At 46.2% G+C, this 144179-nt stretch overlaps 3 protein-coding genes across 3 annotated transcripts; 1 reads left to right on the plus strand and 2 right to left on the minus strand.

The window, feature by feature from the left end:
* The first annotated feature begins 61172 nt into the window (after positions 1 to 61172).
* Positions 61173 to 114446, plus strand: MMP23B (matrix metallopeptidase 23B). The gene is made up of 8 exons (XM_088458616.1): positions 61173 to 61649; positions 71166 to 71290; positions 78185 to 78324; positions 79263 to 79430; positions 91472 to 91636; positions 100540 to 100650; positions 101199 to 101325; positions 112694 to 114446. The coding sequence occupies exons 1-8, from the start codon at positions 61515 to 61517 to the stop codon at positions 112866 to 112868; spliced, it is 1146 nt and encodes a 381-aa protein (XP_088314742.1). The 5' UTR covers positions 61173 to 61514; the 3' UTR covers positions 112869 to 114446.
* On the minus strand, positions 82373 to 83071 carry LOC148474415 (uncharacterized; the record flags this gene model as incomplete). Its single annotated transcript, XM_088458683.1, has 1 exon — positions 82373 to 83071. A coding segment is annotated over one exon (699 nt), but the record flags the coding sequence as incomplete, so codon positions are not given.
* LOC148474416 (uncharacterized) lies at positions 83301 to 87059 on the minus strand. The gene is given in 7 exon segments (XM_088458684.1): positions 83301 to 83746; positions 83748 to 84438; positions 84594 to 85073; positions 85076 to 85252; positions 85255 to 85648; positions 85811 to 86106; positions 86177 to 87059. Coding segments are annotated over 7 exon segments (3126 nt in total). The 3' UTR covers positions 83301 to 83541.
* Positions 114447 to 144179: the final 29733 nt, after the last annotated feature.

A 144179-nucleotide genomic window follows, 5' to 3' on the forward strand; every position in this document is an offset into this window, starting at 1 on the left:
TGACCGTTAAAGGGTGCTGTAACCCCCAAAGTACACTCCAGTCCAAACCGAAAAAAAATTATTTTCTGTGTTTGTGAATTGTGTGTGCAGTAGCCGCACGTGCATCAACAAAGTAGTGCCAAGTGTGCGCCTGTGTCATAAGTAAAGGGCCGGCTGGCTTGACCGTTAAAGGGTGCTGTAACCCCCAAAGTACACTCCAGTCCAAACCGAAAAAAAAATATTTTCTGTGTTTGTGAATTGTGTGCGCAGTAGCCGCACGTGCATCAACAAAGTAGTGCCAAGCGTGCGCCTGTGTCATAAGTAAAGGGCCGGCTGGCTTGACCGTTAAAGGGTTCTGTAACCCCCAAAGTACACTCCAAACCAAAAAAATATATATTTTCTGTGTTTGTGACTTGTGTGCACTGTGGCTGCACGTGCATCAACAAAGGAGCAGCGCCAAGCGTGCGCCTGTGTCCCATAAGTAAAGAGCCGGCTGGCTCATTTCTTAAAGGGTGGTGTAGCCCACAAAGTGCACTACTCTCCAGCAAAAATAAAAAAATATTTTCTGTGTTTGTGTGCGCTTTAGCCGCACGTATATATATCAATATAACATAAATGGAGGACCAAACTTTCTCTGATAAAAATAAAATAGGGAAAGATCAAGAACCACTTCCTACTAGTGCTGTTGCTGCTGCTGGGAGTTGTTCATCATCCCAGAGAGGAAGTAGGAACATCACTACTTTTACTAAACAATTGACCCTCCAACAGTCCCTAGCGATGAGGATGAAGTACGACAGCAGTCATCCTGAAGCAAAACGTATAACTGAGGCCTTGACTGCTATGTTGGTGTTAGACGTGCGTCCGGTATCCGACATTAGTGCAGTGGGATTTAGACAATTGATGGAGGTAGTGTGTCCTCGGTTCCAAATCCCGTCTAGATTCCACCTGCATCCTCAAAGCAGCAGCGACAAGCGTGCGTCTGTCTGTTAAAGGGTGGTGACACCCTCAAAGTGTGCTACACAAACAATTAAAATATTGTTCTTTTTTTTTCTGTCTTTGTGAAATGTGTGGGCTGTAGCCGCACCTGCATCCTTAAAGCAGCAGCGACAAGCGTGCGTCTGTCTGTTAAAGGGTGGTGACACCCTCAAAGTGTGCTACACAAACAATTAAAATATTGTTCTTTTTTTTTCTGTCTTTGTGAATTGTGTGGGCTGTAGCCGCACTTGCATCCTCAAAGCAGCAGCGACAAGCGTGCGTCTGTCTGTTAAAGGGTGTTGTAACTCTCAAAGTGCTCCAAAAAATCAAAAAAATTTTTTTAATGTGTTTGTGACTTGTGTGCGATGTAGCCACACTTGCATCCTCAAAGCAGCAGCGACAAGCGTGCGTCTGTCTGTTAAAGGGTGGTGACACCCTCAAAGTGTGCTACACAAACAATAAAAATATTCTTCTTCTTTTTTCTGTCTTTGTGAATTGTGTGGGCTGTAGCCGCACCTGCATCCTTAAAGCAGCTGCGACAAGCGTGCGTCTGTCTGTTAAAGGGTGGTGTCACCCTCAAAGTGTGCTACACAAACAATTAAAATATTGTTCTTTTTTTTTCGGTCTTTGTGAAATGTGTGGGCTGTAGCCGCACCTGCATCCTTAAAGCAGCAGCGACAAGCGTGCGTCTGTCTGTTAAAGGGTGGTGACACCCTCAAAGTGTGCTACACAAACAATAAAAATATTCTTCTTCTTTTATCTGTCTATGTGAATTGTGTGGGCTGTAGCCGCACCTGCATCCTTAAAGCAGCAGCGACAAGCGTGCGTCTGTCTGTTAAAGGGTGGTGACACCCTCAAAGTGTTCTACACAAACAATTAAAATATTGTTCTTTTTTTTCGGTCTTTGTGAAATGTGTGGGCTGTAGCCGCACCTGCATCCTTAAAGCAGCAGCGACAAGCGTGCGTCTGTCTGTTAAAGGGTGGTGTAACTCTCAAAGTGCTCCAAAAAATAAAAAACTATTTTTTTTATGTGTTTGTGACTTGTGTGCGATGTAGCCGCACTTGCATCCTCAAAGCAGCAGCGACAAGCGTGTGTCTGTCTGTTAAAGGGTGGTGACACCCTCAAAGTGTGCTACACAAACAATAAAAATATTCTTCTTTTTTCTGTCTTTGTGAATTGTGTGGGCTGTAGCCGCACCTGCATCCTTAAAGCAGCTGCGACAAGCGTGCGTCTGTCTGTTAAAGGGTGGTGACACCCTCAAAGTGTGCTACACAAACAATTAAAATATTGTTCTTTTTTTTTCGGTCTTTGTGAAATGTGTGGGCTGTAGCCGCACCTGCATCCTTAAAGCAGCAGCGACAAGCGTGCGTCTGTCTGTTAAAGGGTGGTGACACCCTCAAAGTGTGCTACACAAACAATAAAAATATTCTTCTTCTTTTATCTGTCTATGTGAATTGTGTGGGCTGTAGCCGCACTTGCATCCTCAAAGCAGCAGCGACAAGCGTGCGTCTGCCTGTTAGAGGGTGGTGTAACCCTCAAAGTGTGCTCCACAAACAATAAAAATATTCTTTTTTTTTTTCTGTCTTTGTGAATTGTGTGGGCTGTAGCCGCACTTGAATCCTCAAAGCAGCAGCGACAAGCGTGCGTCTGTCTGTTAAAGGATTACATCGGTGACAGCATCCAAGTAGGCATGTCAGACAGTCCGTACCTGTACTGGCAGGAAAAAGAAGCAATTTGGAGGTCCCTGTACAAACTGGCTCTATTTTACCTGAGTTGCCCCCCCTCCAGTGTGTACTCCGAAAGAGTGTTTAGTGCAGCCGGGAACCTTGTTAGCGAAAGGCGTAGGAGGTTGCTTCCACAAAATGTGGAGAAGATGATGTTCATAAAATGAATGATCAACTCTTCCAGGGAGACCAGCCTCCAGAACGTACAGAGGGACCTGTGGTTCCAGCAGGGACGAATTAATACTCTGTGAGGATGAGGATGTACATAACACTGAAGAGGGTGAGGAATCTGTGGATGAGGAGGATGAGGACGACTTCTTGCCTCCGTAGAGCCAGTTTGTGCAGGGACAGATTAATTGCCAGCTTGTTTTGTGGGGGCCCAAACGAACCAATCATTTCAGCCACAGTTGTGTGGCAGACCCTGGCGCTGAAATGATTGGTTTGTTAAAGTGTGCATGTCCTGTTTATACAACATAAGGGTGGGTGGGAGGGCCCAAGGACAATTCCATCTTGCACCTCTTTTTTTTCTTTGCATTATGTACAGTTTGGGGCCTAGTTTTTCAATGCCATCCTGTCTGCCACTGCAGTTTCACGCCTAGATGGGTCACGTGTTTGTGCCGCCCACTCGTGTCGCTTAGCATAGTCATCCAGCTACCTCGGTGCAACCTTTTGGACATAAAAACACTATTGTGAGGTGTGAGGTATTCAGAATAGACTGGAAATGAGTGGAAATTAAGGTTATTGAGGTTAATAATAGCATAGGAGCAGAAAAACCTACAAATTCTGTGATTTTAGCTGTTTTTATGCTTTTTTTCAAAAAAAATACAGATCCAAAACACAAAACCCAGAACCCAAAACACGGAAGGGTGGTTTTGGCAAAACCAATCCAGATCCAAAACACGAAGAAAGATCCAGATCCAAAACCAAAACACAAAACACGAAAAGTGGCCGGTGCACACCCCTACTTTGAAGCCTATCCAACGGACCCTAGCAGAAACCGCAAAGACTGTTGCTCGATCTGAAGCCATAAACCTAGAAGCCCAGAAAATATATGAGTGGCCTATTACCCAAATGTCCCGTACATCAAAGAGCAACCTCAAAAGTGGAGGAAAAGCAATAAATAAATAAAAAACATTAGTAAAAGTGGACAAACAATAAAATTAAGATAAATTATGGTAAATTAGTGAGGATCTGATAGTAAATTAGTGAGGATCTGCCAAAAAAGAAAAATTTGCTATTAATTACTCACTTTACTAATTAAAGTGTCTAAGACAAACAAAAAAGACACGAAGGAAAAGATTGGGTGGGGGGGAATTGGGAAAAAACAGGTGAACTTGGCAAGAGGTAAAATAAAAACCTGCTGAGGGATAGACTAGAGCCTAATTAATTAATTGAAAATAGCCAAATTTGTCCGTCAGTTCAGGTAAAATTGCGAAATCCCTCAAGACTCCCATTGCCAGCAATGGCGAGTAGCTAATCCCGAGTAGGATGGACAGGGTAACAGACAAGACAAGACAGTACACAAAAATTGAACAGTGGACGATACACATGATCGTAAACATAACAATGTCATACTGCGACATAACATTATACATGTGCCACTTTAACGACCGGGTCTAAGGTAACTTTTGTAGCTGGCCGATTTCCAACTTCCCAGGGCCTTAACTTGTGACGCCGAGAAACCTGCAGTTGCCGCTGAGGTTGCAGCGCCGATCCTAAAAGATTGTGTTCCAAAGTCCTGAGACGAGAGGCCTAAACCTGACACTGCTTCAAAAACCAACCAAACTGGCACTTCATAAGTGGAGTCCTGTCCATATACATGAACCAGGAACAGCCCGCAATAACACGTAACCCGTAGCTAGGGCCACAGGGCAGATCTGTTCATCTCTAGACGGACCCAACGAGATCCACCTACATTTACCAGTCTGGTCAGTCTTCTCTACAGAGAACAGACCTCTCACCCACAAGGACATCCGAGCGGAGCATGGTGGCATCAACCCTTTTGGAAGATGCCACCAGTAAACCCGCAAGGCACCGTGAAATGCCTCTGAAAATGCCACTTGAATCAGAACCGACTCGTACTCAGAAAAAGCCACCCCTTCAACTTCCCCTAAACCTGATGGAAGCAGATGCGCGTCCACAGGTCTCCTGCGGTCAGCCCAACCCTTTAAAGCCTTCAGAAGCCTTTAAAACCTTTAGTAAAGTCAGGGAGGCCCTTTAATTTACAATAAAATGTGATACCCGCCAACGAGCACGCTACATAAGCTCTGGATCTGCCAGTCAATAGAAGACTGGCTGCTACGGGAATAATCTTCCCATTCATTCTATGCCTGATGATATGCTCGCAGCGTGGCGGGGGCTAGAGACTATTCTGCTAAGCCCTCCATGCTTGCTCGATCACTTGCCAAACATAAGAGGGGCAAAGGACAGCGTCAGCACCAGGAGCCAAAGATCGAAATCTAGCCCACTGGAAACGGGACAACGCATCGGCTATCTCATTCTCCACCCCCGGCACGTGTCTTGCCTTAAACATGAAGTCACAGCGCAAGCATGTCAAAACCAGCTGCGCAAGCAATCGCAAATCTAGCAGAGAAGCAGCACTTTGCCGATTGATCACATGCACCACGCCCAGGATGTCACACCTGATCACAATGCTGCGATTGCGCAACCGTTCCCCCAGATTTCCAAGGAAACCATAATGGGAAAGAGTTTGAGAAGGAGCAAATCCTTAGTCAAACCGTTCCCCACCCAGTCCTCCGGCCAACGTCCAACACACCATGCGCCATCGAGGCAGCAACCGGACCCCGTGGCACATGCTGCATCGTTAAACAGCTGCTGTTGGAAATTGTCAGCGGTTGGAGACATCCACAACCGAATGCCAATAAAATCCTGTAGAAGAGTCCCAAATAGACAGCTCCCACTTAATCTCTGAGGATAAATGTAGCAAATGTCTCGGCTTAGTGACTCCAGCCGTGGCCCTCTCCAACTTATGCGAAAAAACTCTGCCCATTGGTATAACCTTACAGGCAAAGTTTAAAAGGCCCAGGAGAAATTGCTCCTGTCACAGGGTAATTTTACTGGAAGCCACGCACTCCGCTATGGCATTGCGCAACTTGCCGACCTTATCACGAGGAAGGCGACAAGAACCCACAGAGGTATCAATCTCGATACCAAGGAATGACAAGCAAGAGGAAGGGCTCTCAGTTTTGTCCGTAGCAACGGGAACTCCAAAATGAAAAAACAGCGCTTGCAATGAAAACAAAAGATAACTGCATCTGCTTGAACCAGAAGGGCCAACACACAGAAAGTCATCGAAATAGTGGGCTATCCCATGACCACCACAAGAAAATTCCATGCACCAGTGTAGGAAGGTGCTAACTCGCTCGAAAAATGTACAGGACACAGAACACCAATAGGCAAACATTTGTCTATGTAATATCCGTTGTCCGAGACAACCTCAACTGGTATGGCATCATTTACGGACGAGCCTGGCAGATAAGACAGATGTTGAATGAGCCTGTATTTTCTGGGAATTTTCTTGGGAACCACCCCCACTGGGGAAATAACAAGATCCCCAATGGGGGGGTTCAGCAAACGGTCATGCGCCCGATGCCAACCTCACCAGCAACTTTATCCCTCACAATGTGAGGTAACTCAAATGCAGACTTTAAATATCTAGGTGAGCCTGTGTCGACAGCCTTGCAAATTGGTAAACAAAAAAAACAAATGAACCCATCCAATAAAATTTTGCATCCTGCAAATCCGGGTACCAACTTAATCATTTTGCCATCGCCTCGACACGGACAGGGGATGGAACCTTACTTAGCACCTGCAAATTTTGTTGGTTACACAGGCTGCTGCTGGGCACCCAGCTTGAAACACTTGGAAACTGGGTGGTTTCCACTACATCGCAAGCAGCGGTGACGAAAACAACATTTTCACCCCTGCGTACAGGAAGCATTATTCAACGCAAAACATTTGCCCCCAGTCACCTGCTGTGGGCCTGGACGAACCATACTAGATGCTTTGCTCGCGCTGGAACCTTATAGGTAGGACGCGAAGGCTGCGTGACCTCCAGCCACACCTCCACTTCCTTTCACCCTAGGTCCATCACCTGCCTGCCATCTTGCTTCCGAAAAAACTTTTCATTGTAAGCACGCCAAGCCATGCCCCTAGAGGATTGCTGCATGCTGTGCACTAAATGCAGATACCTGATGACGTTCAGGTGCTCCGCCGGGCACGTCTCCAAATAACAGGCAGAAAAAATGCAAAAACCAGCTAACCAATTATTGTACGACTTGAATGCTTCCAAGCCAATACTGCCTTTCGCCCCAGCTGTTTTAAATTCCTTCTTTGCGCTCTCGGTCAGGGCAAACATATCCACATAATCCCCTTTATGAATCTTAGTGCGACAAGTCACCCTTAAACCGCGCAATACAGCCGTCTTGTCACAATGAACACCAGCCAAACCTTCCTTCCCCGTCTGAACTGATTTGCGCTTATGAGAGCTAGGCCCCCGCCTAGATCGCCACCGCACCTCACATTTTTGCTAATTTTGCAGCATGCTTGTGAGCTCTGCCAGTGCTCTCCACATTGGATACAAAGGAGGACAAGGAAGATGACAATGAACTACAATCTGCGCTAGTCTCACCTGATGCCCCCAAGGTATCGGTATGAGAAGTGACCTTGGATGATCCTTCCCCAGCATCCTCATCGTCCAATGCACTGTCCTCGGCGTCATGATCTGAAAAAGATGGAAGGACATCTGGTGCCACAACCGCAGCATTACGACTTACATTTGCTCTGTCCCGACTAGCACTCTGCTGCACCACAGACATGGATGAGGAGCCAGCAATGCCCTGCTGCACCAGGCTAGGAGCTAAGATTTCCAAGGCCTGCCCCAAGGAGCAGAAGATACGTGCAAAACAGGCACTGCAGGGGCTGGCTGTGCTTGTGTCTGTACAAACTGTCCCCTATCCCGAGAGGGGACCCTGTCCCTTGCAGCCCTAGCAGATCCTCGTCCCCTACCTATAGCCACTGTAGGTGTTGAAGCCTCCGCAGGGCTTCCTTGCACATCACTATGAGCCTGCAGGGTGCGCCCAGCAAAATGGCACCTAAGCCCCACCCCCCTCTCCCTGATATGGCAGGTGCTCTGCTGGACAGAGGGACAGGGCAGCCGACAGCCGCATCACTAGCGCCATGCGCCATGGAAGGTGCTCTGTGTCCCTACAGGGGTAGCGTCACCCGCGGCTTGGCCAGGACTGACAACTGCCGGGCGCCGACGCGGCCTCTCCACCCTACCTTCCTCCGGGGCAGACACTGCAGCAGCCATGGTAAGAAAGCAGGCGGGGGGGGGTCTAATGCTGTGGCGGGGACAGGGCTTGGTGACAGGCAAGCAGGACAGGGGCAGGAGAGATCAATAGAAATTAAGACAGGGCAAAGTGAAAGTTGAGTAAAGAGGGATTAAGGGCCTGATTCAGACCCACTCGCGAGCGGCTGTCCGCTCGCAAGTGGGTCGATGTTATGCACTGAGCATGCGCACGACGGAGGGAGCTCCGTCGTGCGCATGCGCCAGACGCGACGAGCGAAGGAAAGTCCTTCGCTCGTTGTGTCCGATCAAAGGGGGCGTGCTGTCAATGTTGATTGACAGCACGCCCCCTTTGGTGGGCGTGCCGGGGGCGTGCCTCCCTGATGGGGGCGTTCCCACGGGAACGCCTCCCGGCAGAAGCCGGCCCACTGACATCACTAGTGATGTCAGTGGGAGTGATTTTGGCTCTGATAGAGCCAAAATCACTCCGGAGCTTGCGGTTGAAAACCTCAACCGCAGGCTCCGGCTCGCAATTTCGATGGTCGCGATGGTCTCGACCATCGCGGCCATCAAAAAGCACGCTCGTATAGCCTGTGGGTGGTGACCCACAGCTATACGAGCGTCCAGGAGGACGCTCCATGAAAATGGAGCCCGGCCCTCATTCAGAGCGTGCGCTCTGCTCAGAGCGTACGGCTCTGAATGAGGGCCTAAGTCAGAAAGAAGGACAGACAATGTTAATAGAAGAAATAAATGAATTAATCAGGAAATTACAGTCAGGTGCATAAATATTGGGACATTGACAGAATTTTCTTATTTTGGCCTCTATTCACCACCACAATGGCTTTGAAATGAAACAAACAAGATGTACTTTAACTGCAGACTTTCAGATTTAATTTGAGGGTAATTACATCCAAATCAGGTGAACGGTGTAGGAATTACAACGGTTTCTATATGTGCCTCCCACTTTTTAAGGGGCCAAAAGTAATGGGACTATCAACTCAAAAGCTATTTCATGTACAGGTGTGGGCTATTCCCTCGTTATTTCATTATCAATTAAGCAGGTAAAAGGTCTGGAGAGGATTCTAGGTGAGACATTTGCATTTGGAATCTGTTGCTGTCGACTCTCAATATGAGAACCAAAGAGCTGTCACTATCAGTGAAGCAAGCCATCATTAGGCTGAAAAATCAAAACAAACCATCATAGAGATAGCAAAAACATTAGGTGTGGCCAAATCAACTGTTTGGCACATTCTTAAAAAGAAAGAACGCACCGGAGAGCTCAGCAACACCAATAGACCTGGAAGACCACGGAAAACAACTGTGGTGGTAGAATTATTTCCCTGGTGAAGAAAAACCCCTTCACAACAGTTGGCCAAATCAAGAACACTCTCCATGAGGTAGGTGCATATGTGTCAAAGTCAACAATCAAGAGAAGACTTCACAAGAGTGAATATAGAGGGTTCACCACAAGATGTAAAACATTGGTGAGCCTCAAAAACAGGAAGACAAGATTAGAGTTTGCCAAACAACATCTAAAAAAGCCATTACAGTTCTGGAACAACATCCTATGGACAGATGAGACAAAGATCAACTTGTACCAGGGTGATGGGAAGAGAAGAGTATGGAGAAGGAAAGGAACTGCTCATGATCCAAAACATACCACCTCATCAGTGAGGCATGGTGGTGGTAGTGTCATGGCGTGGGCATGTATGACTTCCAATGGAACTGGTTCCCTTTTATTGATGATGTGACTGCGGACAAAAGCAGCAGAATGAATTCTGAAGTGTTTCGGGCAATATTATATGCTCGTATTCAGTCAAATGCTTCAGAACTCATTGGACGACGCTTCACAGTGCAGATGGACAATGACCCGAAGCATACTGCAAAAGCAACCAAAGAGCTTTTTAAGGCTAAAAAGTGGAATGTTATGCAATGGCCAAGTCAATCCCCTGACCTGAATCCGATTGAGCATGCATTTCACTTGATGAAGACAAAACTGAAGGGAAAATGCCCCAAGAAGAAGCAGGAACTGAAGACATTTGCAGTAGAGGCCTGGCAGAGCATCACCAGGGATGAAACCCAGCGTCTGGTGATGTCTATGCGTTCCAGACTTCATGCTGTAATTGCGTGTAAAGGATTTGCAACAAAGTATTAAAAAGTGAAAGTTAGATTTAGGATTGTTTAGTTTGTCCTATTACTTTTGGCCCCTTAAAAAGTGGGAGGCACATATAGAAACCGTTGTAATTCCTACACCGTTCACCTGATTTGGATGTAATTACCCTCAAATTAAATCTGAAGGTCTGCAGTTAAAGCACATCTTGTTTATTTCATTTCAAATTGGTGGTGAATAGAGGCCAAAATATGAAAATTCTGTCAATGTCCCAATATTTATGCACCTGACTGTATACAGTAAACAGCACAAAATTCAGCACTTAGCCCTGTCTCTGACACCTCCAGTCAAAACCTGGAAACAAAGAGGCTTTGGCCCACAGTTCTAACTACTTATATAAACTTTCCCTATCAAACACGCCCCCGCTTGCTATAGGCTACCTAACCAAGTGATTTGCATACATGCCAGCCCCCATCCTAGAGGTTTAAACTACCTCTTTTCTTATGCTAATCATTCGGTTTCTCTTCTGATACAAATGGTACCACATTAGCAAATACAGTTTACTTATATAAAATTGTTTGATCAGGGAAGTTCATATTTTTCCATACACCACAACTTGTTTTTATGTATTATGCAGCACAGATGATGTAATGGTTAGCATTATTGCCTCACAGCACTGAGGTCGTGGGTTTGAATACCAACACGGCTCAACCTGTGTGCAGTTTGTATAGTCTCCCTGTGCTTGTGTGGGTTTCCCCAGGGTACTCCAGTTTGCTCCCACGCTCCAAAAATATACTAGTAGGTTAATTGGCTCCCAACAAATATGAACCCTAGTGTGTATGTGTGTGAGCATGTGATAGAATATAGATTGCAAGCACCACTGGGGCAGGGACTGAATTGAATGGCCAAATATTCTTTGTAAAGCGCTGCAGAATATGTGTGTGCTATATAAATAAATACATTATATGGAAGAACCTCTGCTATATGATGATGACATTGGTTATATTTCTATGCAGGCAGGTGTCTTCTGACCATGTGATCTCCTACTTTAGTAGTGAATACAGACTGAAGTCACCATCTACCCAGGGAAGAAGCAATTTTTCGGAGGTTCCCCTTTGCAGAAAAACCACATATAGGTAAGGACTGTAAGTGACCTGTACCTGCCATGGACCAGGGGATTCATTTCATATGATCAAAATCCCAAAAGCTACTGGGGGCCTCAGGCGGCCCCTGATCCCCATGTTCTATTCAAATTTCCATACCCCCACTTCTAAATTCCAACTTCGAGCACTGATTTTCCCTGAATAATGTTATTAAACATAATTGTATATATTGTTATAAGATTTGCATCAATAAATTCCTGTATTTAATAGAGATGTGTGCAGTCCCCTGTGTTTTGGTTCTAAATTTTCAAGAATAATTATTGTCAAATAAACTAAACAACAGAGCAGCAGGATATGGCAGTTTAAAATAATATAGCATATCTATAAAACATACCTCCCAACTGTTCCGCTTCCAGTTAGCCTAACTGAAATACTTTACCTGTTTGAACTCAATCCAAGAACAGAACTGTGATATATATATATATATATATATATATTCTGTTAGCAGACAACCAAGAGAACAGAGTGCAGAGTGTTACTCCCTTTGCATACAGTTATCAAGGACAGAACAGATATATATATATATATATATATATATATTCTACCATCTGGAAGTCATTGAAAGCAACGTGACCATTAGTCTGGATACATTTAAGATATCATCTCAGTGCCACCACCTTGTGGATAATAGTAATACATTGACATTCCCAGTCCAAAGTGTGGAGAGAACTCTTTTGCTTTCTGCCTGTAGTCATTAAGACTTTGGTGCAATATGTGTTATTGAGGGAGACTACATAAAGGGAAAACTATCTGTTGCAGAACTTCCTGATATTTCCTAATGGTAATGCCAGATTGTTAGATTATTTGTGAGATATTAGAGCGTTTATCATCATTGTATAGTTCTTTGTAAAATTGCTATTCTTACTATGAAAGGTTAAACTCTACTGTGTGTGAAACTGAGTTTACTGTTAACAAAGTCATATTGCTAAACTGTGTATTTATATTGAATTAACATTACTGTGATCTACCACTCAGTCAAAATAAAACATTTTGTCACTGTCCACACGTGTAGTGACTTGTCCGGGGTTTTTGGGGGGTTCCCATCTCTCTACCTAACCACTACAGAATCCAAGAGCAGCAGCAGGTCAAAGACTATTTGAAAGGCCGGGATTGACGACTTCTGCAGGGAAACAGGTACAACACCACACCACTAGTGACTTATTACACTTATATTAAGGCTGAATCGAAAAAAACGGAAATCTCCAGAGAATTCCAGAGGGGGGGTCATAGTGTTTAAGGGGCTACACCTCAAAAAAGCTATTGGAGGTACCGAGCTGAAATTTTGCACAGTCAGGCAGAACTGTTGCACGGTGCTGCATGAAAAATTTCAGGGGAAAAAAATAACAAATGAGGATTTGGGAGTAATCTAAAGTTCCAAATGTCAGTTTTTTCTCAGTTAGGACCACTTTTCTTCTGTTCTCTATGGAGGATTTATGGAAAGGCATAACTCAGGGTAGGGGGCAAAGTTAGACTTGGGGGTTTTATTAGGTAGCTATTCTCATGAAGACTCATGAAGCCTGCATCTGTGTGTAAAAAAAAATGTAACGTGTAAACAAAAAACGGCGTGCCCCCCCCCCAAAAAGAGCAAAGGGCTTTTAGTGACCCAGTGCTGGTTGTGCAAAATACGGAGGACAAACGACATAGGGGTCCCCCTTATTAAGCACAACCAGCACCAGGCTAATCAGAACCAGTCCTGGTTGCCAAAATATGGGGGACAAACGACGTAGGGGTCCCCAGTATTCAGCGCAACCAGCACTGGGCTCTGAGACAGTCCTGATTCTGGAAATAATACGTAGGGTCCCTCTGTATTTTCCAGAACCAGCATCAGGCTTTTTCTAGTGGGGGGCTGATGCCACAGCCAGGGGAGCCCTTTCAACAGGCCACCCAGCCGAAGCCTCAACCCTGACCGCTAGTCAGCACAGGTCGGGGATCCCTGGGGAGCTGGTTACCCCCCTAATAAAGGGGTCCCCCTCTATAGGGCACCACAGGCCTAGGCTGAAAGCCCAGGGATATCCCCGGCACCCCTGGGGTGGTGGGTGTCGGGTTGATAGTGTAAATGTGGTGTAATAAAATAGCATTTTTAATATTGCCTTTAGCTGTGGTACTACACATCCCAGCAAGCCTCCCCTGCATGCTGGTACTTGGAGAACCACAAGTACCATCATGCGGGGCATTACTGGCCCGCTGGTACCTGTAGTTCTACATCAAAATAAATATTTAAATAAACACAGGACACACACACAAGATACAAAGTAAAAGCTTATTAAACATACATGCACACACACATGTACACAGTGGTGTAACTAGGGTATTTGGAGCCCAGGGCAAATTTGAAAAGGGAGTGCCCACCCAACTCCCCGATGTGCGCGCGCCAAGGCCGCGCACGGCAAAAAAAAAACGGGCGTGGTCACTTAACAATGGGGCGTGTCAACATGACACACCCCTTTATTTTCAAGCTGAACATTCCTATCCATATGCACCTTAACCCCAGTAGTACCCCTTATACAGTACCCCCAGTATGCAGTTGTGGTCCCTCTTATGCAGGCCCATAGTAGTGCCCCTTATACAGTATCCCCAGTTATGGTCCCCCTTATACAACCCCCAATTAGTTCCCTTTACTCAGTACCCCCAGTAGTGCCCCCCCCCAAATGCAGTGCCCCACGTAGTGTTCCCCCTTATGCAGTGCCCCCAGTAGCAATCCCCACAATGCAGTGTGCCCAGTAGCAGTGCCCTTTATATGGTGCCCCCAGTAGTAGTCCCCCCCCTATGCAGTGCCCTTTATATAGTGCCCCCAGCAGTAGTCCCCCCCATGCAGTTTTCCCAGTAGTGGTCCCCTTATGCAGGCATCCTGTAGTGATCCCCCCTATCCAGTGCCCCCTGTAGTGGCCCTTCCTATTATTGCCCCCAGTAGTGGTCCCCCGAGTGCAGTGCCTCTAGTAGTAGGCCCCTTTTATAATGCCCCAAGTAGTAGTCCCCAGTAGAGGTTCCCCCTCCCGATTAAGTGCCCCCAGTAGTAGCCCCCCCAGTAGAGGTCCTCCCAATGGCGCCCCCAGTAGTAGCCACCCCTCCCCCAGTAGAGGTCCCCCCAGTAGTAGCCACCTCCCTCCCCTGTTATGCAGATAGGTTAAAAAAAAAAATATATATATATATATATATATATATATATATATATATATATATATATATTAGGGGTGTGCACCGGCCACTTTTCGTGTTTTGTGTTTTGGTTTTGGATCTGGATCTTTCTTCGTGTTTTGGATCTGGATTGGTTTTGCCAAAACCACCCTTCCGTGTTTTGGGTTCTGGGTTTTGTGTTTTGGATCTGTATTTTTTTTAAAAAAAGCATAAAAACAGCTAAAATCACAGAATTTGTTGGTTTCTCTGCTCCTATGCTATTATTAACCTCAATAACCTTAATTTCCACTCATTTCCAGTCTATTCTGAACACCTCACACCTCACAATAGTGTTTTTATGTCCAAAAGGTTGCACCGAGGTAGCTGGATGACTATGCTAAGCGACACGAGTGGGCGGCACAAACACGTGACCCATCTAGGAGTGACACTGCAGTGGCAGACAGGATGGCAGTTAGAAAAACTAGGCCCCAAACTGTACATAATGCAAAGAAAAAAAAGAAGTGCAAGATGGAATTGTCCTTGGGCCCTCCCACCCACCCTTATGTTGTATAAACAGGACATGCACACTTTAACAAATCAATAATTTCAGCGCCAGGGTCTGCCACACAACTGTGGCTGAAATGATTGGTTCGTTTGGGCCCCCACAAAACAAGCTGGCAATTAATGTGTCCCTGCACAAACTGGCTCTACGGAGGCAAGATGTCATCCTCATCCTCCTCATCCACCGATTCCTCACCCTCTTCAGTGTGTACATCCTCATCCTCACAAAGTATTAACTCGTCCCCACTTGAATCCACCACCACAGGTCCCTCTGTACCTTCTGGAGGCTGGTCTCCCTGGCAGAGCTGATAATTCATTTTGATGAACATCATCTTCTCCACATTCTGTGGAAGCAACCTCCTACGCCTTTCGCTGACAAGGTTCCCGGCTGCACTAAACACTCTTTCGGAGTACACACTGGAGGGGGGGCAACTCAGGTAAAATAGAGCCAGCTTGTACAGGGGCCTCCAAATTGCCTCTTTTTCCTGCCAGTACAGGTATGGACTGTCTGACATGCCTACTTGGATGCTGTCACCGATGTAATCCTCCACCATTCTGTCAATGGTGACAGTATCATATGCAGTGACAGTAGACATGTCAGAAATTGTTGCCAGGTCCTTCAGTCCGGACCAGATGTCCAAACTTGGTCCTGCCTGCCCTGCATCACCGCCAGCGGGTTGCTTAGGATACCTAAGTTTTTTCCTGGCAGCCCCAGTTGCGGGAGAAAATGAAGAAGGAGCCGTTGACGTGTCACGTTCCGCTTCAGCTGACAGTGTGTTCACCAGCAGGTCTTTGCACCTCTGCAGGCTTGTGTCGGCCGGAAAGAGAGACACCACATAGGCTTTAAACCTAGGATCAAGCACGGTGGCCAAAATGTAGTGGTCTGATTTCAACAGATTGACCACCCTGGAATCCTGGCAAAGCGAATGAAGGGCTTCATCCACAAGTCCCACATGCCGAGCGGAATCGCTCCATCTTAGCTCCTCCTTCACTTTCTCCAGCTGCTTCTGCAAAAGCCTGATGAGGGGAATGACCTGACTCAAGCTGGCTGTGTCTGAACTGACTTCACGTGTGGCAAGTTCGAAGGGCTGGAGAACCTTGCACAACACGGAAATCATTCTCCACTGCGCTTGAGTCAGGTGCATACCCCCTCCTTTGCCTATGTCATAGGTGGATGTATAGGCTTGTATGGCCTTTTGCTGCTCCTCCATCCTCTGAAGCATATAGAGGGTTGAGTTCCACCGCGTCACAACCTCTTGCTTCAGGTGATGGCGGGGCAGGTTCAAGAGTGTTTGCTGGCGCTCCAGTCTTCGGCACGCAGTCGCTGAATGGCGAAAGTGGCCAGAAATTTTTCGGGCCACCCAAAGCGTCTCCTGCACGCCCCTGTCGCTTTTCAGAAAATTCTGCACCACCAAGTTTATTGTGTGAGCAAAACATGGGACGTGCTGGAATTTGCCCAGATGTAATGCCCGCACAATATTGGTGGCGTTGTCAGATATCACAAATCCCCAGGAGAGTCTAAGTGGGGTAAGCCACTGGGCGATGATTTCCCTCAGTTTCTCTAAGAGGTTGTCGGCGGTGTGCCTCTTACTGAAACCGGTGATACACAGCGTAGCCTGCCTTGTAACGAGCTGGCGTTTCTGAGATGCTGCTACTGGTGACGCTGCTGCTGTTGCTGCGTAAGGTGATACATCTACCCAGTGGGCTGTCACAGTCATATAGTCCTTAGTCTGCCCTGTTCCACTTGTCCACATGTCCGTGGTTAAGTGGACATTGTGTACAACGGCATTTTTCAGGACACTGAGGACACTTTTTCTGACGTTTCTGTACAGTCTCGGTATCGCCTGCCTAGTGAAGTGGAATCTAGACGGGATTTGGAACCGGGGACACACTACCTCCATCAATTGTCTAAATCCCACTGCACTAATGGCGGATACCGGACGCACGTCTAACACCAACATAGCAGTCAAGGCCTCAGTTATACGTTTTGCTTCAGGATGACTGCTGTCGTACTTCATCCTCCTCGCTAAGGACTGTTGGAGGGTCAATTGTTTAGTAAAAGTAGTGGTGTTCCTACTTCCTCTCTGGGATGATGAACGACTCCCAGCAGCAGCAACAGCAGCAGCGGCAGCAGTAGGCGTAGCAATGCAGGATCCTCCAGAGGAATCCCGGATAGGAGAGTCAGTCATGCCAGTGACATGGCCTGCAGGACTACTTCCAATCCTGACTAAGGAGGAAATTGACGAGGAGGGAGTTGACGGTGTGGTTTGCAGGCGCTTGGATACAACAGGACAACGGGATTTAGGTGTCCCTGGACTGCTTACGGTCTTAGCCAAAGTTTCTGAACTTGACAGTAACTTTTTATGAACGCGCTGCAGGTGCCGTATAAGGGAGGATGTTCCTAGGTGGTTGACGTCCCTACCCCTACTTATTTCACCTTTACATATGGTACATATGGCAAGACAGTTGTTGTCCGGATTTGGATAGAAATATTGCCAGACCAAAGAGGTGGAATGTTTGGTCTTCTGCCCAGGCATGACCGTGATGGGCTTTTTCATCCCACGGACAACAACTGTCTCCCCCGAAGCCTGATTTAAACAAACCACATCACCATCAGAATCCTCCTCGCCAACTTCCTCCTCAGCGCCAGCTACACCAGTATCCTCATCCTGTTGTACTTCAACAGTGACATCTTCAATTTGCATATCAGCAAGTGGACTGTGGGTGCTCCTTTCAGCACTTGCAGGGGGCATGCAAATGGTGGAAAGAGCCACCTCTTCCCGTCCAGTGCTGGGAAGGTCAGGCATCGCAACCACCACCACACTTGGACTCTCCTTGGGGATTTGTGATATCTTCTTAGAAAGCACAGTTCTTCGCTGTGCTTTTGCCAGCTTAACTCTTTTGATTTTTTTAGTGGGAGGAGGGCTTCCATCGTCATGTGAAGCTGAACCACTAGTCATGAACATACTAGGGATCGACCTTAGCCGTTCCTTGCCACTCCGTGTCGTAAATGGCATATTGGCAAGTTTACGTTTCTCTTCAGCTGATTTAAATGTCTTTTTCAAGGTCATTTTCCTGAACTTTGCCATTTGGGATTGTATGTGCCCTCTACTATGACATTGGGCATCGGCCTTGGCAGACGACGTTGATGGCATGTTATCGTCTATGTCATGACTAGTGGCAGCAGCTTCAGCACTAGGAGGAAGTGGTTCTTGATCTTTCTCTATTTTATTTTTATCGGAGAAAGTTTGGTCCTCCATTTATGTTATATCGATTTGATATATACGTGCGGCTAAACACAGAAAATTATTTTTTTTTTTGGTTTGGACTGGAGTGTACTTTGGGGGTTACAGCACCCTTTAACGGTCAAGCCAGCCGGCCCTTATGACACAGGCGCACTCTTGGCACTACTTTGTTGATGCACGTGCGGCTACTGCGCACACAAATCACAAACACAGAAAATAATTTTTTTTTGGTTTGGACTGGAGTGTACTTTCGGGGGTTACAGCACCCTTTAACGGTCAAGCCAGCCGGCCCTTTACTTATGACACAGGCGCACGCTTGGCACTACTTTGTTGATGCACATGCGGCTACTGCGCACACAATTCACAAACACAGAAAATAATTTTTTTTTGGGTTTGGACTGGAGTGTACTTTGGGGGTTACAGCACCCTTAACGGTCAAGCCAGCCGGCCCTTTACTTATGACACAGGCGCACGCTTGGCACTACTTTGTTGATGCACGTGCGGCTACTGCGCACACAATTCACAAACACAGAAAATAATTTTTTTTTTGGTTTGGACTGGAGTGTACTTTCGGGGGTTACAGCACCCTTAACGGTCAAGCCAGCCGGCCCTTTACTTATGACACAGGCGCACGCTTGGCACTACTTTGTTGATGCACGTGCGGCTACTGCGCACACAATTCACAAACACAGAAAATAATTTTTTTTTGGTTTGGACTGGAGTGTACTTTCGGGGGTTACAGCACCCTTAACGGTCAAGCCAGCCGGCCCTTTACTTATGACACAGGCGCACGCTTGGCACTACTTTGTTGATGCACGTGCGGCTACTGCGCACACAATTCACAAACACAGAAAATAATTTTTTTTTTGGTTTGGACTGGAGTGTACTTTCGGGGGTTACAGCACCCTTAACGGTCAAGCCAGCCGGCCCTTTACTTATGACACAGGCGCACGCTTGGCACTACTTTGTTGATGCACGTGCGGCTACTGCGCACACAATTCACAAACACAGAAAATATTTTTTTTTTTGGTTTGGACTGGAGTGTACTTTCGGGGGTTACAGCACCCTTAACGGTCAAGCCAGCCGGCCCTTTACTTATGACACAGGCGCACGCTTGGCACTACTTTGTTGATGCACGTGCGGCTACTGCGCACACAATTCACAAACACAGAAAATAATTTTTTTTTTGGTTTGGACTGGAGTGTACTCTCGGGGGTTACAGCACCCTTAACGGTCAAGCCAGCCGGCCCTTTACTTATGACACAGGCGCACGCTTGGCACTACTTTGTTGATGCACGTGCGGCTACTGCGCACACAATTCACAAACACAGAAAATAATTTTTTTTTGGTTTGGACTGGAGTGTACTTTCGGGGGTTACAGCACCCTTTAACGGTCAAGCCAGCCGGCCCTTTACTTATGACACAGGCGCACGCTTGGCACTACTTTGTTGATGCACGTGCGGCTACTGCGCACACAATTCACAAACACAGAAAATAATTTTTTTTTTGGTTTGGACTGGAGTGTACTTTGGGGGTTACAGCACCCTTTAACGGTCAAGCCAGCCGGCCCTTTTCTTATGACACAGGCGCACGCTTGGCACTACTTTGTTGATGCACGTGCGGCTACTGCGCACACAATTCACAAACACAGAAAATAATTTTTTTTTTGGTTTGGACTGGAGTGTACTTTCGGGGGTTACAGCACCCTTAACGGTCAAGCCAGCCGGCCCTTTACTTATGACACAGGTGCACGCTTGGCACTACTTTGTTGATGCACGTGCAGCTACTGCGCACACAATTCACAAACACAGAAAATAATTTTTTTTTGGTTTGGACTGGAGTGTACTTTGGGGGTTACAGCACCCTTTAACGGTTAAGCCAGCCGGTCCTTTACTTATGACACAGGCGCACGCTTGGCACTACTTTGTTGATGCACGTGCGGCTACTGCGCACACAATTCACAAACACAGAAAATAATTTTTTTTTGGTTTGGACTGGAGTGTACTTTCGGGGGTTACAGCACCCTTTAACGGTCAAGCCAGCCGGTCCTTTACTTATGACACAGGCGCACGCTTGGCACTACTTTGTTGATGCACGTGCGGCTACTGCGCACACAATTCACAAACACAGAAAATAATTTTTTTTTGGTTTGGACTGGAGTGTACTTTGGGGGTTACAGCACCCTTTAACGGTCAAGCCAGCCGGCCCTTTACTTATGACACAGGCGCACGCTTGGCACTACTTTGTTGATGCACGTGCAGCTACTGCGCACACAATTCACAAACACAGAAAATAATTTTTTTTTTGGTTTGGACTGGAGTGTACTTTGGGGGTTACAGCACCCTTTAACGGTTAAGCCAGCCGGTCCTTTACTTATGACACAGGCGCACGCTTGGCACTACTTTGTTGATGCACGTGCGGCTACTGCGCACACAATTCACAAACACAGAAAATAATTTTTTTTTGGTTTGGACTGGAGTGTACTTTCGGGGGTTACAGCACCCTTTAACGGTCAAGCCAGCCGGTCCTTTACTTATGACACAGGCGCACGCTTGGCACTACTTTGTTGATGCACGTGCGGCTACTGCGCACACAATTCACAAACACAGAAAATAATTTTTTTTTTGGTTTGGACTGGAGTGTACTTTGGGGGTTACAGCACCCTTTAACGGTCAAGCCAGCCGGCCCTTTACTTATGACACAGGCGCACGCTTGGCACTACTTTGTTGATGCACGTGCGGCTACTGCGCACACAATTCACAAACACAGAAAATAATTTTTTTTTGGGTTTGGACTGGAGTGTACTTTTGGGGGTTACAGCACCCTTAACGGTCAAGCCAGCCGGCCCTTTACTTATGACACAGGTGCACGCTTGGCACTACTTTGTTGATGCACGTGCGGCTACTGCGCACACAATTCACAAACACAGAAAATAATTTTTTTTTTGGTTTGGACTGGAGTGTACTTTCGGGGGTTACAGCACCCTTAACGGTCAAGCCAGCCGGCCCTTTACTTATGACACAGGCGCACGCTTGGCACTACTTTGTTGATGCACGTGCGGCTACTGCGCACACAATTCACAAACACAGAAAATAATTTTTTTGTTGGTTTGGACTGGAGTGTACTCTCGGGGGTTACAGCACCCTTAACGGTCAAGCCAGCCGGCCCTTTACTTATGACACAGGCGCACGCTTGGCACTACTTTGTTGATGCACGTGCGGCTACTGCGCACACAATTCACAAACACAGAAAATAATTTTTTTTTGGTTTGGACTGGAGTGTACTTTCGGGGGTTACAGCACCCTTTAACGGTCAAGCCAGCCGGCCCTTTACTTATGACACAGGTGCACGCTTGGCACTACTTTGTTGATGCACGTGCGGCTACTGCGCACACAATTCACAAACACAGAAAATAATTTTTTTTTTGGTTTGGACTGGAGTGTACTTTCGGGGGTTACAGCACCCTTAACGGTCAAGCCAGCCGGCCCTTTACTTATGACACAGGCGCACGCTTGGCACTACTTTGTTGATGCACGTGCGGCTACTGCGCACACAATTCACAAACACAGAAAATAATTTTTTTTTGGTTTGGACTGGAGTGTACTTTCGGGGGTTACAGCACCCTTTAACGGTCAAGCCAGCCGGCCCTTTACTTATGACACAGGCGCACGCTTGGCACTACTTTGTTGATGCACGTGCGGCTACTGCGCACACAATTCACAAACACAGAAAATAATTTTTTTTTTGGTTTGGACTGGAGTGTACTTTCGGGGGTTACAGCACCCTTAACGGTCAAGCCAGCCGGCCCTTTACTTATGACACAGGTGCACGCTTGGCACTACTTTGTTGATGCACGTGCGGCTACTGCGCACACAATTCACAAACACAGAAAATAATTTTTTTTTTGGTTTGGACTGGAGTGTACTTTCGGGGGTTACAGCACCCTTAACGGTCAAGCCAGCCGGCCCTTTACTTATGACACAGGCGCACGCTTGGCACTACTTTGTTGATGCACGTGCGGCTACTGCGCACACAATTCACAAACACAGAAAATAATTTTTTGGGGGGTTTGGACTGGAGTGTACTTTCGGGGGTTACAGCACCCTTAACGGTCAAGCCAGCCGGCCCTTTACTTATGACACAGGCGCACGCTTGGCACTACTTTGTTGATGCACGTGCGGCTACTGCGCACACAATTCACAAACACAGAAAATAATTTTTTTTTGGTTTGGACTGGAGTGTACTTTCGGGGGTTACAGCACCCTTTAACGGTCAAGCCAGCCGGCCCTTTACTTATGACACAGGCGCACGCTTGGCACTACTTTGTTGATGCACGTGCGGCTACTGCGCACACAATTCACAAACACAGAAAATATATTATTTTTTTAGCACTTGGGGGGAGCACCCCTGATGGACAGAGCACCCCCTGGACAACACTACAGCACCCCTTTAGGACTGGGACACTGCACAGGACTTTGGAGTGGACACAGCCCCTATGGAGAACTGACTGCACAACACAGTCCAGCCAGCCCCTATGGACTTTGAAGTAGTGGACACAGCCCCTATTAACAACAGCAGCACAGCACAACACAGCCAGCCCCTATGGACTTTGAAGTAGTGGACAACAGCAGCACTACACTACACTACACTAAACTACACAGCCCTAACTCCCACCCTCCCTCTTCACTGTCCACAGCCGAGTGAGAAAATGGCGCCGACGCGGGTATCTTATATAGGATCCAAAACCCGCGAGACTCGGAAGGCGGGATGATGACGTTTTGCCTCGATTTCAGATCCGAGTCAGGCGGGAAAAGTCGAGCCTGACTCGGATCGGACTCGGATCGTGGGGGCTCGGGGGGGTTCGGATTTCAGAAATCCGAACCCGCTCACCCCTAATATATATATATATATATACAGTCAGGTCCATAAATATTGGGACATTGACAGAATTTTCAGATTTTGGCCTCTATTCACCACCACAATGGTTTTGAAATGAAACAAACAAGGTGTGCTTTAACTGCAGACTTGTTGACTATGCAGAACTGAAGCTACAGTAGGTGAGCTACCAAAATAAAGGCTGCGAGCTACCGGTAGCTCGCGAGCTACAGGTTGGAGACCACTGCCCTATGCAGTACCCCCAGTAGTGGTCCCCCTATGCAGTGCCCCCAGTAGTGCCCCTTATACAGTGCCCCCAGTAGTGCCAGTGCCGCCAGTAGTGCCCCTTATGCAGTGCCCCCAGGAGTGGTCCCCCTATACAGTGCCCTCAGTAGTGCCCCTTATACAGTGCCCCCAGTAGTGCCAGTGCTCCCAGTAGTGCCCCTTATGCAGTGCCTCATATACAGTGTCCCCCTATGTAGTGCCTCATATACAGTGCCCCCTATGTAGTGCCCCATATGCAGTGCCCCCAGTAGTGGTCCACCCTATGCAGTGCCCCTCTTACAAATATATAAGCCACACACAATATACTTCTCTGAATCCTTGCTACTGCACCCGCCTCCGTCCGCTCCTCTGTCCTCCCGCTCGGCACTATGGGAGAGACGTCATGACGTCTCTCCCATCACCCATTGCAGGAGCCAGAAAGCGGAGCTCATGAGTGAGCTCCAGCCCAGCTCTCTCCGTGGATGAGGCAGCCAATGAGAGTCTGTCTGACTCTCATTGGCTGCTAAAACAAACACACCGCCGCCGGGTAGCATGAGTGTACTACCCAGCGCCGGCGGTGGTGTGCTTGTTACTGTGTAGTGCGGACCGCACTCACTGTGCGCGTATGTGCGGACCGCACTCACTTACTGAGCGCATGTGCACTGGGCTTTGGGTATGTGGTTTATGGTAAGATAATAGTCTACAATATTTTTCTGTACAGGCAGACTACAGGTGCCAGCAAGCCAGCACCGGCATACTGGCACATGTGGAACAACAAGTGCCAGCAGGCTTGTACATTAAGGGCCCGCTAGCACCTCTAAAGAAAATATTAAAATAACCATTGTACACAGACACCAAAGGTGGTAATCCTTTATTTAAAAAAAAATAAAAAAAAACAACCACCAATATATATTGTGAGAAAATAGAAATACAATTTTAATACTTATGATTTAAGGCCAACCCTGTGGGCAGCTGGTTCTCAGTGGCATAACCTAGGGGTTCGAGCGGGTCATGTACCCTGGGCGCTGTGTCGTACCCAACGGGGGTGAGGCAGATTCTTATTGGCTGCTGTACCCAGGGCTGACGCTGGGCTGGAGAGGCGCCGCTGCCTATTCTAATTGCCAGGCGTCCGCAGAGATTCTGATATCAATGGGCGCCTGACAGCTTTTTCCCTGCAGCGACAGCTGGAGGCTGGAGCTCATTTCTGAGCTCCGCTTTCTGGCTCCTGCAATGGGTGAAGGGAAAGACGTCATGACATCTCTACCATAGTGCCGAGTGGGAAGAATAGTAGGATGGCTGCAGACGCAGGAGCTGGGATTCAGGTAAGTATAGTGTTGTGTGTATGTGCAGGGCCGCAACTAGGGGGGGGCTAGAGGTGCACGTGCACCGGGTGCCGGAATGCAGGGGGTGAAAAAGGGATGACTCACTGTGGCTTGGGGACTGGAGAGTCAGAAAATGGATGCTAGAGGTCCTTTCTGGACCTCTAGTGTCTGTTAGGCCAGCGCACGTGCCAGGAGAAGCTACTGAAAGCTGCATCTTCTCCCTTGATACCCCCTGGCAACGAGCATAAACCCCATGGCAACGAGCATAAACCCCATGGCAATTAGCATGTAACCCCTGGCAATGAGCATAAACCCCATAGCAACGAGCATGAATCCCCCTGGCAACTAGCATGGAACCCCCTGGCAATGAGCATAAAACACCTCTGACAATGAGTAGGTAATTTTAAGTAATTAGAAGCCTTACTGTGGGGCATAAAATGGTGTTGGGCAAATATGTAAGTGGCACTTTGGTAAAAGGCATTACAGTATGTGGCATAATGTGTAATGGACATTAATGTGTGTGGAATAATGTAAGTCGCTATACCAGGGACGTTTGACTAGTGCACTGCCTTATGGATGAGCAAGGACAAAATCCAGGTACGGGAAGGGAGGGGGCGTAAAATTGCTACCTTGCACCGGGTGACAGATATCCTAGTTTCGGCCCTGGTATGTGTGTGTCTGTGTCTTTTATGTGTAAGGGGTACTACTACTGGAGGCACTGCATAAAGGGCACTGCTATTGGGGGCACTGCATAAGGGGCACTACTACAGGGTGCATTGCATAAGGGGCACTACTACTGGGGCACTGCATAAAGGGCACTACTACAGGTCACTGCATAATGGGCACTACTACTGGGGGCACTGCATAAGGGACACTGCATAAAGGGCACTACTGGGGGCACTGCATAATGGGCACTTTTACTGGGAGCACTGCATAAGGGGCACTGCATAAAGGGCACTGCATAATGGGCACTTTTACTGGGGGCACTGCATAAGGGGCACTGCATAAAGGGCACTACTGGGGGCACTGCATAATGGGCACTTTTACTGGTGGCACTGCATAAGGGACACTTCTACAGGGGGCATTGCATAAAGGGCACTACTACAGGGGACACTGCATAAGGGGCACTACTAAAGGGGCATTGCATAATGGGCACTACTACTGGGGCACTGCATAAAGGGCACTACTATGGATCACTGCATAATGGGCACTGCATAAGGGGCACTACTACAAGGGCATTGTATAAGGGGCACTACTACTGGGGGCACTGCACAATGGGCACTGCTACTGGGGGAGCTGCATAAGGGGCACTACTACAGGGGGTATTCCATAAGGGGCACTGCATAATGGGCACTACTGCAGGTTACTGCATAATGGGTACTACTACTGGGGGCACTGCATAAAGGGCACTACTGGGGGCACTGCGTAATGAGCACTTTTACTGGGGGCACTGCATATTGGGCACTTTTACTGGGGGCACTGCATAAGGGGCACTTCTACAGGGGGCATTGCATAAGGGGCACTTCTACAGGGGACACTTCATAAGGGGCACTACTACTGGGGGGCACTGCATAATGGGCACTACTAAGGAGGTATTGTATAAGGGGCATTACTACTGGGGGCACTGCATAAGGGGCATTACTACTGGGGACACTGCATAAAGGGCACTACTGGGGGCACTACATAAAGTGCACTACTACTGGGGACACTGCATAAGGGGCACTACTACTGGGGGCACTGCATAATGGGAACTACTACTGGGGGCCATTGTATAAGAGGCACTACTGGGCACTGCATAAGGGGCACTACTAAGGGGGCATTGCATAAGGGGCATTACTACTGGGGTCACTGCATAAAGGGTACTACTACTGGGGGCTCTGCATAAAGGGCACCACTAGTGGGGGCACTGCAAAAGGGGCACTACTAAGGGGGCATTGCATAAGGGCCACTACTATTGGGGGCACTACATAAAGAGCACTGCATAATGGGCACTACTATGGATCACTGCATAATGGGCACTACTACTGGGGGCACTGTATCAAGGGCACTGCTACTGGGGACACTGCATAAAGGACACTACTACAGTGGGCATTGCATAATGGGCACTACTAGGGGCACTGCATAATGGGTACTACTACTGGGAGCACTGCATAAGGGGCACTGCATAAAGGGCACTACTGGGGGCACTGCATAATGGGCACTTTTACTGGGGGTACTGCATAAGGGGCACTTCTACAGGGGGCATTGCATAAGGGGCACTTCTACTGGGGACACTGCATAAGGGGCACTACTACTGGGGGCACTGCATAATGGGCAATACTAAGGGAGCATTGACTACTATTGGGGACACTGCATAAAGGGCACTACTGGGGGCACTACATAAAGGGCACTACTACTGGGGACACTGCATAATGGGAACTACTACTGGGGGCCATTGTATAAGGGGCACTACTGGGGGCACTGCATAAGGGGCACTAAGGGGGCATTTAATAAGGGCCACTACTACTGGGGGCACTGCATAAAGGGTACTGCATAATGGGCACTACTACGGATCACTGCATGATGGGCACTACTACTGGGGGCACTGCATAAGGGGCACTACTAAGGGAGCATTGCATAAGGGGCACTAGTACTGGGGCCACTGTATCAAGGGCACTGCTACTGGGGGCACTGCATAAGGGGCACTACTACAGTGGGCATTGCATAAGGGGCGCTACTACTAGGGGCACTGCATAATGGGTACTACTACTAGGGGCACTGCATAAGGGGCACTGCATAATGGGCACTTTTACTGGGGCACTGCATAATGGGCACTTTTACTTGGGGCACTGCATAAGGGGCACTTCTACAGGGGGCATTGCATAAGGGGCACTACTACTGGGGGCATTACTACTGGGGGCACTGCATAAAGGGCACTACTACTGGGGACACTGCATAAAGGGCACTACTGGGGGCACTACATAAAAAGCACTACTACTGGAGACCTGCATAAGGGGCACTACTACTGGGGGCACTGCATAATGGGAACTACTACTGGTGGCCACTGCAAAGGGGCACTACGGGGGGCACTGTATAAGGGGCACAACTAAGGGGGCATTGCATAAGGGGCATTACTACTGGGGTCACTGCATAAAGGGCACTACTACTGGGGGCACTGCATAAAGGGCACCAGTACTGGGGGCACAGTGTCAAGGGCACTGCTACTGGGGGCACTGCATAAGGGGCACTATTACAGTGGGCATTGCATAAGGGGCACTGCTACTAGGGGCACTGCATAAAGGGCACTACTGGGGGCACTGCATAAGGGGCACTTTTACTGGGGCACTGCATAATGGGCACTTTCACTGGGGGCACTGCATAAGGGGCACTTCTACAGGGGGCACTGCATAAGGGGCACTTCTACAGGGGGCACTGCATAAGGGGTATTGCATAAAGGGCACTTTTACTGGGGCACTGCATAATGGGCACTTTTACTGGGGGCACTGCATAAGGGGCACTTCTACAGGGGGCATTGCATTCTGGGCACTTCTACTGGGGACACTGCATAAGGGGCACTACTACTCATGGGGGCACTGCATAATGGGTACTACTAAGGGAGCATTGCATAAGGGGCATTACTACTGGGGTGGGGGCACTGCAAAAAGGGCACTACTACTTGGGACACTGCATAAAGGGCACTACTGGGGGCACTACATAAAGGGCACTAGTACTGGGGACACTGCATAAGGGGAACTGCATAATGGGAACTACTACTGGGGTGCCACTGTATAAGGGGCACTACTGGGGGCACTGCATAAGGGGCACTACTAAGGGGGCATTGCATAAGGGGCATTACTACTGGGGGCATTGCATAAGGGGCACTATGTAAAGGGCACTACTACTGGTCATCATCATGCTATCATGGTGATGGGCCTATTTTTACGGAGAGACCTGAAGCTTTAACTTCATCCGCCCCATTGTTAATTTGGCCTTGCTCATGCGTGCATTTGGACATGTGGCACTTAGCAGATCTCTTATCAGGCTTCATCTCTTTCTCTGATGTCTTCTGCTAGACACATGGAAATCTGGCAATTAGGAGAGGTGTCTTATAAAGGACTGGTTACTCTTCTGCAGCTGTGCCAACCTACAGCTAGCGGAGGGGAGCTTGACTCACAGGTACAATCGCTATATCATTTAGCAGATTTATAAAAGAAACAGCATCGTTTTAGGGCTGTGCTGGAGAGAAAGCTTTTGTTGCAGGCTTCCACAACATTATTCTACTTTATATGGTTTTGGTGTAGCTTTTTTCAGTGTAAATTAAATGATCTACCTTTAAATGCATTATAATATTAACATCTGGGCATAGTTCTGAGACAAAGTTTGTTACATCTTTGTTAACCCTTTCAAGTTATCAGTTTATCTGCATAACCACAATGTGAATCTCTAGGAGCAATCGGTATACAATCAGGAAGCCGGCTGCCGACGAGGCATGAAATGCCGGGCGTCTAGAGGTAGACGCCTGACATTTCCCCGACGCTGGGAGACCGGTTAGGGTTAGGCACCCCTGGGGGGACTTAGGGTTAGGCAGTAGGGAAGGGGGGGATTAGGGTTAGGCACTTGGGGGGAGGTTAGGGGGTTAGGTTAGTTAGTACTTACCACGATCGGGATTTCCAGCGCTGTCGGGTTTCCGCTGCCGGGATCTCTGCATTTGTCGGGCTGTCACTGCCGGGAATCGAACCGATTCCGAGCAATCAGCACAGGGCCGGATTAAGGTCTGTGGGGGCCCCTGGGCAACAAACGTGTGGGGGGCCCTATCAATAAAAGTTGTATATATAAATTTATATATATATATATATATATATATATACAGACACACACAGGTTGAGTCTCCCATATCCGAAATGCTCGGGACCAGGAGCATTTTGGATTTTGGATTGTTTCGGCTTTCGTAATACCTGGGGGGGGGGATCATGTGGGTGTCACGAGAGGCCCGGCGTGTGCTGCGGGTGGGTCTGGCAGGTGTCATGAGAGAGTGGTCTGGCAGGTGTCGCGGTGGGTCCGGTGGGTGCTGCAGGGGGGTCCGACGGGTGCTTCAAGTGTCACGGGGGGTCAGGCGGGTGCTGCGGGGGGGGGGGGGTGCTGCGGGTATCGTGAGGGGTCCGGCTAGTGACGCAAAAGGGTCTGGCGGTGCTGCGGGTGTTGCAAGGGGTCCGGTGGGTGAAGCAGAAGAGTCCAGCGGGTGCTGTGAGGGATGGTCCAGCGTGTGGACCACACCCATGCCGCTAGTCATTGGTTATTGAATAAATATGCCAGTTTTTGGAATATTTTGGTTTTTAGAATTATGGATATGGGAGACTCAACCTGTGCATATATACACACATATACATGCATATACAGTATATACACATATATGTATGTATGTATATATATGTTAACATATATATTATATACACACATACATCGGTCTGCCTGCCCGATGTGTATATATTATATATATATATATATATATATATATATATATATAATTATATATATGTAGACACACACATATATACATAGACATAGATACACATATACATATATACTTTAATGCTTACTTCTCAAAACTTCAGAGGCAGCAGCAGAAGGGGGCGGAGTCAATTGTGGGAGGGGTGGGGTTTAATCTTGGGCCATGGCTCCGTTACAAGAAAAAAGTTAATCTTGGGGCTGGGGCCAGGGACAGTGTGGGGGGCCCCACTATCTCTGGGGGCCCCGGGATGACCGCCTCTGTCACCCTCCCTATAATCCGGCCCTGAATCAGCACAATTAAAGGAATAATAAATTGCAATGAATTATATGGTAAATTTGCCTGTGTTTTAGGGACTGTTCACTTTAGTTTTCTTGCTTGTCTCTGTGAAGCAGATTGCCTCATGATTTGGGAAAATAGGGGTATGTTTGTAAAATGCAAATAAATCCTAATCTCCCTGCTGAAGAAGCCTCCAGCTAGTGACAGTTATTGCCAAGTATTGTTCGCTGGCTCCTATTTGTCACTGTACTGTACTGCCAGCTACCCTCCTATTGTTACCTCCATCTAATAATGGATATAGTAAAGGCTCCAGACAAGAAAATAAAATGCTTTATTAATAAAATAAATAATTGTTTCTTTTGCCAAATATATTGAAATAATATTTTTGCCCTTCTAATTTTTTTATTTTTTTTAATTGAAAGTCCAAATCCAGGCATCAATCACACTATAGGATTAGGAGATAACTTGTTTTCCATTGCTGCAATTAGTGCATACCTGTATACTTTTGAAAAAGCATTTCAAGGAGATTGTGAAAGCAGCAGCTATGAGCTTGGCGGTAAAGTGGGCATGTACTGCTACATCTGAGAGGCGTGTCATACATGTGATGGGGGTGTACTGCTACATCTGAGAGGCGTGTCATACATGTGATGGGCGTGTACTGCTACAACTGAGAGGCGTGTCATAATACTGACTTACATCCAAATGTAAATGAGCCCCAAAGCAGTTAGTAGGATTTACTTGTTGATGAAAACACACTGATACTTTACAGAATATGCATGTAGCCATAGGGATCATTGTGCCTTATACCCAATGAAGGGAAATTGCACTGATTATACAATTTGAATATATATATACAGTATATAGATCTGATATATATATATATATATATATATATATATAACAGCTACATAATGGGGGTAAGGTGCAATCAGGGAGATTGCTGGGCTCTTCAGGGAGTCAGGGAGATTGTTAGTATTTCGGGGAGTCTCCCTGACAATCAGTATGAATTAGTGGTGATAGATAATCACACTACTTCTGCAGGTTGGTAAATAGACACATTAGAGGCACTAAAGAGGTAGAACTGGGAAAGAATAGAGACCCAGAGATGAGAAGGGATGATGAAGATAGGCCTAGCACCTCCACCAAGACAGCCCGTACACATCTGTCCATCGGCTGTGCAGCACAGCCAATGCGATATGTTGGTGAATGGCGACGTTCACCGACATATCGTGGGTACACACTGGTCAATGGGCAGCAGATATATTGGCCGATCAATTGATCGGCCAATGTATCTGTCAGTGTGTACCCAGCATAAGGTAACAGGTTGCATGTTTTCTTATCATTCAGACTTCTGATTCAAACAAAAAATCTAAGATAAGTCAGCATACTGTAGGCTTTTATAATTGTTTGAAAAAAACACCAGGGAATTAGGGTTTTGAGTTTATAGCGGTGTCTTGAAGAGTCCTGGCATTTGTGACCAGGGATAAGATTACTAGGAAAGCAAGTCGTGACTGGCACCAGTAAGAAACACTTATGTTGACTCCAATATTGGGAGCACTAAGTGGTCCTTGTATTGTGACCAGGAGAAGAAGTGGGGGATTCTAGCGCAAACAGAAATGTAGGGCCTGATTCAGATTTGGGAATAGAGTAAGAAATAACAAGTAACTGTGCATCTTGGTAAACCCATGCTGCACTGTAGGTGAGGCAAATATAAAATGTGCACAGAGATTTAGATTTGGGAGGGGTGTGTCCAAACTGACATCTAAATTGCAGTGTTATGGAGCATACACACAGTCAGATTTGTTTTTGAACGATATCGTTCGAACGATTTAAACGATTTTTTTTTAAAACGATATCAACGATTTGAACGATTTTTGAAACTATTTACTCAACGATTTGAACGATTTTTTTTAACGATGGACGATTTAAACGATATTGGACAAATCTCACAGAAAAAAGGGTGGAAATTCAAATGAGAAAGATTGGTCCAAAGTTAATGATTGACAGGGAAATGCTGGGTGTGACTAGCATGAGGGAATAAAAAGCTGGGGGCCATTTTAAAGCATTGCATTTCTTGCTCTGTGGCTAGTTTGGTTCGGTTTATACCAGCTAAACGTCGTTACATTGCTAATTTGCTCCGCTTTGCTTTTGGCTTGCCTTTTACAAAGTGTGTTTATTGTGCTATAGTGATATGGATCCCATAGGTGTGTGTAATAAACTTATACTGGACACGGTGTATGTGTTTTGTATTTTTTTAACTATTTATTTTACAGTGAAATTACAGGTGCCGCATGTCTGCTGGCACTTGTAGTTCCACAAGTGCAAAATGGCAGGCATGATGGCACTTGTAGTTCCACTGTAAAGTACAATAGTCTGACATTATTTGGCCCCCCTATTACCCCCATACCCACCGCTCCAGGGGTATGGGGATGAGCCCCAGGCTTCAGCGTAAGCCTGTGGTGCTCGGGAGAGGGGGTCCCTTTTTTGGGGGGTCCCCCACTCCCCCGAGATCACCGGCTTGCACTGACCGACTTGGGGTGTAATGCTTTGGACCTGGAGCCCCGATGATTGGGTCTCCAGGCTGTGGCATTGCACCCCGGTCGGTTGGGTCTGGTGCTGGTCTTAAATATAGGGGGTACCCCACGTTGTTTTTGCCACCTATATTTAAAACCAGCACTAGTCCCTGCAGCCTGGTGTTGGTTTCTAAAATACGATGGAACCCTACACATTTTGGTTCCCGTATTTTTAGAAACCACCACTGGCTGGCAAGCCTGGGGCTGGTTTGGCTTTTGGGGGGGGACCTTATGTCATTATTTTTTTTTTAAATGTATTAATTTTTTTTTACAGGTTAACAAAAACGAAAATTTTCTGGAAATATTATAGGGATACCCCTAATGATGTGAACACATGGGGGATCACTATGGGTACCCCCATTTTTAACTTATGAATGAAGTCGGGGTTTATAATAGCCGCGGCAGGAAAAAACACCTTTCAAAGCTATTGAAAAACCCAGACTTTCTTCTGCAGGCAAAAATGGGGGTACCTATAGTGATCCCCGAGGTCTGGACATCTTTAGAGGGGTCCTACATTTAATTCCTTAAAATTCAATTTTTTTTCCTAAGATCCAAGTATCGGCGGGTCACGTTTTTGGCTATTTCAAATTGAATACGGGGATAAGCAGGAGCGGCCGCGATACTTTTTCGCTGTCAAAACCTCCGATGTGCGGCGGCAAAAACCTCGCTGGCGAGGTTAACGTTTCATATTGAATACCCCTCCAAATTTGATGTTATGTAAGGATGCCATTTCAACAGTTTCACATTGTCTTTTCACAAACACCCCAATTGCCTGTCACCTTTTTTTGTTGTTTCACTCTGTCTCTGAAAACACTGGGTAGTAAATTGACCCTTGTAAATACTGGTATTTTTTGATCATCAATTTAAGAATTAAATGTGCTGAAACATATTTTATGTTTTTCATTTCAGTTCCCTGCTACAGTTGGCGATTGGCAGAACATTGCTGCGGAATTTGAAAGGAGATGGGATTTTCCAAATTGCGGTGGTGCCATTGATGGCAAGCACATCTGGATTACCCAACCCAGCAATACTGGATCCTTGTACTTTAATTACAAGGGCTACTTCAGTATCGTCCTAATGGCAATAGTTTCTGCCAAATATGAGTTTATCTTCATTGATGTAGGAAAGAATGGTCGAGCCTCCGATGGTGGATCATTTAAAAACACAACATTTTATGAAAGGATGGAGAAGAACATGTTACAACTACCTACTGCTAATGATTGTTCACATGGGTTATCATTTGTATTTGTGGGTGATGAGGCATTTACCATGCACAAACATGTCCTTAAGCCATTTGCCCAAAGAACATTGACACCAGAAAGGCGCATTTTCAACTGTCGTCTATCCAGATCCAGAAGAACAGTGGAGAACGCCTTTGGAATTTTGAGTAATCGTTTTAGAGTTTTCCACACGGCTATAAATCTGCATGTGGATAAGATAAATTGGGTGGTTATGTCAGCATGTGTCTTACATAACCTTTTGCTGCGTAAAACCCAAGGACAACCCAGTTTGACAACAGGAGTTTCCACTGAACCGGCACTTCCAAACTGGTCCTCTGTCAATCCTCCCTTGCTTCCCCAAGGTGTCACAGGAGGGGCCAAGCAAATCAGGGACCGATACGTCTCTTATTTTAATGGTGAAGGTGCCGTTCCCTGGCAGACAGACCGTGCATAAAATGTTTTAAAACATTACCTGGCAGACAATTTGTATTTACAAGGAAAAATAAATTGAACCCTTCTTTTGTTATGTTTTCCTGTGTTGTCTTTTTTAAGTTGTCTCTTTACTTACTTTGTTCTTGTACATGAGTACCCCCAAAGCTTCAGAGACCCAAACTCCTGGCCTCTAGGTCCAAAGCATTACCACCCTAAATCACTTAGGGTAAGCCAGGGTTTTTGGGGGAGTGGGGAACCCCTCAAAGAAGTTTACCCCCCTCACCACCACCCCCGCCTTACGCTGAAGCCTGGTGCTCGTCTCCCTATCCATTTCCCTTGTGTATGGGTGTAATGTGTTGGTGAAATGATCTTATTTTTTGGAATCTTACAGTTGAACTACAAGTGCCAGCATGCCTGTCATTATGCTCTTGTGGAACTTCAAATTGTAGCAGCTATGTGGCACCTGTGATTTCACTGTAAAATTAAATTTGAAATAAGTGTGGATTTCCCCCCGACTGCAAATATACGCAATTATTAAAATACCTTGGGCCCTTTTTCACCAAGCCACCACCCCAGGGACAATTTGGGTATTTTTTAAAATATTTCCCAAAACATTGTTTTTAATCATCTACAAATGGTCGTAATCTAGGTGGAAAATTTGTTTATTAAAACCATACTCCTGGCCGCTCGTTAACTTGTGGGTGACCACCCACAGCTTTAGCAAACGTCCAGGATGATGGAACATCGACCCACTTGTAGGTGTTCTGCGCGTGCAATGGGGTCTAAATCGGGCACACTGTCTTGTCAATGATTTAAATCAATAGTTATACATTGCAAATACTAAAGACATAAATTGTTTTGCTTAATAATATTTAATTAAAATAAGTTTTTAAATAAAGACAGACAAATTTTGAATTTTAAATGAAATATAATTTTTAATTTGTAATATACAAAAAAATAAATCGCCCATGAATTCTGTCATAGCCCGACGAGGGATGAAATGCTGGGCGTCTAGATGTAGACGCCTGACATTTCCCCGATGCTGGGAGACCGGCGCCCGGTATCCTGATCGAAGGGATGCCGGTCGCCGCGAGCGGACAGCCGCGGTGGGGAGGGGTTAGGTTTAGGGCACCCGGGGGGGACTTTGGGTTATGCACCCCCCCGGGAGGGTTAGGGTTAGGATAGGGGGAGGGAGGGTTAGGGTTAGGTACCCCTGGGGGGACTTAGGGTTAGGCAGCAGGGAAGGGGGGGATTAGGGTTAGGCACTTGGGGGGGAGGTTAGGGTTAGGCACCCCTAAGGAGGGTTAGGGTTAGGGGGTTAGGTTAGGTTAGTTAGTTACTACCTATCCACGATCGGGATTTCCAGCGCTGTTGGGTTTCCGCTGCCGGGATCTCTGCATTTGTCGGGCTGTCACTGCCGGGAATCGAACCGATTCCGAGCAATCAGCACAGGGCCGGATTAAGGTCTGTGGGGGCCCCTGGGCAACAAACGTGTGGGGGCCCTTATCAATAAAAGTTGTATATATATATATATATATATATTTATATATATATATATATATATACAGACACACACAGGTTGAGTCTCCCATATCCGAAATGCTCGGGACCAGGAGCATTTTGGATTTTGGATTGTTTCGGCTTTCGTAATACCTGGGGGGGGGATCATGTGGGTGTCACGAGAGGCCCGGCGTGTGCTGCGGGTGGGTCCGGCAGGTGTCGTGAGAGAGTGGTCTGGCAGGTGTCGCGGTGGGACCGGTGGGTGCTGCAGGGGGGTCCGATGGGTGCTACAAGTGTCACGGGGGGTCAGGCGGGTGCTGCGTGGGGGGGTGCGATGGGTGCTGCGGGTGTCGTGAGGGGTCCGGCTAGTGACGTAAAAGGGTCTGGCGGGTGCTCTGGATGTCGCGAGGGGTCCGGCGGGTGATGCAGAAGAGTCCAGCGGGTGCTGTGAGGGATGGTCCAGCGTGTGGACCACGCCCATGCCGCTAGTCATTGGTTATTGAACAAATATGCCAGTTTTTGGAATATTTTGGTTTTTAGAATTACGGATATGGGAGACTCAACCTGTGCATATATACTAGGGGTGAGCGGGTTCGGATTTCTGAAATCCAAACCCCCCCGAGCCCCCCCGATCCGAGGCCGATCCGACTCAGGCTCGACTTTTCCCGCCTGACTCGGATCTGAAATCGAGGCAAAACGTCATCATCCCGCCTTCCGGGTCTCGCGGGTTTTGGATCCTATATAAGGTACCCGCGTCGGCGCCATTTTCTCAATCGGCTGTGGACAGTGAAGAGGGAGGGTGGGAGTTAGGGCTGGCTGGGCTGTGTAGTGAAGTGTAGTGCAGAGTAATGTTGTGCTGTGCTGCGCTGTGCTGCTGTTGTCCATAGGGGCTGTGTCCACTATTTCAAAGTCCATAGGGGCTGGCTGTGTTGTTCTGTGCTGCTGTTGTCCATAGGGGCTGTGTCCACTACTTTAAAGTCCATAGGGGCTGGCTGGACTATGTTGTGCAGTCAGTTGTCCATAGGGGCTGTGTCCACTCAAAAGTCCTGTGCAGTGTCCCAGTTCTAAAGGGGTGCTGTAGTGTTGTCCAGGGGGTGCTCTGTCCGTCAGGGGTGCTCCCCCCAAGTGCGAAAAAAAAATATTTTTTCTGTGTTTGTGAATTGTGTGCACTGTGGCTGCACGTGCATCAACAAAGGAGCAGCGCCAAGCGTGCGCCTGCGTCCCATTAGTAAATGGCCGGCTGGCTGGTCCGTTAAAGGGTGCTGTAACCCCCAAAGTACACTCCAAACAAAAAAAATATATATTTTCTGTGTTTGTGAATTGTGTGCGCAGTAGCCGCACGTGCATCAACAAAGTAGTGCCAAGCGTGCACCTGTGTCATAAGTAAATGGCCGGTTGGCTTGACCGTTAAAGGGTGCTGTAACCCCCAAAGTACACTCCAAACCAAATAACAAAATATTTTTTCTGTGTTTGTGAATTGTGTGCGCAGTAGCCGCACGTGCATCAACAAAGTAGTGCCAAGCGTGCGCCTGTGTCATAAGTAAAGTGCCGGCTGGCTTGACCGTTAAAGGGTGCTGTAACCTTCAAAGTACACTCCAAACAAAATAAAAAAATATTTTCTGTGTTTGTGAATTGTGTGCACTGTGGCTGCATGTGTATCAACAAAGGAGCAGCGCCAAGCGTGCGCCTGTGTCCCATAAGTAAAGAACCCACAAAGTGCACTACTCTCCAGCAAAAATAAAAAAATATTTTCTGTGTTTGTGTGCGCCTTAGCCGCACGTATATATCAAATCGATATAACATAAATGGAGGACCAAACTTTCTCCGATAAAAATAAAATAGGGAAAGATCAAGAACCACTTCCTCCTAGTGCTGAAGCTGCTGCCACTAGTCATGACATAGACGATAACATGCCATCAACGTCGTCTGCCAAGGCCGATGCCCAATGAGATAGTAGAGGCCACGTACAATCCCAAATGACAAAGTTCAGGAAAATGACCTTAAAAAAAACATTTAAATCATCTGAAGAGAAACGTAAACTTGCCAATATGCCATTTATGACACGGAGTGGCAAGGAACGGCTAAGGTCTTTCCCTATGTTCATGACTAGTGGTACAGCTTCACATGACGATGGAAGCCCTCCTCCCGCTAAAAAAATCAAACGAGTTAAGCTGGCAAAAGCACAGCAAAGAACTGTGCGTTCTAAGAAGACATCACAAATCCCCAAGGAGAGTCCAAGTGTGGTGGCGGTTGCGATGCCTGACCTTCCCAGCACTGGACGGGAAGAGGTGGCTCTTTCCAACATTTGCACGCCCCCTGCAAGTGCTGAAAGGAGCACCCACAGTCCACTTGCTGATATGCAAATTGAAGATGTCACTGTTGAAGTACAACAGGATGAGGATACTGGTGTAGCTGGCGCTGAGGAGGAAGTTGGCGAGGAGGATTCTGATGGTGATGTGGTTTGTTTAAATCAGGCTCCGGGGGAGACAGTTGTCCGTGGGATGAAAAAAACCATCACGGTCATGCCTGGGCAGAAGACCAAACATTCCACCTCTTTGGTCTGGCAATATTTCTATCCAAATCCGGACAACAACTGTCTTGCCATATGTATCATATGTAAAGGTGAAATAAGTAGGGGTAGGGACGTTAACCACCTAGGAACATCCTCCCTTATACGTCACCTGCAGCGCATTCATAAAAAGTTACTGTCAAGTTCAGAAACTTTGGGTAAGACTGTAAGCAGTCCAGGGACACCTAAATCCCTTTTTCCTGTTTTATCCAATGAATCAGTGGATGAGGAGGATGAGGACGACATCTTGCCTCCGTAGAGCCAGTTTGAGCAGGGACACATTAATTGCCAGCTTGTTTTGTGGGGGCCCAAACGAACCAATCATTTCAGCCACAGTCATGTGGCAGACCCTGGCGCTGAAATGATTGGTTTGTTAAAGTGTGCATGTCCTATTTATACAACCATAAGGGTGGGTGGGAGGGCCCAAGGACAATTCCATCTTGCACCTCTTTTTTTTCTTTGCAGTATGTACTGTTTGGGGCCTAGTTTTTCAAACTGTCATCCTGTCTGCCACTGCAGTGTCACTCCTAGATGGGCCATGTGTTTGTGCCGCCCACTCGTGTCGCTTAGCATAGTCATCCAGCTACCTCGGTGCAACAATTGGCCATAAAAACAATATTGTGAGGTGTTCAGAATAGACTGGAAATGAGTGGAAATGAAGGTTATTGAGGTTAATAATTGAATAGGAGCATAAAAACCCACAAATTCTGTGATTTTAGCTGTTTTTATGCTTTTTTTCAAAAAATCCAGATCCAAAACACAAAACCCAGAACCCAAAACACGGAAGGGTGGTTTTGGCAAAACCAATCAAGATCCAAAACACGAAGAAAGATCCTGATCCAAAACCAAAACACAAAACACTAAAAGTGGCCGGTGCACACCCCTAATATATACTAGGGGTGAGCGGGTTCGGATTTCTGAAATCCGAAACCTCCCGAGCCCCCCCGATCCGAGTCAGATCCGAGTCAGGCTCGACTTTTCCCGCCTGACTCGGATCTGAAATCGAGGCAAAACGTCATCATCCCGCCTTCCGGGTCTCGCGGGTTTTGGATCCTATATAAGGTACCCGCGTCGGCATCATTTTCTCACTCGGCTGTGGACAGTGAAGAGGGAGGGAGTTAGGGCTGGCTGGGCTGTGTAGTGTAGTGTAGTGGAGTGCAGAGTAGTGTTGTGCTGTGCTCTGCTGCGCTGTGCTTCTGTTGTCCACTACTTCAAAGTCCATAGGGGCTGGCTGTGTTGTGCTGTGCTGCTGTTGTTAATAGGGGCTGTGTCCACTACTTCAAAGTCCATAGGGGCTGGCTGGACAGTGTTGTGCAGTCAGTTGTCCATAGGGGCTGTGTCCACTCCAAAGTCCTGTGCAGTGTTACAGTCCTAAAGGGGTGCTGTAGTGTTGTCCAGGGGGTGCTCTGTCCATCAGGGGTGCTCCCCCCAAGTGCTAAAAAAATAATATTTTTTCTGTGTTTGTGAATTGTGTGCGCAGTAGCCGCACGTGCATCAACAAAGTAGTGCCAAGCGTGCGCCTGTGTCATAAGTAAAGGGCCGGCTGGCTTGACCGCTAAAGGGTGCTGTAACCCCCAAAGTACACTCCAGTCCAAACCAAAAAAAAAAATATTTTCTGTGTTTGTGAATTGTGTGCGCAGTAGCCGCACGTGCATCAACAAAGTAGTGCCAAGCGTGCGCCTGTGTCATAAGTAAAGGGCCGGCTGGCTTGACCGTTAAAGGGTGCTGTAACCCCCAAAGTACACTCCAAACCAAATAACAAAATAATTTTTCTGTGTTTGTGAATTGTGTGCGCAGTAGCCGCACGTGCATCAACAAAGTAGTGCCAAGCGTGCGCCTGTGTCATAAGTAAAGGACCAGCTGGCTTGCCCGTTAAAGGGTGCTGTAACCTCCAAAGTACACTCCAGTCCAAACCAAAAAAATATATATTTTCTGTGTTTGTGAATTGTGTGCGCAGTAGCCGCACGTGCATCAACAAAGTAGTGCCAAGTGTGCGCCTGTGTCATAAGTAAAGGGCCGGCTGGCTTGACCGTTAAAGGGTGCTGTAACCCCCAAAGTACACTCCAGTCCAAACCAAATAAAAAAATATTTTCTGTGTATGTGAATTGTGTGCGCAGTAGCCGCACGTGCATCAACAAAGTAGTGCCAAGCGTGCGCCTGTGTCATAAGTAAAGGGCCGGCTGGCTTGACCGTTAAAGGGTGCTGTAACCCCCAAAGTACACTCCAGTCCAAACCAAATAAAAAAACATTTTCTGTGTTTGTGAATTGTGTGCGCAGTAGCCGCACGTGCATCAACAAAGTAGTGCCAAGCGTGCGCCTGTGTCATAAGTAAAGGGCCGGCTGGCTTGACCGTTAAAGTGTGCTGTAACCCCCAAAGTACACTCCAGTCCAAACCAAATCCAAAAATATTTTCTGTGTTTGTGAATTGTGTGCGCAGTAGCCGCACATGCATCAACAAAGTAGTGCCAAGCGTGCGCCTGTGTCATAAGTAAAGGGCCGGCTGGCTTGACCGTTAAAGGGTGCTGTAACCCCCAAAGTACACTCCAGTCCAAACCAAATAAAAAAATATTTTCTGTGTTTGTGAATTGTGTGCGCAGTAGTCGCACGTGCATCAACAAAATAGTGCCAAGCGTGCGCCTGTGTCATAAGTAAAGGGCCGGCTGGCTTGACCATTAAAGGGTGCTGTAACCCCCAAAGTACACTCCAGTCCAAACCAAATAAAAAAATATTTTCTGTATTTGTGAATTGTGTGCGCAGTAGCCGCACGTGCATCAACAAAGTAGTGCCAAGCGTGCGCCTGTGTCATAAGTAAAGGGCCGGCTGGCTTGACCGTTAAAGGGTGCTGTAACCCCCAAAGTACACTCCAGTCCAAACCAAATCAAAAAATATTTTCTGTGTTTGTGAATTGTGTACGCAGTAGCCGCACGTGCATCAACAAAGTAGTGCCAAGCGTGCGCCTGTGTCATAAGTAAAGGGCCAGCTGGCTTGACCGTTAAAGGGTGCTGTAACCCCCAAAGTCCACTCCAGTCCAAACCAAATAAAAAAATATTTTCTGTGTTTGTGAATTGTGTGCGCAGTAGCCGCACGTGCATCAACAAAGTAGTGCCAAGCGTGCGCCTGTGTCATAAGTAAAGGGCCGGCTGGCTTGACCGTTAAAGGGTGCTGTAACCCCCAAAGTACACTCCAAACCAAATAAAAAAATATTTTCTGTGTTTGTGAATTGTGGGCGCAGTAGCCGCACGTGCATCAACAAAGTAGTGCCAAGCGTGCGCCTGTGTCATAAGTAAAGGGCTGGCTGGCTTGACCGTTAAAGGGTGCTGTAACCCCCAAAGTACACTCCAGTCCAAACCAAATAAAAAAATATTTTCTGTGTTTGTGAATTGTGTGCGCAGTAGCCGCACGTGCATCAACAAAGTAGTGCCAAGCGTGCGCCTGTGTCATAAGTAAAGGGCCGGCTGGCTTGACCATTAAAGGGTGCTGTAACCCCCAAAGTACACTCCAAACCAAATAGAAAAATATTTTCTGTGTTTGTGAATTGTGTGCTCTGTAGCCGCACGTGCATCAACAATGGAGCAGCGCCAAGCGTGCGCCTGTGTCCCATAAGTAAAGAGCCGGCTGGCTCATTTCTTAAAGGGTGGTGTAACCCACAAAGTGCACTACTCTCCAGCAAAAATAAAAAAATATTTTCTGTGTTTGTGTGCGCCTTTGCCGCACGTATATATCAAATCGATATAACATAAAATAGAGAAAGATCAAGAACCACTTCCTCCTAGTGCTGAAGCTGCTCCCACTAGTCATGACATAGACGATAACATGCCATCAACGTCGTCTGCCAAGGCCGATGCCCAATGTCATAGTAGAAGCCACATACAATCCCAAATGACAAAGTTCAGGAAAATGACCTTAAAAAAAACATTTAAATCATCTGAAGAGAAACGTAAACTTGCCAATATGCCATTTATGACACGGAGTGGCAAGGAACGGCTAAGGTCTTTCCCTATGACTAGTGTGTGTCATACTAGTATGTTCATGACTAGTGGTTCAGCTTCACATGACGATGGAAGCCCTCCTCCCGCTAAAAAAATCAAATGAGTTAAGCTGGCAAAAGCACAGCGAAGAACTGTGCGTTCTAAGAAGACATCACAAATCCCCAAGGAGAGTCCAAGTGTGGTGGCGGTTGCGATGCCTGACCTTCCCAGCACTGGACGGGAAGAGGTGGCTCTTTCCACCATTTGCACGCCCCCTGCAAGTGCTGAAAGGAGCACCCACAGTCCACTTGCTGATATGCAAATTGAAGATGTCACTGTTGAAGTACAACAGGATGAGGATACTGGTGTAGCTGGCGCTGAGGAGGAAGTTGGCGAGGAGGATTCTGATGGTGATGTGGTTTGTTTAAATCAGGCTCCGGGGGAGACAGTTGTTGTCCGTGGGATGAAAAAACCCATCACGGTCATGCCTGGGCAGAAGACCAAACATTCCACCTCTTTGGTCTGGCAATATTTCTATCCAAATCCGGACAACAACTGTCTTGCCATATGTATCATATGTAAAGGTGAAATAAGTAGGGGTAGGGACGTTAACCACCTAGGAACATCCTCCCTTATACGTCACCTGCAGCGCATTCATAAAAAGTTACTGTCAAGTTCAGAAACTTTGGGTAAGACCATAAGCAGTCCAGGGACACCTAAATCCCTTTTTCCTGTTTTATCCAATGAATCAGTGGATGAGGAGGATGAGGACGACATCTTGCCTCCGTAGAGCCAGTTTGAGCAGGGACACATTAATTGCCAGCTTGTTTTGTGGGGGCCCAAACGAACCAATCATTTCAGCCACAGTCATGTGGCAGACCCTGGCGCTGAAATGATTGGTTTGTTAAAGTGTGCATGTCCTGTTTATACAACCATAAAGGTGGGTGGGAGGGCCCAAGGACAATTCCATCTTGCACCTCTTTTTTTTCTTTGCAGTATGTACTGTTTGGGGCCTAGTTTTTCAAACTGTCATCCTGTCTGCCACTGCAGTGTCACTCCTAGATGGGCCATGTGTTTGTGCCGCCCACTCGTGTCGCTTAGCATAGTCATCCAGCTACCTCGGTGCAACAATTGGCCATAAAAACAATATTGTGAGGTGTTCAGAATAGACTGGAAATGAGTGGAAATGAAGGTTATTGAGGTTAATAATTGAATAGGAGCATAAAAACCCACAAATTCTGTGATTTTAGCTGTTTTTATGCTTTTTTTCAAAAAATCCAGATCCAAAACACAAAACCCAGAACCCAAAACACGGAAGGGTGGTTTTGGCAAAACCAATCCAGATCCAAAACACGAAGAAAGATCCTGATCCAAAACCAAAACACAAAACACTAAAAGTGGCCGGTGCACACCCCTAATATATACTAGGGGTGAGCGGGTTCGGATTTCTGAAATCCGAAACCTCCCGAGCCCCCCCGATCCGAGTCAGATCCGAGTCAGGCTCGACTTTTCCCGCCTGACTCGGATCTGAAATCGAGGCAAAACGTCATCATCCCGCCTTCCGGGTCTCGCGGGTTTTGGATCCTATATAAGGTACCCGCGTCGGCACCATTTTCTCACTCGGCTGTGGACAGTGAAGAGGGAGGGAGTTAGGGCTGGCTGGGCTGTGTAGTGTAGTGTAGTGGAGTGCAGAGTAGTGTTGTGCTGTGCTGTGCTGCGCTGTGCTTCTGTTGTCCACTACTTCAAAGTCCATAGGGGCTGGCTGTGTTGTGCTGTGCTGCTGTTGTTAATAGGGGCTGTGTCCACTACTTCAAAGTCCATAGGGGCTGGCTGGACAGTGTTGTGCAGTCAGTTGTCCATAGGGGCTGTGTCCACTCCAAAGTCCTGTGCAGTGTTCCAGTCCTAAAGGGGTGCTGTAGTGTTGTCCAGGGGGTGCTCTGTCCATCAGGGGTGCTCCCCCCAAGTGCTAAAAAAATAATATTTTTTCTGTGTTTGTGAATTGTGTGCGCAGTAGCCGCACGTGCATCAACAAAGTAGTGCCAAGCGTGCGCCTGTGTCATAAGTAAAGGGCCGGCTGGCTTGACCGCTAAAGGGTGCTGTAACCCCCAAAGTACACTCCAGTCCAAACCAAAAAAAAAAATATTTTCTGTGTTTGTGAATTGTGTGCGCAGTAGCCGCACGTGCATCAACAAAGTAGTGCCAAGCGTGCGCCTGTGTCATAAGTAAAGGGCTGGCTGGCTTGACCGTTAAAGGGTGCTGTAACCCCCAAAGTACACTCCAAACCAAATAACAAAATATTTTTTCTGTGTTTGTGAATTGTGTGCGCAGTAGCCGCACGTGCATCAACAAAGTAGTGCCAAGCGTGCGCCTGTGTCATAAGTAAAGGACCGGCTGGCTTGCCCGTTAAAGGGTGCTGTAACCCCCAAAGTACACTCCAGTCCAAACCAAAAAAATATATATTTTCTGTGTTTGTGAATTGTGTGCGCAGTAGCCGCACGTGCATCAACAAAGTAGTGCCAAGCGTGCGCCTGTGTCATAAGTAAAGGGCCGGCTGGCTTGACCGTTAAAGGGTGCTGTAACCCCCAAAGTACACTCCAGTCCAAACCAAATAAAAAAATATTTTCTGTGTCTGTGAATTGTGTGCGCAGTAGCCGCACGAGCATCAATAAAGTAGTGCCAAGCATGCGCATGTGTCATAAGTAAAGGGCCGGCTGGCTTGACCGTTAAAGGGTGCTGTAACCCCCAAAGTACACTCCAGTCCAAACCAAATAAAAAAACATTTTCTGTGTTTGTGAATTGTGTGCGCAGTAGCCGCACGTGCATCAACAAAGTAGTGCCAAGCGTGCGCCTGTGTCATAAGTAAAGGGCCGGCTGGCTTGACTGTTAAAGGGTGCTGTAACCCCCAAAGTACACTCCAGTCCAAACCAAATCAAAAAATATTTTCTGTGTTTGTGAATTGTGTGCGCAGTAGCCGCACATGCATCAACAAAGTAGTGCCAAGCGTGCGCCTGTGTCATAAGTAAAGGGCCGGCTGGCTTGACCGTTAAAGGGTGCTGTAACCCCCAAAGTACACTCCAGTCCAAACCAAATATAAAAATATTTTCTGTGTTTGTGAATTGTGTGCGCAGTAGTCGCACGTGCATCAACAAAGTAGTGCCAAGCGTGCGCCTGTGTCATAAGTAAAGGGCCGGCTGGCTTGACCATTAAAGGGTGCTGTAACCCCCAAAGTACACTCCAGTCCAAACCAAATAAAAAAATATTTTCTGTATTTGTGAATTGTGTGCGCAGTAGCCGCACGTGCATCAACAAAGTAGTGCCAAGCGTGCGCCTGTGTCATAAGTAAAGGGCCGGCTGGCTTGACCGTTAAAGGGTGCTGTAACCCCCAAAGTACACTCCAGTCCAAAACCAAATCAAAAAATATTTTCTGTGTTTGTGAATTGTGTGCGCAGTAGCCGCACGTGCATCAACAAAGTAGTGCCAAGCGTGCGCCTGTGTCATAAGTAAAGGGCCAGCTGGCTTGACCGTTAAAGGGTGCTGTAATCCCCAAAGTCCACTCCAGTCCAAACCAAATAAAAAAATATTTTCTGTGTTTGTGAATTGTGTGCGCAGTAGCCGCACGTGCATCAACAAAGTAGTGCCAAGCGTGCGCCTGTGTCATAAGTAAAGGGCCGGCTGGCTTGACCGTTAAAGGGTGCTGTAACCCCCAAAGTACACTCCAAACCAAATAAAAAAATATTTTCTGTGTTTGTGAATTGTGTGCGCAGTAGCCGCACGTGCATCAACAAAGTAGTGCCAAGCGTGCGCCTGTGTCATAAGTAAAGGGCTGGCTGGCTTGACCATTAAAGGGTGCTGTAACCCCCAAAGTACACTCCAGTCCAAACCAAATAAAAAAATATTTTCTGTGTTTGTGAATTGTGTGCGCAGTAGCCGCACGTGCATCAACAAAGTAGTGCCAAGCGTGCGCCTGTGTCATAAGTAAAGGGCCGGCTGGCTTGACCATTAAAGGGTGCTGTAACCCCCAAAGTACACTCCAAACCAAATAAAAAAATATTTTCTGTGTTTGTGAATTGTGTGCTCTGTAGCCGCACGTGCATCAACAAAGGAGCAGCGCCAAGCGTGCGCCTGTGTCCCATGAGTAAAGAGCCGGCTGGCTCATTTCTTAAAGGGTGGTGTAACCCACAAAGTGCACTACTCTCCAGCAAAAATAAAAAAATATTTTCTGTGTTTGTGTGCGCCTTTGCCGCACGTATATATCAAATCGATATAACATAAAATAGAGAAAGATCAAGAACCACTTCCTCCTAGTGCTGAAGCTGCTCCCACTAGTCATGACATAGACGATAACATGCCATCAAGGCCGATGCCCAATGTCATAGTAGAAGCCACATACAATCCCAAATGACAAAGTTCAGGAAAATGACCTTAAAAAAAACATTTAAATCATCTGAAGAGAAACGTAAACTTGCCAATATGCCATTTATGACACGGAGTGGCAAGGAACGGCTAAGGTCTTTCCCTATGACTAGTGTGTGTCATACTAGTATGTTCATGACTAGTGGTTCAGCTTCACATGACGATGGAAGCCCTCCTCCCGCTAAAAAAATCAAACGAGTTAAGCTGGCAAAAGCACAGCAAAGAACTGTGCGTTCTAAGAAGATATCACAAATCCCCAAGGAGAGTCCAAGTGTGGTGGCGGTTGCGATGCCTGACCTTCCCAGCACTGGACGGGAAGAGGTGGCTCTTTCCACCATTTGCACGCCCCCTGCAAGTGCTGAAAGGAGCACCCACAGTCCACTTGCTGATATGCAAATTGAAGATGTCACTGTTGAAGTACAATAGGATGAGGATACTGGTGTAGCTGGCGCTGAGGAGGAAGTTGGTGAGGAGGATTCTGATGGTGATGTGGTTTGTTTAAATCAGGCTCTGGGGGAGACAGTTGTTGTCCGTGGGATGAAAAAGCCCATCACGGTCATGCTTGGGCAGAAGACCAAGCATTCCACCTCTTTGGTCTGGCAATATTTCTATCCAAATCCGGACAACAACTGTCTTGCCATATGTACCATATGTAAACGTGGAATAAGTAGGGGTAGGGACGTTAACCACCTAGGAACATCCTCCCTTATACGTCACCTGCAGCGCGTTCATAATAAGTTACTGTCAAGTTCAGAAACTTTGGCTAAGACCGTAAGCAGTCCAGGGACACCTAAATCCCGTTGTCCTGTTGTATCCAAGCGCCTGCAAACCACACCGTCAACTCCCTCCTCGTCAATTTCCTCCTTAGTCAGGATCGGAAGTAGTCCTGCAGGCCATGTCACTGGCATGACTGACTCTCCTATCCGGGATTCCTCCTGAGGATCCTGCATTGCTACGCGTCCTGCTGCCGCTGCTGCTGTTGCTGCTGCTGGGAGTCATTCATCATCCCAGAGAGGAAGTAGGAACACCACTTCTTTTACTAAACAATTGACCCTCCAACAGTCCTTTAAGTACGACAGCAGTCATCCTGAAGCAAAACGTATAACTGAGGCCTTGACTGCTATGTTGGTGTTAGACGTGCGTCCGGTATCCGCCATTAGTGCAGTGGGATTTAGACAATTGATGGAGGTAGTGTGCCCCCGGTTCCAAATCCCGTCTAGATTCTACTTCACTAGGCAGGCGAGACTGTACAGAAATGTCAACAAAAGTGTCCTCAGTGTCCTGAAAAATGCCGTTGTACCCAATGTCCACTTAACCATGGACATGTGGACAAGTGGAACAGGGCAGACTAAGGACTATATGACTGTGACAGCCCACTGGGTAGATGTATCACCTTACGCAGCAACAGCAGCAGCGTCACCAGTAGCAGCATGTCAGAAACGGCAGCTCGTTCCAAGGCAGGCTACGCTGTGTATCTCCGGTTTCAGTAAGAGGCACACCGCCGACAACCTCTTACAGAAACTGAGGGAAATCATCGCCCAGTGGCTTACCCCCCTTAGACTCTCCTGGGGATTTGTGATATCTGACAACGCCACCAATATTGTGCGGGCATTACATCTGGGCAAATTCCAGCACGTCCCATGTTTTGCTCACACAATAAACTTGGTGGTGCAGAATTTTCTGAAAAGCGACAGGGACGTGCAGGAGACGCTTTGGGTGGCCCGAAAAATTTCTGGCCACTTTCGCCATTCAGCAACTGCGTGCCGAAGACTGGAGCGCCAGCAAACACTCTTGAACCTGCCCCGCCATCAACTGAAGCAAGAGATTGTGACGCGGTGGAACTCAACCCTCTATATGCTTCAGAGGATGGAGGAGCAGCAAAAGGCCCTTCAAGCCTATACACCCACCTATGACATAGGCAAAGGAGGGAGTATGCACCTGACTCAAGCACAGTGGAGAATGATTTCCATATTGTGCAAGGTTCTCCAGCCCTTCGAACTTGCCACACGTGAAGTCAGTTCAGACACTGCCAGCTTGAGTCAGGTCATTCCCCTCATCAGGCTTTTGCAGAAGCAGCTGGAGAAAGTGAAGGAGGAGCTAAGACAGAGCAATTCCGCTCGGCATGTGGGACTTGTGGATGAAGCCCTTCTTTCGCTTTGCCAGGATTCCAGGGTGGTCAATCTGTTGAAATCAGACCACTACATTTTGGCCACCGTGCTCAATCCTAGGTTTAAAGCCAATGTGGTGTCTCTCTTTCCTGCCGACACAAGCCTGCAGAGGTGCAAAGACCTGCTGGTGAAAACACTGTCAGCTGAAGCGGAACGTGACATGTCAACAGCTCCTTCTTCATTTTCTCCCGCAACTGGGGCTGCCAGGAAAAAACTTAGGTATCCTAAGCAACCCTCTGGCGGTGATGCAGGGCAGGCAGGACCAAGTTTGGACATCTGGTCCGGACTGAAGGACCTGGCAACAATTTCTGACATGTCTACTGTCACTGCATATGATACTGTCACCATTGACAGAATGGTGGAGGATTACATCGGTGACAGCATCCAAGTAGGCATGTCAGACAGTCCGTACCTGTACTGGCAGGAAAAAGAGGCAATTTGGAGGCCCCTGTACAAACTGGCTCTATTTTACCTGAGTTGCCCCCCCTCCAGTGTGTACTCCAAAAGAGTATTTAGTGCAGCCGGGAACCTTGTCAGCGAAAGGCGTAGGAGGTTGCTTCCACAAAATGTGGAGAAGATGATGTTCATAAAAATGAATTATCAACTCTTCCAGGGAGACCAGCCTCCAGAACGTACAGAGGGACCTGTGGTGGTGGATTCCAGCGGGGTCGAGTTAATACTCTGTGAGGATGAGGATGTACACAACACTGAAGAGGGTGAGGAATCGGTGGATGAGGAGGATGAGGACGACATCTTGCCTCCGTAGAGCCAGTTTGTGCAGGGACAGATTAATTGCCAGCTTGTTTTGTGGGGGCCCAAACGAACCAATCATTTCAGCCACAGCCGTGTGGCAGACCCTGGCACTGAAATGATTGGTTTGTTAAAGTGTGCATGTCCTGTTTATACAACATAAGGGTGGGTGGGAGGGCCCAAGGACAATTCCATCTTGCACCTCTTTTTTTTTCTTTGAATTATGTACTGTTCGGGGCCTAGTTTTTCAAACTGCCATCCTGTCTGCCACTGCAGTGTCACTCCTAGATGGGCCATGTGTTTGTGCCGCCCACTCGTGTCGCTTAGCATAGTCATCCATCTACCTCGGTGCAACCTTTTGGACATAAAAACACTATTGTGAGGTGTGAGGTGTTCAGAATAGACTGGAAATGAGTGGAAATTAAGGTTTTTGAGGTTAATAATAGCATAGGAGCAGAAAAATCAACACATTCTGTGATTTTAGCTGTTTTTATGCTTTTTTTAAAAAAAATACAGATCCAAAACTCAAAACCCAGAACCCAAAACACCGAAGGGTGGTTTTGGCAAAACCAATCCAGATCCAAAACACGAAGAAAGATCCAGATCCAAAACCAAAACACGAAAAGTGGCCGGTGCACACCCTTAATATATACACACATATACATGCATATACAGTATATACACATATATGTATGTATGTATGTATGTATATATATGTTAACATATATATATATATACACACATACATCGGTCTGCCTGCCCGATGTGTATATACATAATTATATATATATATATATATATATATATATATGTATATAGACACACACATATATACATAGACATAGATACACATATACATATATACTTTAATGCTTACTTCTCAAAACTTCAGAGGCAGCAGCAGAAGGAGGCGGAGTCAATTGTGGGAGGGGTGGGGTTTAATCTTGGGCCATGGCTCCGTTACAAGAAAAAAGTTAATCTTGGGGATGGGGCCAGGGACAGTGTGGGGGGCCCCACTATCTCTGGGGGGCCCGGGATGACCGCCTCTGTCACCCTCCCTATAATCCGGCCCTGAATCAGCACAATTAAAGGAATAATAAATTGCAATGAATTATATGGTAAATTTGCCTGTGTTTTAGGGACTGTTCACTTTAGTTTTCTTGCTTGTCTCTGTGAAGCAGATTGCCTCATGATTTGGGAAAATAGGGGTATGTTTGTAAAATGCAAATAAATCCTAATCTCCCTGCTGAAGAAGCCTCCAGCTAGTGACAGTTATTGCCAAGTATTGTTCGCTGGCTCCTATTTGTCACTGTACTGTACTGCCAGCTACCCTCCTATTGTTACCTCCATCTAATAATGGATATAGTAAAGGCTCCAGACAAGAAAATAAAATGCTTTATTAATAAAATAAATAATTGTTTCTTTTGCCAAATATATTGAAAAAATATTTTTGCCCTTCTAATATTTTTATTTTTTTAATTGAAAGTCCAAATCCAGGCATCAATCACACTATAGGATTAGGAGATAACTTGTTTTCCATTGCTGCAATTAGTGCATACCTGTATACTTTTGAAAAAGCATTTCAAGGAGATTGTGAAAGCAGCAGCTATGAGCTTGGCGGTAAAGTGGGCATGTACTGCTACATCTGAGAGGCGTGTCATACATGTGATGGGGGTGTACTGCTACATCTGAGAGGCGTGTCATACATGTAATGGGCGTGTACTGCTACAACTGAGAGGCATGTCATAATACTGACTTACATCCAAATGTAAATGAGCCCCAAAGCAGTTAGTAGGATTTACTTGTTGATGAAAACACACTGATACTTTACAGAATATGCATGTAGCCATAGGGATCATTGTGCCTTATACCCAATGAAGGGAAATTGCACTGATTATACCATTTGAATATATATATACAGTATATATATCTGATATATATATATATATATATATATATAACAGCTACATAATGGGGGTAAGGTGCAATCAGGGAGATTGCTCGGCTCTTCAGGGAGTCAGGGAGATTGTTAGTATTTCGGGGAGTCTCCCTGACAATCAGTATGAATTAGTGGTGGTAGATAATCACTCTACTTCTGCAGGTTGGTAAATAGACACATTAGAGGCACTAAAGAGGTAGAACTGGGAAAGAATAGAGACCCAGAGATGAGAAGGGATGATGAAGATAGGCCTAGCACCTCCACCAAGACCGCCCGCACACATCTGTCCATCGGCTGTGCAGCACAACCAATGCGATATGTTGGTGAACGGCGACGTTCACCGACATTTCGTGGGTACACACTGGTCAATGGGCAGCAGATATATTGGCCGATCAATTGATCGGCCAATGTATCTGTCAGTGTGTACCCAGCATAAGGTAACAGGTTGCATGTTTTCTTATCATTCAGACTTCTGATTCAAACAAAAAATCTAAGATAAGTCAGCATACTGTAGGCTTTTATAATTGTTTGAAAAAAACACCAGGGAATTAGGGTTTTGAGTTTATAGCGGTGTCTTGAAGAGTCCTGGCATTTGTGACCAGGGATAAGATTACTAGGAAAGCAGGTCGTGACTGGCACCAGTAAGAAACACTCATGTTGACTCCAATATTGGGAGCACTAAGTGGTCCTTGTATTGTGACCAGGAGAAGAAGTGGGGGATCCTAGCGCAAACAGAAATGTAGGGCCTGATTCAGATTTGGGAATAGAGTAAGAAATAACAAGTAACTGTGCATCTTGGTAAACCCATGCTGCACTGTAGGTGAGGCAAATATAAAATGTGCACAGAGATTTAGATTTGGGAGAGGTGTGTCCAAACTGACATCTAAATTGCAGTGTAAGGATAAGGCTGTCAAGCATTTTTGGGTTACATGCAAAAGCAGCCAGTATTTACCCTGTGTATGCAAAAAAATTGTATGTATTTGCACCCCTTGCATTGCAACATGGTTTGTCCAGGTGCACAGTTGGTTACTTGCTTTATCTTACTCTATTCCCAAATATGAATCAGGCCCATAATGCGTACAGATGTGTAAATAGATCAAAAAATGTGGAAACTGTTACACAATCTTTATTTTAAGCAATCAAAATAAACAAGTAGTAGAATCTTATCGGTACTATAGTACTACTGATGGCAGGTATAAGTATAGTGGAGCCACTGACTGTATAGACAGAAGAATAAAAGCAGCAGACTCAATGAGTCCATATGTGTCGGTCCAGTAGTACAGTTCAGCACAGGCAATAAAAAGATACATATAGAGAGAGAAATGAGTATCCAGGCACAGAACACAAGTTAGTTTTGTGTATGGATCTTATCAGGGGCGTTTCTATAATGGGTGCAGGGTGTGCGGGGTCCAGATGGGGCCCACACTGCACTCTCTGCACCCATAGTATACTCACCTCTCCGGAGTCCCCCATCGGGCACGGAGGGGCGGCGCTGTAAGAACGGCTGGAAAATGGCCACCGCGGCCATTTTCCCGTCGTTTGCGCATGCGCAGTATAGGGAAAATGGCCACCGCGGCCATTTTCCCGGTGACTTGCGTATGTGATATAGACTCCGGGCACACTCTAGTGCCCAGAGTCTATAAGTGCAGCGCTGGCCGAGCACAGCTCATTGCGCTGACGGCTGCCGGAGGGAGAGGAGGGGGCCCATGTCGGAGACTGCACACGGGCCTCTTCCTCTGTAGAAACGCCCCTTGACCTTATGCGTTTTCACTCTGTACTTTCCGGAGCAGAGCACACGTAACTACACTTGACACACAATAATCCCGGCTACACAGGGGTTATTCCGGCAACCTTGTTGTGGCGCTATTATCAATGTGGAGCACACTAAAGCTACATCTTTCTAACAGCATAGGAAATTAGTAACTAATATGCATATGGTATTTTCTGTAGTGGTCACATGACTGCTTTCTGTATTGTATAGAGGTCATTAGAATGCTCTCTGCATTGTATAGAGATCACTAGAATATTCTCTGTGGGCCTGATTCAGAGATGAGCGTTAATGCGATCACAGCTGCGATTTGGTACGCAACACCCTAGCATAAAGACGCCCACTGCTGCCTTCTTACCTGCGTGCGATGACACTCACCTGCGTAAATATATATCGGTAACATCGCCACACATCGGCGGTCATCTTGCCCTTGCGAAAGATCTGACCTGCTGCAGCCCTGGGAGCTCTTCTGACACACAAAGCTGTATATGCACTCGTAGAGACTAAATTATGCAACGCCCATGTAACAGCGTTCAAACGGACAGCGTTTTTCTGACCAATCCCCGTCACCACCCCCAAAACACTGACAACCTGTCACTCACTCTGTAATGGAATCCGCAGTCGCAATGCGATCGCTGCGCACGTGCAGTGCAGCTTATATGCATGTGCAATGGCAAACAATCTGCATACGTAATCGCCATTGCGCCCGTCTCTGAATCAGGCCCCGTATTGTATAGAGATCACTAGAATGTTCTCTATGTTGTATAGAGGTCACTAGAATGTTCTCTATGTTGTATAGAGGTCACTAGAATATTACATTATTGATTAATATGCTCTCTGGATTGCAGAGCCGTAACTAGACTTTTTGGAGCCCTGTGTCAGAAAGAGCATTGGCGCCCTCCTCATTTTTCCAAGGGACATAATGCACCCAAAAAAGGGGAATGGCCTCAAGGGGAAGGGCCAGGGAAGAGGTAGGGGAGGCCAGGAGATGCTGAGGATGAAATAAGAGGAAGCTACAAGTGAGAATGATAATAAACAGAAAATTGACAGGCCCAAACAGCGCCCTCTGATCTGTGGTGCCCTGTGCGATGGCACCGGCCGCACTACCCTAGCTACGGCCCTGCTGGATTGTATATCTGTCACTAGAATGCTCTAAGGGCCCTATTTATCAATATTATTTTCACAATAAAAATCCTTTTCACATTACTTTAGTATCACATAAATATCTTAAGGAGGTTTTGGAGCAGTTTTCGGGAAAAACAACTCCAAGCCCTTCAATTCACATATTTTTAAGTAATCAGATTGCATTTCCCATACTTATAATGGGAAATGTGATCTGCTCAGATGTACTAAAAATACATTGTGAAAAAATACCGGGGAAAGCCCTGTGATAATAACGCCATCTCCAGGCTTTCTTCTGTTTCCCCAACTCCTGCTCTGCTCTGACAGGCTGTGATCAGCTTTGTGGTCTAAATAGACCACAAGCTGATCACTTTAAAAAAAGAAAAGAAAAAGAAAACACTTACCTGCATCCAGGGACTCGTGATCGGTGCACCAGTGAGGTCCTCTGTGACTTTGGTCAGCTGGTCTCCAGGCTCCTGCACCTTGGTCAGCTGCTAGAGACAGAAATATAGTGCGTACCTTCTCAAAGTGTCCCAGAGGACCTCACCTGAGCACCGATCACCAGGTGGTAAGTATAAGTGCAGGGCAATTGCGGTAGCGGGGGGTCACGGGGTGGGAGGGAGGGAGAACATGGTCATGAGGGGTAGATGGCAGGATTCGGTGGGGCATGTGCAGATGCCTTCTCACTGTATTTTTTGCGAAAAATACAGTGAGAAGTGTGTGAAGTGAAAGTGTGTGAAGTGGATTTGTAGGGACAGAGCTTTCTCGCACACTCTGTCCCTGCATGCAGTATTTCATCCTTGTGATGTATTCAAATAGCGCATTGTGATGTTGGGCAAATTTATCACAGCCAATCAGAATCTGATATGCGTATTGAGATAAATATGCCACTAATATTGATTAGAATTTATAAGAATGTTTTTGTAATGTATAGATTTCACTAGAATGCTCTCATTATTGTATAGATGTCATTAGACGGAATCAGTATGATTTACCGCCGGCCGTGAACCGCTGTAGGGCTCCATTTGCCGGGCGCCCGCTGAGATTTTGTTAACGGCGGGCGCCCGGCTTCCTCCCCGCAGCGGCAGTTGGAGGCTGAAGCTCACTCTTGAGCTTCGGCTTCTGGCTCCGCTCCCCCCACGAGCACTATGGGAGAGACATCATGATGTCCCTCCCATAATCACGCCGGAGTGGGGCTTAAGGTGAGTATTTTATTTTTTTCTGTAAGCGGTGCTATAGGGGCATAACTACTGGGGGCATTACACAGGGGGCATTACTACTGGGGGCATTACACAGGGGGCACTACTACTGGGGGCACTACTACTGGGGGACATTACTACTGGGGGCATTACACAGGGGGCACTACTACTACTGGGAAAATTACTATGGGGGCATTACTATTGGAGGCACTACTATGGGGACATTGCTACAAAGGACACCACTCCTGAGGGCACTGCATAAGGGGCACTACCACTACTGTGGGCTCTGCATAAAGGACACCACTACTGGGGGCACTGAATAAGGGACACTACCACTGTGGACACTGCATAAGGGGCACTACCAGTAGTAGGGGCACCACTACTGGGGGCACTGCATAAGGGGCACCACTATTGGGGGCACTATCTCTGTGGGCACTGCATATGGGGCACTACCACTGCTGGGGGCACTGCATAAGGGGCACCACTACTGAGGGCACTGCATAAGGGGCACTACCACTACTGGGACAACTGCATAAGGGGCACTACCACTACTGGGGCCACTGCATAAGGGGCACTACAGCTACTGGGGGCACTGCATAAGGGGCACCACTACTGGGGGCACTGCATCACCACTACAATGGGCATTGCATTTACATAAGGGGCACTACTGCTGTGGGCATTATGTGTAAGGGGCACTACTGCTGTGGGCATTGTATAAGGGGTACTACTACTGTGGGCATTGTGTATAAGGGGCACAAATGTGGGCATTGTGTAAAAGGGTACTAATAAATAAAATAGCCCGGCGCTTATTTCAAATCCTTACTGCAAAAGAGCAATTAATTATATGCACCTGCTGCAGAACAAAAAAAAGAGGTGTTGTCTGCCTCACAAAAAACACAATTAGCAAACTAGTATTCTGCGCTGATGTATATAAATAAATAAATAAACAAGTATATTTGTTATGCTGGCCATACACGCTACAGTTATCGGGGCGATCCGCCTGATATCGGCAGATTGCCCCGATAACTGTAGCGTGTGTGCGGGCGACCGAGGGTTAAATATTGCTCGGTCGGGTATGCAGGATTGTCCAGCATGCCCGTCCGATGCCCAGCGCGGCCGACAGACACACACTTCCTGTGTTCCTTCCTACGGAAGGAACAGGGAAATGTCTCCTCCCCTGGGGGCGGAGCGCGGATGTCGGGCTATACACTGTGAGATTTCTCTAACAGTGTATGCCGGCGACATCTGCGGCTGGCAGCCGGCCAGATAAAATGTCTTTCGGTCTGACAGACATTTTATCTGGCTGTGTATGCCCAGCATTATATTGTTTTGAACTATTATATTATGGTTTTATGTTAATGCATGTCTGTTTCTATTTTTACCCCTCATAAAAATAAATACACAATTGAGAAATAATAAATATACTTGTTTATTTATTTATATACATCAGCGCAGAATACTAGTTTGCTATTTGTGTAAAAGGGGCACTGCTGTGTGTCATACATGAATAAGGGACACTACTATGTCGTGTAATGTGAATCAGGGGTGAATCAAGATTGTGCTACTGTGTGGTGTAATTTGAATTGGGAACACTATTGTGTGACCATGTCCCTTTCTTTTGAGACCATGCCCTTTTTCCGGTGCGCGCACGCTGTCCCTTTTTCTAATAAAGGCGCAAAGGGGGAGGGGGAGTTCCGCCACTTCTCTAGGACCACTTTAAGCACTGGATGTGACTGTATTGTATTTGAGTATAGTTCTTTGATATTACTTTCTTATATTTCATTGGCTTTATAAGACCACACCTACAGAAGACAACCTACATCAGTATGGCAACCTCCCAACATTTGCAGGATGGAAATAGGGACGTGTCCTACCCATAAAAGGGGCATGGCCGTTTACATCACTAAGGGGCATGCCCAGCATCTCCGGGATGCTGGGTTGCCCCCGGGTTTCCCTCTGTGCTGTGAATAGATGCTGTGTGCATGCGCACAGCCTCTATTCTCACTCTGCATACACACTGCTCTGCATAGCAGAGCAGTGTGTATGCTTCTCCCAACTTCCTCCCCACCGCGGTACACCAGTGGCAAACGCAGGATTTCTGGAGGGGGGTTTCCTAATGCCTGATTTTAGAGTGAGTGTGGCCAGTCCATGAAGATGGCATAATTAGCACTTATCCAGCTTTAATATGCGTCATGCAAAGTGTATTGTGTGTCATAATTCCAGCATATACAGGACCAGTGATCACAGTAAGCCATTAAATGCGTCAGTAGGCCATCCTGCCTGAGCTGAATGTTTTTATTTTAGATGTGGGCACCATTCCAGAGTATTAGAGCAAGTCCGGGAGTCTGGGGGAGCAGCAGAATAACCTAGCACTGCCCTGGACATATATGTACATATTGGGCTCTATAGCAGCACATCCCTAACAGTGAATGTTTTCCAGATCTCCTAGTTGGTGCACAGGTTATTTATTACTGACTGATACATGTTAAAAGATCCACAGGTGGTGCAAATTATTTAATTTGTGATACTGTGAAGAACATGCAGCACTAGTAAAATTCTATTACATTACTATTTCTATTGTGGTCATGGTGTGGGCTGGGGAGGGGGGTTTCCAGGCAGACGGAAACCCCCCCTGCATTTGCTTATGTACACTGCGGCCCGCGGGTGGGACAGCGGGACAGTCCCAAAAAAACGGGACTGTCTCGCTGAATGCGGGACAATTGGGAGGTATGGTATGGTTTTTCCGGTGCCCTTATTCTTTCTATTATGCTGGTGAAAGAGCCTGGGCTTCTTGCTTATGTTTACCCCAAGGCCTAAAGTTACACTACTTTCCTTGCATGATTTTCATACGTTTTCATTTGAAAAAGGAACTACATGTACTGTCCTGTCAACTAATTGTCTGTGACTGGTCTCACCCTACTAACTATCTAATCCTACCTTAACCTACTATTTAGGTTGTGTTGTGTAGACCTTTCATGCGTGTGCTGTGATCTGCTGCATTTGCACAGCTAATGTTTGTTCTGCCCCAGGGGCGTTTCTAGAGAGGAGGGGGCCCGTGTACAGTCTCCAACACGGACCCCCTCCTCTTTGTCCAGCGACCGGCAGCGCACTGAGCTGGGCGCGGCCAGCGCCGGAGTTATAGACTCTGGGCACGAGTGCGACCCAGAGTCTATAGAGTATACGCAGGTCACCGGGAAAATGGGCGCGGCGGCCATTTTTCCTGTACTGTACTGTGCATGCGCAAACAACGGGAGGTAAGTAATACTATGGGTGCAGGGTGTGCGGTTCAGGCGGGGCCCCCCTGGACCCAGGGGCCCATGTGCCCCGCACACCCTGCACCCATTATAGATACGCTACTGACCTGCCCTAAACAAATGTCATGTTACCCAACACTGGTCTTGACCAAAATAGTTTCTGTTGCTATTAAACAGACAATATTGATAGTTCTGAGGCCTCAGTATCATGTTATTCAGGTCATCTCATTCACTCCCAGTTCATTAATCACAACTCAGATAATGACTCACCCGCCGCACTAGAACACATCTGCAACATTTGCAAAACCTCTTCTTGAGCCTTAACAAAAAAAAACGGTCAGCTGCAATCTGCCCAGTGTGTCTCCCGCAGGAACCCGTCCCAATGCATTGCAGAAGTCTATTCCCGAAAGGCAATGTTCTGGGACTTCAGTTATGCACAGATGAAATGGCCTGATAACATGTCCAGTCATGTAGAAGTTAGGGTTGTGAAGTTATGCTGCAGTAAGGATGCTCATTAACCAATTATATTCTAATAAATTACCTGGTTAGTTTAGGGATGAATGGGATAACATTTTGACTAGATGAAGTAACTTAATTCTAGGGGGTATAATTACTTAAGTGCGGGTTTTTATAATTGGAGATGTTGCCCATAGCAACCAATCACATTCTGGCTATTATCTTCTAGAAGATGCTAGGTGAATGTTAAGTAGAATATGATTGGTTGCTAATATGGGCAACATCTCCACTTCTAAAAACCTGCACTTTAGTAAATAAATATATCCCTAGATGTCTTTCTTTTTAGGGCGAATCATCTGAGTAGTTTAATGTAACGTTAAGAATGTGGATGTCTGCTGTACAGTTCTGTATGTTGCATATGGCCTTATATGACAGAAGGCATATTATTATTTTTATCAATATTTAGTTCATACATACCTACCCTCCCGGAATTCACAGGACGCTCCAGATTTTTCTGGTAACCCCCCCGCACCCCCGGAAGGGTAGGCATTTCTCCCGCATTTCTGCCCACTTCCTAGTGAAGCGGGCAGAATGGGGAGCATTTCCGCAGCGATCGTGGGTGTCCGTTTAAGGGGCGAGCAATTCTTCATGGGGTTTAATGGCGCGAATCGGCAGGCCCCGCCCCCGTCACCACCTGCCTGCTTCTCTTACCCGGGTTTGTCCCGGGAAGAGAGAAAAAAAAAAAGGCAAGTATGATTTAGTTATATAACAGTTATAAATAAATATGTATATATATATAGAGAGAGAGAGAGTTAGTCGACCAAATAAACAGCGGCACTCAGAGACTTGTGCAAAGTCAAAAGACATGTATTCACATGGAACCCATATGACACCAACGTTTCAGGACAAATGTGTCCCTTTGTCAAGGCATTCCATTGATGTGCCCTGATGAAAGGGCATAAGCCCTGAAATGTTGACGTACTGTATATCAATGTACGTTTTATGCATCGTAGATTGTGTCCTTGGAGTGCCGTTTATTGCTTAGGAACTGTACTATTATAGTATTAAGGCACCAGGACCAGATGTCTACAATTGACATTTAAAGTTATACATTACTTTATAACTTCTGTCAAAAAGCACAGTGCCCAGCACACAGCAATGTGCAGACATCCACCGGCTTCATTTACATGCAAGATTTTAGCATCTGAGTCAGTTTTTTTTTATTATTATTTCTTGGTCTCAGTACAGTGAACTGTCAAGGGCAGATTTATCCCTCCTGTTGCTGAGCCAGTCAGCTGGAAGTAGACTGAACTGCTTATAATCCCCCACAGTCGCCCCAACACAGACCCAGACCAAGCCCTTTTGCCTGTGAAAGATGAGAACATTTGGCTTCAATTGGGAGGATAGTTGGCAGCTCTAACACAGCCTGGATTTTTACCGAAAGTGAGAGAAAGAGAGGAGTTCTAGGAAAAGTGAGAGAGGAATGATGGAGAGACAGTCAGGCAGGAGCTGAGCTCTCAGTCCTCTCAGACAATGCTAGAGTATCACTAGTTACAATCACCCTATTCCTATTGCAAAAGGAAGAACCTAACAAATCAGAGAGATCAGACAAAACATTGCATATTAGTCATTAAGATGAAATAAGGGGAGAAAAAAGAGAGAGGAGGGAATTATGTGAAGTATTTTGTCTGGGCTCAGAAAACCAGCAGCTGATAGTCAGATAAGAGAATCAGAGACATCTCTCAGGTCATACTGCACCAGCAGAGCAGTCAGACAATATGGACTGTCAGATGGATGAGGATGTTGGCAGTAGACAGAGGAGAGTCACCTGGCCCCTGCTCGGATTATTTGGTGTGCTGGTGTTTGTGGCTGGAATTCTCACTACTTCCACACTTGTGTCGTGGAAGACACAGGTAAGAGTTAACCACAAGTTGTCTCAACAGTCAGGAAATGCTGATATATAGAGATATTATTAGATATAATAGAGATATTATTGGGGTGGTGTAACCCACAGCATTCTAGCTTCATGTACATGATATCCAGCTAGTGCATTGATGGGCCCTGGAGTTGGGGTAAAATGCGGCCCCCCGAGACCTCACTTGCAGACCCCAGCTCCTTTCTGCTTGTTTTCATATATGTTGGTTATAGCTCGTAATGCGCTTTTAAAAGCTGTGTTGATATCTTATAAATAGGTGTCTCTTTCATTCATCAAATGTATTCATTTATACAATTATAGAGATTAAGGGGTCTATTTGCTAAGCAGTCTTAGGAGACAAAGTGAAAAGTGATAAGGTGCCAGCCAATCAGCTCCTAACTGTCATTTTTCAAACACAGCCTGTGACATGACAGTTGGGAGCTGATTGGCTGGCACCTTATCACTTTGTCTCCTAACACTGCTTAGTAACTAGACCCCTAAGAGTAGTGTGAGCCCCTTTTGAAGGTTAGAGGGCCACCCTATGTAGACCAGAAAAAAATCAGGTTGCCTATAACTGGAATAGGGCAAGAAGTTAGACAATGGGTCTGATTAATTACGGATCGCTATTGCAATTACGCACACAGACGGCCGATTGTTGCGTCTGCGATCACAGAGATCGCACAGAGTCATCACAAAGCGATTGACAGGAAGTGAGCATTTTGGGGTGTTGAAGGGGGGTGGTCAGCGAAATGCAGAAGTGCCATTGTGTTTGAACGCCGTTACAGGGGCATGCATAAATTTACCACTGCGATGGAATACGCATCTTGAATTCTCACTGCATACAGGTAGTTTAGCAATCTCTGAGTAAGGTCTGACCTTGTGTAATTGTGTGTGAGGCTCCGATGTTACTTGATGGTACCCATATTTTTGCAGACTTTGGAAGGTATTACAGATGTGAGTTAGGGGAAGTGGGCATCTTTATTTTGGCCTGTGACAGCATTGCGATTGCAAACATTAGTATACTTTTGCAGTAGATCTGCGTGCGTAATCGCAGCTGCAATCGGAATAGCGATCCATAATTAATCAGGCGCTATGACGAGATATCTGATAAGGTTACAGGACATTTGTTAGTCAGTAACCCCCACAATGAAGAGGTTTGCAGCCATTGTGTTACTTTTAGAATGTAAGCTCTTACGAGCAGGACCCTCTGCCCTCTTGTGCTTCTCCCTACTTTACTTTCATTTACTTCTTCCCACTAAGGCACCTAACACTTGGTTGCTTAGCTCTGCTGCTTATGTGGGTGTTATGGTCGCTAATGTAGCAATGTATATTATCCATGTCCTTGTCCTGCAGCGTATTAAATCGTATTGTATTGTATTGTACTGTAAGTCTTTGGTCACCTATTTATTTATATACTTTGTAAGGCGCTGCAGAACACTTGGTTCCATATAAATGAATGATAATAATAATAATAATAATACTACCAGCTGTTGCAAAATTAAGATTTAGTAAGTAATTTATTGGAAACCAACATATTTTCTCTTATACCTCAGCTGAGGTTGAAATGCTAAAATCAGAAATGGGAGATTAATGACTTAAAAGAAAAAGATTAAAATGATTACTTGCATATATATTCACACAAAACTAACACCCCAGCTGAGGTTCCTTTTGTCTCACTTATCCTGGCTCATTTATTCATTTTAAGTGATTTTGTAGAATGATGTCCTAACTCTGCATAAATGTAAAATAGATTTATGCACTATAAACCTCACTTTCATCTATGTTGTGATCTAACGTACAGCAACCAATTAGGTACCAGCTTTCACTAGACTGCTTATATATGATTGGCTGCTATGGGATATTACAAAAAGCCTCTATTTACTGATCATTTTTATCAACTTGTCATAAATTAATTTTGACTATCAATAATAACAAATAAATCAATGTTCGTATGTTCTTGTTAGGAAACACCTCCCCAGGTAGTGCTGGTAGTACCTTATTTTAGCCTGTAAGCTGCACTGTTCTTATCAAAGCCGTAACTACTTTTTGGTGCCCTGTGCCAGAAAGAGCATTGGCGCCCCCCTCATTTTTCAAAGGGACATAATGCACCCAAAAAGGGGCCATGGCTTCATGGGGAAGGGCCAGGGAAGAGATAGGAGAGGCCAGGAGATGCTGGGGATGAAATAAGAGGAAGCTACAAGCAAGAATGATAATAAACAGAAATTTGACAGGCCCAAACAGCGCCCCCTGACCTGTGGTGCCCTGTGCGATGGCACCGGCCGCACTACCCTACTACCCTAGCTACGGCCCGGGTTCTTATAGGTGTATATTATTTTGTCTAATGTTTGAATGCTATGCCTTCTAATAATGGAGCATCATCCCGTTAAAAGATAATTTTCATTTAGATATGTATAGCAACTTAGTATGTTTACTATTTAATTTCTGAAAATATTGAGTTAAAGGGTAAGCTTGTTTTGTATTTTGTGCTGTGAAGGCAAATGTAAAGCACTTTGAGTCCTTTTAGGAGAAAAGTGGTATATCAATAACATTGTTATTATATGCTGTATGTGCTTAAAGCATTCAAAATGCCATGGTAATTAGCTGCAGTCACATGACCAATTTGAGCCTCCCAGTTAGCACTCAGCACCAATGGACAAGGAGCTTCTTCCTGCAGCCGTTGCACATTGATACATTTCCTCTAATGAATCTTAATTTTACAAAGAGTGGAGAAGTGGACAAGTGGATTCCACAGAAACCAATCAACTTCTACCTATCATTTTATAGATAAATGATAGCTAGGAACTGATAAGTTGCTAGGGACAACTTCTCCACTCATTAGAAGGCATTATACATCTGCCCCACGGTATCCTGGGAGTTCTACTAGTGTTTCTTCCTGTACTGACATTTACATGACCCTTTACCCATGATTGGCATGGCCTACTGCATGTTTGCAACCACTATTGCCTGCAGCTTGTCCTGACCTACTGTACCTCTTTCTTGATTAGTGTTACTGTCATCTATTGCTTGATCCCTGAATTCAGACCTCTACTCACACTTCAGTTCATGGTTTGCCTGTCTCCAGATACTTGCAGCCTTTCCCTAAGCCTGGCTTCACCACTTGCGTAGAAAACAAACAGACTTTGACTCTTGGTAACGCACTTGTTTTGGGATCATTCATCAGCTTGTTTTGGGATCATTCATCAGCTTGTTTTGGGATCATTTATCTGCTTGTTTTGGGATCATTTATCAGCTTGTTTTGGGATCATTTATTAGCTTGTCTTGGGATCATTTATCAGCTTGTTTTGGGATCATTTATCTGCTTGTTTTGGGATCATTTATCAGCTTGTTTTGGGATCATTTATTAGCTTGTCTTGGGATCATTTATTAGCTTGTCTTGGGATCATTCATCAGCTTGTTTTGGGATCATTTATCTGCTTGTTTTGGGATCATTTATCAGCTTGTTTTGGGATCATTTATTAGCTTGTCTTGGGATCATTTATCAGCTTGTTTTGGGATCATTCATCAGCTTGTTTTGGGATCATTTATCAGCTCGTTTTGGGATCATTCATCAGCTTGTTTTGGGATCATTTATCTGCTTGTTTTGGGATCATTTATCAGCTTGTTTCGGGATCATTTATCAGCTTATTTTGGGATCATTTATCAGCTTGTCTCGGGATCATTTATCAGCTTGTTTCAGGATCATTTATCAGCTTGTTTCAGGATCATTTATCAGCTTGTCTCGGGATCATTTATCAGCTTATTTTGGGATCATTTATCAGCTTGTCTCGGGATCATTTCTCAGCTTGTTTTGGGTTCATTTATCAGCTTGTTTTGGGATCATTTATCAGTTTGTCTTGGGTTCATTTATCAGCTTGTTTTGGGATCATTTTCAGCTTGTTTTGGGATCATTTATCAGCCTGTCTTGGAATCATTTATCAGCTTGTTTTGGGATCATTTATCAGCTTGCTTTGGGATATTTTATCACTGATCTCCATCCAATCAGTTGTTATCTCCATCAATATTGTTTAGAAGTGGTCAGTTTAAGCTTCAAGAAATTATTAATGTTTTGGGTATATATTAAGATATACAGTATATGAAGGAAATAAACTGATAGAACTTGATGCTGCTGCTAAAGCGAATGTATAAATAAAGTAATCTCTCGATGACTGATTCTTCTAGGCGATGTTATGAACTGCACAATATTATACGCTTAAATATTGCACACCCTTAGCTTACAAAATGTCTGTGTTTTGTGAGGCGTGTCAGGCTATTTGGTAGTGAATTTGTTCATTCCAATTAGTCTGTATTGGTGCAAATCTGTCATCTACTTGTAAAACAGAGACACAGCTGCGCAGCACAGAGAGATCTATGATATGTTTATTCTACACAGTTGTATAAATAGAATATCTGTCAGGTTTACTGCATCAGTGAAAGAGCTTCAATTATGTAACATAATAAAGAAGACAGTGAATTGCAGGTGCTGTAATAGGATGACATACACTGGAACATTGTCAGTTCTGAACTAGTTGTTCCAGGAGGTTTTGCAGACAGGAATTCCAGGTCCTTAGCTTGCTCTGTGCCATGTATACTAAATCACAAGCAGGCAGTTAGAAAATGACCACTTTTACAGGGTTTGTTGGCACTGGACCAGAGGGCAATTGTAAGCTGGAAACAGACCTGTCAATCATCATTTTCCTTTCTGATGTCATTACTTTTAATAGGACATGATGTCAGTCTTCCACACACCCATGGGTAATTAGAATGATGGCTAGGAGGGAAGTCAAATTCACATGCTATAAAGACTATAAAGGTTTGAGTATATGTCACATTTGAACCAGAACTAGTTGGGAGACTCACATGTCCATTAAATGTCTTTTTGCAACGCTCTTGGTCTCCTGAATTATGTAAACTGCTATTGTTATTACATTGAAATGGAAACTACAGGTACAATAAAAATTGGGGTTTTGTTCACATTACACAGACACCACTCTGGTCAGTTCTGCTCATATATTCTAATCAGGCCATCTATCAGCAGCTCAGTGGGATCCAGGGGATGGGTAGGCAGGCAGACAAGCAGCGAGTTTGGAGTGTGACAGGCAGGTAAGCAAGGATGCAGGCAGCACGTTCAGGATGTGACAGACAGGCAGGCAAGCAGGCTGCGCGTTTCAGGGTGGCAGACAGGTAGGTAGTGCACTTGGGATGACGGGCAGGCAGGTAAGCAGTGAGTTTGAGATGACAGGCAGGCAAGCAGCAGGTTCGAGTTAGAAGACAGGTTAGCAGCAGCTGATGTGTGTAATTGGATTACATAATAATATAGGCAGCGCTGACCAGAGTAGTGTCGGTATTATTTAAAATAATGCAATATAAATATAATTTTTTCATCTTTTTGTGAATTACTTTCTGATGATATGCAGTATATTTCTAGTTACTTGTATTCCCTCATCCATAGAAAACCCCTAAGGAGGAATCCACCTGTGTATTCTAATAATAGCTAATAAGAGCATGCCGCTGCTTTCAGTTCATAGATGAATATTATGCTGTGCTAAATACATATATTAGCATTTATCAGTACTATAGGATCAGCAAGCAATTCATTTTTTAAACCTTTTTTGTCAGTGCTCACCAGACATCTGTAGACATTTATGGAAATAAGTGCAAAGGAAATAGCATGGCTGTAATCCATGTGATCACCGCATTTACAGCATCTTATTACTATGCACCAGTTTGCATAAATGTCTCCAATACCCCTTTCAGACAGAGAAAAGAACCCGGTAATTTTCCGGCTCTAGCTGGGTCGACCCGGGTTTTTTTTTCTGTCTGAAAGGGTCAACACGGGACCTAATTCCCGGTACTTCGACCCAGGTATTTACCTGGGTTTTTCCCGGGTCTTACACTGGTTGGCGGCTGTCTGAAAGGTGCTGACCCGGGTTTTTCTACTCCGGGCATAGTAAGCAGCGCTTATTGGCTGAGATGGCAGTGCACGGGCTGCACTGTTCATGACCTCATCTCTGTGTGCCATAAAAGCAGTCCATTTATTGTGACACACTGTATATTGCAGGGATAATCTGTGTTCTGTGTGAAAGGGGTCGACCCGGGAATTATGTGCAGTGTGAAAGGGGGTCCTTCCCGGGTTGAAAGATATGGGAAAAACCCAGGTTTTAGGGATTTTTCTGTCTGAAAGTGGTATAAGACTCTTGTGTGAAATGGGATCCAGTCACATGGTTGACAGTTACCATGTCAACATTCATAATGTTAACACCACAATATCCACACTAAAATGTCAACATGGTTGAACATGTCGACATCCCCAAAATGTCACATGTTCACAATGTCGACATCCGAAAATGTCATACAGTTGGGGTTAGGCACTGCCGAGAGGGTTAAGGTTAGGCTATGGGGGGAGGTTAGGGATAAGCTGTGGATGGAAGTTGGGTTTAGGCTACAGGGGGGAGAAGGTTAGGGGTCAGGATTAGGGATAGGGAAAGACTAATCACCAGAACGCCGCTCCTCATGTGACCGCCGGACTCAGAAGATGACGCTGGAGACACCACTAGACCCACAGGGACAGTTTGTTGACAGTTTGTCATGTCGACATCTCATCAGTGTAGACATGAGGAATGTTGACATGGTCACTGTCAACATGCTTGACATGTCAACATGCTGCATGTTGACATTTCAACCATGTCAACACTCTCATGTTGACTTCATGCATGTCGATATGATAACTGTCGACCTAACATACCATACCTGTGTGAATCTACTGGGAGACAATCATTTGCTCTTGACTTGCTAACAGGAGCACCTATAATGATAAATATCTAACATATTGTCATAAAGGTAAATATTTTAGATATTGTCATGGACTTTTCCAAACCTTCTGTGCGCTGGGCAGTTCTACATCAGTAAATATTCAGCACCTTTTTATTAACCGACCTGCAGATAAGCTGCAATAATCGGTGACTCCTAACTAAAGTATACGCTAAGCGATGCTCCTGATTTTCATCCATATTATAAAAGGAATAGTATGCGCTGGTTTCTCTGCCAACATTCCTGATGAAGGGGGATGCTCTGTGCCACGGATTCCAGAAACAATGTTAGAATGTTTCCTTCTACTTAAATGCAGAACATATAAACTAAGATAAAGTTATAAGACACTGGCCCTGATTCAGAGCCGGATGCTCTGACCAGAGCGCTCGCTCTGAATCAGGGCCCTCCTCCATTAAAATGGAGCGTCCTCCTGGACGCTCGTATAGCTGTGGGTCACCACCCACAGCATATACGAGCATCCAACAAGATGGTCGCGATGGTCTTGACCATCGCACTTGCGAAGGAAACCCTGTGGTCGGGTTTCCCAGCCACAAGCCCTGGAGTGATTTTGGCTCTATCAGAGCCAAAATCACTCCCACTTACATCACTAGTGATGTCAGTGGGGCCGGCTTCAGACGGTAGGCGTTCCCATGGGAACGCCTCCGTCTGGCAGGCACGCCCCCGGCACGCCCACCAAAGGGGGCGTGCTGTCAATCAACATCGACAGCACGCCCCCTTTGGCGAGACCCGGAGCGATGGGAAGCCCGTCGTGCGCATGCGCAGTGGGGAACATCGACCCACTTGCGAGCATACTGATGCTCGCGAGTGGGTCTGAATGACCCCCACTATTCACTGGAGGCATTTCCTACATTGTTTGGTACTTTGGGTCTATATATAACTAAGATGGGTGTGCTGAACCAGCAGATTGCATTTCGCGGATTGGCGGTGACAACATTGCAAGAGTCAATGTAGGGAGGTTAAATATCCTTTGGGAATTGATTGTATCTACTGTATTAGGTCCTGCTATATCCATCAATGTGAATGTGTGGATCTAGGGAAGACAACTGGCTGGGAGGATAGGGATTACCAAATGTTCTCTTTTATGGGAGTCGATGCGGGTCGATGTTGAGGCCCTGCACACGCGCAGTGGCCACAATGCACGTGCGCAAGCCCTGGAGCGAGAGAATAATTCTCTCGCTCCGGGGCTCACTACAAAAGGGGCGGCTGTCGATGGTGATCGACAGCTCGCCCCGCTTTGTAAGCGGGATGGGGGGGTGGCTGGCCAAAAGGAGGCGTTCCCGAAGGAATGCCTGCCGTTTGGGGACGGCCCCACTGACATCACTCATGATGTCAGTGGTGAGCTTCCGACTCTATTAGAGCCGAAAGCTCACTGGGGTTTGCGGCAGACGAGGTCTCGTTGCAAGCCCCTATGGTCGCGATGGTTTTGACCATCGCGACCATCAACCTGGCCGCTCGCTAAAGCTGTGGGTGGTCATCCACAGCTTAGCGAGCGGCCAGGAGGCCAGCTCTTTACAGAGAAGCGGCCGCCCTCATTCAGAGCGGCTCTGAATGAGGTCCTCAGTCCACCACGTCTTCAGCTACCATTCCAGGATCTGCAGAAATAATCTGACATTCCCAGATAATTTTTATATTAATACCTTAAGTGTATGCATACTGTACTAATGATGAACACCCTATATAATAACTGAAATTCCAACATTATCCATGCTGTAGGGTTGTAGCTCTCAGTGGGAGTAATAGCCTTGGGACCTTTCATCAATAATAGGACTATTTTTAATTTCACCCTATACAACAAAATGGTTACTACTCCCTGCGCCTGTCACTGGTGATTACACCCACAGGGGGAAGGTTTTGCTGTGGAAGACGTCCCTGTGCCTTTGCATGGGGAAGCCTATTTATTGTTTTGTTGCAGTACCTATTCTGTTATCACATCATATCAGTGGCATTCCTAGCTTCATAAAACTAGGGCTGTTTAAAGTAATCTAAATAATAAAAATAAAATGAGCGCATGCCTCTTGATACCCTCAACCTGCCCCAGCAGCAGACAACCTGGGCTGGATTACACTATAGCATTATGTATGTGGAATCCTGCTGGTCAGCACAGCAATAGCAAATTGGGAGATTCTTCTTGACTCCCCTGAGTATGTCGGGGCTTATTTAATGAATGTTATACACAAGTGAAAATGTTGACCATGAAAGACATAATTGTGTCCACAGGGTTATCATCTGTATGTCTGGGGCTGGGGCTCACTATGGTTCTCTTATATAGGGGTCTATTTACTAAGCAGTGTTTGGAGACAGAGTGAAAAGTGATAAGGTACCAGCCAATCAGCTCCCAACTGACATCTCACAGGCTGTTTGAAAAATGACATTTGGTAGCTGATTGGCTGGCACCTTATCACTTTCTTATTACTTTTCATTCTGTCTCCTAACACTGCTTAGTAAATAGACCCCTGAGTGTTGAAGTTGGCTTGAGATTGGGGGTCATTGGGAGCTGTCTGTTCTTTAAAATGTATTTATTTTTGTGTTACGACGCTGGTACTGTGAAATCTAACCAAATGCAATATGTATCCAAATCAAGGCTAATGTAATCTCAGGGTATTTATGCACTGTGTCTGATGTATTAATTTTCCTTTTACGAAATGTAACTGTAGCCCCTGTAGCTGATGTTTTCACTCTCTCTAAGGTAGACTCTGTGGTGGCTCCAGTTCCGGCTTTTCATCTAGCATATCATCCGTATCACCTGAGGGCTAAACGCTACACCCTGACACCAGGCCTGCTAAAATGGGACCATTACAATTTGACTTTCAGGTATGTACAAAATAAATGACTGGAAGAAATATGAAAGCACTTAGGGGCTGAGACCGAATTAGGTGCAAATCGGTAAGTGCTCCCACATTGTGTATACTAACAATATTTGTATGTTCAATCATGGGGAGAGTTGAATGCATCTTGCTATGTGCACTCCTGCTTCCCATACGTATGCTACAAGTCCTCAGCATTTGTGTGCATGTACTCCAGCCTACACTAGGTTTACAGATAAGCCTGAAAACTTGCATATATACATATATATATATATATATATACACTTACGTGTATGTCCAACTCTGTATAGGCCACAGGTCCGCCAACTTCTACTGAACTTTAGTGTATATGTATCAAACCTTCTAAAGAGTAGAGAAGTCTATGGGGCATACCCAATTGGGCGTGAGGATTAGCGAGTCAAAAATCTTGCGCCCAATTTAGAAATACCGCAGGTATGCGCACTCGCGATACCCGCGATATTGAATTTCTAAAATACTGGTCACGGAGTTTTTAGTTCTGATAACCCCGCGGTGCATATTTTTTGCTGAAAAAAAATGGACCACTTACCTTACCAGAGGTCTCCAGTAGTCTTCGCAGCTCCCGGCGGCCTCCCCTCTCTCTTCTTACTGGAGAGGGGCTGTTGGGAGATGTAGTTCTCCCAGCGGCCATTACGGTGGGGGCCACACTGACACCGGTACACACACACACATACACACACATACTCACATATACTCACCCCTGCTGCAGAAGAGCCGGCTCCCGACGCTGGATGAAGAAGAAGATGCAGAAGACAGCGCTGCCGAAGGTAAGTAATTAAGAACTAATTAAGCTAATTGGATACTTCCAATTGCTTAATTAGTCCTCAGGGGGGGTGCCGCGGGGGTGTCAGAGCAAGTCCCCGTGATTTCTCGTGAAATCATTGATTTTAGGAAAAATCACACTTGCTCAGGAGGTGCGCACAAAAAACCTCCCGGCATGTGTTTTAAAACAAAACACGCACTTAATAGAATAGCAGAAAACCCGCACCTGCAGGAAAAACCTCGCTGGTGCGGGTATTTTGCTTTTCTTGCAGCCTATTGAATATGCCCCTATGAAGGCTGCTATATTGTGAGATTTATCAGTCCATTCTGGAGCTTGGTCCCGGCAGCTAATGCCATCTTCAAATGGCGTCAGCCCATAGTAGGTTATGGGCTACTCATCTGCATTTTCTGATAGTCTATCCGCTTCCAAGTCTTTGCTGGGACGATATATTATTTTCGCTTTACGAATTTAGTGGATATTATCACATCCAAACTGCTTTAAAAATGTGGCATGTGCTAAATAGACCCTGTCAATCTGGCGATGTTTGGACAGAACTACAGATCAAACTGATACAGAGTGAGTGGGGAATATAATTGGGAGCCATTCAGGTGAATTCTCCTGAATTGCAGAAGTTCTTGGCATTAATCCCCACAGTTCTACTAGTTGAGGAGATGGATGTGTTAAGCTGCATACACACACAACGATTTTTTTAATGATTATCGTTAAACGATATCGTTTAACGATAATTGATGGCAAAAATCGTTCACTTTCTGAGTCAAACGATGAACGATTATCGTTCATGCGCGTTCACGTTTGTAGTTTGTCGTTTGTAGTTTGTCGTTCAGTCAGACTTGTCAACTCAACGATTTTCCTTAAGGGAATATGCAAAAATCGTTTGTAGTTCATAAAAATCGTTCATGACATTTAGTAAATGAACAACTTTAGTAAACGATTTTAGTAAATTTTTTCAAGGGAAAAAATCGTTTACTCAAATCGTTCATTAAAAAAAACGTTGTGTGTGTATGCAGCTTTACAGTGTAGTTGTCTTTTAAGGAGATCTACAAAAAAAATCACACTGCTAAGGAACTATTGTTAGAAATATCTACACTGGTTGTATACAGTCTATGCTATCTTTAATTCAAGTGTTTACATTCAGTCACATAATTATAGTGTTATTGGGATTCACATAAACTGCTTGTAAACTGCTTTGTGAAAAATATTATCCACCTTTTGAACTTGTATATGTAGCAGGCATAAATCTGTATATCAGTAATGCACATCTGGACAGCAATAGCAGCTGTAGTGAATCCCAAGAGATGCAGAATAATCATAACATGTAATGTAAATAATTCATACTGGAAATTCCGGGTCAGGTAACATGTCAGTATAGTCCTATGAGATAAATAAAACGCACCACCGCTTGTCTAGATTAATTGAGGTTTATTAAAACCACGTGTGTGGATCTATACTCAATGTTGATACTGATGTGTTTAAATGTGGAGGAGTTGCTGAAATCAGTTAAGTTTTACATTTAATTGAATTTTAATTTTAACACAGCATTTGATAATAAGAGGATTTGACATTTTCTCTGTTCATTTTTTAGCTAAAACACACAGAGGTTTTCAAAATGTAATCATTATAGCATGTCAGGGCTTGGCTGCAGCCCAATACAATTTGTACTTAGGGCCTGATTCAGAGCCGGACGCTCTGACCAGAGCGCTCGCTCTGAATCAGGGCCCTCCTCCATGAAAATGGAGCGGCCTCCTGTCCGCTCGCATAGCTGTGGGTGACCACCCACAGCATATGCAAGCGGCCAAAAAGATGGTCGCGATGGTCTTGACCATCGCGACCATCGGACTTGCGACGGAGACCCTGCGGTAGGGTCTCCCTGCCACAAGCCTCGAGTGATTTTGGCTCTATCAGAGCCGAAATCACTCCCACTGACATCGTCAGTGGGGCCGGCTTCAGATGGTAGGTGTTCCCATGGGAACGCCTCCGTCTGGCCGCCACGCCCCCGGCACGCCCACCAAAGGGGGCGTGCTGTCAATCAACATCGACAGCACGCCCCCTTTGGTGCGAGACCCGGAGCGATGGAAAGCCCGTCGCTCCCCGGGTCTCGCACATGCGCACGACGGAGCTCCCTCCGTCGTGCGCATTATATAAAAGGAACTGCATAAAGGGGGCGGCGGCAGCTGGGGCTGGCATGGGCGCTGGGGGGTGGTACATTTTAGTTTGGGGGGGGGCACCAACATTTATCTTGCCTCCGGGCACCTGGGATGAAGTTACGCCACTGCACTGCGCCTCTACCTCCGTCACACACATAGGCCTTAAAAGGGGGGGGTGGCTTTGTGTCCAGCTCAATTCAGCCCAAACACTATTGTAATAGTAGTGGGCGGAGCTATGAAGCAGGAGGGCCCAGTGGTCCAACCCTGTTCACAACCCTAACTCTTGTGAACACTGCAGGCAACATTGTAATTAACACAAAGTAAAGCAGTATAAACCTTTATTGCAAAGTATGTGCACAGGTCCAATCACATACAGTATGAGGGTGGTTCAATAAGTAAGGTAACAAGACCTCTCACGTATGTAATGTTCTCTATTACATTCTACGTTTCCTACCGGCCCGAGCAGGTAGACCACTGCTTCCTCTCATGGCCGTTAGGCTGCACCTCATATCAGTCATGCGTACCAACATCAGCTGTAAGATGGGGCTGGCGGAAACCGGGTCACACATTGAGGTGCGTAGTGTGATGAGATTTCTGCCTCTAAGGGGCACATCAGCAGCTGAAATTCATCGCCAACTTGTTGAGGTGTACGTAATAACGTCATTTCATGGATACAGGTTTGGGTTTGATACGCTGCCTTTGATAATGGCAGGACAGACGTTCAAGATAAGCAGCGATCCGACCGGCCAAGCACGTCCACCAGATGGCAATTTGTGTCACATTAAAGGTCTGATTCAGTAGGACAGACGCATTTGAGTTAGTGATGTTGCTGACGAACTGAATATCTCAGTGGGTACTGTGCACAACATTGTTCATGAGGAACAGGGTACAGGAAAAGGCATTCATGCTGGGCACCGAAGCAACTCACAGAAGGTCACAAAACAAATGACATGGGATTGTCTCTCGTGCATTTGACGCGGTACCGTGAGGAAGGATTGCAGTTCCTGCAGCATATTGTTACAGGTGATAAAACGTGGGTGCATCCTGTGACACTGGAGATGAACCAAGCATCCATGACCTGGAAACATGCATTGTCCCAACCTTCAAAGAAATTCAAAACAACTCCATCAGTAAAGAAGGTCATGGCGACTGTGTTTTGGGATCACAAGGGTGTGCTTCTTGTTGATTTCCTCACCTAGAGAGATACTGTGAATGATGTCAGCCATTGCGACATATAGAGCCATTTGCGGAGGGTAATTCGTCAAAAATTACCTGGGTTACTGCGAACAGGCGTCATATTCATACACGATAACACTACGCCAGACTCAGCCAACCACATGTATGAGTTGTTATTGCAATACCATTGAGAGGTGCTGGACCATCCATCCTACATCCCTGACCTGGCACAGAGTGATTTCTATCTCTTTGGACCATTGCAGGAGCACCTCGGTGAAAGGCGATTCGCAACTGACAGTGAAGTTCAGCAAGCTGTCATGTCGCTTCACACTGATTTCTTCTATGTCGGGATAGATGCCTTGGTGTACCGTTGGAACAAATGCTTAAACACATATGGGGACTTTGTGGAAAAATAATCTGTACCAAGGCCATACTATTGATTATACGTATATGTACAAGCTGAATAAATGTACACAATGAGATCGTCTTGTTACCTTATTTATTGATCCACCTTTGTACATCATTGTTAGGACCAGGACTGCCAAGACCTTGGATGGGGATGGCTGGGAACCTAGCTCTCAAGTGAGTGTGGTAACACCCCCTCATTGTATATGTGCATCGAGGGTCATGATAACGGCATCACAGGCGGGCATGGTTTGTCTCCTTTGCTTGTCTGCATCCCTACAGAGGCCTGGGCCCTGGCTTTCCTCCACACTCTCAAGGGACCAGGTTACTAATATCTGCTTGAAAGTCTCCCTATAGCTTAATATACTGTATTTTTAGGGGCATATTGTTTTTTATCAGGTATTAGTCCAGATGATTATAATTCCTACCTACTAGTCACTAAGAAATGAAGTTTTGCCCAAATATATTAAAAAACACATGTAGGGAAGTAGGTTCCGAAAGGAGACTGTTCATGCAAAGTGTTAGAAGCGAAGTGATCGCTAATGTGATCGTCTTACTTCTCCTTTGGGACCCCACAGTGCTACTGTGCATGCGCAGTCTGCTGACCACTCATGAGCAGACGGCCATTGCCGGGGAGAGTTCCTATGGAACCCTCTCCCAGTAATTTCTACTAAGCGTAGCCCGCAGGCTATAGCGGATGATGCCATCTAAAGATGCCGTTCAGCAGCCAGGGCCAATCGAGAGCTTGGTAAAACTAATAGCCTAGCAGTGCCCATAAAACCAGGATTGACTCCAAAATTTTAACAAGCACTAATGGTAAGTGAAAACCGAGCCAAGCTTTGCACTTAATACAAGTGCAGCTTTAAGTTTTGAGGTCAAACCCGTCGAGATATACCTCTAGATGTCTTCAAGGCACCCATTAGCAGATGGTTGAAAAACAGTTTGACTTGATGGCTAATACAGAACCTGTGAATTCAGGAGCGGAGAGGTAGTTTTGTTAATTGCACATAAATTAAATTAGAGCCTGTATAAATATATGACTTTACCAAGATAGTTTGCATAAATTGAGAAAGGTAGTGGGTTGTGAATCCACTAGAGATACTGTCACAGGGGCCTATTCATCATTATTTGAGATGGCCCCATGCAAATTATGGATCTCAAACGCAACACAGTGATTAGTGGTAGCAGACCGAATCTACCAGAGCAATTCATTATTGTGCTGGAGCAAAACCCTAACACTACCACTTTTGCCACTAATACTAGCGGCAAAACTTTACACTGATGAATTTCACCCCTGTAGTGTTATTGCACAAGCAGGAACTTAGGTTATACACGCACATTGCAAGGGCTGAAAGAGGCAAGGATGCTATTGGATATCCTTCCTGAAATGCTGTTAGTTTCCGCAGGTTCCTTTCAGTTTTCTGAGTTTGCTGAATAGTCTTCCCCATACTAGTAACGTTACTGGGGACGCGTGCCATATGGGGTCTTCAGAGCCAGAGCCGTAACTAGACTTTTTGGTGCCCTGTGCAAGAAAGAGCATTGGCGCCCCCCTAATTTTTCCAAGGGACATAATGCACCCATAAAAGGGCCATGGCTTCTTGAGGAAGGGCCAGGGAAGAGATAGGAGAGGCCAGGAGATGCTGGGGATGAAATAAGAAGAAGCTACAAGCAAGAATGATAATAAACAGAAATTTGACAGGCCCAAAGAGCACCCCCTGACCTGTGGTGCCCTGTACGATGGCACCGGCCGCACTACCCTAGCTACGGCCCTGTTCAGAGCATAAAGACTATATCAAGGAATGGCTCTGACACTTACATACTTGTAAAACATGAAGACAGACTGTTTCCATAGAACATGAAGATGTTTCCGCATGTTTAAAGACGCCAAGGACAATGAGCAATAAATCCTGAGAGCGAGAGAGTCAAAGAAGGTGAGGCACCTATGAAAGAGAACTGTAATCAATAAGTGGTTATAATTAGGATGATGACTGGGAGAGTGCAATATCGCAGACCAAGTGCTTGGAGTGGTAACTGGAGAAGTAGGATGTCATCTGTATCTAAAGCCAAAGTGAGATCAAGGTGGATGTGGGGAAAATTCAAAGAAGTCTGTAAGGTGTTCGTAGTATTGGTAACATTCCTTTTACACTTGGTCTGGTTACAATAACTCTTGTTACTCATTTTGTTATTTTTCAGATCCTCTTTAAAGTACTTTGATTTTCATTGTGTCACAATAATCTCTCTGATCTAGGACACATCTGGTCAACACACATCTCTGACCACATAAATTTGCAGTTGCAGAACCACTATAGCTGTCTCTGTCTAAAATTGATTTTGTTCTTCTGGTTTCTTGCAGAATTGTGTCTTTCCCAAGAAATGTAATAAATGAGAGCGATACAAGAAGGGGCATAACATCAGCTTTCCGCATGTGGAGTGAGGTGTCAGCCTTCCACTTCAAGGAGGTCCCTGCAGACCAGGAAAGCGATCTCAAGATTGGTAGGGTCCTGAACTGGGTTATCTTTATAAGTATGTTCACATTCATTAGGAGGACAGTATGTAAGTGCCATATTGAGCTATTGCAATTATTATTTATTATTATTATTGTTATTGCTGTTCGACACACACTGCTCGGGATACTCTGTTGAAATGAATGCAATGGCAGGGCAGTGGCGGCCTCGGGCAAACCCAGACTGGGGCCAGGTCCAGACATGTCCATGCATGTCAGCGCGCATGAGCGACCTTGTTGCAAGCGTTGTATACAGATACATCAGACCATTCACCAAACTTTTTAGACAGACCTCATATATATATGTGTATGTACATATTCTGTCGAAAGAACAATTACAGTTCTGAAACGTTGATTTCTATTTCGGGACCCCATTGTCTTTTATTAAGTCGGTTTGAGTGCCACCCGCTACGCTGGATGTTTATTCCTTGTTCCTTTACTGCACAAGGTAATTGGAGGGCACTGACCGCAAGTACAACATTTTTGCAACAGAGTGCCGGCTACACATCACTATATATATATATATATATATATATATATATATATATACACACACAATATCATAAAAACTTATTAAGATCATATATCTGAGAGTGAGTGTAGGGACTGTCCAGATGGGAATGACTGTGAAGTGGTGGCCAGCTTTATTAAGCTGGCCACCACTTCACGGTCGTTCCCATCTGGCCAGTCCCTACACTCACTCTCAGATATATGATCTTTGCTCTGCCACATTTGGCTCAAGCCAGCACACAAATTTTAATTATGAGTATGGGTCCTGGCTTAAAAATAAACAGGACCACACCCAAGGATATTAGTTAATAAGCATCTGGAGTCTTGCATATGAAAAGCAGGGTGCCCTAGCAAGTGTGACCACAAAATATAAATATGGAAATACCTGATATATACAATTTGTTTTTCACTTTTTCAGGGTTCTATGGTATAAACCACACAGACTGCTTGGAGTCACGTATTCATTACTGCTTTGATGGAACAACTGGGGAGTTGGCACATGCCTACTTTCCGCAAAATGGGGAGATCCACTTTGATGACAGTGAATATTGGATTTTGGGGAACACAAGGTTCAGCTGGAAGAAAGGTTGGGATTTACTCAGTGAACCAAGAACCTAAATGGAGGACTTTATTTTATCTTTCCATATGTATAACAAACTTACCCTAATGCTCATATTGGGCCTAATCCTGAGTTGGGAGCAAAATAAAAAGAGCCAGTAATTGTGCTCCCTAGTAAAACCATGCAGTGCAGGGAGGCAATGTGCAGACATTTAGATTTGGGAGGGGTGTGTCCAAACTCAAATCTAAAATAATTTGTGGGCTATATGCAAATCTGCCAGTCATTACCCTACATGCAAAAATAATATATGTAGTTGCTCCAGTTGCATTGCAATATGGCTTGTTCAGGTACAAAGTTACTTGCTGTTTTTGCTTTGTTCCCACCAGAATCAGGCCCACTGACAGTAAATATGGGTAATGGCTCTTACACTTCTTCACTTAATGCAGCATTGTATTGAACATGTTGTGGTAGACAAGCAGGTTAAGGTGGATTGGGTATGATATCCCAGCTATCGGGATGCCGCAGTTTAGAATACTGACAGCGGCAACCCGACATCCAGAATACCGACACCCACTGGAACGCAAGGTAAGTATTTTCCCTACCCCTACCCTAGCCCTCACCCTCCCTCGCCGGTGCCTAAACCTAACCTCCCGCTTCCCGCACCCTAAACCTAACCTTCCCCTCTCTGCATCCTAATTTTAACCCTCCCTTCTGGTGCCTAACCCTAACCCTCCCCCTAATGCCTAAACCTAACCCACTACCTAACGCTACCCTCCCCGTGCACCCCGATACTTACCATTCGAGATGCCGATGGTCGGGATACTGGTGCCGGGATCCTGACCTGTTGGGATTTTGGTGCCGGTATTTAGACCATCGGCATCCCGCACGCCGGGATACCACCTACATCCCGGTTAAGGTCTACCTGTTGTAACAGAGGCTTCAGTAAGTTTTAGAGAGGTTGACTGTAAGAATTGAAAATAACATACATGTTTAATGTATGTTCATGGCATGGCTAATTTGAGTATTGGTTGCCTTAGCAGCAAATATCTGATATGTCATCCTGTACATACCTTGTACCAGTCCAGTGTAAAATCCTACACATAACTAATGAAAGAGGTCAGAAAACGGGCTGCTCAATTTCCTAACTAAATATTTTGAATACAAGTTAAAGCAGACCTAGGGGTGCAGCTAGAGGGGGCTAACGGACCATGTGCCCTGGGTGACAGAGAGGCGGCACCAGTGGGGGGAGCCGAAGCCACAATACCAGATGGGATTGAGCAGGCAAAGATGTTTTGCCCAGCACTCATCATTCCTCAGCTATTGCCTGGCTGATGTGAGCGGGCGATGGTGGCCATCTAAACTCTCGAGAAATCGGACTGGGCTCACTTCTCAGTGTGCTGTGTGGTGGTGGGCGCTTCTCCCAGTAGAAGACCCACCACCTCAAGTTTGAAGGCGGAGTCAAGTCTAGGGATGGCCATCGGTGCACTGTTCATCAATGTCACTATTGATAGTTCATCTGTGATTGCCATCGATGGCACAAAACCATCTACGGTGAACCATCGATGGTTTCCAACCCTTGATGAACACTGCTGCAGGTTGGCAATATGGGGCACGCGGGACAATAAGAATGGGGGGGTGGGGCTTAGATATCGATGGTCAATGGCCATCCCTGATACTGGCCATACACCTGCACGGCCAGCTTAAGATAAGATTCACATACGAGTTCCCGGAGCTCCCTGGCACGCCCGGAGGCATGATTTGTTGTTTTTCTCTGCACACGATCTGTCGTACGATCGATCCTGTGCCTCACGCGCTCATCAGGAAAAATATGGGGCACGGGACAATAAGAATGGGGGGGTGGGGCTTAGATATCGATGGTCAATGGCCATCCCTGATACTGGCCATACACCTGCACGGCCAGCTTAAGATAAGATTCACATACGACTCCCCGGAGCTCCCTGGCACGCCCGGAGGCACGATTTGTTGTTATTCTCTGCACACGATCAGTCGTACGATCGATCCTGTGCCTCACGCGCTCATCAGGAAAAAGTCATTGAAATTACATGAATGGACGCACAATGCATCCATGCACAAAATACACGGTACAATCTGCACCAAATACGATGGACCATATGGGCTGCACATCTGGTCATACGATCCGTTTTAGGAGCTGCGGGAGCGCGCATCGGATCGTATCCTACTCCAAAAATACACGATTTCTACTTGATTCATCGTAAGACTCGTCGAAAATCGTCCAATCGGCCCGAAATCATGCAGGTGTATGGGCAGCATAAGTCAGTCTGTGTGCGTCCTCCTGGGTTCAAACAGTTTCAGGAGTAAATGTTAATGAGTTCCTTGGCTCCTGAGCTTTATACATGTATCAGACGTGAACTGAAGGGCTCATTTGGCATCCTTATACTCTGAGGAAGAGGATGACATGTTGGGGTACATTTCTGAGGTTGCACTGATTTGTATAAACCTAGTAACGGCTGATGTTTTGCCCAGTGTATGTGATCATTAACCATAACATATAACACTTCAAACTTATCTAATAATAAAGACACGGAGACAGTAATGGATTTAAAAAACAGGTCAGCTATTTATTTAAGAAAGTTAATTTAATTATTTAAATACTTTAAATATTTTAAATATTGTATGGTGGCTGGAAGGACGGCACTTACACAGAGCAGCCCAACAATGCTAACTCAACAAAAACACAGCATTGCAGGCGTATATCCGCCCTATGGATGTCAAACCCTGCACTTGGGTATTAATCATAGACCTTCTAACACACACAAAACCATCCTTAGATGGCTGTACTGCCCCCGTAGAGGTGGTACAGTACTTCTCAACTTAATAGAAGGTAAGCACACCCAATGCACACACACTACACCCGGGCTGATGATAAGCCGTACTTCTCGCCAAAGCAAGGATCTACCTAAGAGAACCGCAGCCCGCCACCATACGCACTAGACCACCTGACTTATACCATCAAACAAACTCCCAACAAACAAAACTAAACCAGCCTCTGTTAGATGCACCCCATCAGGCCTATAGAGATGTTTATCACGAAACCTGATTAAAGGATGTTGGATCACAAAACCTCCCTGTGACAGCAGAAACTTCCCTACAGCAGCATTGATTTTCTTACGAGCCTCGTCCAAAGCTTTTGGAGAACGAGCACCACGCCACTGTAGCCTAGGGATGATGCAGGACCAAATCACTTTACAGAAAGGCCAAGCACCCATAATGAGGAGGAGGTCGGACACTATGTCAAGCCTTAAATCAAGGGAAATCCTGGAACCAATGTCGTTCCCACCCAGATGTATAACCAGCACTTTGGGGACACCAAACTGCCGTACTGCGGCCATCAATCTTGTCTTAAGAGACCCCCAACGCAGACCCCTAAACCCTAACCAGTGAATCCTCGCGGACTCAGGCCGTAACAGTTGGTCACTGGCATGGGAGGCCCTAGCGGCCCAAAAAACAAATGAATGGCCCACGATCCAAACATCCCTAACATCAAATATCGGACCTATAAGGGGCAGGAAAGGAATGTAAATAGAATTAGTAAATGAAAACAGAGTAACAGGAGAGAGACAGACAGGACGTAAAACAAATATTTTAGCAGCCGTAAGAAACCGACTATAACTAGATTGGGAACTTAAGCACAATTAAGGTTTAGTTTGAAGAGACTAATCAAAATAACAAATTTTACTTAAATTTACAGTAACTAATTTTATAACGGTTTTAAATTTGGCTGCCTAATAACACGTAGAACAAACAAGTTTAAGTTTAGCATCTAAATTAGCATTGGACAACAATAGAGAACGATAGTGGAAAACCAGGGAGGGAAGGGGAGGGGGGGGGGTGGAAGCAGGAAAAAACAAAGCAACTCGACGAGAGGTAAACCAAAAACCTGCTGAGGGACTGTATGTTTGGCCGAATTAGTCCGTCTAGCAAGGTAAAATAAAATCCCTCAAGACCCCCACTTGTTTAAAGCAACAAGTGGCAAGTATTACCCGAGTAGGATGGACAGGGGAGACATAACAAGACAAACATAACAAACATGAAGAAAAGTCGAACGAAGACATGAGACATAGGCAGACATAACATCAACAGAAAACGCAACAGCAATTTAATCAGCGACCGCCGGCCTAACATAACACTTATAGCAAGCCGATTTCCAACGCCCTAGAGCCATGATCTGCGGAACCGACAAGCCAGCCGCGGCGGCCGATGTAGCTGCGCCAATTCTAAAGGAATGGGTACCGAAATCTCCGGGGGAGAGGCCAATGTGAACCAAACAGCGTCTAAAAATGAACTGAAACTGATACTTAGTAAGGCGAACCATCAGCATGAAGCAACCATGCGCCGCCAACTACAGGCCGTAATGGCACGAAAAGCTTAGCCAAATGTACCGGGCAAACACGGTGATCCACGCAGGACTTAAGGGAGACCCAACGACCGCGACCCAGTTGATCAGTTTTAGATCGCCGTATTTTGCACAACAAAGCCCCCTCCCCAATACTGATATCGGAACGGGACATGGGCGAAAGCGCTAATCTAGAAGGGGCAACAAGCTCCGAAATACGGAAGGCACCATGAAATGCCATAGAAAAAGCCAAACAAAAAAGATTAGCCTCGAAAGGAGAAATCACCACATGAGGAACCGCAGCTAGCAACTTAATCAAAAGGGGAATATCAATCGGTCTTCGCTTATCAACCGGCCGAGGCGAGGCACGAGCCCAACCCTTAAGGGCCTTGATAACTGCAAAGCACTTCGTAAGGTCTGTGCGCCCTTTCAGCCTGGAATAAAAGGAAATGCCAGCCAGCATGCGCGAAACTACCGCGCGGGACCGACCAGAGACATACATGCTCCAAACAAAAGAAAGCATTGAGCACTGCGCGCTCTCACCTTGGCTTCCGCGATGACGTAGGTAACTTTCCCATTCGGACCAAGCCTTCTGATAGGCCCACAACGTAGTTGGGGCAAGGGATTGCTCCGCTAGACCCTCCATGCCGGCTCGATGACCTGCCAAACATATGGGGGGCAAGGCTCACCAACTAAACAAGCCTCCGGAGCAAGCGACCTAAACCGATCCCACTGAAAACGGGAGAGCGCGTCAGCAATGTTATTGTCCAAGCCTGAAATGTGACGTGCCTTAAACAAAATGTTAAATTGCAAACAACGCAGCACTAGCTGCGAAAGCAAGCGCAAAGCAGGCAAGGAAGAAGCGCGCTGTCCATTAACAGCGTGAACAACGCCTAGGTTGTCGCATCTAAAATCAATGTTCCTATCGCGCAACTCAGGAGCCCACAGTTCCAGCGCCACCATAATGGGAAACAATTCCAGAAGGATTAGATCTTTAGTTAAACCCCTGGAAAACCACTCCGCAGGCCAGGGGGCAGCGTACCATGACCCACGGAGGTAACACCCAAAACCCGACGAGCCGGCCGCGTCCGTGAACAACTGCAACTGACCGCTGGGAACAGGAGGAGGCAGCCACAGGAGAACACCATTAAAGTCGGCTAAAAACGAGAGCCAAATAGCTAGATCCCTTTTTATTTCGGCTGAGAGCCGAATAAAATGGTGCGCCCGGCGGACACCTGCAGTGGCTCGCTGTAGTTTCCTAGAAAATACCCTACCCATGGGGATCACCCGGCAAGGAAATTGAGCAAACCCAGGAGAGACTGAGCTTGCCGCAATGTCACCTTACCCGCAGCCAGGCAACCCTGAATGGCATGCTTCAATTTGAGAAGTTTCTCAGCTGGAAGCCTGCAGCAGCCATCCAAGGTATCAATTTCAATGCCCAAATAGGACAGCCGGGAGACGGGCCCAAGGTTTTATCGCTGGCAATAGGAACCCCAAAAAAGGAAAAAAGTGCCTGAGTGGACTCTAACAAAAAACGGCAACAGGGGGAATCAGCAGGGCCGACGCACAGGAAGTCATCCAGGTAATGGGCCACGCCCTGACCGCCGGTACCAGCCTCGACGAACCAATGCAGAAAGGTACTAAACCTTTCGAAATAGGCACAGGACACGGAACACCCGATAGGCAAGCACTTGTCTATGTAGTATCCGTCGTCCAAACGAAAACCCATGTACCTGAACGAGTCCGGGTGCAAGGGCAACAAGCGAAAAGCCGATTCCACATCCACCTTTCCCATCAAAGTGCCGGGTCCGTGAGCCCTGACTAGCTCTAGCGCCTCATCAAAAGACTGATAAGAGACCGAGCACAGCTCCTGCGGAATGGCGTCATTAACTGATCGGCCAGATGGGAAAGATAGGTGCTGAATGAGCCTAAAAGCACCGGGCGTCTTCTTAGGGACCACCCCAACAGGGGACAGCACCAAGTCAGCTAAAGGGGGCACAATAAAAGGACCAATGATGCGACCAAGCCGCACCTCCTTAAGGACTTTTTCCCTAACGATGTGCGGCAGCTCTATAGCAGATCGAAGGTTCCTTGGAGAACCCGCAGGCACCACTGAAGCTACCGGCAAACGAAAACCAAACTGAAAGCCATCACTTAAAAACTGCGCCGCAACTGTGTCAGGGTACCAAGCGAGCCATTTTGCCATGGCGTCAAGGTTCACAGGGGAGAAAGCTTTAACTAGCAGGCCCGGGGCCGGCAGGCTTTCTGGGAGCTGGGGAAGCGATAGATTTCGAGCAGCCAGAAGCTGGGTGGGCATCGCCGCATTTGCTACAGAGGTGGCGAAAACGACACCGCTGACCAAATGAACACTGTGTCGAGTTAAATGCGAAGCACTTACCCTTACTATGGTTGGATGGGCCCGACCGGCTAGCGCCGAACTTTCTCCGTTGGCCAACTGCAGCCGGAGAAGATTTGACATCGAGCCAGACCTCGACATCCATGCAGCCAAAATCAATAATGTGCAGCCAGTCCTGCTTACGACGAAATTCTTCGTCGTAAACACGCCAAGCAGTCCCTCGGCCTGACCTCTGCATATTATGAATTAGATGAAAGTACCTAATGATATTGGGGTGTTCTGCAGGGTGGGTTTTCAAATAGCATGCCGAGAAGACGAATATCCCAGCCTGCCAATTAGAATACGTCTGGAAGGCGTCCAAACCAATACCGCCTTTACGCTTGGCGGCTCGCAACTCCTTGCGCATGGTATCTGTAAGGGCGAATACGTCCACATAACGACCCTTCCTTATCCTGTCTTTAACGCACGGACGGAGACCCCGCAGCACCGCGGTGTTTGCGCAACGCACCACCCCGGCGTCAGCACTATCCGCGGGCGCCTTGTCATCACGCGGGGCGTGATGCTTATGGTGAGTCTTATGCAAGCGCCTGTCAGCCTCAATCCTAGCGAACTTAGCCGCACGCTTACGCGCCTTGCGAGCTTTCTGGGAGGGGCTATTATCACTGGAGTCGTCAGAGGTAGAATAACTTACGCCACTAAATGTAGAATAGGAACTGGCCGAACACTCACCAACCGTCCCAGCTATAGGATCAGCAAGGCTACCGGATTGATGCGAACCAGAAGCCGCCTCGTCACCAGCTTCCCAGGAGGGGTCCATGGAACCTGTAATAGATGTTGAAAGGCCGTCCGGAGCCAGGGAAGGCTGTGGGACCCCAACTGACGGAAGACCACCATTAGGACCCGCACCTGAAGCGCTGTCAGGCATACGTACGTCTGAAACGCAATTTACCTGCGACGCGGCTGGAGCAACGGGAGGCGCAACAGGGGTGCTTGGCCCTGCTTGCGCAGTAGCAGGCATCAAGGCCGCAAACATTGGCGCCAAGGTGGTGGCCATATTAACAAAAAGCCCCATAATAGCAGTGGGGTCAAATGCCTGCTGGCCAGCTGATGGGAGGGGGGAGGGAGCAACAGGCAGAGGGCCAGGAATAGCGGCAGGCAAAGAGGGCATAGCAGCAGCCCCAGGCAGTACCAGTGGGGCTGCAGCATTAACGGACCTAAGCCCCGCCCCCCGCCGAGTCCCAAGATGGCGGCCGCTAACAGCGGAGGCAGCGTCATCCGCGCCACCTCTGCTAGCAGCCTGGGACCGTCCGGCAGCACGGGGGGAGGGTGTATGCGAGGAGGCACAGCTCCCACTCGCAGAGCGCCGGGTGCGGCGCCGGCTAACTCCCGCACTGCAGGCGCGGCAGAGTGAGCCCCGCGACGCCCGCCGTCCGGCGGGAGTAGAGGAAGGCCTCACAAGAGTGGAGGTGGCCAGGGCATCAGCCGCTGGAGCGGGAGAGAAGCTGGCAGGAGGGTTAGTAGTTAGTCCTAGTCGGGGAGGTGACCAAGAACCCGATGGTCACTCTGTCAGAACTACAGCATTCCTCTGTGGAGAGACAAGAACCTTCCAGAAGGACAACCATCTCTGCAGCAATCCACCAATCAGGCCTGTATGGTAGAGTGGCCAGACGGAAGCCACTCCTTAGTAAAAAGCACATGGCAGCCCACCTGGAGTTTGCCAAAATGCACCTGAAGGACTCTCAGACCATGAGAAACAAAATTCTCTGGTCTGATGAGACAAAGATTGAACTCTTTGGCATCAATGCCAGGTGTTATGTTTGGAGGAAACCAGGCACCGCTCATCACCAGGCCAATACCATGCCTACAGTGAAGCATGGTGGTGGCAGCATCATGCTGTGGGGATGTTTTCCAGCGGCAGGAACTGGGAGACCAGTCAGGATAGAGGGAAAACATGAATGCAGCAATGTACAGAGATATCCTGGATGAAAATCTGCTCCAGGCTCTCTTGACTGGGGCGACTGTTCATCTTTCAGCAGGACAGCGACCCTAAGCACTCAGCCAAGATATCAAAGGAGTGGCTTCAGGGAAACTCTGTGAATGTTCTTGAGTGGCCCAGCCAGAGCCCAGACTTGAATCCGATTGAACATCTCTGGAGAGATCTGAAAATGGCTGTGCACTGTCGCTTCCCATCCAACCTGATGGAGCTTGAGAGGTGCTGCAAAGAGGAATGGGCAAAGCTGCTCAAAGATAGGTGTGCCAAGCTTGTGGCATCATATTCATATTCACTTGAGGCTGCAATTTCTGCCAAAGGTGCATCAACAAAGTATTGAGCAAAGGCTGTGAATACTTATGTACATGTGATTTTTTAGTTTTTTTTTTATTCAATTTGCAAAAAAAAATATATATATATATATATATATATATATATATATATAAAAAAAATTTTACATGTTGTCATTATGGGATATTGGCCCTCATTCAGAGCCGCTCGTTAGCGGCAGTACGCTCGTTCCGAGCGATGTTTGCACATCTGCGCATGCGTACGCTTTTTAGTACGCATGCGCGAACCAGTCAGTGCGGCCGAAAATCGTTTGTACGCTATATAGCGAGTGCCAGCTATTTTGAGTGACAGAATGAGGCGTATGTGGGTGGTAACAGGGGAAGGTGCTTGAAAATGGGGAGTGGAGATCCGAACGCAGGCGTGCTTAAAGGTCAAAATGGGCGTTTTATGGGTGTGTATATTTAAAACAGCAGCGTCAATGACCACGTCACTGGGTTATTTTAGAGCCAGAACTGCTCGCAAATTTGTGGTAGCAAACACCAACCACAAGAATAGCGAGCAGTTCATACGCTGATCGATGTACTCGATTAATCTAATAAATAGCGGACATGACGTATGGTGCGAGCGGCCAGGGGGCGTTTTTAACAAATAAACGAGCGTATGTTTTGCTCGTTCGTTCAGACTTAGAGGTGTGAACAGACTGCAATGTGCGTACGGATCATTTGAATAGCCACCCCTTGTTTTTAAACGAACGACCGCAAATAGCGAACGGCTCTGAATGAGGGCCATTGTGTGTAGAATTTTGAGGACAAAAATGAATTTATTCCATTTTGGAATAAGGCTGTAACATAACAAAAGTGGAAAAGTGAAGCGCTGTGAATACTTTCCGGATGCACTGTATACAGTTATATATTCTCTTTACAATAACCTCTACATACAGGAGTCTATAAGTAATAAAGCCAGTGCTTTAGGTTCTATGGTTAACGTATGCTGAATTCCAAGATGGGTTTCTGGCTGAAATCCAGGTAATAATTGTCTATACTGTAGCTAAATTATATCTTACGTACTCAGCTCCCAAAGTTTGATACTGCAGTATCCTTAGTAGACAGTCCTGCAGCTACATTCCATAATATGGATACGTGTTCTATGCCTGTGAGACAGGTGAACTCAGTCTATAGAGTCCCAATTGTATTTATCCTCCCCGACTCTTTCCTTGTCTCTTATATTATGTCAAAGGCTTGGAGATAAAATCCATGACACTATTTATCTCTGGCTTTAATTTATTACAATCTGTATAATGTTGGGTGAATCCCCTTTTCTCCTATGCTTTACCTTGGGAAATATCTAGTCTGTCCTTGCTTAACTACTGCATGTACGTGCAGTGTATTGTTTCTCCTCACACTGTAGACTATATGTAAGCATACATTACTGGGTTGCTTCCATCTGTGAGTATTTTCTGCCTTTAATATTCACTGAAGAGAATCTGAAAGGGTTCCCCAAATTTCTCCTTTAACTGTGCCCAGGGTCATTTCCCCCATTACATCCATATGCCTCCACGCTCTCTTCACTTGTGCTGCTTCTAAGCTCTGGGTGAGGGCACGTATAAGTAGATCACTCACTAGTGGTAGGGCGCCACAGCCACTGTCCACCCGCCCCCAACAGTACTTCCAGCGGATTCAGTATGATTGACGCATGGCCGGCAGTTCAAATCCCGACTGCGGCATCCCGGCAGCAGTGAAAATCCCGATCGTCCCAAGGTAAGTATTTCCTACCCTATTCTACCCCTTAACCCTCCCTTAGGGGTGCCTAACCCCCCCCCTTCCAAGCCATCTAAACCTAAGTCTCCCGGGGCGGTGCCTAACCCTAACCTCCCCCCGCGAGTGCCTAACCCTCCATTCCCCTAGCCTAACCCTAAACTCCGGGGAGGTGCCTAACCCTAAGTCCCCCCCCCCCAGGAACCCTAAACCTAACCCTCCTCCTCCTCCCCCACCACTCAGTCTGCTGGCAGTTCCTCTTATCTCTCTGTCCCTGTCTTTCTTTTTCTGACAGGACCAAACTACACCCAGCTAAATCACTCCGCCCCTTCTTCTAGTGTGTGTGTATCCCATACAATGAGACACATCCCCACCAAAGAAAGAAGTACAATATAAACTTCCATGTAAATACACGAAATAGATATACCTGTATACATAAATTATAGAAGGGCCATGTACATGAATACAATTAAATACATATACAGAATATATATATATATACACACATATATAATACATATATATATATATATATATACACACGCACATATATATATAAACATATACTTTACCATACAAATTGTATATTTATAAATATTACAATCATTTATGAGTGCAGTACTTATTTTTAACCCTTAACCAGGGTTACACAGACATTAGGAAAGTAAAGGTGTCCATACACCTTGCGATGCGATCTGCGATCCGTCAGCCGACATCTCAGGCGGTCCCCACACACAGAGCGATCGGATGGCCTACTGCCCCATATGCCGGCACTCCCCTCCCCCACCCGCATAGCGCTGCATGGGATCATACATCGCATCCCCAGATCAAGTGAACATGCAGTAAGATCTGGAGATGCGATGTACGACCCCACGGGAGCGTGCTCTGTCCAATATCATGCCCACACACGGTACGATATAGCAGCGATATCATACCAATCCATCAGATCGGCTGCTATATCGCACCGTTTATGGGCACCTGTATATAGCAAAGTTGTGTACTCTTCTGGGAGGTCCAGGAGGCTCCTGAAATAGGAGGGACCGTGATAATGCTATTAGTGCCATCATATACATTGCCCCATGATGAAGGGAAGGGCGTCACCAAGCCCACCGTTTCTTTTCATACCTGCTATCTGTATCTCCCGGTGGCCAGCTATGAGAAGTAGGCAGGTGTGAAGTATAACGGCTGAAGTTATCCATTGTTTATGCAAGTTCATTGTGTGAGGGTTTTATTTAATGATAAAATAGAGAATATGGATTATATCCTGTTGATTTTTAACAATTTGTATTTCTATCTATATAGGAGTTTGGCTTACAGACCTTGTGCATGTAGCAGCCCATGAAATCGGACACTCCCTGGGACTCATGCATTCTCTAAACAGCAATGCCCTGATGCACATTAATGCCACACTGACCGGGAAGAAGACAATCTCCCAAGATGATATGTGGGGAATCTACAGTCTGTATGGTGGGTACAAACTACCCACTATAAATATTTCCTTGTATGTCCTTTAAAAATACTGAGTCCCCTGAGGAAGGAGGATTCGAAACAGCTGTTGGGGCTTCTTACTGTTGGGGTTCATAGCGTGACTCCCTTTTGCTGACATTGAAAACCTGACGCTAAGTACTGCTTATTTTACCAGTGTCTTTTGATGGCTTTTCACCCGATGATGGGATATTAAACAGTGTTATTTACTACAACCGGTGTGCTGGCTGCATTCCAAACCCTGTATACGCAGGCGGGGTGGACATGTTTTGTATTTTATATGGCCTAGCACCCACATGGATATCTATGGATGTTATGTGTGCGGTTCATCATAAGTGATATATATATATATATTTTTTTTTTTTTTTTGGAAAGGGAAAGGAGGGTACCACAATCCACATAAAAATAACATTATACTATTCAATTATCACAGCACTAAAGCAGAGCAAAACAAATGGCATTAAATAGAAAAGTACCAGAGCCGGAAGAAAAGGCTGATAATGTAGATAACTTAGACCAGTGTTCTCCAACCAGTAGCTCGCGGTCTTAATTTTGGTAGCTCACCCAGCTGCAGTACTGCCGAGTAAACTAGGAGGAAGTGACCTCTGATGCGTAGGGAAGCAAGTCAGGTGATTGCCGCAGCTGTGCTTCCCTGTGAGTCTACCCACGGTGTCTACGCTATGGCGGAGCGAGTGACTCTCACCCAGCCCTGCTGGAAAATCACACAGCAGCCCTGCCTATATATTATATTTTGCTCCACTACTGCATGTACCTCCTTAGAGCCGGTAATTAACAGTGGAATGTGCCTGTGCTTAAGTTTTATTTACAAACTACAACAATATCAGATATTCATATTAATGAATTTTCAGTAAATGACCTTCAGTTGTTTGGTTATTAGCCAGATTTGTTTTCTACAATTTTAGTAGCTCTTCAGGAGGTTTCATTTTACTAAAGTAGCTCACACCTCAATTAAGGTTGGCAACCACTGACTTAGGGGTCTATTTACTAAGCAGTGTTAGGAGACAGAGTGAAAAATGATAAGAAAGTGATAAGGTACCAGGAAATCAGCTCCCAACTTGCATCTCACAGGTTGTGTTTGAAAAATGACAGTTTGGAGCTGACTGGCTGGCACCTCATCACAGACTTATCACTTTTCACTCTGTCTCCTAACACTGCTTAGTAACTAGACCCCTTAGACTGATAAAGACATATTTCTAAGCAGAAGATCCGCACCCTCACCATCAGTTACATATTCATTCCATTTGAACCATAGCATCAGTGGTGATGAAGCGGACGTGAAATAAGTAACTTCTGCTGTTTTCATCAGGAATGCAAACTGTACCTTATGGATAACCTTATAGATAGAAGGCAGGGTAGGAGATTTTCATAGTTGTGCTATTGCTGTGTTAGCTGCTATTAGGATGTGACCCAATATATAGCAGTCGCTGCTTGACAGATTAGAAGGATAAACATGGAGAAGTGACAAGGAAGGGGATGGCTGTATACTAACATTCAAAACTTTGGAAGCCAAATCAAACACCTCTTGCCACAAAGCCTGGAGATGAGAACAACTCCAGAAAATATGAAATATGTCTCCAACATTCAGGGGCGAATTGGGATGGAAAACCAGCCCGGGAAATTTATGGAAGCAGCCTTAATTGGGGCATGGTCTGATGAGGGGCGCGGTCTATCGTCATACCTCCCAACATGACCCTCTCCAGGAGGGACACAATGCTCTGGTCCTGGACTTCCCTGGTAAGAGGTGGGGCTGCAGCGCAGTCCAAAATTCAAATAGGGGAGTCACACCAACTGTCATTTCACACGCTGCCAAACATCACTGGCTGGTACTCACTGGCAGTTGGTGTGACTCCCCTATTTGAATATTGGACTGTGCTGCAGCCCCACCTCTGGAGCCTCCGCCAATCATAAATAACCAGGGAAGTCCAGGACCAGAGCATTGTGTCCCTCCTGGAGAGGGTCATGTTGGGAGGTATGCTATCGTGGGGGGCGGGATCCCTCCTCATAGGGCCTGATTCTGAGTTGGACGCAGTTGCGGCCTTGCTTGTGTCTTTTCCTGCAGTTTCGTCTGTGACTTTATGCTAATTCCCCTACAATGCCCTTCCCTGGTGTACATCCATGTGTCCGAATGTGTAGAGACTGAGACGCCCACTATTAGGGGTAAATTTACTAAAGTGAGAGTTTTGAGAAGTGAGTATTAGAAGTGATGTTGCCCATAGCAACCAATCAGATTCTAGCTATTATCTTCTCGAAGGTGCTAGTTAAATGTTAAGTAGAATCTGATTGGTTGCTATGGGCAACATCACTTCTAAAAACTCTCACTTTAGTAAATTTACCCCTTGGTGTCTACAGACAATGCAATCATGCTTTGTGTGTCTTTAGACGCCACCATCGGTCGCACCATTGAAACTTTCACCAGTCCTATGCTAGGTTCAGATCATCCGTTTCAGTATGGCCCCTAATGTGAGCAATTATTATTACTATTACAATTTATAGTGTGGCACAAGTGGTCCGCATCGTACATACAGTAAAGGGTGCACAGAACATTACAACAGACGTAGATGCCCCGATGCCCTCCCAAATAAATCCACAATTAATCTGACCTTGAAAAAGGTTATTAAAATCGAACTGGCGTTGGGCGCACTATGTTGTGAAAGTGTGGTATTTTATATTCTGTATAAGTTCCCTGAGTGCCGCTCATTCCCCTCCCCCTATATGTGTGGGTGTGTATACAACTTTGTCCATATATATATATATATATATATATATATATATATATGGACAAACTTAAATAAAGATTGTTGTAAATAATCATACATGTATTGGCATACACCACCAACGTTTCAGAGCCCCTGTGGCTCTTTTTTCAAGGCAATCAAGTAAACATAGCCACAGGGGCTCTGAAACATTGATGCCAATACATGCATGCTTATTTACAAGAAATGTTATTTACTTGGAGTGCAGTCTTTATTTGAGTCATATACTGTTTATACCAAGGGTATACCAAAAGCTAATAAATCCCTTTGAATTACCTCTCGTCATTTTAGTCAAAATATCTGCTGAGGGCAACTCCAAAGAGCCGCTCACTTTAACAGAACTAGCCACCCAGTGCTGTATACGGAGATAGGTAAATAGTTCACCAGGTGGCAAATGGAATTGGGATTGTATTTGAGAGAATGGAATGAGTGAGGTAGAGTTCGAAATGTCTGCAATGGTCTCAATCCCTTGGGAACGCCAGACCGCTACAGGTAAATCTTGTATCAGACGAGAGAGTGCGACCAAAGATAAAGATTTATCTGGCAATTTAATTTATTTTTATTTATTTATTTATTATCAGTTATTTATATAGCGCACACATATTCCGCAGTGCTTTACAGAGAATAGTTGACCATTCACATCAGTCCCTGCCCCAGTGGAGCTTACAATCTATATTCCCTATCACATGCACACACACATACACACTAGGGTTAATTTTTTTGTTGGGAGCCAATTAACCTACCAGTATATTTTTGGCGTGTGGGAGGAAACCAGAGTACCAGGAGGAAACCCACGCAAGCACAGGGAGAATATACAAACTCTGCACAGTTAGGGCCGTGGTGAGAATTGAACCCATCACCTCAGTGCTGTGAGGCAGTAGTGCTAACTATTACACCAATTTAATACATTTAGACGTCAACACCATATCATCCCACATCTTGAAGGAATCTAAAACTGCCCTGGGAGTATGTTTTGTTAAGAGGTGCATTTGCTTGGGAGTCCAAATTAAGTCTACTAAGCGGTAATTATTTAACAATGCCCTTTCTAAATCAATCCATGGTTTAGTATTGGGGGGGAAGAGACCAGTCACTGATTTGTAATACAAAGCATGCGGACTGATATACATCTAAGTCTGGAACTTGCAGCCCCCCATGATTTTTTTGGTCTAGTCAAGCGCTGGTAAGCTAACCGAGTAGTTTTACCCTCCCAGATGTAAGACACTATCAATTTACGGGTCTGGATTAGGTATCGTTTTGGGACCAAGAAAGGAATAGTGCAGAATAGGTACATTAATTTCGGCAATATCATTATTTTAAATGCCGCGGGGCGGCCCAACCAAGAATCCTCAAAACCCAACCAGTTATTCAATAATTCCGCTATATATTTAAGGATCGTATCAAAATTTACCTTAGCAAAATCATCAAGATTATTTGGTATATTAATACCAAGATAGAGGAGGTAGTCCGATTTCCATTTGTAGCTATATTGGGCTTGTAGACGAGACAAAACTGAATCTGATATGTTAAAAGGCAGGGCCTCAGTCTTTGTTGTATCTAGCAATCCGTAAAGGGTGGGCAATGAGATAACCGGGTCAGTATACAAATAAAAGTATATCGTCTGCAAACAGACATAATTTGTGAGAGGTCAGGCCAACATCCACCCCAGGGAAAAAGAAGGAATTTCTAATTGCTGATGCAAGGGGTTCAATAGCAAATATATACATCAAGGTCGGAGAGGGGGCAGCCCTGTCTAGTACCATTCCTAATGCTAAACGGGGTAGATAAAAAGCCATTGCTAAAAACCCTGGCCGTAGGATTACTGTATAAGGCTTTAATAGATTGCAAAATCAAACCCTGAAAACCAAAGAGTAGCAATGACTCGTAGAGAAACTGCCAGTGAAGGCGATCAAACGCCTTCTCCGCATCTAAGGATAAGAGAATTAACTCCTTACTTTGCCTCAACATCAATCCTCCAAGTCAAAAACTCTGCGTGTGTTGCCTGTCTGATGCCTGTGTGCCACCGACAAAGCCCACCTGATCCGGATGAATCAACTGAGGGATCAAAGGGGATAAACGCGTAAATTTTTATGTTGCAATTGAGTAAGGCTATTGGGCGGAAATTTGGACATGAAGTAGGAGGCTTTCCCGGTTTAGGCAGGGTAATAATTTGAGCTTCTAGCATCTCCGCCGGAAAAGTGCCCCGACCCGAAGCAAAATTAAATAATGATGTGAGTATGGGAGAAATAGTATTAGCAAAATATATATAAAATGAAAGAGTGAAGCCATCCGAACCAGGGGACTTCACCATAGGCAACGCTTTAATAACAGCCAGAGTTTCTTGTTCTGTCCATGGAGCATTTAAAGCAGCCAAAGACTCCTCCCCTAATAGAGAAAAACAAGATCCTGTAAAAATGAAGATATATAGGCATCAGATGGCTGTACTGTCATACTATCAGTACGTAAATTATATAGCCCAGCATAATAGTTAACGAAAGCATTGGTGATCTCAGCAGGGTTGAGCAGTTTCTTATTATTGGAAGTAATAAGATATTCTATTCTATTTCAGGCCTGACGCTTGCGCAGTTTATGTGCTAAGAACTTGCCTGCCTTATTCCCCAGATTATAGCATTTATGTTGGAGTTTAGCTAGAGCGGATTTCATTCAGGCTAGAAACAACTTTTGTAACTGATTTCGGATAGCAACCAACTCCTGTCTAAGGAGACGGGAAGGGCGAGCTCTATTTAAAGACTCAACCTGTTCTAAACATAATTCTAAATCAGATTGTCAGAGCAAATATTACTTCTTAAGTCAAGAACTCATTTGAATGGCCACACCATGAAGGACAGCTTTGAGAGTACACCAATGGGTTGGGATGGAAGTGTCCTGAGGGTCGTTTGTTGCCTGATACGACGCTAAGGCGTCCACTAAAGGTTGAGCTACTTCCGGAGATGACAATAAGTGCTCAGGTAAGCGCCATGGTCTAGGTGGAATTTTAAGAGTGACCATCCCAAGACCATGTTGCAGAAGCATGGTCTGACCAGACAATAGGTATAATTTTATAATGGCGTGTGTGTTGAAGCGAATGTTTATCTAGCAAAATCAAGTCAATTCGTGAGTAGGTATTGTGTAAATGGGAGAAATACGTATAGTCCTTCACAGATGGAGAGCGAACACGCAACACAAGTCATATTCCGCCATGAGTTTCCGCAATAAACCGGATATATCAGTATTACCACAACTCATTCCAGAAGCAGGTGGTGATGACTTATCTAACTTAACATCTGGTACTAAACTAAAGTCACACATTATGATCGTATGACCGCGTCTAATCTGTTGGACAGCCTCAAATACCCGTCTAAGAAACGGGATTTGGTGTGTATTGGGGGCACATAGGGAAACTAAAGTGACCTCTTTGCCATTCATCTGACAACTAATACCAGAAAGCGCCCGCTCCTGTCTTATTAGTAAGGACAAATGACAATGATGAAAAGACACCGCCACACCATTTCTTTTAAATGGACCATTAGCATAGTATGCAACATTGTACCTCGTATCTCTCAGCAAATGAGGGGCTAAAGACGAAAAATGGGTTTCTTGTAAAGCTACAACTTTAGCTTTGTGTCTATGAAAAGTGTATAGCGCTAGCCTACGTTTGTTAGGAGAATTTAGACCGTGGACATTTAATGAAAAAAATTTAACCATAAATTAGAGAGGGGGACATCGCGTTCGGAGTGGTGACCCAACATATCAAGCAAAAAAACAGTGTAGTGGACAATGGTGCCCAGGGAAAAAATAATAAAAAAGGGAAAATAGTGGGAAAACCGAGATAGCCCAAAACATTGGGGCTACAGTGTTTGCCATGGGGGTAGGAAAACGGCGAAACATGGTGAGGAGTGGCCTGTAACAAAGACCACCCATGCACTATACCATTAACTGTATAGAAACAAAAAATTATATATAGAAATATCAATATTAATATACATTTTGGGTGAATGCGCGTTTCAACCACTCGAAGCCTCATATATAACTGAAAACGCACATCAGCCACTTCCTTAGAAAATAGCACAAAATAAGGAAACAAAATAAACATGGAGTCGCTAAACCCACTTAGCAACAAGAATAATAATATTCGGTGGGACAGCAAAGTCTTAATATCATAAAACATAGCTATAGAACATCGATTATAACCAATCATAACTTTACATAAGAGCAGGACCACAACATAAATCTAGAAAAGATAGTGCAATACCATTTATGTTATCCCTCTCCCCAGTGATTAATAATGGAGTAGTCTAATAAACTAACATACTAATCACATAAACAAACAATGACTACCCATTAAAACACAAGCATAATGAGGATCGGGAAAACAAGACAAAACCTATAAAAGAGATATTTATCTTAATCAAAACCTCTGGGCAAGCAGAGGATACATCACTGGGATGACTCTAGCGGTATCAACACATTAAATATACAGTATATATGGAACATTCTCACGTAGCTTTAGACCAGTCCTGGGACACTTGACCACTGGGACCGGGTACACGAGCAGGCACTGTAATGTCTCATTCTGCCAATAGCTTACTTCCAGCTTCTACAGTGATAAGTGATGTCATTGTCCCTTAAAGCAGTAGTGATCGGATGGAATGAGCGCCTTTTAGACAGGGTAGCAGCAGACAGATCCGGAAAGATTTGAAGACCCCCAAGGGAGTCAGTGCCTTCAGCTTGGCGTGCAGCACGCAGGATTTGCTCTTTGAAGTGAAAAAAGTGGACACGCAATAATGTATCACGGGGAAAGTTGCCTGTTCCTGTTCTCGGTTTGGGAAGTCGATGAACTCTATCGATTATCAAGTCCTGTTGAGAAGGCGTGGGTATCAGCTTAAGGAATACTTTAGAAACGTATTCCAACAGCTCCGCATTTGACACAGATTCCGGAATGCCATGAATCTTCAGATTATTTCTTCGTGATCTATCCTCCATGTCTGCCCTTCTATCTCTGATGGACAATACTTCAGCTTGGAGATCAGCATGAGCTGTGAGAAGATCATTATGTCACATTACCAGTTCCTGCATTTTCCCCTCCAGATGGTCAGTGCGGCTGCCTAGCCCCACAAGATCGGCCCGGATAGATTGTATAGAAGTATCCACACCTTTCAGCACATCAGCACGAAATGCCGCAAAAACTTGAAACATTGCTTAGGTAGTAAGAGGAGCATTTACATCCAAATCTAGGCCCAAATCGGACGGAGAGACAATATCTCGTGTAGGTGACATGGAAGCCAGTCCATACGCAGCAGAAGACATCTGTCCCACTTTGGATACAGGGGTAGCAGGAAAACGGATAAGCGCGGGTAGTTTGTGTTGTCTCGTTTTCTTAGACGGCATAGTCGAGGATGAAAAGTAATAACAGCAAATTAAACCGGAAAATCGTGGCACAGCTCGTTGTGGGAATAACGACACAGGGAAGGGAGGTCACTGCATGGGTGGGGGAAGGCATTATCCAGAGAAAGACATCATTATTTCATCAGGTATATTGCTGGCCACTGGTGAGTAGCAGATATGAAATTCTCAGCTTCCACAAGGTAAAGGCAAAGCCAAGAGCACACTCCCCAGAAGCAGGTGTCAGGAGTGCAGAACTTAAGGTTACCATGAAGCAGCCTTTATGAACACAGGAATTGCAGCTTTGCCCCACAGGAATGGGAAGTGGAAGACCATCTCCCAGCCTCCCTTTATTAGAATGGCAGCCAGTTCATGGGCCCAGCAGGTGAAGGGTGCTTTGCGGCCTCCAATGTAATAGCAGCCGGCAGGTAGCCTGAGAGTGGGGCTATGTACCTCTGCTCTCCTGTATTCGGGACTGTGCTTGTGTCCATAAGTACTTCATGCTAAAGCTGGCCATCCATGGGCCAAACTTGTAGCTCGGGCCAGGTCAATGTGACAGCAAACCTTTCCAATTGAGCTAAACAGGATCCAGACATTTGGTGCTTGGACCAAGCCAGATCACATGAAGGCCAGTTGGCAGATGACCTCATATGGGCTGATAGAGGTTATCTGGTGACCAGATATTACTTAAGTCTCATTTGAAACTGATGTTTTTTTGTTTGTTTTTTGCAGGCTGCAGAGACAGATACTTAATGTGTGCCAGCTGGGCACTGAAAGGGTACTGCGACTCCAGGAAAATACCTATGAAGAAGTATTGTCCATACAGCTGTGACTTCTGCTATGGTATCTGTCTTTATAATATTTATTTATTTTAATATTTCATGGTCTGTTACAATAGGGCTCAGACTTGAAATGCAGAAAAGCCCTATTGATGGAAATACCTGTTCGGTTACCACCATGTTTTGATATATAGGTCCACACATGCTACAATGCACAGGGCATATATAGGATAACTGGCTTTTAGTCATAAACCAACATACAACAATGCATTCCACCAACCTATCCCTTCTGCATTACCTATAACCAATTGAACTAGTGATGTTCTTTAATTGTAGAAACTTAAATGAAGAGTTAAAAAGTAAAAAAAAAAAAACACCTACCAATGGCCATGAGTAGTGTTACTTCCTATACGTTTACCAGGCCTGATCACTCAAAAGTGTTTACAATTCACTCCGGACACAAGTTTTCAATAAAACTGTATGGGGGCAAGTCCTAGATTTGCGTTGTGTGTAAGCTGCGCAAATCACAGATGGGAAAGCAACATCACTCATTATACTGCGCACCTCTAGATTTCCTTGTGGATAACAAGTATCTAATGTTGTACACTACAGACTTTCCATTTCCAACACGGATGCCCACGCCAATACCACCCAGAACCAAAGCTCGTTTGGTTTCAGAAGGCAGGAACGTGACCTTCAGATGCGGCAAAAAAATCATCCATAAGAAAGGCAAAGTTTAGTAAGTATATTCTGCTCTCTGTTACTGGGAAGGAATTGAACAACAAGGGTCAGTAAAACAGTAAAAGTAAAATATGTTTTAAGAGTTTGGATTTGGCGGTAAACTTAAAAAACTGTAATGGGGCATGGAAATTAATGTAACCCATAGCCAGCATGCGTTCACATTCACTTTGTAGTTAGTAGTAGAAAATGGCAGCTAGAAACTATTTGAGGTTTCTAGTGTAACCTGAGCTGTTCCACCCATGAGACAAGGTGTGACCTGTGACTGAGGTGCTCCTAGTGGCTGCAGATACAAGGTTCTCATCTCTTCCCAACACCAATGCTCAAGCCAGCAATGATTCTGCACTAATTTATAGCATAAGGAATACAGGAGCACATGGTGACATGAGTCTACAGCACAGGTTTTCAAACGCAGTCCTCAGGACCCCAAACAGTGCATGTTTTCCAGGTCTCCTCACAGAATCACAAGTGAAATAATTAGCTCCACCTGTCGATCTTTTAAAATTTGTCAGTGAGCAGGGACGCAACTAGGGGGGGGCTGGAGGTGCACGTGCACCAGGTGCGCCGCTGCACCCGGCGCCAGTGTCCTCCAGCCCTGCGCCAAAGGGAGACTCCAAGCCGGACGCCTGCTGAGATGTTATTACTAGCGGGCGCCCGGCTCCTTCTCTGCAACACCATGCTAGCCGGAGGCTGGAGTTCTCCCCTGAACTCCAGCTTCCGGCTCTCCCCACAGGCACTATGGGAGAGGCGTAATGACGTCCCTTCCATAGTTCCGAGGAGCAGCCGGGCGGACCCGACAGCGGCAGTCACAGGAGCGGGGTTTAATGTATTTTTTTTTTTGTGTGTGTGTATGTGGCACGACGGGGGCATTAACAGGGGGCACTACAGGGGGGCTACAGGGGCATTACCAGGGGGCAGTACAGGGACATCACCAGGGGGCTCTACAGGGGTATTACCTGGCAGCTCTACAGGGCATTACCAGGGGGCACTACAAGTGGCATTACCAGGGGGACTACAGTGGAATTACCTACAGGGGCATTACCAGGGGGCTGTACAGGGGCATTACCGGGGGCACTACAGGTGGCATTACCAGGGGGCAATACAGGTGGCATTACTATTTGGTCACTACAGGGGCATTACTAGGGGGCATTACCATATGGCCACTTGTACAGAGGCATTACTGTAGGTGCACTGCTGAAGGGGGCATTACTATGGGGGAATTACCGGGGGGGGGATTCAGACCCGGACGCTAAGCTGCGATCGCTCGCTATGGGCGATTGTCGCCTGTCTGCGCATGCCTATGCATCGCAGTGCGCGAGCCAGTCACTGCGATCGGGAATCGTGCGCTCATAGTACAAAGACTGATCACTACCTTGAGTGACAGATAGTGCCGCTTGTGGGTGGTAACAGGGGAAGGTGCTTGTGAACGGTGGAGTGGTGCTGCAAACGCAGGCGTGTCTGGGCGTCTAAATGACGTTTTATGGGTGTGCATATTTAGCAAAGATGCGTCATTGTACATGTCATTTGGTTGTATTTCAGCCTGAGGTGATCACAGTCCTTGCGGCGGGGTAGGGGCTACCTCAAGTGCTGCGTGCAGCTCCGATGGCTCTCGATGCTACCGATTAATCATACACTTCCTGGAGATTACATGTGTTAAGAAAGGAAAGTGGCGTCACCTGCGTTCGCTCTCTGCCGTCGCTCTCTAAGACATAGAGGGCGTCCTTACGCCACACAGTGCGATTGCGGAATTTGCATACCCGGCCCCTTTTGGCAGCGAGCGATCGCGTCTTAGCGTCCAGGTCTGAATCAGGCCCAGTGTTCTTTCTGCAGTGATAGCAATGAAGCAGATATGCTAATCAGGGCCGTAGAGAGCCAGCCCGGGCCTAGGGGAAGGGGGGCATGGCCTAATTGCGGGAGGTGTGGCCATACCTCCTTAGGGGAAAAAAAGTAAAACTTTTTTGCAGCGCTGGGGAGAGGGGCGCTGTGAGTCCTGCAGCCCGATGCAAATCCTGAGGGGGACGTGAACAGTGTGATCGCTCTGCCCAATATACAGTGGAGACTGCTGCTACTGAGCAGCAGTGAGCAGTCTCCCACTGCAGCCCACCACACAGCAGCGTGTGCTGGGCTGCTGACAGGTAGGAGGGAAGGGGGTGGCGCCGGGCCCCTCTAGCAAGCCCGGACCTGGGTAATTAGTACCCGCCCCCTCTCAGCACCCCTGATGCTAATGACCATTTAATAATGTTATATAACTAATATCACCACTTGTACAGGTAATTTCCATTAAATCCAATTAGTACAATTCTTTTTTTCTGCTCTAAATTCACAGGAACAATGATACTCATATCATTAGCATATACTTTTATCAAGAAAGATTTGCACTAAGATGTACAGTAGTTTCATTGAAGATATCTTCTATTCTCATAACAATAGAATAATACAGTATCCTGGACCCAACGTTGGACAGGCATAGCGTATCTGATGCTGGTACATGTGTGAGGGGTTCTGGCTTGCCGGGCATGATGGATGGGCTGGGCCTGGTCGATGCCTGAATGACAAGATATCCTTCTGTGAATCAGTTTTCTTGTTTCTCATATACTCACCTCTCTAGGATAGACCTGGCGCTGCTCACACGTGACCTGCTCCTGTGAATTCATAAGGTTCAATATGAGACATGGGGTATTTCTGATCACTCCCCGCTGACAGCCAGTCTTGATTTAGAGGGTCAACGGGGTCAGCCTTTATGGAAGCTCAATGAGTTCTGGCTGGCGCATACGGGCACAGGCGCAGAACTAGAGGCTACTTGGAAATAATTTTTTTGAGCTAAATAGTGGCACTACATCTATTTCAATCCTTTGGGATACCTTTAAATAATTATTAGAGGGACTAATTCAGAGAGTGGAGATGAGCTGGAGTTGGAAGCTTCTTGCAGATCTTTAGAAATCAGATAAATCTCTGATAATTCAACTAGAGAGGCTTGGCTGGCTGCCCGGAAAGCATGGAAGGACTGTTATATGGATAAGGCGCAATATAAATTATTGTTTAACTCACACTTGCAATATGCGTCAGGTGATAGACTTGGGTCTTATTTGGCTAATCTGGCAAGAGCCGAGTGCTCGTCGAATATGGTGGTAGAAATAGTTGGCTCTGACAATGTTGCCCATGTGTGAACTCCAGATATCGCAGTTTGTCAATTATCAACAACTATACAGTTCTACATTAGTTCATACTCAACAGGAATTGCTTGGTTTCTTGCCGAATATATCCCTTCCAACACTTTCCCCAGAGGCAAGGGAGTTTCTAGTCTCCCCTTTAACGCTAGATGAAACTGAGTTGGCCATAAATTCCTTTCCCAATGGAAAAACCCCAGGGGTCAATGGGATTCCACGGGAGCTATATAAAAATCATAAAAAATGTTATGTGCCCCAATTGCTTGACCTCTTTAACAAAATTTATGAAAATAAAATCCTTCCGTGTTTCATGTCAGAGGCGTTAATAATTGTTTTTCCTAAACCAGGCAAAGACACTACATGGACTGATTCATACCACCCCATATCACTTTTCCCCACAGATGTAAAAATACTTGCAAAACTACTGGCCTCCAGGATTAATCAGGTTATAACCCAGTTGATTCATTCTGACTAAACTGGCTTCATGCCGGGTAAATCTACCTCGGTTAATCTTCGTTGTTTATTTACACAGTTACAGTTCCCCCACAGAGATGCCCAGACCTCTATTATTGTATCGCTAGATGTCGCCAAGGAATTTGATTCGGTGGAATGGGCGTTTATGTGGGAGACTATGGACTGCTTTGACGTTTTTCCTGGATATATTAAGTGGGTCAAGTTACTATTTTCGACTCTGGTAGCGAGAGTATCTGTGAATGGCATCATTGCATCGCCCTTATCACTCTTTAAGGGAACGTGGCAGGGTGGTCCTCTCTCGCCCATTCTATTTGCTGTGCCATAGAGCCCCTAGCGTGTATTATTACAGCCAGACCTGTCATCTTTGGGTTCCAGGGTTGATAAAATTGCAATATATGCTGCCAATCAGAGGCGTAGCGTGTTGCCAGGGTGACCAGAGCACGTGCATGCTATGGCACCCCCCCAGGTGTTCCAGAAAGGAAGTGTGTCCAGCATATGGGGTTAAATTAAAGGGATGTAAAAATAAACATTAGGAGAGATATTGAAATGATATAATCCAAACTACTAAAATAAATCCATTAATAAAAATAACAATAAAATAATGGTGGTTTCTCCGCAATGGGGAACCTCTAATCGGTCTCCCCCCCCCCTAACTGATTTTATTAGGCCCCCATTCACTATAATACTCATTATTATTACACCCTCACTGACCGCATCATATATCAGTGCTACAGTCTCACTGAATGTAGCAGCCTCCATTGTCTATAATACTCCTTACATCCACCATACTCGCTGACTGCATTATAGATCAGTGTCCCACCCCTCCCTCCAGGGGCGTATCTATAATGGGTGCAGGGAGTGCAGTGCACACAGGCCCACGGGTCCAGGGGGGGCACCCTGCACCCATATTATCTAACACTTACCTTTCCGAGGTCCCGTGTCTGGGGTCTCAGTGCTGCACAAAACGTCGTTAAATCGGCGCAGTGAGGAAATCGTAGGGAAAATGGTGGCTGTGCCATTTCCCCGGCGATCTGCGTATGTGCAGTAGACTCTGGGCACACTCTTGTGCCCAGAGTCTACTGATGCTGCTGTGGGACCGGGCACTGGGGAGAGAGGAGGGGGCCCTAGAGTGGGAATGCACACAAGCCCCCTCCTCTCTTAAGGCGCCCCTACCTCCCACACATATCCCCCCATCCCCTCTTATACACGCCTCACAATTTTGCCCCGTACTCACACCCTAACTGATTGTAGCAGGCTCCATCCCCTATATAACTCCTCAGCCATTAACTTATTATATGTGTCCCCTCCCCCTCACTGATTGTAGCAGACCGCCCCAACATAAATCGTTTCCGACGCCCCTGATAAAGTGTCTTGTGCACAACAATTATACTGTTAGTGTCAATCCGTATAAATAACAAACAGCCGCAGCCAGCACAATGCACCTCTTTTCTTTCTGGTCACATCCCGGCTCCTCTGTCTATATGTGTGACATACGCTAGTGTGTGATGTCATGACGTCATGCGCACAACGCGGCAGAAGACGGAAGAGTGTGCGCTAGGCTGCTAGCTATTAGACCAGTGATTTTTAACCTTTAACTTGAGGCACACTACACAACATATTAAAGTTGCCAAGGCTCACTATATGGCAGTGCGGCTGCGTGACCTATGAAAATACATACATATTGGTTCCCAGCGGAAAAAAAAACACACACATACATTGCCCCCCAGGGAAAAAAAACACACACACATACATTGCCCCCCAGGGGAAAAAAAAAAACACACACATACATTGGCCCCCACAGAGAAAAAACAATTAAATTGTCTGGCCTCCACACAAAAAAAAAATACACTGCTGCCAACGGAAAAAAATAAAATTACATTCATTGGACCTGTTGGTAGCTGAGAAGGCTCAATGCTGTCCCTGTCCTGTCTCTCAGGCCGTGGTTGCTCTTTTCAGTGTACGGGCTGGAGCCTGGTTTGCCGCGTATAGGCAGGCTGGCTGCGGCTGGCGGGCGTAACCTTTGATGTCACCGCCCCGCATCTAAAAAGGTCACGGCCGGGGCATGCCTAAGCCTCCCATCCCAAAAGAGCCCAGCGCTGCCCGGGCCCATTGTACAACTGCGTGACACAACGCAGCTGGAAAGTGCTGTATTAGACAGGGTAGTCAACTCAGCTGCCGGAGTCAATGTTCAGCCAGCAGGCGCAGCATGTGGCGTCTTCTGACAATTTCGGCGCCTGGAGCATGCGTTCCATTGGAATCGCCCTCCCTATGCCCCTACTTGTATTAATAGAGGCAAAGCCTATAACGCAGGCATTGGTGGACATTTTCAGCAGAGTAGTTATCACAAGCTCTGGGAGCCCAACTGAGTTACTGCAGACATTTTGGGGGAAAGCAAAGGTATCATAATAGGTGGACTCAGGTTAGAGAATGTTCTCAGGGACAACAGGTAATGATACTCATCCAAGCAAGGACCAATAAACAATACATGGTCACACAATTCTAAATATGTTGTTGCCTTAGTTACGAGTAGACAGCAGCTGTGCACTTTTTATATAAACCACTTGAAGCCATATGGCCAGTGGAAGTAATGGCCATATACTGTAATGTCCACCCACAGAAGGGAAGCCGATAGACGGCTTCCCGACTGTCTAATCCCAGCAAGGGGTTAAATGACAGTATCCCGATGCCTGTAATTTTATCTACGCCAGTAGCCCGACACCCGGCTTACCGATCGAAGGTAAGCCGGGCGAGGACTTAGGGTTAGGCACCCCCCTGGAGGTTAGGTTTAGGCTAGGAGAAGGGGGGGTTAGGGTTAGGCACCCCCTGGCGGACTTAGGTTTAGGCGGTGGGGAAGGGGGGGTTAGGTTTAGGCACTTGGGGGGAGGTTAGGGTTAGGCACCCCTAAGGGAGGGTTAGGGGGTAGAATTAGGTTAGCAAACACTTACCTTTTACTATCGGGATTTCCTCCTCTGCCAGGAGGCCGTATGTTTTACCTGTAGAAGACCCCTAGTTTTTCCCATTGCTGAACTATTCCAGTTGGACAAGCCTGACAATGGAGAGAGAGATTTTCAAGTGGAGTAGTAGCTAATGTTGCTGCCAGGCAGATGTGGGAGTTATTACAGGAGCAGACCTCTTAGTTTACTTGTTTGCCAGGACAAACTCACCTCACCACCCACCATGTGGAAACAAGGAATGCACAGCCGTTAATCAGCCACCATGCATATAGAATGAACCCAGAGGATTCTGTAGCTAAATAAATAAATAGTGATATTGATGAGCTGTTGGAGTTAGGAGTAATTGTTTCATCCAAAAGTCCCTGGACAGTGGGGGCAGTGTTAGTACCCAAGAAGGACCAGACTAGGTGACTGTACCTGACACTTTTGCTATGTTGCACATTGATGGACTGTACGGACCATGCTACATATCCACCTTGGATTTAAGCAAGGGATTCATATACTCTTGGCCAAATACACACAGGAGAGATGAGAAATAATCAAACCATTTGGCCTGTTTAAATTTACAACCATGCAATTTGGAATAAAAATGCGCCAGCCACGCCATTATAGTGCCATTTTATATTTCCTGAGATGCAAGCTATACATGTACGTCTTGGTCTGTGTGGATTACAATAGAGTAAATTGATCTCATGGTCATGTTCATGGTACCAGCTTGAGTTGTTTTGTAGTTTGTGACATCCTGCTGGAAGTGGCCATTAGAAGAAGACTGTTGTCATAAAGGGAGGCATATGGTCAGCAACAATACTCAATTAAACAATGCTCAACTGATATTTAGGTTAGGGATGTGCGCCGACCCCCGTGTTTTGGTTTTGGATCTGTATCTCCTTCAAGGTTTTGGATCTGGATTTGGTTCTGCAAACCACCCTCAAGTGTTTTGGTTTTGAATCTGAATTTTTTTAAATAAAAAATAGATAAAAGTTTTAAAAACAGCTAAAATCATGTAATTTATGCAATCCAAAACCCGAAATTCGGATTTAAAATCCGAATTCTGAACCGCAAAAAGATCGGAACCGCGACCCGTATTTACCCAGATGTCCTCAGGAGATTATAACCGCGACTTGGATTTACGAAATTCGGGGGGATTCGGATTTCTGGAGTTCCGAACCGCACATCTCTAATTTAGGTGACAACTGGCCGTATGCATGGAAATGGAGATAAATAGGAGCTGCACTCACTGTTCAGTTGATATAATGTTGCAATTTATCAAAACATCTCAGTAAGTTCAAAAGATGGCCCGCCCGATGTCCATTTCAATTACAATAGTAATCTAGGAGCATACAGTATATATACAGTACATACCCATGACATTAAAACCAGACAGGTGAAGTGAATAACATTGATTATTTCGTTACAATGGCACCTGTCAAGGGGTGAGATATATTAGGTAGCTAATAAAACGTCAGTTTTTGAAGTTGATCTGTTGGAAACAGGAAATATGGGCAAGCGTAAGGATCTGAGCGACTCTGACAAGGCAAAACAATACAAGGAGTGAAAGTGTTAAACGTGCACAGACTGCAGCTTAGAAAATAGTAAAGGAAGTCACCAAACTTCCCACTAAAACAATGTTCAGATAATAATACTATTTCCTAATGGCGCTCTCCATTAAACATGTGCTAAAAGTTCATCCTTGTAGATCTTCCAAAATGTTGATTAACATTTCAGATGCCAGATGTCAGATTCTTGAATCAATCAATCCATGATAGAGCCTTCGTGTGTAGTTCTTAGATATTCTTCTTCACGCTACAACTGGGTTTTAGAACCCTTAAAAAACTCACATGCTCCTCCATCCTCCTCCTTGGTCCCGCTCAGTACTATGGGAGAGACGTCATGACGCCATGGCGTCTCTCCCATCACCCACTGCAGGAGCCAGAAGGCGGAGCTCATGAGTGAGCTCCAGCCCTGCTCTGGCAGTGGGCACAGCAGCCAATGAGAGTCTGACTCTCATTGGCTGCTGAAACACAGAAATCGCCGCCGAGTAGTACAAGTGTACTACCCAGCGCCAGTGGCGATGTGTGTGTAACTGTGTAGTGCGGACCGCACTCACTGCGGTCTGCACTACACTGACTGACTAGGGCGGACCTGTACCCTGGCCGGTGGCGCCTGTCAGTCTCACGGCGCCCAGGGCACAAGCCCCGGCGACCCTGCCCAAGTTACGCCACTGGTCATCAATATTTTTGAATGCATTTCTTCCTGCCCTGTGTCTCTGTATGGAAAAACAAATTTTTTTAAATGGCCTATAGCCATGATCATTCTGTACAAGCATTTGTCAGCAGCTCCTCACACCAGATGAGGGTCATGAGATTCAGCTGTTCAGCACAAATGCCAAATTACTGCACATGTCCAATTTGGCTCCTCCTATGTTGAAATTGGACACAGATCTAGGTGTTCAGTGATTAGACTGAAACAGTGTTTTAAATATGTGCGTGCCAGCTGAACTTGCACTAGAAATATCAAAGATATATTATTGGTTGTTTGTAATGTATTACAGGACCTGCTAATTGCTATTTCTGCTATTTATTCTGCTATATTTATCTTTGTCTTGTTGCTGCTTCTTTATGCCCATTGTTTCAGGATCTGAATTGATTTTTTACGTAAAAAACAAGCTGTTGTCCATTTAAACTGATCACTACACTTATACTGGCCGCACATCTAAAGATTGAGTTCCAGTTTGAACCACGACAGGATCTTAATGTCAACAGTTAGAATTTCAACATGGACATTTCTCTACATTCACATTAGTCGACATGATTAAATGTCAACAGTGCGTTTTTGTGTTATTGATAGGGATTAGGCTAAAATAAGTAAAAAAAACCTATATGTTGACATTCTTGTGACAGCATGTTAAATGTCGACAATATAAACATGTTGACATTTGTGAATGTCGACCTAACGTCTATATCGACATTTTGACTCTGAATGTCAACTTTTCATACCACACCCTTAAAGATTATCATTCCAACCAGCCAACTAGTTGGCTATTTGGATTGAAAATCTGATAATGTATGGGAACACATAGCAAGCGGCTGTTTGCTTTCATCTGTTTTCTGGTGTTGGGCAGCAATCGTTCAAAAAAGTTGGTTAACGCAGACTGATTTAACAAACTTGTCTGAATTACCATTTTTCATCCATTTTCCTGCATATTGGAGCAAACACCCGATTATTGTTTGGTCCCATACATTACCAGATTATCGTTCCAACCAGCCAACTACAAGGGCAGATTGAAAAGTAATGAGACTGCCTCTGTTTTTCTGTCCCATAGGTAGACGTGGCAACCCTATGCTGGTTATTGTGAAGCTCATAAATCGATGTGTCTGAACCTGCAGTTGGACTGCAGTAGTCTTCTTTGTTTGGTCACAGAAAGTGGAAGATCTTCATATGTTTCGTCATGGCAGATGAGGAAGACGTGTCTGTGAGATGTTAGATAGATGTGTGATTGAATTTTGTGTTAAACTTGGAAAAAGCAGAAATGTTTGCAATAAGCATACACTGGACTGTTGTTTGGATTCCGGATCATAATGACGAATCCACTATTCGTCACATCACAATCGATGTCAGGAAATCGGGTGTCCTCTCTGACATTCAAACGATGTTCTTGCATGATTCAACTCGTCATCGCATCTGCTGTTCTGTGAGATTTCTGGGTACCCACTTGGCACACACACAATGCATTTTCAGTTCCTTTGTCACAATATGCTGCCGTTTGAATGAGATGCCAAGTGAAGCCAAAAGTTTGTGTAAAGTTAACCTTCTGTCATTTTGCAACATCTCTGCAGCTTTGGCAATGTTCACATCTGTAACCACGGTGGACGGTCTCCCAGAACACGCTTCGTCATTCACTTGCGTATTACACTCTTTGAAGTGCTTCCACCACCAAAATACTGCAGCACGGCTAATTGTTTCTCCACTGTATGCTTACTGAAACATTTCATTTACGCTTTTTCCAAGTTTAACACAAGTTTAATCTTCCTCAACCACCATGACGAAACATACGAAGATCTTCCCCTCGCTGTGACCAAACAAAGAAGACTATGGCAGTTCAACCGCAAGTTCAGACACATCGATGTTAGAGCTTCACAATGGGTTTGGTATGAAATGGCGACGGCCGGGAAGCCGTCTGACTGAATACCGACACTGCAAACCCAAACGCAGATGATCCCGACTGGGGCTGGTAAGTACCCTAACCTCCCCCAGGGCACCTAAATCTAACGCCCCCCCTTCCCCGAACCCTAACCCACCTGGGGTGGTACTTAACCTAACCTCCCCCTCTCCCCAAACCTCCCGGGGTGGTGCCTAACCATGTCCCTCCGGGGAGTCCCCAAACCTAACTCTCCCCCCCCCCGCGGCTAAGCGCTAACACTGCCCGGCTTACCTTAGGTCGGGAAGCAGTCTGTCTAGATTCCAGCATCGGGATATAGACAGGCGTCGGGATTTCAACACTTGTCTTTAGTCCCTCGTCTGTATTTAGACGCCGGGATTTAATCAGATGGCTTCCCGCCATCGGCATTTTGACTGTATCCCCTTCACAATAACCAGCATAGCATTGCCACATCTACCTATGGGACAGAAAAACAGAGGCAGTTGGCTGGTTGTAATGATAATTTTTCAGATGTGTGGTTAATTAGTGTATGTGACCATTCTGTGAGTTGAACCATGCATTTTGGTGCGACTATCATCTCACATACTAATGTATTAACTCATTCTGTGTCTACAGCTGGTACAAAGACAATGAGCTCCTGGAATACTCATACCCTGGATACCTTTCTCTAAACGATGACCACATGAGTATAATTGCCAATGCCATCAATGAAGGACTCTATACCTGTATAGTGAAGAAAAGGGACAGAGTGCTGACCACCTACTCATGGAATATAAGAGTACAAATGTGAGAAATGCAGGACTCAAATACTGATTTTTGACAACATGGGGCCAACAGTTTGACCGGTTGAAGATAAACAACACCAATTCTCCATTAATAGCCAATGCTTTATTAATTGGCTCACGGACCTCAGATCTCCAGAGCTGGCCCAGATTGGTGGTGATACAATGGGAGTATCATTACATTATTGAGCTTTGCACATATTATCCCTACAGTAAGTTTACATTTGCTATTGAAGTAACAAAGCCCATTTTCCGGTGGATATAGTGAATTATTTTTGATATACCTATAGAGCAGGCGACGTGTGGCCAGTTTCCAGCTGTGGTGAAGCTACTAGTCCCAGCATTCTCAGCCTGCAAAGGACAGGTGTGCATGCTAGGACTCCTCTTCCCCACAGGTGGAGAACCACAGGCTACATCTGTTGTACAGAGTGTATCTAAATAAAGGTGCCTACACACTTAGCGATATTTTACACGATTTGACCGATTCGGACGCATCGTGATGACAAATCGTGTAAAATATGCCCAAGTCGCGAGTGTCCACTTATGATGCCGATCTCGTACAGTACTTCAGTTGTTATTTTCTTTTGCTGGGCTGTCAAGTCCAAAGTAATATTCTCTGTTCTCAGCCATTTTTCTGCAAAAATAATCTGTCTGCAATGCTCTCCATGTTATTACAGACATGAAGTATATTGGGTATAGAGGGAAAAAAAATCCCCTTTTCAATCACTGCACTCTTAATATCTTCCAATCTGATAAACACCTGAAAGTTTTACATGCGTATTTGTCAGTGTCATTTAACACCTCTAGTACATGATAACCTGTATTCTAGGTTTAATTGACCATTTAAAAGTGCTATGACAAACTATTTCCCCACTGAAGAACATGTTGAAACATGTAGAAACCAACTTTGTATATTCAGACTGTGTTTTTGGGATCTATTTTGAGTATTTTTAATTAAATTTATCATATTTTATCATGAAAGGCTAATGCAGCTAAAAGCTATTAACTCTTAATTAAAATCATTATACTGTGTATTTCGGCTAACTGGAATAACTCCTGATTCTTGAAAATGCAGAAGATCACTTGATTACAATTAAGACATTGGTGGACATGTTCTTAAGAACCAACATTCCCTAGCAACTGTGGAATCAACCAGTTGGTTTCCATAGATTTAGCTGCTACTAAACAGTTTCAAGTCCTTAATAACATGAAACACTGCAGTGTACTTTCCTGTTTCCATTGTAAATGTTTGATTAAAAAAAAAAGTTTTCAAACTCACCGTAGTCTATTTATGTATACAGCCTGCTGAGGCCTCATCAGGTTTAATGCAAGCAGTGCTTTTTAATTCTGATGATGCTCAACGATACACAGTACCGGCACCTAGATTATGGTATTATTTTTAATTCTTATAACTAGATCCATAAACAGGAAAATAATGTGAAATGATTTCAGAAATGAATGTAAACATCTGAAGACTTGTAAAGAGATTGGAAGCTACTATAAATCTTGTATAAACTTTCAGTCGTCAGAGGGGTGCCTTGTGTAACACCATGCCATAAAACACCTTCTTAATAAATTATATGAAATAAAGACTCGGAGACATGAGATTTGGCAAAATAATTAGTTGGTACTTTATTAAAATTATCTAATGAGTATTAAATTAATCTAAACTGATTGGAGATATGGTGGCAAAGAAAGGACAGCAACATAAAGCTTACTCCAGCCATGCAGCACACAGACATGCAGCACACAGACATGCATAGCAAGCGGACACTGCCTAAGGTGCAAAGTAACCGGTAACTTAAACAACTGTCAACAAAAGGTATCCACTCAACCCTCTAACATGACTGGAAGGGTGATGACGCTATCCCCGGCAGGGTGATCCAGCAAACTTAACAAGTCAAAGAGGGTGAGCGCACCCAAATACCATAATACTACAAACTGAAAGATATTTGCACCCTAAGCGGTGACCTGCCGTTCTTTCCCGCCACAAAAAACAGCCAACTCAGACAATCCCACTGAATCCACATAGGGAGGGAGTGTGGGAAGACAGGAACAAAAGAGGCTTTGTCTCAGCCCACACAGCCTCACATTCCAAGTTAAAACACACACACTTATCCTAATAGGGCAAACTAAGTCACATGGTGTTATTTAAGCCAGCCCCCAGACTCGAAGTTTAACCCACACCGTTCTCATTCAATCACTCTGTCTGTCTTACTGTGTAATGTTAATTGCGTAATGGTAACTTTAAGCGAGTACTGACACCTTTTTCCTTAATATTCATTCTGTACTTTTCTATGGAAAAGGGTACAAGTATGTGCTGTGTTCCAAATCTGGATAAAAACCTAACTGGACCAATTCTGATACACAGGCAAACATGTTAACGGCTCTAGAAAACCTGAGCTGTTTTGTTTATTTTTATGGCTTGTTTACACTGCTGGTAAAGATGGGCCTGATTCAGAGATGGGCGCTAAATCTATGTATGCATTGTCCGTGCGAAAACATGCACATCACAGCCACTCGGATTTGTATTATGATGCTCACAGGTGGCATCACAAATCCTAGCCACTACAGCATTTGTCGCAGATCCTTTGATAATCAACCTTCCGTGTAACCCTCTGGTCATGCAGAATGCCCATGTGTACGGAGACATCAGCCATTTTTATTGCGCACAGGATCGCAGAGGCAGGATGTGACAATGCCTAGGAAATGGTCATGATACATCTGTGCTATTTCCGCCACTCCATTATCTTACCGCTCCAACTCTCAATCACACTGCGGGTAAAAAGTTGTTGCGAGCGACGATGGTACTGTACCTTGACGCAAGTGCAATAGAACATAGACGCATGTGCAGTTTACAGATAATCGGTCACCTGTGTAAATATCAGCATAGCGTACCAGTGTGAATCCGGCCCAATATTTCCCAGGTAATCTGAGAGGTACACACTTCATGAGACCCTGTACCGTCTCTCACAACCCCTTGTTATCCTCATGGTGCTACATTTTCACATATAACACAATTAACAATATTTGAAGCTTTGCTTTGTAAAACAATGTACCTAGTAGTTTTGGAAATAAAAATAAAACATTTGTAAATATATTAGCTGACAAGTGTTTTCACTAAGTCAGTAACATACAGAGAAGCATAAACATGAAACTGTGGGCCAGATTCAGACCCGCTCGCAAGCGGGTCGATGTTAGCTCAGTGCGCATGTGCACGAGGGAGCCGGCTCCGTCGTGCGCATGCGCAAGACCCGGATAGCGACGGCCAAGCCGTCGCTCCGGGTCTCGCTACAAAGGGGGCGTGCTGTCGATGGTGAGTGACAGCACGCCCCCTTTGGTGGGCGTGCCGGGGGCGTGGCTGCCCAGATGGAGGCGTTCCCATGGTAACGCCTACCATCTGGAGCCGGCCCCACTGACATCACAAGTGATGTCAGTGGGAGTGCTCTCGGCTCTGATAGAGCTGAAAGCACTCCAGGGCTTGCGGCAAAGAGACCCTACCACAAGGTCAAGACCATCGCGACCATCTTTTTGGCCGCTCGCTATAGCTGTGGGTGGTCACCCACAGCTATGCGAGCGGCCAGGAGGCCGCTCTTAAAAAAGATTAGGACGGCCCCGATTCAGAGCGAGTGCTCTGTCAGAGCGTCCGGCTCTGAATCAGGGCCTGTGTTTTCCTGACACGAGGCACTAGCATAGACACACTAACCTTATTTTATAAACTGGTAAAATTTGGTGAGGTGTGGATAGAGGACCAGATGGCCGCACGACACAACTGCTACGCAGAAGCTCCGTGCTGCACAGCTCAGGGAACACTCTCCGCTCTGGTACAGTGCGCTGATACCAGCTCTGGAGCTGGACATTCCACACTGGAGTAGCTGGAGGATAACAGAGCGGATCCCACTGTGCAAAAGTCTGCTTGCCAACCCAGCTTATTCACATCATAAAGCACTATGAGAGAATCCTTGCACCCAAGCACCAAGGTCTTCTCCAAATACAAAGGGCCCAAACCACATCGAAAAGAGCCAAACCTTCTGGATGCCTGGAATGTGAAGAACAATCTTCAAGTTAATGTGAAAATATGACAACTTTTGGCTGTAACGTCTGAATCGTAAAACCACTTGGTCCTCATGCAAGACTAGGAAAGGTGACCTGTAAGACCAGGGGTGTATCTAGGGATTCGAGCGCCCCAGGCAAGGTAATGGACTGGTGCCCCCATAATTTCAGGACGTGCCCCCAGTAGTAGTCCCCGTATGCAGTGCCCCCAATAGTAGTCATCCTATGCAGTGCCCCCAGTAGTAGTCCCCCCTATACAGTGCACCCAGTAGTAGTCCCTCTATACAGTGCCCCCAGTAGCGGCCATCCTCCCCATAACGTGCCCCCAGTAGCAGCCCCCACAATACAGTGCCCCCAGTAGCGGCCACCCCCCCATAATGTGTCCCCAGTAGCAGTCCCCACAATACAGTGCCCCCAGTAGCGGCCAGCCCCCCCCAACGTGCCCTCAGTAGAGGCCCCCACAATACAGTGCCCCCAGTAGCGCCCATCCCCCCCATAACGTGCCCTCAGTAACAGCCACTCCTTATACAGTGCCCCCTAGCAGAGCCGTAACTATTTTTGGTGCCCTGTGCCAGAAAAAGCATTGGCGCCCCCCTTATTTTTCAAAGGGACATAATGCACCCTAAAAAGGGCCATGGCTTCATGGGGAAGGGCCAGGGAACAGATAGGAGAGGCCAGGAGAATGAAATGAGTGGAAGCTACAAGCAAGAATGATAATAAACAGAAATTTGACAGGCCCAAACAGCGCCCCCTGCCCTGTGGTGCCCTGTGCAATGGCACCGGCTGCACTACCCTAACTACGGCCCTGCCCCCTAGTAGCCACGCTCCCCCCGGAAAAAAAAAAAGCAACTTACCTAATCCCTGCCTCTGCCAACGACCGCCGCTGTCCACTCCTCCAGGCCCGCTCTCGCTCTGCACTATGTGATGGGAGAGACGTCATGACGTCTCTCCCATCACTTGCTGCAGAGGGAGCCAAAAGACGGAGCTCATGAGTGAGCTCCAGCCGGCTCCCTCCGTGGACGACGCAGTAGCCAATAACAGTCTGCCTGACTGATTGGCTGGCTGCTATAACAAACAGACAACTGCCGCTGGCGGCTGTGTGTTTGTAACTGTGTAGGGCATATCGCTCTCAATGTGGTCTGCCCTACACTTGGGGCCCGGGGACTAGTTCAAGCCCCTGGGGGAGTCCACCCATTGGCTGCTGGTGGCACTGGCTGACGGTGCCCCCCCCTTTGGCCGGCGCCCCTGGCGAGCGCCATCCTCGCCAATGGGTAGATACGCCCCTGTGTAAGACAAGCTCAGAAACATGCTGGGGCAATGCTATGGCAATTCAATAAAAAAACTGCTTCTAGGTTAAAAACTTGAGCTCAACCAATTCCAAAGTCTCAAACAGAGCCCTTTGAGGAGCCAAAAGGACTAGATTCAGATTCCAGGAAGCCACTGGAGGGACAAAAAAAAAAGGTTGAACCTGCAAAATGCCCTGGAAAAGATATGAAGGAGGGCTAACCGGTGTTGAAAAAGGGAGCGCAGAAATCTGCACCATCAGTGAACTTAGGCGGAGACCCGCCTTGACCATCCTGAAGGAAATCAGGAATAGAGGAAGGCGAAAATGAGAAGTATGGAACCCTTTTTTTCACACCACAGAATGTCAACTCTCCAGACTCTGTAGTAGTTTGTAGCAGAAACAGCTCATGACAACACTGTAAGAAAACACTTTGGCCTTCAAGATACTGGCTTCAAGAGCCACGCCATTATAGCCAGCCAAGAAAGGTCCTGGTGTAGAAACGGATATTGTTGTAACAGATCTGGATGAAAGTGAAGGAGTCAACCTGGACCAACAGCCAGCTTGAGAATGTCTGCACAGGGCTGCCATCAGAAATTTTGGGGCCCGGTACTGACAAAATAGGCAGGGCCCCCCGGGGTATAGGGCAGACTTGGGTGGATAATGTGGGTGGAGCTACTTCGGGGATGGTACCTCAATTGGTGTGTAAATCAGGGATGGCTAGACATGGTGGAGAGGGGGCACAGGGTAGAGAAGACTGGATATTAATTGGGGGGCACAGGGCAGGGAAGTGGATTGGGGTGGCAAAGAGCATGGAAGAATGGTTTGGTCTGGGGGGGGAAAGGGCAGGGAAGGCCGGCTGGACTAGGGGAGAGGCAGGGCAGAGAAGTCTTGCTGGCTGGCTAGACATAGGGGTGCCGCAGGGAAGACTGGCTGGACTAGGTCAGAGAAGACATGCTGGCTGGCTGGACTAGAAGGGGGAGGTAGTACAGGGAAGGCGTGCTGGACTGGGGAGGGTGGGCAGGGAAGGAATGCTGGCTGGACTGGGGGGGTGGGCAGGGAAGGGTGGCTGGCTGCACTGGGGGAGTGGGCAGGGAAGGAAGGCTGGCTGCACTGGGGGAGTGGGCAGGGAAGGAAGGCTGGCTGGACTGGGGGGTAGGCGGGGAAGGATGGCTGGCTGGACTGGGGGGGTAGGCAGGGAAGGATGGCTGGCTGGACTGGGGGGGTAAGCAGGGAAGGATGGCTGGCTGGACTGGGGGGGTAGGCAGGGAAGGATGGCTGGCTGGACTGGGGGGGTAGGCAGGGAAGGATGGCTGGCTGGACTGGGGGGTAGGCAGGGAAGGATGGCTGGCTGGACTGGGGGGATGGGTAGGGAAGGATGGCTGGCTGGACTGGGGGGTGGGCAGGATGGCTGGCTGGACTGGGGGGTAGGCAGGGAAGGATGGCTGGCTGGACTGGGGGGTAGGCAGGGGAGGATGGCTGGCTGGACTGGGGGGGTGGGCAGGAAAGGAAGGCTGCACTGGGGGGGTGGGCAGGGAAGGAAGGCTGGCTGCACTGGGGGGGGTGGGCAGGGAAGGCTGGCTGCACTGGGGGGGGCAGGGAAAGAAGGCTGGCTGCACTGGGGGGGTGGGCAAGAAAAGAAGGCTGGCTGCACTGGGGGGGTGGGCAGGAAAAGAAGGGTGGCTGCACTGGGGGGGTGGGCAGGAAAAGAAGGCTGGCTACACTGGGGGGGTGGGCAGGAAAAGAAGGCTGGCTTAACCTGGGGGGGTGGGCAGGAAAGGAAGGCTGGCTGCACTGGGGGTTGGGCAGGAAAGGAAGGATGGCTGGGAAGGAGAGGGCTTAGGGAAGGCTGGCTGTATTCAAGTAGGGGCACAAGACAGGTCCAACACAAACATACACTTACCTGAGAAATGGGCCAGGGAGGCAGCGGCGCGGAATGCATCGGGCGGCAGCCGGAGAAAAATCATCTGCGTTGCGGTATTAGATGTATGGAGCCAGCTGTGATTGGCTCGCGTAACGGCAGCCAATCAGGAGCAGCCGCTTTTGATTGGCTGCTGTTCCGCAAGCTGTGATTGGCTCACGGCCAGCTGAATACTATTGAGCTGGCCGCGAGCCAATCACAGCTCGCAGAATGGCAGCCAATCAGGAGCAGCCGCTTCTGATTGGCTGCTGTTCCGCAAGCTGTGATTGGCTCGCGGCCAGCTGAATACTATTGAGCTGGCCGCGAGCCAATCACAGCTCGCGGAACGGCAGCCAATCAGGAGTGGCTTCTCCTGATTGGCTGCTGCGGCCGGCTCCATAGTAGTGCAAATGCAGCAGCGCCGATGCTCTTCCTCGTCACTGCCACCCGGGCCCCCTATCTCTCCGGGCCCGGGACAGGAGGCCCGGCAGTCCCCCCCTGATGGCGGCCCTGCGTCTGCATACCATATGGATGCCCCTTAATCACTATTTATCGCTGCAAGTCGCTAAATTGAAATAATTGCTCTCCAATCCAATTGTGGTTCCAAAGCACAAAAAGTTATATTTTGCAAGAAAAAGGTATAACGCGCTGTGATCTAAACAATTAGCGCAAAAAGCAAGTAAAATACAAGGTACAGCCGATACATATGCTAGCGCTCTGGTTCCAGTTCTCAGTCATCAATCCTGAAGCCTGTGGTCATCTAAGAAGGGAAAATTACTCCCTTATAGTGTCCAGAGCAGTAACCTATATACCTTTATCCGTAACAGGTCACGGATAAAACAATAGAGACAAGCTGGCATGATTCCATTGGTCCTTGCTCCTGGTCATCGGTTAGTTCATAAGGTGTCATCAGGGGTAGTCCTAGTTCTCCAACAGCTGCCTTGTGTAGTTTCCCGCCGAAAAACTGGTTAAACTGGCTACAGGCACTACATACAAAATGTTAACATGCTAAACAATAACTCTCTATAGTTCGTAACTTGCGGACGCATGATGCGATCTCCTTGCCGATAGAACCGGAGGTCTGCAAATGAACAGTGATTTAATATAATACCAAACATGACATGTCTACTATGTTCTAAACCTTAGATCTTATTTAAGTACATATTACACCATAATTACTTGTTAAAAAGACCTTTATTAACTTATTGTAACTAGGAACCATTATATACATATACGTTCGCATATGTGCGTCTGTGCATTGATGTAGGAAATGTTCATATGTATGTATGTGAGGACACATGTGGGCGTCTATGTGTATGCATGTGGTTATACAAAATAGCGTCTATGTGTAAGCATATAAGTCTATGTGTGTGCGTTATGTGAATCAGTGTGTGTGTGTGTGGTGGGTTCGCAATTGTGCGCATTGGATTGCACCGACGCAAAGTAGCATCCGATTTACTCTTTATCAGACAACAGATGACTAGATCATCAGATAATAATTGCAAACGATCATATTCAATTATTTGACTTCGACAGTCCAACCTTTGATAGCAAACATAAAACTATCACATTCTGATCTTAACCTTTCCAATCATGCATAATAATGTATTATTCAATGTTCTAAATGGTGTGACACAAGTCGGTCATTAAACCATTAATAATGCATTTCAAGCGGGTAGAACAACCCTTAAACGCACTCAGTGGAACTATACGGGACCATGGGTAGGATGTGGGATCTCATTGAACCTATAAAGGACGTCTGGGGGAATTGAGACTACATTATCTAGGATGTTTAATGGAACATTTACAATAATTATTATTATACGTGACTTAGCCTATTAGCATATTATTATTATCTGAAGGCACATTCAATGTCAGGATCGTAATGCACTTCTTTATCAACCTTTGTACCCATATCACCACCATCCACATTTCATTTTTACTGTTCACCTTAGTGGTACATTTTCCACACTTCAACACAGCAAAGACACACCTGACACATAAACCAATTACTAAGATGACAACAAGTATAAGGATAAGGAGTTTACCTATGCTAGCTATCATTTCCTGAGCCCACTCTCCTAGACCGGAGAACTATTTTACAGGGTTCAACCATGAGAACCACTCTGCTACATTCTCCGTTTCAATTAGCGAGGAATTATGGTTCTTTCTAAATTCCCATTTCAGCTGGAGAACTTCATCCATCTTCCGGGCAATCACTTCCTTGGGGGTCATTGGTATTATTGGTAACATATGTGCAACACTTGACACCAAATTGGGTGGCCAAAGTCACACAATATCCACCAGTAATAGATGTTAAATTATTTAGCACTAGCCTATGTTGTACTAACTCCTTTTTATAAGCTTGTAGCCCTTTACCTGTATACCTGAAAGTTTCATCATACATCTCGGTGATATCTATTAATTTAACAAGGTCTTGGATGTATCTAATGCTACCAAAATTTGGAAGCCAGTTGTTTTGCTAATCAACTGGTGTGGCTGTATGTATTCATGTTTCTTTTGTCTCTGTGTTCATACTGCGTATGAAAGTATGGAGATGGTGTGTTTTTATGGATACCAAGCATTTCACCATGTGTAAGGGGGTCATAACCTCTGGTAACACTCTACCAATAAAACATAAACCTTCTGAACTCGGAGAGCCACTTGTACACATTCCTTCCACATAAAAAATACATATCATCTGGGAGTATATAAGGAATAGAATGCATCATTATCATGGAACACATTCTAATGAAGGATTCTGCCCCTCTTTCCTCCATTTGACTGGTACACATTTCTAGTTGTATAATATCTGCACAGTAGCCTATTGGTACTCTGCCAACCATTACTTTAACATAACTACGTGTGTACCTGTACCTGAAGTATCTCCCACTTACAAAAATTTTGCGTATAAGTTCAGAATCTATTGGTTCATTATCAGCTCTGTGTGAAAAGGTCATTGTCTGATTGTTCCCGGTCACCTCCCAATTTCCTGGTTTATTGAAATTAGTGACATTTCAGCATAACAGGGATCTTTCTACCTGATACTGGTGGAGCTTCAAATTAGGGGGGTTAGATATGTTAAATTTCTTGTCCACCGTTTTCCCCCCTGTAATTCGAGAACATCAGAGACATTTAATGGGAATGGTACTAGTCCTACATTGTGTTGTCCCTGAGGCACATGAGTGCAAACCCAACATTCTGTACTGAGTTTTGTCATATACTGCCCTGATTGTTTTATCGCTCCTTCTCCTAACCCCCCTCCATCGATATCACCATTAGCCTCTCAATCATCTGTCCTCCATCACAGAAACAGAAAATCCCAAAATAAGGATGATGAGAACCCTGAAAGGAAGCAGAAACACAAACCCAGCCCGCCACTCCATTGCTGGAATAGTGGTCTGCAAATTTCTCTAGCTCAGGTGTTCCACTGCAGTCTCTAATTCTCCCGGAACAGGCTCACAATCGACAGGTCCACGATATCTGTCTCGACTCTGCCTTGTATCTCCTCTGGGTAGTTAACCTTTCTGCAGTGAGTGCAATGGACCCAGGTATCTCTCTCTGTTACTGTCAACGATGTCGTACTTGTCAGTAACACTTGATACGGACCTTCCCACCGATCTGTCAAACAACCTGAGCGTAAGAAATTTCGGATCATAACAAATTCTCCAGGTTCAACATCATGACAGTTTGTTTCTGGCATAACAGATGATAACATTTTCAATTTCTGTTGCTGCTGTTTACTCATTTTTATATTTCACAGTAACCTCATTATTGCTCTTCAAATCATCCTGTGGACTTATAATCAAATGAGGTTGTCTCCCAAACAGTATCTCAAAGGGGGACAGATTAAGAGGAGGTCTAGGAGTGGTCCTGATGCTATGGAGGACTAGCGGTAAGGCTTCTGGCCATCATAATCCAGTTTCAACCATGATCTTACTCAGTTTGTTTTTAATAGTACCGTTCATTCTCTCCACCTTCGCACTGGCTTGTGGTCGGTAGGGGGTGTGAAGTGTACTATTAATACCCATAAGCTTACACATGTTCTGGAACACATCACCAGTGAAATGAGTACCCCTATCACTTTCTATGATTCTAGGGATACCGTATCTGCATACAAATTCCTGAACAATCTTTTTGGCAGTAAAAGCAGCAGTATTAGTGGCAGCTGGATATGCCTCTATCCAATTCTAAAACACATTGGTACAAACTAATACATACTTGAGATTCCTGCAGGGTGGTAATTGGATGAAATCAATTTGTATTACCTGAAAAGGGCCGTCTGTCGGAGGGATATGAGATGGCTCAGTTGGTATTGTCTTCCCAACATTTTTCCTCAAGCAGGTTAGGCAGGACATTGTCCTTTTTTCAGCTTGGGAAGAAAAGCCTGGTGCACACCAATATGCTCTGATCATCTTGCACATACCTTGTTTTCTCAGATGAGTCAGACCATGCGCTGCCTCATCCAGGCTTGAGTAATATGCCCTGGGAGCAACAGGCTTACCTTCTCCATCTCTCCAGAGTCCAGAGGACTCCTGAGCACATCCCTTTGACCTCCAGACTGCCTTTTCCTGTAGGGGACACAAATTTTGCATCTCAATTAATTTCTGCATGTCTATTGTCTGGAAGACCATCACTTTATCAGTTGTTAAATTTATGCGCAACCCTGCTGCCCACTTGGCAGCCTCATCTGCTCTGTTATTGCCCAATGACACCGGGTCTTCTTCACATGTGTGGGCTTTACATTTGATGACAGCTACTGCCTTTGGTAGCTGGATCACTGTCAAGAGTCCTTTAATGTGGTGTGTGTGTGCAACTGGTGTACCTGCTGCTGTCATAAAATTTCTCAGACGGCAAAGAGCCCCAAAATCATGTACTACCCCGAAGGCATACCTAGAGTCAGTGTAGATATTAGCTGACTTACCTTCTGCCAGCTCACACTCTCTCCTTAATGCTACCAGTTCAGCCACCTGTGCTGAGTGAGGTGGACCAAGTGGTTCGGCTTCTACAACATCCTCGTCATCTACAACAGCATAACCTGTGCATAATTCTCCTGTGTCAGTTTGTCTATGACAACTCCCATCTGTGTAAAATGTCAAATCTACATTTTCTAATGGTGTATCATGTATGTCAGGTCTAGCAGTAAAGGTCTGATTCAAATACTCCATACAATCATGTGTATCAGTATGCCTGCAAAACTCCCCTTCAACCAGCGACTCACCTCTCTCCACCCTTTGTGCATCTTGAGGCACATATGGTAAGTACGTTGCTGGGTTTAATGTATTGCACCGTTTAATGGTGATATATGCAGGTGCCATTAGAGCTAGTTCGCATTTCGTGAACCTAGTTGAAGAAACATGTCTGGTTTGGGCAGAATTCAGCAAAGCAGATACAGCATGTGGTGTATAAATAATCACATCATGACCTAATACTACATCCTCGCTCTTATTGACCAGGAAAGCAGTTGCTGCTACACTTCTTAAACATGTTGGGAGAGTGATCTTGCCACAGTGTCCAATTGTGCACTGTAGTATGCTACAGGTCTACTAGCGTCACCATGTTTTTCTGTGAGGACACCTGCTGTGCAGCCATCAGCCTCCGTACAATATAAATCAAAAGGTTTTTCATAATCTGGTATTCCCAATGCAGGCGCTTTCATCAGACTATCCTAAAGGTTAAGGAAAGCCTGCTCTGTTTCTTCAGTGTGTGTGACACGGTCGGGTTTTGAGGATGAGACTAATGGTGCGTACACACTGGGCGATTAAAGTGGACGACTGAACGATAACGATATCATTATCGTTCAGTCGTCCACTTTATCGTCCATTTTTAACACAAAGATGAACGATGATGACGACGCGCGCTCCTGCGGGTCGTTCGTCATCATCGTTCATCGCGCTGACATGCAGGCCAACCTGACGACCTCGTCAGGTTGCTGCATGTCAGGGAATGGGTGAGAGAGCCCGGCGCTGAATGATATCGCTAATGATGTCGTTCAGCGGCTGTGCTCAATGTCATGAACGACATTGAGCACAGCCTGCCGGGGACACACTAGACGATATCGCTCAGGGAGCATATCGTCTAGTGTGTATGCACCTTAAGGGCCTGATTCAGAGCCACTCGCTATTTGCAGTCGTTCGTTTTCTAAAAAGGGGTGGCTATTCAAATGAACCGTTCGCACTTTGCGGTCTGTTCACGCCACTAAGTCTGAACGAGCGAGCAAAACTTGCGGTTGTAATTTTGAAAAATACGCCCCTGGCCGCTCGCACCATACGTCATGTCCGCTATTTAATAGATTAATCGAGTACATCATACAGCGTATGAACTGCTCGCTATTCTTGAGGTTGGTTTTTTCAACCGCTATTTTGCGAGCAGTTCTGATTAAAAGAAAAACAAGTGACGTGGTTAATGACGCTGCTGGATTAATTATGCACTCCCTTAAAACGCCCGTTTTGACCTTTAAGCACGCCTGCGTTCTGAATTTCAATCCCCTTTTTCAAACACCTTCCCCTGTTACCACCCACATACGCCTCATTCTGTCACTCAAAGTAGCAGACATTAGCTATATAGCGAACAACCGATTTTCGGCCGCACTGACTGGTTCGTGCATGCGTATTAAAATCCGTACGCATGCACAGATGTGCGAACATCGGTCAGAACGAACGAGCGGCCGCTTACGAGCGGCTCTGAATGAGGGCCTAAGTCCTGCAATGGTAAAGCCAAAATAGAAAAACCTGAGATCCACGTTCTGCAGTATCCACACATGCCCAAGAAGGTACGGATTTGCTGCTTGTTTTGCAGCAGTGTCACGGTCTGTATGGCCTGTATTCTGTCAGTCGTCAAATGTCGTAGCCCCTGAGTTAGAGTATTTAACCTTAGTTCAAGCCCCTGGGGGAGTCCACCCATTGGCTGCTGGTGGCACTGGCTGACGGTGCCCCCCCTTTGGCCGGCGCCCCTGGCGAGCGCCATCCTCACCAATGGGTAGATACGCCCCTGTGTAAGACAAGCTCAGAAACATGCTGGGGCAATGCTATGGCAATTCAATAAAAAAACTGCTTCTAGGTTAAAAACTTGAGCTCAACCAATTCCAAAGTCTCAAACAGAGCCCTTTGAGGAGCCAAAAGGACTAGATTCAGATTCCAGGAAGCCACTGGAGGGACAAAAAAAAAAGGTTGAACCTGCAAAATGCCCTGGAAAAGATATGAAGGAGGGCTAACCGGTGTTGAAAAAGGGAGCGCAGAAATCTGCACCATCAGTGAACTTAGGCGGAGACCCGCCTTGACCATCCTGAAGGAAATCAGGAATAGAGGAAGGCGAAAATGAGAAGTATGGAACCCTTTTTTTCACACCACAGAATGTCAACTCTCCAGACTCTGTAGTAGTTTGTAGCAGAAACAGCTCATGACAACACTGTAAGAAAACACTTTGGCCTTCAAGATACTGGCTTCAAGAGCCACGCCATTATAGCCAGCCAAGAAAGGTCCTGGTGTAGAAACGGATATTGTTGTAACAGATCTGGATGAAAGTGAAGGAGTCAACCAGGACCAACAGCCAGCTTGAGAATGTCTGCACAGGGCTGCCATCAGAAATTTTGGGGCCCGGTACTGACAAAATAGGCAGGGCCCCCCGGGGTATAGGGCAGACTTGGGTGGATAATGTGGGTGGAGCTACTTCGGGGATGGTACCTCAATTGGTGTGTAAATCAGGGATGGCTAGACATGGTGGAGAGGGGGCACAGGGTAGAGAAGACTGGATATTAATTGGGGGGCACAGGGCAGGGAAGTGGATTGGGGTGGCAAAGAGCATGGAAGGATGGTTTGGTCTGGGGGGGAAAGGGCAGGGAAGGCCGGCTGGACTAGGGGAGAGGCAGGGCAGAGAAGTCTTGCTGGCTGGCTAGACATAGGGGTGCCGCAGGGAAGACTGGCTGGACTAGGTCAGAGAAGACATGCTGGCTGGCTGGACTAGAAGGGGGAGGTAGTACAGGGAAGGTGTGCTGGACTGGGGGGGGTGGGCAGGGAAGGAATGCTGGCTGGACTGGGGGAGTGGGCAGGGAAGGAAGGCTGGCTGCACTGGGGGAGTGGGCAGGGAAGGATGGCTGGCTGGACTGGGGGGTAGGCGGGGAAGGATGGCTGGCTGGACTGGGGGGTAAGCAGGGAAGGATGGCTGGCTGGACTGGGGGGGTAGGCAGGGAAGGATGGCTGGCTGGACTGGGGGGGTAGGCAGGGAAGGATGGCTGGCTGGACTAGGGGGTAGGCAGGGAAGGATGGCTGGCTGGACTGGGGGGATGGGCAGGGAAGGATGGCTGGCTGGACTGGGGGGTGGGCAGGATGGCTGGCTGGACTGGGGGGTAGGCAGGGAAGGATGGCTGGCTGGACTGGGGGGTAGGGCAGGGGAGGATGGCTGGCTGGACTGGGGGGGTGGGCAGGGAAGGCTGGCTGCACTGGGGGGGCAGGGAAAGAAGGCTGGCTGCACTGGGGGGGTGGGCAAGAAAAGAAGGCTGGCTGCACTGGGGGGGTGGGCAGGAAAAGAAGGGTGGCTGCACTGGGGGGGGTGGGCAGGAAAAGAAGGCTGGCTACACTGGGGGGGTGGGCAGGAAAAGAAGGCTGGCTGAACTGGGGGGGTGGGCAGGAAAGGAAGGCTGGCTGCACTGGGGGTTGGGCAGGAAAGGAAGGATGGCTGAGAAGGAGAGGGCTTAGGGAAGGCTGGCTGTATTCAAGTAGGGGCACAAGACAGGTCCAACACAAACATACACTTACCTGAGAAAGGGGCCAGGGAGGCAGCGGCGCGGAATGCATCGGGCGGCAGCCGGAGAAAAATCATCTGCGTTGCGGTATTAGATGTATGGAGCCAGCTGTGATTGGCTCGCGTAACGGCAGCCAATCAGGAGCAGCCGCTTTTGATTGGCTGCTGTTCCGCAAGCTGTGATTGGCTCGCGGCCAGCTGAATACTATTGAGCTGGCCGCGAGCCAATCACAGCTCGCAGAATGGCAGCCAATCAGGAGCAGCCGCTTCTGATTGGCTGCTGTTCCGCAAGCTGTGATTGGCTCGCGGCCAGCTGAATACTATTGAGCTGGCCGCGAGCCAATCACAGCTCGCGGAACGGCAGCCAATCAGGAGTGGCTTCTCCTGATTGGCTGCTGCGGCCGGCTCCATAGTAGTGCAAATGCAGCAGCGCCGATGCTCTTCCTCGTCACTGCCACCCGGGCCCCCTATCTCTCCGGGCCCGAGACAGGAGGCCCGGCAGTCCCCCCCCTGATGGCGGCCCTGCGTCTGCATACCATATGGATGCCCCTTAATCACTATTTATCGCTGCAAGTCGCTAAATTGAAATAATTGCTCTCCAATCCAATTGTGGTTCCAAAGCACAAAAAGTTATATTTTGCAAGAAAAAGGTATAACGCGCTGTGATCTAAACAATTAGCGTAAAAAGCAAGTAAAATACAAGGTACAGCCGATACATATGCTAGCGCTCTGGTTCCAGTTCTCAGTCATCAATCCTGAAGCCTGTGGTCATCTAAGAAGGGAAAATTACTCCCTTATAGTGTCCAGAGCAGTAACCTATATACCTTTATCCGTAACAGGTCACGGATAAAACAATAGAGACAAGCTGGCATGATTCCATTGGTCCTTGCTCCTGGTCATCGGTTAGTTCATAAGGTGTCATCAGGGGTAGTCCTAGTTCTCCAACAGCTGCTTTGTGTAGTTTCCCGCCGAAAAACTGGTTAAACTGGCTACAGGCACTACATACAAAATGTTAACATGCTAAACAATAACTCTCTATAGTTCGTAACTTGCGGACGCATGATGCGATCTCCTTGCCGATAGAACCGGAGGTCTGCAAATGAACAGTGATTTAATATAATACCAAACATGACATGTCTACTATGTTCTAAACCTTAGATCTTATTTAAGTACATATTACACCATAATTACTTGTTAAAAAGACCTTTATTAACTTATTGTAACTAGGAACCATTATATACATATGCGTTCGCATATGTGCGTCTGTGCATTGATGTAGGAAATGTTCATATGTATGTATGTGAGGACACATGTGGGCGTCTATGTGTATGCATGTGGTTATACAAAATAGCGTCTATGTGTAAGCATATAAGTCTATGTGTGTGCGTTATGTGAATCAGTGTGTGTGTGTGGTGGGTTCGCAATTGTGCGCATTGGATTGCACCGACGCAAAGTAGCATCCGATTTACTCTTTATCAGACAACAGATGACTAGATCATCAGATAATAATTGCAAACGATCATATTCAATTATTTGACTTCGACAGTCCAACCTTTGATAGCAAACATAAAACTATCACATTCTGATCTTAACCTTTCCAATCATGCATAATAATGTATTATTCAATGTTCTAAATGGTGTGACACAAGTCGGTCATTAAACCATTAATAATGCATTTCAAGCGGGTAGAACAACCCTTAAACGCACTCAGTGGAACTATACGGGACCATGGGTAGGATGTGGGATCTCATTGAACCTATAAAGGACGTCTGGGGGAATTGAGACTACATTATCTAGGATGTTTAATGGAACATTTACAATAATTATTATTATACGTGACTTAGCCTATTAGCATATTATTATTATCTGAAGGCACATTCAATGTCAGGATCATAATGCACTTCTTTATCAACCTTTGTACCCATATCACCACCATCCACATTTCATTTTTACTGTTCACCTTAGTGGTACATTTTCCACACTTCAACACAGCAAAGACACACCTGACACATAAACCAATTACTAAGATGACAACAAGTATAAGGATAAGGAGTTTACCTATGCTAGCTATCATTTCCTGAGCCCACTCTCCTAGACCGGAGAACTATTTTACAGGGTTCAACCATGAGAACCACTCTGCTACATTCTCCGTTTCAATTAGCGAGGAATTATGGTTCTTTCTAAATTCCCATTTCAGCTGGAGAACTTCATCCATCTTCCGGGCAATCACTTCCTTGGGGGTCATTGGTATTATTGGTAACATATGTGCAACACTTGACACCAAATTGGGTGGCCAAAGTCACACAATATCCACCAGTAATAGATGTTAAATTATTTAGCACTAGCCTATGTTGTACTAACTCCTTTTTATAAGCTTGTAGCCCTTTACCTGTATACCTGAAAGTTTCATCATACATCTCGGTGATATCTATTAATTTAACAAGGTCTTGGATGTATCTAATGCTACCAAAATTTGGAAGCCAGTTGTTTTGCTAATCAACTGGTGTGGCTGTATGTATTCATGTTTCTTTTGTCTCTGTGTTCATACTGCGTATGAAAGTATGGAGATGGTGTGTTTTTATGGATACCAAGCATTTCACCATGTGTAAGGGGGTCATAACCTCTGGTAACACTCTACCAATAAAACATAAACCTTCTGAACTCGGAGAGCCACTTGTACACATTCCTTCCACATAAAAAATACATATCATCTGGGAGTATATAAGGAATAGAATGCATCATTATCATGGAACACATTCTAATGAAGGATTCTGCCCCTCTTTCCTCCATTTGACTGGTACACATTTCTAGTTGTATAATATCTGCACAGTAGCCTATTGGTACTCTGCCAACCATTACTTTAACATAACTACGTGTGTACCTGTACCTGAAGTATCTCCCACTTACAAAAATTTTGCGTATAAGTTCAGAATCTATTGGTTCATTATCAGCTCTGTGTGAAAAGGTCATTGTCTGATTGTTCCCGGTCACCTCCCAATTTCCTGGTTTATTGAAATTAGTGACATTTCAGCATAACAGGGATCTTTCTACCTGATACTGGTGGAGCTTCAAATTAGGGGGGTTAGATATGTTAAATTTCTTGTCCACCGTTTTCCCCCCTGTAATTCGAGAACATCAGAGACATTTAATGGGAATGGTACTAGTCCTACATTGTGTTGTCCCTGAGGCACATGAGTGCAAACCCAACATTCTGTACTGAGTTTTGTCATATACTGCCCTGATTGTTTTATCGCTCCTTCTAATAACCCCCCTCCATCGATATCACCATTAGCCTCTCAATCATCTGTCCTCCATCACAGAAACAGAAAATCCCAAAATAAGGATGATGAGAACCCTGAAAGGAAGCAGAAACACAAACCCAGCCCGCCACTCCATTGCTGGAATAGTGGTCTGCAAATTTCTCTAGCTCAGGTGTTCCACTGCAGTCTCTAATTCTCCCGGAACAGGCTCACAATCGACAGGTCCACGATATCTGTCTCGACTCTGCCTTGTATCTCCTCCGGGTAGTTAACCTTTCTGCAGTGAGTGCAATGGACCCAGGTATCTCTCTCTGTTACTGTCAACGATGTCGTACTTGTCAGTAACACTTGATACGGACCTTCCCACCGATCTGTCAAACAACCTGAGCGTAAGAAATTTCGGATCATAACAAATTCTCCAGGTTCAACATCATGACAGTTTGTTTCTGGCATAACAGGTGATAACATTTTCAATTTCTGTTGCTGCTGTTTACTCATTTTTATATTTCACAGTAACCTCATTATTGCTCTTCAAATCATCCTGTGGACTTATAATTAAATGAGGTTGTCTCCCAAACAGTATCTCAAAGGGGGACAGATTAAGAGGAGGTCTAGGAGTGGTCCTGATGCTATGGAGGACTAGCGGTAAGGCTTCTGGCCATCCTAATCCAGTTTCAACCATGATCTTACTCAGTTTGTTTTTAATAGTACCGTTCATTCTCTCCACCTTCGCACTGGCTTGTGGTCGGTAGGGGGTGTGAAGTGTACTATTAATACCCATAAGCTTACACATGTTCTGGAACACATCACCAGTGAAATGAGTACCCCTATCACTTTCTATGATTCTAGGGATACCGTATCTGCATACAAATTCCTGAACAATCTTTTTGGCAGTAAAAGCAGCAGTATTAGTGGCAGCTGGATATGCCTCTATCCAATTCTAAAACACATTGGTACAAACTAATACATACTTGAGATTCCTGCAGGGTGGTAATTGGATGAAATCAATTTGTATTACCTGAAAAGGGCCGTCTGTCGGAGGGATATGAGATGGCTCAGTTGGTATTGTCTTCCCAACATTTTTCCTCAAGCAGGTTAGGCAGGACATTGTCCTTTTTTCAGCTTGGGAAGAAAAGCCTGGTGCACACCAATATGCTCTGATCATCTTGCACATACCTTGTTTTCTCAGATGAGTCAGACCATGCGCTGCCTCATCCAGGCTTGAGTAATATGCCCTGGGAGCAACAGGCTTACCTTCTCCATCTCTCCAGAGTCCAGAGGACTCCTGAGCACATCCCTTTGACCTCCAGACTGCCTTTTCCTGTAGGGGACACAAATTTTGCATCTCAATTAATTTCTGCATGTCTATTGTCTGGAAGACCATCACTTTATCAGTTGTTAAATTTATGCGCAACCCTGCTGCCCACTTGGCAGCCTCATCTGCTCTGTTATTGCCCAATGACACCGGGTCTTCTTCACATGTGTGGGCTTTACATTTGATGACAGCTACTGCCTTTGGTAGCTGGATCACTGTCAAGAGTCCTTTAATGTGGTGTGTGTGTGCAACTGGTGTACCTGCTGCTGTCATAAAATTTCTCAGACGGCAAAGAGCCCCAAAATCATGTACTACCCCGAAGGCATACCTAGAGTCAGTGTAGATATTAGCTGACTTACCTTCTGCCAGCTCACACGCTCTCCTTAATGCTACCAGTTCAGCCACCTGTGCTGAGTGAGGTGGACCAAGTGGTTCGGCTTCTACAACATCCTCGTCATCTACAACAGCATAACCTGTGCATAATTCTGCTGTGTCAGTTTGTCTATGACAACTCCCATCTGTGTAAAATGTCAAATCTACATTTTCTAATGGTGTATCATGTATGTCAGGTCTAGCAGTAAAGGTCTGATTCAAATACTCCATACAATCATGTGTATCAGTATGCCTGCAAAACTCCCCTTCAACCAGCGACTCACCTCTCTCCACCCTTTGTGCATCTTGAGGCACATATGGTAAGTACGTTGCTGGGTTTAATGTATTGCACCATTTAATGGTGATATATGCAGGTGCCATTAGAGCTAGTTCGCATTTCGTGAACCTAGTTGAAGAAACATGTCTGGTTTGGGCAGAATTCAGCAAAGCAGATACAGCATGTGGTGTATAAATAATCACATCATGACCTAATACTACATCCTCGCTCTTATTGACCAGGAAAGCAGTTGCTGCTACACTTCTTAAACATGTTGGGAGAGTGATCTTGCCACAGTGTCCAATTGTGCACTGTAGTATGCTACAGGTCTACTAGCGTCACCATGTTTTTCTGTGAGGACACCTGCTGTGCAGCCATCAGCCTCCGTACAATATAAATCAAAAGGTTTTTCATAATCTGGTATTCCCAATGCAGGCGCTTTCATCAGACTATCCTTAAGGTTAAGGAAAGCCTGCTCTGTTTCTTCAGTGTGTGTGACACGGTCGGGTTTTGAGGATGAGACTAATGGTGCGTACACACTGGGCGATTAAAGTGGACGACTGAACGATAACGATATCATTATCGTTCAGTCGTCCACTTTATCGTCCATTTTTAACACAAAAAAGATGAACGATGACGACGACGCGCGCTCCTGCAGGTCGTTCGTCATCATCGTTCATCGCGCTGACATGCAGGCCAACCTGACGACCTCGTCAGGTTGCTGCATGTCAGGGAATGGGTGAGAGAGCCCGGCGCTTAACGATATCGCTAATGATATCGTTCAGCGGCTGTGCTCAATGTCATGAACGACATTGAGCACAGCCTGCCGGGGACACACTAGACGATATCGCTCAGGGAGCATATCGTCTAGTGTGTATGCACCTTAAGGGCCTGATTCAGAGCCACTCGCTATTTGCAGTCGTTCGTTTTCTAAAAAGGGGTGGCTATTCAAATGAACCGTTCGCACTTTGCGGTCTGTTCACGCCACTAAGTCTGAACGAGCGAGCAAAACTTGCGGTTGTAATTTTGAAAAATACGCCCCTGGCCGCTCGCACCATACGTCATGTCCGCTATTTAATAGATTAATCGAGTACATCATACAGCGTATGAACTGCTCGCTATTCTTGAGGTTGGTTTTTTCAACCGCTATTTTGCGAGCAGTTCTGATTAAAAGAAAAACAAGTGACGTGGTCAATGACGCTGCTTGATTAATTATGCACTCCCTTAAAACGCCCGTTTTGACCTTTAAGCACGCCTGCGTTCTGAATTTCAATCCCCTTTTTCAAACACCTCCCCCTGTTACCACCCACATACGCCTCATTCTGTCACTCAAAGTAGCAGACATTAGCTATATAGCGAACAACCGATTTTCGGCCGCACTGACTGGTTCGTGCATGCGTATTAAAATCCGTACGCATGCACAGATGTGCGAACATCGGTCAGAACGAACGAGCGGCCGCTTACGAGCGGCTCTGAATGAGGGCCTAAGTCCTGCAATGGTAAAGCCAAAATAGAAAAACCTGAGATCCACGTTCTGCAGTATCCACACATGCCCAAGAAGGTACGGATTTGCTGCTTGTTTTGCAGCAGTGTCACGGTCTGTATGGCCTGTATTCTGTCAGTCGTCAAATGTCGTAGCCCCTGAGTTAGAGTATTTAACCTTAGTCTGGCATGGCTGTAATTTGTCCTTTGCAACCTTGTGCCCTGTTTGTGAGAGATGAAGTAAAAACAGTTTAGTATCATTTAAACATCTACATATTGAATTAGAACAGATACATTGCCTGGTTGAAAAGATTGCAAACAGTCATGTAAGGCTTGAGAGAAAATACTGGGGCTATCTATGAAACCCTGGGGAAATCGTGTCCATGTATATTGTACCCCTCTGTAGGTGAATGCAAAGAGATATTGACAGTCATGATGCAGATGGACAGAAAAGGCAGAACATAGGTCAATGACAGTGAACTGGGTTGCAGATGGTGGGATCTGCATGAGGATGACAGCTGGATTGGGCACTATGGGAATTGGCTCTCAACTACTTTGTTTACACCCCTAAGGTCCTGTACTAATCTATAGCCCCTCCCCCAAGCCTTCTTCACTGGAAAAATGGGACTATTGGCTGGGCTAGCTGTACGAATTAAAGTCCCCTGTTGTAACAACCTCTCAATTATGGGATAAACCCCTAACTCTACATCTGGCTTTAATGGGTACTGAGAGATTTTTGGAGCTTGCCAACCACTTTTTAAATTTACCATTACAGGAGATACATTTGCCATCAATCCAGTGTCCTGCCCATCTTGGTCCAAAGAGAACCCGGTATCTGAGATAACATCTCTTTTACCTGAGAGGGGCTTTGTTCTAAAACGGTAGAGTGAAGCATTAACCTTTGTGGAGTGTCTAATATATCCCTTACCTCATGCGCAACCTTCTCTGGGATATCTAGGAATATACCATCAGGGGTACAGTATATGACACATCCCATTTTACACAAAAATTCCCTTCCCAGCAGGTTAGTAGGAGCCGCCGCTGCCAGGAGAAAGGAATGCTTGGTGTGCAGCGGCTTGATAGTAACTTCTGCCGATTTGGTTAAAGGATAATGCTGCACTCTCCCCGTTACTCCCATTGCTGGTACTGACTTGTTAGTAATCTGTAAATTAGATGGAGAATTTAACACGGATCTGGTCGCCCCTGTGTCTACAAGAAAAGTAGGTTTAGTACCAGATATATCAACTGTCATTGTAGGTTCTTCCCTAGTATTCTCAGTTAACCTGACTGGCTGTAGACTACAGGTATGACCTGACCCCTAGCACTGACTATCACTCTCTAGCAGAGCATTCACTGCCACTATGTGAGCAGGTGATTGTTGGACTTTTCCTTGAGGTGCGTAGATGATGCCGTTTTGCGTCGCGTGTGCGCTCCCTTGCGCGACGCTATTTTGCGTCGCGTACACACTCCCTTGTGTAGCGTGCATGACTCTGTTTTGCATCGCGTGCACACCACTCAACCACGTGTTCCCCTCGTACTGCCACAGCTTTAAACAGTCATTGTATTTTACTCATTTCTTCAGTGATTTGACTAAACATATGCTATTTCTTACATTATTTAGTACCTCCAAATCGAAACTGCCAATTTTAGGGAAAGATTTTAGAAATCCTTTGGTCATCTTGACCCATTCATCACAGTACTTCGTATACATTATGTACCTTGCCGATCCTGTCGGCCCTTCCATGAGCAGCACATCATCGACCATTTCTAGCGTTTGCTTAGCCCCCATTCCGGAGAATGCTCAGCAACTTCTCACTAGAGAATTTCGACTGGTGAACGATTTCTAAGAGCTACGTTCACACACTCCCCGTTGTGTACAGCCGGCCCGCTAAGCGTTTCAGTCAGCTTACACAACAAGGAGCAGAATAATTGCCTATTGCGATCGATCCTGCTTGCGGCGAATTTAACCTAAGCTTCGTCCGCTCGCTTCCTACTTTGAGCTACTCTCACCTGGTAGAATTTAAGTGTTCCAATAACACTTACCCTTGCCAGTGATTTCCTCCCCACGACTACCCAAGTCACAATCACAGTTTACACAACTGTGCGGTCCGATCGCATTGCTCCAGAGAACCTAACTGATCAATGGGCTTTGCGATTACTATTGGGTGTTGGACCAAAAAACTACCGCTGGTTTTTCGTACCACAATATACCTACTTTGTATACTGGCCCGGTAGCAGTTTGCCTTGTCAGACACCTACCGAGTTTCCCCTGTCTTTTTTCAACAGTAACCTTTTCACATCACAAACACACGTTCACTTTCATATCCACCTTTTGTTTTCTGCGCAGAAAAACTTTTACCCAACTCTAGCAGTCAATTTAGAGGTTTTACCAAGTAATCGCTATGCATATAACAAGACTGTCAATCAAAACGATTGTGTAAACACGTGACAGCAGCACAGGAAATACGTATATGCTATTGTGCGAATCTCACATTAGCGCCAAAAGTGACAATAAAACAAACAAACTTTTCTCTCTTGTCCCCAGGTCCCTAATCAGTGCTCCTTAAAATCACACAATAACGGACATCGGTTTCACAACACTGGATGGTAACAGGCTTTGAACACAGGGTCTCATTCAGACCCGCTCGCGAGCGCTGTACGCTCGCAAGCGGGTCAATGTTACCCAAATGCACATGGGCGCTCGGGGTGCGAGACCCCCAGTGACGGGGAAGCCGTCGCTCGGGGTCTCGCACCAAAGGGGGCGTGCTGTCGATGGTGAGTGACAGCACGCCCCCTTTGATGGGCATGCCGGGGGCGTGGCTGCCCAGACGGAGGCGTTCCCATGGGAATGCCTACCGTCTGGGTCCGGACCCACTGACATCACTAGTGATGTCAGTGGGAGTGTTTTTGGCTCTGATAGAGCCAAAAGCACTCCGGGCTTGCGGCAGCGAGACCCTACCACAAGGGTCTCGTCGCAAGCCCGATGGTTGCGATGGTCTTGACCATCGCGACCATCTTTTGGCCGCTCGCATAAGCTGTGGGTGGTCACCCACAGCTATGCGAGCGGCCAGGAGGCCGCTCCAATATTAGGTAGGAGGGCCCTGATTCAGAGCGAGCGCTCTGGTCAGAGCGTCCGGCTCTGAATCAGGCCCACAGTGCGTTCTTACCTGCTTATATGGCGCCTTCCACCCTTTGTTGAGGAACCGAGATCCGTACGCTATCGTGTGACTTCCGGTAACGTGATATCAACTGCGAGGCCCCATCTATGGATACCCCTTAATCGCTATTTAGCGCTGCAAGTCGCTATATTGAAATAATTGCTTTCCAATCTAATTGTGGTTCCAAAGCACAAAAAGTTATATTTTGCAAGAAAAAGTATAACACGCTGTGATCTAAACAATTAGCGCAAAAAGCAAGTGAAATACAAGGTACAGCCGATACATACGCTAGTGCTCTGGTTCCAGTTCTCAGTCCTGAAGCCTGTGGTCATCTAAGAAGGGAAAATTACTCCCTTATAGTGTCCAGAGCAGTAGCCTATATACCTTACAGGTCACAGCTAAAACAATAGAGACAAGCTGGCATGATTCCATTGGTCCTTGCTCCTTGTCATCGGTTAGTTCATAAGGTGTCATCAGGGGTATGTCCTAGTTCTCCAACAGTTGCTTTGTGTAGTTTCCCGCCGAAAAACTGGTTAATCTGGCTACAGACACTACATACAAAATGTTAACATGCTAACCAATAACTCTCTATAGTCCGTAACTTGCAGACGTATGATGCGATCTCCTTGCCGATAGAACCAGAGATCTGCAAATGAACAGTGATTTAATATAATACCAAACTTGACATGTCTACTATGTTCTAAACCTTAGATCTTATTTAAGTACATATTACATTATAATTACTTGTTAAAAAGACCTTTATGAACTTATTGTAACTAGGAACCATTATATACATATGCGTTCGCATATGTGCGACTGTGCATTGATGTAGGAAATGTTCATATGTATGTATGTGACGACGCAAGTGGGCGTCTATGTGTACGCATGTGGATACACATACAAGCAGGGCCGCCATCAAGGGGGGACTGCCGGGCCTCCTGTCCCGGGCCCGGAGAGATAGGGGGCCCGGGTGGCAGCGACGAGGAAGAGCATCAGTGCTGCTGCATTTGCACTACTATGAAGCTGGCCGCGGCAGCCAATCAGGAGAAGCCACTCCTGATTGGCTGCCGTTCCACGAGCTGTGATTGTCTCGCGGCCAGCTCAATAGTATTCAGCTGGCCATAAGCTAATCACAGCTTGCAGAACAGCAGTCAATCAGAAGCGTCTGCTCCTGATTGGCTGCCGTTCCGCGAGCTGTGATTGGCTCGCGGCCAGCTCAGTAGTATTCAGCTGGCCGCGAGCCAATCACAGCTTGCGGAACAGCAGCCAATCAGAAGCGGCTGCTCCTGATTGGCTGACATTACGCGAGCCAATCACAGCCGGCACCATACTTCTAATACCGCAATGCAGATGCTTTTTCTCCGGCTGCCGCCCGATGCATTCCGTGCCGCTGCCACCCTGGCCCCTTTCTCAGGTAAGTCTATGTTTGTGTTGGACCTGTCTTGTGCCCCTACTTGAATACAGCCAGCCTTCCCTAAGCCCTCACCTTCCCAGCCATCCTTCCTTTCCTGCCCACCCCCCCAGTACAGCCATCCTTCCTTCCATGCCTTCCCAGTGCAGCCAGCCTTCCTTCCATGCCCCCCACAGTGCAGCCAGCCTTCCTTCCCTGCCCACCCCCCCAGTGCAGCCAGCCTTCCTTCCATGCCCCCCACAGTGCAGCCAGCCTTCCTTCCCTGCCCACCCCCCCAGTGCAGCCATCCTTCCTTCCATGCCCCCCCCCCCAGTGCTGCCAGCCTTCCTTTCCTGCCCATCCCCCCAGTGCTGCCAGCCTTCCCTCCCTGCCCCCTCAGTCCAGCCAGCCATCCTTCCCTGCCTACCCCCAGACCAACCAGCCATCCTTCACTGCCTACCCCCAGTCCAGCCAGCCATCCTTCACTGCCTACCCCCAGTCCAGCCAGCCATCCTTCCCTGCCTACCCCACAGTCCAGCCAGCCATCCTTCCCTGCCTACCCCAGTCCAGCCAGCCATCCTTCCCTGCCTACCCCCCAGTCCAGCCAGCCATCCTTCCCCGCCTACCCCCGCAGTCCAGCCAGCATTCCTTCCCTTCCCACTCCCCCCAGTGCAGCCAGCTTTCCTTCCCTGCCCACTCCCCCAGTGCAGCCAGCCTTCCTTCCCTGCCCACCCCCCAGTCCAGAAAGCCTTCCCTGCACTACCTCCCCCTTCTAGTCCAGCCAACCAGCCTGTCTTCCCTGACCTAGTCCAGCCAGTCTTCCCTGCGGCACCCCTATGTCTAGCCAGCCTGCAAGCCTTCTCTGCCCTGCCTCTCCCCTAGTCCAGCCGCCCTTCCCTGCCCTTTCCCCCCCATACCAAACCATCTTTCCATGCTCTTTGCCACCCCAATCCACTTCCCTGCCCCCTCCCATTAATATCCAGTCTTCTCTACCCTGTGCCCCCCCTTCACCATGTCTAGCCATCCCTGATTTACACACCAATTGAGGCACCATCCCCAAAGTAGCTCCACCCACATTATCCACCCAAGTCTGCCCTATACCCCGGGGGGCCCTGCCTATTCTGTCAGTACCAGGCCCCAAAATTTCTGATGGCAGCCCTGCATACAAGCGTCTATGTGTAAGCATATAAGTCTATGTGTGTGCGTTATGTGAATCAGTGTGTGTGCGTGGTAAGTTCGCAAATGTTTCACCGACGCAAATTAGCATCCAATTTACTCTTTATCAGATAACAGATGACTAGATAGTTAGATACTAATTGCACACGATCATACTCAATTATTTGACTTCAACAACCAGAACTGCTGGGGCCCATCTGGAGCCACCAGGATCACCGGTATCCTGATATCAGATTCTTGTGGCAACATTGGCAATGGGGGGTAAAACATATCCAAGATGGAACATCTACAGTACAGTCATGGCATCCACCGCAAAAGCTTAACTATGCGCTCGAGATTACTTCTCAGCAGAAGAGCAAAGTCCACTTTGATAAGGGGATTGTCCATGTAGGTTATACCCTCCTCATGCAAGATGGATGCCATCACCTCCACGATCTTCATAAAAACTTGCAGAGTTATGGCCAGACCAAATTGCAGAGTCTGAAACTAAGTGGGCATACCCCACAGAAAATCTGTGGAGTACATGGTGCCCCTCACAGATGGGACGTGGAGTTATGTATGCACTGATGTCTATGGAGGATAAAAATTAATTGGCCTCCATGCCACAGATCACCAACTGCAAGGATTCCATCTGGAACTGATCCACACACAGACTGGTGTTCAGGGCCTTGAGGTTGAGAATTGGATAAAACAACCCGACCTGCTCCTGGACAAGAAACACATTTGAGTAAATAACCTGGATTCATGGAAATAATCACTCCATCTGACAGAAGAGAAACAATGGACTAATCCAAAGCCGCCCTTCTTACATCATCCTGTGGACGAGCGTATAGAAAAACCTCCTGGGCAGGGGATATATGAGGTTGTTGACCCCAACACACAGCAATCAGTGGAGGACCTCTCCCATCTGTCTCTGAAGTCTTGCGACCTCCCACTTCTGTCCCAAACAGATGGGAAGCCATCCCATCAGAAGTAGTTTTATACATATATATATATCCAAACTTCGCATACTCGAATGGCACTCCTCTGATAGAAACAGCTTGCCCAAGTGCTCGGCTTCTATAATTTCACACTCACTCTAGAAACTGCAGCACTTATGGTACAATAAACCCAATGTATCCTAAGTTTCAGATTTTACTATCATCAGCCTTCAGCTCCTCCAGGAAGGTTATTCACGGCCAGTATTGATCTATTCTGAGACGATTATTAATTACTATTAGGATGAGCATGATTTATGGGAGCACTCCAAGATAACCTATAAAAGCAAAACAAATGTGGGTAACAGCTATTCTACATTTAAGTTAATTAATGTTAACAGTGTAAATGCTTCCACCATCATCCGTCATGTAGAGGGTGACTGGATGACCTCCTTAGACTAAAGGCTCATACACGATGTGCTGTATGAATGATAATGGTGAAAGATTTCCCTTGAACTTTCTGTAGTGCAGGACAAACGATATTGGGTATAAACACTGAAAGATATCATTCAGTGAAGTCATCCTGCCACATCTCTGAACAGGCAATTCTTGACCATATCATCAGATTGGCCTGCATGTACGGATGACAAAAGACATTGGTTAACGACCAGCGGGAGCGCGCATCGTTGGTCGTTCACTGCATACACACTAAAGGGCCCCATACACGGTGCGATATACACCTTGCGATGTGATGGACGATCCGATGGCCAACATATCAGGCGGTCCCCACACATGGAGCGAGCGCCCGATATGCCGGCACCCCCTCCCCTGCCTAGCGCTGCATGGGAGAGTACATCGGTCCCCCAGATCAACTGAACATGCAGAAAGATCTGGAGGAGCGATGTACGATCCCACGGGAGCTCGCACTGTCCGATATCATACCCACACTCGGAACGATACAGCAGCAATAGTGAAATAATTATCTCCACCTGTGGATCTTTCAAAATGTGTCAGTGAGTAATGACTACACCTGAGCACCTGCTGTGTGACTTGGAAAGCACTCCCCTACAGACTAATATCACACCTTACATACTGTTATAGAGTGTGTACATTAATATCACATTTGTAGACTAATTATTAATCAACCAAAATGTATGTATGAATATTACATTCTTAAACAGCTATAGACATAATATGAATTGCTTATTCCATAGCTCAAAAACTGGTTGGTCCATTAGCATTTGAACACATAGAGCCAGCTCTCACTGCAAGCCAAATAACATTCAATACATGTGGCTCTGGCAATTGTTGTAACACAAGAAGGATTAGAACCACTCCCACTAGTATCAACTGACCAAGAGTTTCAATAGACCTGGGCTTGAGTTTCAAAATATGGTTTGAAACACCACTTTCATGAACGCACCTGTCAGGTAAAGTGAGGAGGAGTTGGATTCACACACACAGTTCAGAGAGACACTAGCAGATGGATAGAGCAGTTACTCACTCACGCTGCTGCAGCCATAGCAGAAAGATGGAATCTCAACACTACGCAATGGAGAATCTGGCTCCTTTTCTCTCTGATGGATAAGTAACCCTCTCTCTCTCACAACCCACACTTGGCTTACACGAGACTGGCATTGCATGGTTAATGATCTGTTAAATAATGTATTGATTTGTACATTAGTTAGCCTATACGGGTTCTTGTAGTTATTTGTGTTAACGTGATATATTGTATTTGGTAAAGTGCATATATTCATTTTCATATATATATATAGTTGATGGTTAAATTTGATGTTTTGTGGGCAGCGTGCAGGTAGGGAATTCGTGGTGGAGTCTTTGATAACCCTGCTGTGTATACGAACAAACTGTAATGCTTTGGTTAGGAGTGATGGTTATTCTGTGAAACAGCACTATCATAGTCAGTGAATAAACAGCAAGATATGCTGTTTATTGGGAAGTTCTGTAGTGGACAATTATATTGTAATAGGCTCATAAGTA

Source organism: Taudactylus pleione, unplaced genomic scaffold (genome assembly GCF_031769625.1).
Source record: "Taudactylus pleione unplaced genomic scaffold, aTauple2 ptg000845l, whole genome shotgun sequence".
Classification (NCBI taxonomy): Eukaryota; Metazoa; Chordata; class Amphibia; order Anura; family Myobatrachidae; genus Taudactylus; species Taudactylus pleione.

What these genes read in the sequence shown, in the direction of transcription:
- MMP23B (XM_088458616.1), top strand. Translation starts at nt 61,515, where the DNA reads ATGGACTGTCAGATGGATGAGGATGTTGGCAGTAGACAGAGGAGAGTC. An exon ending in CATTACAATTTGACTTTCAG is followed by an intron (nt 71,291 to 78,184) that starts GTATGTACAAAA and finishes GGTTTCTTGCAG; the next exon opens with AATTGTGTCTTTCCCAAGAA. An exon ending in GGGAATCTACAGTCTGTATG is followed by an intron (nt 91,637 to 100,539) that starts GTGGGTACAAAC and finishes TGTTTTTTGCAG; the next exon opens with GCTGCAGAGACAGATACTTA.